Here is a 121,896-nt window from a genome sequence, read left to right as displayed (position 1 = left end):
GATCTTCTAGATCCAGGGATTGAACCCACATCTCTTTATCTCCTCTTTATGTCTCCTGCATTGGCAAACAGGTTCTTAATCATTATCGCCACCTGGGAAACCCCAAAAGTATATATGGTGGTATTCAAATGTGACATATACATAGTACATAGATATGAATTTAATGGCATTTAAGATTATAAGTTCCCAGGAGGCACGAACCGACATTAACTGTCTGTGACCAATGTTTAATATTGAATGTATTTACACACCAAATCCAAGCTCCTCAATGACAAAAGTTGGGAGAAGTGACGTGGAGTTTTTTAGCAGTGAAAAGAGACATATTTTCCAGATATGTGGTTACGTATTTCCTTTCCCACTTGTGATCACAGTCCCACCAGGCTGCTCTTCCAGTGATCCTGCTTCTCCTCCAGTGATGGATGTGATCCAGTCTGTGTAGGCAGAAATTCTGGTGAAGACTGTTGGTGCGGCAGGATGGCAGTTACTGCTGCCCCAGCTCACAATACCTATGAGCTTGTACTGTCCACCCTCGCCACACTGTAGTGGTCCTCCAGAATCTCCCTGCAACCAGCAAAAAGAGAAGTTCATTCTCCCGACTGCATGATTCATGGGGACGCTAACCCCCAACTGCAGGGGATGATCAGACGAGTGTAAGTCACTCTCCCATCTCTGATTTCTGCTCACAACAGTTTAAGGAACTAGGGCCACTGAGCTCATTGGCTGATGTTACAGATCTCTGATTCATATTAAAATTTATATTTTCAAAGCAATGTTGAAAGAAACATATATTCATTTTATGCTGACCATAGACTACCATGCAGGAAGTTTCATGTGTCTAATAAATATAAACGAGCAAATGATGGCTTTGAGTTACACAAAAGCATTTTTATATTTTCAGTGCTACTGGAAATATGTAGTTTGAGCTACCTAATTCAGCTATCACATCAAACCATAAGAAGTCATCATTTTTTTGTAGATCAAAAATAGCTGAAAATCATCAGTATCACATAGTTCAACCTAGCAATGGAATGAGTAATTCCTTTTGAAAACTGAATCTATGCAAATATCAAATTAGCAATCGTAGTACATCAACTTAGCAATAGACTTATTCCTCTCATTTTTGGCTTTAAAACTGCCATACGTTTATACCTCTTTCTGGTCAGCAAACAACCATTCAGAAGACAACACCAAAAAGAATCTTCTCCTCTCGTGAATACAGGCCTTAATTACCATACAGGAGGATGATCCGGAAGCCCCTCCACATATATTAGTGTTTTTAATTTCCAGTCCCCAGTAGCTTCGACAAGATATACTACTGATCAGTGGTACCTTCGCCTGCTGCACAGTTTTAGGAAATTCATCTTCTAGTAGAAAAGAAATAAAAATACATAGGCAAATGCTATTAAAGGATAAAACAAAATTAGCCTTACATATACACAGACTCCAAGAGGTAAATCCTACTCATTCTCCTCTTTCAGCACTTCAATAATGCCATTAGGTAACTTGTAAAAAGCTAATTATTCCATAGTGGTTTATACAACAGAAACAATAAAAAACATTTTACGTGCATTCTTTTGTCATTAGTATAGTCCTCAGAAGATATAAAAATGATACCACCTTATGAAAAAAAGACAAAATTTACCCAAATCAGTTGTTGATAAGGCAAACAACATAATTCATTTTTTTACATATGAAGTCTATACTTTATTTCATTGGTTTTGCCATCTTTTCATTCTTTTGATTTGACTTCTGCTGAGCAGGACATTCTGTTTAAGTGCTGACACTGACTGGAAGCTGACAACTGAAATTACATTCTAACTAACTCTTTACTTTGTTGGATATTTGTAACTAGTTAACTCATTGGGAAAATAGGGTGTAGTTGAGACCAGAGACATAGGTTTGATCTTTATATGGACTAGAATATTTTCATATAATCTTTCCACCCATTTACCTTTTTAAAAAAATTGAAGTATAATTGATTTACAACATTGTGATAGTTTCTGGTATACAGAAAAGTGATTCAGACATATATATACATTTTATACATATATATATAGTGTATATAGATGTTCTTTTTCATATTCTTTTCTATTATGATTTATTATAGGATATTGAATTTGGTTCCCTGTGCTACACAACAAGACCTTGTTGTTTATCCATCCTATATATAACAGCTCGCATGTTCTAGTCTCAAACTCCCAATCCAACCCTCCCCTGCCCCTCCTCTCCCTTGGCAACCAAAAGTCTGTTCTCTATGTCTATGAGTCTGTTTTTGTCTCATAGATAAGTTCATTTGTGTTGCATTTTAGATTCTACATATAAGTAATATCATATCTACACATTTACCTTTTATACCACCCTATAATTTTAGAAAAATGCCTGACAGCTTTAAGAACAAGCACATACATCTTCAAGTATGGGTTTTTACAATAGCAGTATCTACACTATTGTGAAAACAAACTGTGTGTGTCTGTGTGTGCACTCACAGCGCAATTGGGGAGTAAATACACACAATTATTTATTAGTAATAACATCACTAGATAGTTACCAACACAAGTTTTTAGAAGTATCAATGAACTAGAATCAATGAACTTGTGTTAATGAATATGATGGCCTAAAACTCAAGCAGTCACCTTTAGATCTATTATGAAAAAAAATTTTTCTACTATCATTCCTATGAAAAATACAGAAAAATTGAAAATGAATAAACAGTATACTCAGACTTCACATATAATTGTTTGGATTCTAATTTTAGAAGAGGTAAATATACTCACGATGAGGTTCAGTTATTCCCCATCCGGCAGTCAAACATTTGGAAAGTAAATTTATTTTATCATCTTTCCCTGGCAAACAGATTGTAGATACAAACTCTCCTAATAAAAAGGATGAGAAAGAAAAAGACAAATATCAATTAGCCTATAAGATTCATATTAACATTGTCTATATTGTTTGCTCTTCAGTGATAGCTCTAGAAATGTCTGCTTTGACCTGACACTATCCTCTGTAACCCTATAATTTAATAAATAAAGTCTTCCAGAAGCTTTCACCTATTATTACTCAGAGGGGAGCATCCCAATCAATGTACATGATACCATTTTGCTCCAAGTATTTCCATATCCTCCTAGGAAAACAGAAACACACACCCTGCACTGAGATGTGGGGCTTCTCATCCATAAGCATTTTAAAAACTGCATTTGTTTTTTTAACCTGTGTGCCTTCAGGACATCAGCGTGCTGAATCCGAGATGACAGTGGAGAAGGATAAAATTGTCTTCCTTTTTCAACTATATTACATGAAGGATGGGGAAGAATACATTTGTAGCAATTTAAACTTTTGAAGTATTTTTACAACAAATATCTATCTTCACAGTTGTTATAAAGTATATTGATATATTACACATTCACTTTCTTTCTTATCACCAAAATTTGTATATATACAAATACTGTGGGTTTGTGTCTCTGTGTGTGTATATGCTATACACACACACACACAGACACACACACACACACACACACACACACACTGAATGCAGTGCTCTTGTGTTTGTTTTCCCTTTTCCCAGGCTGTTTCACTGCATTTTCATCTGCGCTTTTACATACTTAAGTGTTTCAGCATACCTGCTATCACAGGCCATTAATTTCAATGATATGTTCTTTATTTTTACTGCTACCTCTTAACAAAATTACATAAAACTCTTTGTAACTTGTCTATTCTTTTCCTACTCATCTCTCTACACGTGTAGGAAATCTTATGTTATACTGCCTTCATAGATGATCATGCTCTATCATAATCTCCTCCCAAATTTCCTTGAGCTAAAACATTTTCCCTGTACTAACATATTTTTCCCATCAATCATTTTTTCTTATTTTGATTCTCTTCATGGACTAAATTATGATCACATTATTTATATCATTGCATATAAATCTACTACATCGTTCTTTTAACAGCACACAGTATTCAGATAATGAATGTACTGCAATTTATTAAATCCCATTGGCAAATATTTAGACTTTAATTTTTTCCTTTATAAACTGCATCAAGTTTTCCAGATCATATATCTGTGCATCGATGCCAGTATTCCTGGATAGTTGAGTTGCTAGACCACAAGGACTGCATTTCAAAAATTGTCAGATATTGCCAAATTGCAGGATGGGGGGGGGAGATGTATTGACATGTACTCTACATTCAGCTGTGTTTATAATGGAAAAATATGTCAAGAATCTTGAAAACAGTTATGCCCCAAATCCAGCATTTCTGCATCTGAGAAATTTATCTTAAGGCAATAGACCTAGAAAAATGTACATATAGAGATAGTCAATCCAGCATTATTTAAGTAAAAAAAGGAAACAACCTTTACATGAATGTTCATGGCAGCTTTATTTGCAACATCTAAAAGCTAGAAACCATCCAGATGTTATTCAACAAATGAATGGTTAAATAGTTATGGTGGTTAAACATTCATACCCTGAACATTCAGTTCAGTTCAGTCGCTCAATTGTGTCAACTCTTTGCGACCCCATGAACCACAGCAAGCCAGGCCTCCCTGTCCATCACCAACGCCCTGAGTCCACCCAAACCCATGTGCATCAAGTCAGTGATGCCATCTAACCATCTCATCCTCTGTCGTCCCCTTCTCCTCCTGCCCCCAGTTCTTCCCAGCATCAGGGTCTTTTCCAATGAGTCAGCTCTTCGCATAAGGTGGCCAAAGTATTGGAGCTTCAGCTTCAACATCAGTCCTTCCAATGAACACCCAGGACTGATCTCCTTTAGGATGGACTGGTTGGATCTCCTTGCAGTCCAAGGGACTCTCAAGAGTCTTCTCCAACACCACAGTTCAAAAGCATCCATTCTTCTGCGCTCAGCTTTCTTTATAGTCCAACTCTCACATCCATACATGACCACTGGAAAAACCATAGCCTTGACTAGATGGACCCTTGTTGACAAAGTAATGTCTCTGCCTTTTAATATGCTGTCCAGGTTGGTCATAACTTTCCTTCCAAGGAGTAAGTGTCTTTTAATTTCATTGCTGCAATCACCATCTGCAGTAATCTTGGAGCCCAGAAAAATAAAGTCAGCCACTGTTTCCACTGTTTTCCCATCTATCTGCCAGGATGCCGTGATCAACATTTCTCAGCTATTAAAAGAAATGCACTGTTGATACATGCAACAACATGAATGAAGCTCCAGGGTGTTAATGCTAAGTGAAAAAAATCAATCACAAAAGGTTACATACTATGATTCCATTTATATAATATCCTTGAACTGACAAAATTATGGAAACAGAACAGATTCATGACTGACAGAAATCTGGGTGGGGAGGGTAGAGTGGGGAGGAAGGAGATGGGTGTAGCTATAAAGAGGCAATAGTAACGATCTTCATGGAGATAGAAATGTTTTGTATCTCAATTGTATAAATGTCAAATGCTGCAAGTTGTTGCTGCTGCTGCTGCTGCTAAGTCACTTCAGTTGTGTCCGACTCTGTGCAACCCCATAGATGGCAGCCCACCAGGCTCCCCCGTCCCTTGGATTCTCCAGGCAAGAACACTGGAGTGGGTTGCCATTTCCTTCTCCAATGTATGAAAGTGAAAAGTGAAAGTGAAGTCACTCAGTCGTGTCCGACTCTTAGCGACCCCATGGACTGAAGCCTGCCAGGCTCCTCCATCCATGGGATTTTCCAGGCAAGAGTACTGGAGTGGGGTGCCATTGCCTTCTCCAGCTGCAAGTTGTTACCACTGGTGAAAACCAAGGTAAAAAGTACTTTGGTGTCTCTGTATTATTCCTTATAATTGCATGTGAATCTACAATTCTCTCAGCATTGACAGTTTAACTAAAAATAAATTTTAAAAGCAGGATAGGGAGAAAAAATAAGTCATAGTCAAGGTTAAGAAGCACTGCTCTGAATGCTGTCACTGACTCAGTTATAAAAGCATGAAGAGCAAATGATTTGGGGTTTGTAGAATGGATGCACCGAAATGACATAAAAAGTGAGGTCTATAGGCAGAAACAGAAGAGAGAGTTGAAGCAGAGCAGGAAGTGTCCAGAGCCCTGTGATTTCATGAAAAAGCTTAGCTGTGTGGGTGGGTCTATCCATGGATCTTAGTTACATTTCCACCAATACATCTTCTACCTAAGAAGGTAAGTGGGTTATTGCCATTCCCCATCTACAAATGATAAAGCTGAGGTTCACAGAAGTTACATGAACTGCCCAAGATCACATGACCACTTCATGATAATGTGAGGATTAACAATTCCACACTTTTGCTTAGCTTTGGCTTAGGTAAAAATTTAAGAAATACAATATCTTTTTTTTTTTTTTTTAAGAAATACAATATCTTACTAAGTTATAAAGGCACAGAAAATTGAACATCTCATAGTTCAAACTGATGTTCTCTAAGTATTTGAATTAACCTCTGAGAACATAAAGAGTCTCAAAAATATATATATAGGACAAAGTTAAAAATGTATTTCTTTCTTTTTTTTTTTAGGTCACACTGTGCAGCATGCAGGATATTTAGTTACCCAACCAGGGATCAAACCTGTGCCCCTACATTGGGAACACAGTCTTAATCACTGGACTGCTAGGAAAGTCCCTAAAACATATTTCTTTGAAATATTCTCTAGACCCCTGTCAATTAAATACACATAAAAGTAAAATGTTTACACAGATACTTCAGCTTTTAGAGAAAGTAAGTTCCAGTTCCAGTTCAGTCACTCAGTTGCGTCCGACTCTTTGCAACCCCATGAACCGCAGCACACCAAGCCTCCCTGTCCATCACCAACTCACGGAGTTTACCCAAACCTATGTCCATTGTGTCGGTGATGCCATCCAACCATCTCATCCTCTGTCATCCCCTTCTCCTCCTGCCCTCAGTCTTTCCCAGCATCAAGGTCTTTTCAAATGAGTCAGCTCTCCGCATCAGGTGGCCAAAGTATTGGAGTTTCAGCTTCAGCGTCAGTCCTTCCAATGAACACCCAGGACTGATCTCCTTTAGGATGGACTGGTGGGATCTCCTTGTAGTCCAAGGGACTCTCAAGAGTCTTCTCCAACACCACAGTTCAAAAGCATCCATTCTTCTGCGCTCAGCTTTCTTTATATTCCAACTCTCACATCCATACATGACCACTGGAAAAACCATAGCCTTGACTAGACGGACTTTTGTTGGCAAAGTAATGTCTCTGCTTTTTAATATGCTATGTAGGTTGGTCATAACTTTCCTTCCAAGGAGCAAGCGTCTTTTAATTTCATGGCTGCAATCACCATCCACAGTGATCTTGGAGCCCAGAAAAATAAAGTCAGCCACTGTTTCCCCTGTTTCCCCATCTATTTGCCATGAAGTGATGGGACCAGATGCCATGATCTTAGTTTTCTGAACGTTGAGCTTTAAGCCAACTTTTTCACTCTCCCCTTTCACCTTCATCAAGAGGCTCTTTAGTTCTTCTTCACTTTCTGCCAGAGGGTGGTGTCATCTGCATATCTTAGGTTATTGATATTTCTCCCAGCAATCTTGATTCCAGCTTGTGCTTCATCCAGCCCAGCGTTTCTCATAATGCACTCTGCATATAAGTTAAATAAGCAGAGTGACAATATACAGCCTTGACATACTCCTTTTCCTATTTGGAACCAGTCTATTGTTCCATGTCCAATTTAACTGTTGCTTCCTAACCTGCATATAGGTTTCTCAAGAGGCAGGTCAGGTGGTCTGGTATTCCCAAAGTAAGTTAAGTTAGTATAAAAGAACATTTTAAAATAATTATTTAACTTCATGACTCAGGGAACTCAAACTATGGCTTTGTTACAACACAGAGGGCTGGGAAGGGGTGGGAGGTGAGAAGGGAGGTTAAAGAGGAAGGGGACACATGTATACCCATGGCTGACTCATGTTGATGTATGGTAGAGGCCAACACAATATTGTGAAGCAATTTTCCTTCAATTAAAAATAAGTAAGTTTGGGGGAAGAAAAGTACATACAGCACTTCTAAGCATGATAGAAGATAAAAACTATATGGCAAAGGTTCAAAATGGAACAAAGTTATTCATACTGACCTAGTTCAACAGGTTTTTCCAGATGCAGCAAGGATAGATCATCACTGGGAGGAAATTGTGTGAAGCTGGGGTGAATGTACACAGCTTTCACTGGTATCAAATCACTATTTCTTATATTCCCCAGGTAACTTCTTCCTATTACCAGGTAGTCTGTGACAGTACTTGTCACAAGAAAAGGGAGTGAGGAAATAGATTCCACTTTTAATGAGGCCATCATTTCTCAGAATTACTAAAAATATATTCTTTAACATTTCTAATCCATATTAAAATCCTTATTATCTTGAATTCTTAGGAAACAGAGGTTTCTTATTAATTCAGCCCTTGAGAAAAATTTTAAAGTATCTACTTCCTTGTCTTCATAATGTGAGATAAAACAATTCAGTATTTTTTATTACAATTAACATTCATGCTGCCTCAAGGTAATAATCATATGTATTATAAGCATAATATTATGCATTATATGATATATTTATGTAATGGTCACTGAAACTATTCTGAAAGTTATATTTACTCCCTAATACAGTGTTTCTCAAAGAAATGTCTGGGGACCACATGCATTAAATCTAGCACGGGTATTAAAAGTGCAGAATTCCAAACATAACTCATCAAATCAAAATTCAGAATTAATACTCTAAGATTCCATTTACAGCAAACTCCCCAGGTAATTTTAATTAAGCGCATGAAAGTCTGAAACTGTCTTAATAATGATGTCTTCTTATGATTTATCTGTATCAAAAGTACGAGTTGGGGGATAGTATAGAAATTGAGTTTTTAGTTCACTGAAGGCTCATGATAACCACATTATTTGATTAGATGCTTTTATTGTAAAGCCAATTTCAGAGACACTGAAAATGTTGTATCTACTTGTTCAGCTATGGGACACTGTGCAACAGTGTCAGCTGTCACGCTACTTCTGGGAGATAATACTAAAAACGTCAAGCTAAGACTCCTCTGAGGGAGTTTTCAGATATCTCTGTATCATATTAAGATCAAAAGTCAGATAAAATCAAAGAAAACAGATGTTCCTTTTTTAAGGGCATTCCTTGAAATTCTTTCAAACTTTACAGATTTATTTCAGGACTGGGTATGATCATCAGACAATCCACAGGAGAGTAAGGAGGAAAGGAAGCCATATATAAGCAACCCCTGGGCTCTAGGCTCCATGCTGAGAAACTGATGCAAAAATGTGAGATCTCCGTTTTTATGGTTGGAAGGGAGGGTGTTGTTAGTTACTTACTAATTAAATTATACCTAGAAGCAAAAAGCTGCTCTCAGAATTAAAAGCTACTAGTAGTAATTTTATTAGTGAAGCATGGACAGTTTCATCAACCTAATTCATTCATTCATTTGCAAGTTGGGGACTGTACCAGTGGGAGCTCATGCTTAATGTTTCTCATGATGTGGGGAGAGAAGGAGTGCACCCACCATGGGCCCTCAAATAGCTCCTTATCACCACCCGCCCCATCCCAGAACCCCCCACCACCCAGGCACACACCTGAAGTTACAGTGTGCTGCTGTCAAGACCCACTGCCTCCCAATCAGAGCACCTCCACAGTAGTGATGTCCTTGGTTCTGCAGACTGACCAGCCAGGGCCACGACATCACAGGGGCTGCATGGCCACCAACCACCCTGGGCTCCCCAACCTCTGCAGGCAAGATATTTGTATTCCTCTCAAACCCTTCAATGAGAAATGGGTCAACAAATGGAACTCCACATGAGTCTTGAGCTGGCTGTCTTCTGGTATTGTTTTCTACTGTAAGCCCTTAGAAAAAACAAAAGCAAAACATTAGACAGCAATACTTATGAATATCCATTAAATCTCAGAAGGCATTTATTCCTTTTGTCGGTTCAAAACTAGCATTGTTTACAAGAGATGAGACTCATCTTTTCTTCCAATGCCTTTAAATGAGCAAAAATCAACAGTTTACTAAGGTATTAATATAGACACTACATTAATATACTCATATTAATACACATATCTTTAGATGAATTGGAACATAAATCAATTTTTTTAAAAAAGAAATAAAAATGTTGTACTTAATCATGAAATTATTGGAGATTGTTCTTTCTGTAGCATCATTTGTGTTATCCCAGTACATATATTTAGACACATCAAAATATTTTATGCTCCATGTATTCAAAATAAGTTGTATATATAAAGGAAAACCATAAGGAAAATTTATAGCAATATTTTTACTCCATTCTCAGATTTAAAAAGAAATTTACCAGAAAGTAACAAGAGACAGTTAAGCATTTCCTTAAATATGAAGAAAACTAAATTTTTCCATAATCATGTAATTTTGGAGTGATAGGATATATTCCCAACCCAGGGATCGAACCCAGGTGTCCTAAGATATGCTCACTTGTTAATTCTTTACTTGAGAGTATTTTTTACACCAGAAAGCTATTTAAAACAAAAAGTTTATAGCATAGTGGATTTGCGCTTGTTTATTCAATACTTAAATAAAATCATTTCTACTTTCTTTTCAGATATGTATAAAACATGATTCCCTCTTCCTTTAAAAATATGCAAACTCTTAAAAATTAAGACTATCCTGGACTTTAGGGGACAAAATCTCACAAAAGGTATTTACTCAAACATGTTTTTTTATGCATTAAGTTCACTTCATTACTGCATGTTTTTATTGCATTGGTAATCCACATTTTATGTGGTAACTCAGATTTTTGGGCTGTTTGTACACATGTATAATAGCAATATTTTATTAGTATTCAACTCACTTTACAATACTCTAAAAAAGAAATGAGGCTAAATATTTTTACCGTGAGAATAAAGGGTCAGTTTAAAGATATAGCAATGGAAAAACAAAAGCAATGGACACAGAAGAAGGGTCAATTAGGTAAGCAGGCCTTTAACAATTAAAAATCACATCTATAGGGGACTTTCTTAGTGGTCCAGTGGTTAAGACTCTGTGCTTCAATTGCAGGGTGCATGGGTTGGTCCCTGCCTGGGTATGGAATTAAGATGCCACATGCCTTGTGGCACAGCCAGAAAAAAAAAATCACACCTATAGGACAATGTGGTTCACCAGTCTAGGGCTCAAATTCAGGACTCTTAGGAGAGCCTGTTCATTTCACTATCCTAAGAAAGATTGTTGTTGCTTAGTTGCTAAGTTGTGTCCAACTCTTTGTGATCCCATGGACTGTAGCCCCACCAGACTCCTCTGTCCATGGGATCTCTAGGCAAGAAATACTGGAGTGGGTTGATATTTCCTTCTCCAGGGGCTCTTTCCAACCCAGGGATCGAACCTGTGTCTCTTGAGTCTCTGACACTGGCAGGTGGATTCTTTACCACTAGAGCCACCTGGAATCTTAAGAGTGTCATAAAAAAAAACAACAAACTTTACATTCATGTGGATTATTTGAATTTTCCTGCTATTATACTCTAATCAAGAAAATCTCCTAATAACAGATTCATTAGGTTTAGTCTTAAGCACAACTAATGAAACTCTAACTTAAAATTAGATAGACTAAGTAGGAAAAAATCAGTACATTTGTATCTATTTTATGCAGAAAAGTTACTATATCTGAAATATTTTGAGGGCTCTTCATGGTAGTGAGGAGATAGTTACTTAATAAAAGAGATATGTTAACAAAGACATGGAAACACATTGAACTCTCCTCTTGTTTCAGCTTGAAAGGCCCCACAGGATCTTTTAAATAGCAACTCACTATCTTTCATGTTTATTATTATTTCTTTATTAAAAACAATATACACACATATAGACATGTACACACCCCAATTAACTTTATTACCTCACATGATCTATGTGAACTGCCAAAGGCTCAGTCCTTAAGGAATGGTTTGAAATGAGCTTATCCTGTTTTTAGTATTAGAGTAAAGTGACTGCCACTGATCCCTAAACCAGTAGGCTCCAGGTTCTGTTTTAAGGCATATATGGTACCCGCTTTAATAGATATTTTAAAACAATTACTTACCATTAATGGGCAGTTGGATCCCAATATTGCTCTTCTGTGATTGCTTCTGAGTCATATCTTCCAAAATCAGTTTAAAACCTCTTTCTCCCACAGACTCATCAGTTTTCAAATTCACAGTTAGGTAAGCACCACTGGATATCCAGACAAATTCTTTCTTGGATCCACATAAATGAGCTGCAATGTGAGATATACTCGATAATCAAAATACTTCTTCTGTGTAATTACATAGGTAAAAGAGGGAAGAGAGAGGGGACATTAAATTCCAAACAAATCTTGACAAAATGATTGCCAATAATGTAAGATCAAGATTTTGAGGATGAAATTCATGATTTTATTGAAACAATAAAAGGGTATAGATTTTAAAAGATCAAAGGGAAAAGACTGGGCTAGCAATTGATATGGAAACAATATACAATTTGTGTGGCAATCTTTGATTATAAGGATGGTTAAAGAAGCATTTCAATGAAGATAAAGGGAGAGAGAAATGGAAGCAATGGGATACCACTATGGACCAAATGTTGGTGTGCCCTCAAAGTTCATATGTGAAAATCCTAATCCCCAGTGTGATGGTATTAGGAGGTGTGGCCTTTGGGGGTGATCTGATCATGAGGGTGGAGCCTCGTAAACCCTTATAAAAGAGAACCCAGAGAGCTCTCTAGCCCCTTTTTCTGTCTTATGGGGAAATAGCAAGAAGACAGCTATGAACCAGTAAGCAAACCCTCACCAGACAGCAAATCTTGAACTTCTAGTCTTCATAACTGTGAGAAATAAATACTTGTTTTTTAAGCTACCCAAACTATGGCATTTTTATTATAGTAGCTAAATCTAAGACATGTAGGCTGCACAAATACAGACTAATGATGATCCTTTCCTAATAAAGAAACACAAAAGTTGTCACAAAGATCGCCCTGATAAGTGACAGGAAATTTGCTATAATCTATCTGTACAAGCTGTAACTGAGATTCTCTCAAACTAAAACAATGATACACTATTGATTTGTCTTAAAGATAATATTTTTTGAGGAATCTGAGAAAGAGATGGGGAATAGGAGAAAGTTAATCTCTACATCATTCTTATCCTTGAAGAATCTGTTTGGTGAACTAGATGTGGTGGTAGCTTTGGGGAGGCACCATGTCAAATAAAGGCAATCTGAATAAAGTCAACTAACACTCTGGAAGTTTTAACATAATGGAAATGGGAAAATGTTACTCTGCTTTTCAAAAAGGAGGTTGAGAGTTGGCAGAGGGGGAAGGGTAGGAGACAGAGAAAAACAAAGAAGCTAAAGGATTTGCAAAGTCTTATATCAGTGAAGTAGTGTAGCTTAGTCCTTACAGGCTCAGATTCCAAAGTCAAACTGCTAGTCTGGTCTATTTGCATTAGCTATGTGGTCCTAGGCAAATTATTTAACCTCTCTGCCACAATTTTCTCATCTGTATAATTTAGATTAAAAAAAATACAGGATTATATAAAGTTATATTTATGAAGCATTATAAACATTTACTAAGTAAAAAAACCTCAGCAGAATTTTATAGCAAATTATTAGGTGGTTTTTGAACACTTTAAGAAGGAATCAGGGTCATGAGCAACTATCATGGGATCCTCAACATGCCATATTAAATTAACCTAATTTAATTTGGGGGAAGAGCTAATTAGATGGTGGCTACGGGGAACGAGATAAACTTAATGAATTTTGATTTCAGTGGAGCACATAATAAAGTACCTTATGATGTCCCTGTGAACAGATATAAAGTGTAAGTGGATAATTATATGACTAGGGAGCTTCACAGCTGATTAAATAACCATACAATGTTAACCTGAAGGGAAGATCTGATGGGTATGAAAATAGTTCCACCCTCGGTTCTGCCAAGTACAGTATTGCTGTTAATGGCTTAGGCAGAAATACAGATAACACATTTACAAAATGTGTAGGTTTGAGATGGGTAGCTGAATGAGAAGTAAAGAACTAGGTTAAATACAGAATCTTGGTGATAATTTAGTTTAATCTTTCATCTAGCACTGAGTTCCTTCTAAAATAACCTTGGACTTATGTTAGCTGGATTTGAAGATATTATGTGGAACTTATGAGCATTTATTTTCTCTTTTTAAACAGTTCTAATTGCTTGACAGTTCTTCCTTATGTTGAATCAAAGGCATCTGTGTAATGACAGCCATATGGTAAATGGAGTGGCCAAGGATATAAATGTTTGAATCAGAGTGCCTGGGCTTTAAACCAGCTTTCTCTACTTATTAATTATGTTACTGGAGGCAAGTTACTCAGCATTTTTGTGTTTCCTTATATTGAAAATGAGGATAACACAACCTGTCTGCATAGGACTGTTAAGAAGATTGAGTTATAAGCTCTCAGGACTATGCAAGAATAATGGTAAACATTCAGTAACTATTAGATATTATTAGGCAGAACAAGTTTTATACATGGCTGAGAGTCTATGGAAATTCCATAAATACTTGAAAAGAAGAAATTGTGATCCTTCTGTCTTCTCTCTTCTCTAAGATAAACATTCCCAGGGGTCCACACCCTTCAGCATCCTGGTCATTATGTTCTCTGGATGTGTTCCAATTTGTTAACGTTCCTTAAAATTGTTGCTTGACCAAAGATGCTATTTCATAACCAGTATGTCAGGGGCAACAACCAGACAGACTGGATATTTACAACGAAGACTCGTGAGACCAAGTTAGTGAATGCCAGCTCAGTGCCAACACTAAATTTAACCACACAAGGGACCTTATCTCTTTTGTCATAATTCTTTACTAACAACACTGCTTTGAAATTTTGGAATCATTTGAGACTTTTGAAATTTGATTTCAAACTTTCTGCTTCCCAAATTACCACTTTTATGTATTCTAATCTATTAGTATTCCCTTGCTATAATTGATCTCTCCATGACTTCTTACCCATAATCCCATAAACTATGTATATCCATCACCCTCTAAGAAATTGAGTGATTTTACTGTAAAGGGAAGCAGAGAAATGGGGCAACAGCTAACTTTCTTGTTCTATTTTGATTTTAATTATGGGTAATAATAGAATATGTTTGAAACTGATGAGAATGATAGAGGAGATTGATTATGTCAGAGAAAGAATAACTAAAGGAAATTTATGAGAAGCTGATAATTCTCAAATCTATATCATAAGTCCAAACTTCAGGAGTTCTACATCTAGCTCCCTACCGCCAACTCAACCTTAGATGTGTCATGGCATTAAAAATTTAACATAACCCAAATAGATCTTTCACCACAAATCCATTTCTCCCTCTAGTATTTCCCATCTCTGTAAATCTCTGTAAATGCCACCACCTCTGAAAACTTCCTACTATAAACAGGAGCCATCCTTGATCTGCAGATCTAATTTCACATTTATTCCATCAAGAAAGCCTATCGGTTCTCCAGATCTGTCCATTTTACCTGGATTCCCTTGTTGCCATCCTCTTGCAAGGCAACATTACCTATTACCTAAACAGTACTAAAAGAACATTCTGCAATGATGGGAAGTTCAATATGAGTGCTGTCCAGTATAGTAATCGTTCACTACATGTAGCAGTTGAGCACTTGAAGTGTGGCTAATACTACATTCCATTTCATTTTAAAATTTGAATTTAAATAACAACATGGGTTAGACAGCATAGGTCTAGATTATCATAATAGCCTCATAACTGCAGGTGTAATTCACCCTGACAAGGGGGGAAGGGATAGTTAGGGAGTTTGGGATGGACATGTACACACAGATATATTTAAAACGGATAACCAACAAGGACCTACTGTGTATCACATGGAACTCTGCTCATTGTTATGCAGCCTGGATGGTAAGGGTGTCTGGGGGAGAATGGATACATGTATATGTATGGTTGGGCTTCCCATGTAGCTCAGTCAGTAAAGCATCTGCCTGCAATGCAGGAGACCTGGGTTCGATTCCTGGGTTGGGAAGGTCCACTGGAGAAGGAAATGGGAATCCACTCCAGTATTCTTGCCTGGAAAATCCCATGGACACAGGAGCCTGGCAGGTTACAGTCTATGGGGTCGCAAGAGTCGGACACGACTGAGCGACTAAGCACACATATATATGGCTGAGTCCCTTCACTGTTCACTTGAAACTGTCACAATATCATTAATATGTTGTCCTGCAATACACAATAAAAAGTTTTTTTTTTTTAAATAATTCACTTGTCACTCTAAAATCCATTCCCAACATGGCAGCCACAGCAGCTCTCAAATTAGTTCCTTGTCTAAAACCTTTAATGACCTCCCACTGGATGGGAATAAAGTCCACTCATTAGCATAACCTGAGCTGCATGACCTGAGAGCAAAACCTTCATCTTCTACAACCTCACCTCATTCCAACTGTCCTCACTCAGTCTCTAGCCACTCTGATCTTTGACAGTTCCCCAAGTTACCAAGGTATTCCCACATTCAAGGCCTTTTTCTCATTTATTTTTTCATCAAATATTTATTTTTAGGTAGTACTTTTAGACATTGGAGATAAAGCAGTGAACAGGAGACTAAGTTCTGTTATCAGGATATTTTCATTCTGGTGGAGGGAAACGGATTCTAAAGAAATAAATATACATGCTGCCAGGTCATGATTAACGTCAAGAAGGAAAAGTGTAAGAGGGTTATTTAGGTGATGTAATATCTGGACAGATACCTGAACAAACTAAGGAAGTGAATCTTGAAGTCATGTTGGGGCCAAGCAAGAATATTCTCAGCTAGTACAAGGAAGAATAAAGAAGCCAGTGTGCCTGGTTTTGGGTGAAGGAGAGTGGTAGAAGGTAAGGTCAGACCTGAGGTACTAGAGACTTTTGCAAATGCTATCTTGGCTTTGCCTGACTGTTTCCTTGTCATTCTTTGGATCTCAAATGCATCCTTTCAATGAGGCCTTCCATGACCATCTTAACTAAAGCAACTGTGTGCCCACTATTATTCCATACTACTACTGCAACTAATTTCCTTCAGACTATCTTGACATAGGGTTTCCCTGGTACCTCAGCTGGTAAAGAATCCACCTGCAATGCAAGAGACCCCGGTATGATTCCTAAGTCGGGAAGATCCACTGGAGAAGGGATAGGCTACCTAATCCAGCATTCTTGGGCTTCTCTGGTGGCTCAGATGGTTAAGAATCCACCTGCAATGCAGGAGACCTGGGTTCAATCCCTGGGATGGGAAGATCCCTTGGAAGAGGGCATGGCAACCCAATCCAGTATTCTTGCCTAGAGAATCCCCATGGACAGAGGAGCCTGGCAGGCTACGGTCCATGGGGTCACAAAGAGTCAGACATGACTGAGCAGCTAAGCACAGCACACATGTTGACAATATTTATCGTTAAATACTATTATTAGTTTTTTTTAATTTATTATGTCTTTTCAAAAGAAGGTGGCAATGATCACTTCTGAACTGTTCACCATTGTGTCTTTAAGATGTCTAACACATTAGAAAATGCTCAGTCATGAATGAATCTGACATGTATATTTAATACGGTGTTAACTAGTTACTGATGTCTTACCTTTATGGGGTAAATGAAAGAATGAAGACCAGATGAACCTTAATTTTGCTAATTATTTTCATTAATATATTGTAAAACCATTGCAATGAAACCAATCTGGAGTCTGTATACCATTCCATCTACATTCTCAGAAATAATTAAAAAGTAGCTAAAAACTAATGAATTCTCTTTAGGTGAGAAAAAAGATTTAGTAAGAAAAGATAACTGAGACAATATAGACAATGTGGAACCATATTTAGGCTAGCTCTTCTCACCAGATGGGAGAATAGCAATAGGGTTCAATGTTCAACAGTTTAACAATGCTTATAAAATTGCATATTTCACTGAACTAAAACTATTGTAAGTATATAAAATTATATGAAATAAAACTATGTAAACTAGCAAACTGATGGTAGTGGCCTCACTTTTATATAGAATTGTATAAGCAAATTATAGAAATACGAGTTGTCACATTTTTAATCTTTTGATCCATGAATTTTTGATTAATCATAACTTTTAAAGACAAATAATGTTGCCAGGTTGAAAAATAGTAGAGTGAGAAATAGGAAAGTGGCCCTGACAGATGTCAGAAACTGGCCCAGCACTCACAACTGAATCAGGGTCTCCTGTTAGATACAAACAATCTCACAGGACACCAACATCAGACCATCTCTGAATCTGTGATGAGAGAAAAACAAGGTTATCTGTAACCAACAAAACACCAAACACTGACCTCTCAGCTAAAATGAAGACTTGCTACTTCTTTACCAATTACAGTTTTACCTGTACTCTAGTCATGCCTAGATACCCAATCATAAATTTTCCCCAATTTCTCACCCACTTCCTCACCCACTTCCTGCAAGCAATCTAGAGCAAATTTCACTTCCTTAATGTGTGTGTGCTCAGTCATGTCTGATTCTTTGCAACGCCATGGACTGTAGCCCACCAGGCTCCTCTGTCCATGGAATTTCTCAGGGAAGAATACTGGAGTGAGTGAGTCGCCATTTCCTTCTCCAGGGGATCTTCCTGGCCTTCCCAATTGAACCTGCATCTCCTGCATTGGCAGGCAGATTCTTTACCACTGCACCACCTGGTAAGCCCTTCCACTTCCCTAGAACTTAGAATTTGGGCTCTGAATAGGTAATTTTGAAGAAAGTCCACTTCCCCAGACCTTCTCTAAAATTACTCATTCAAAACCCAAATCCTGTAATAGGTCCTTTCTACCATCCTATTACCACTCCATGGTTTTCAAGGCTATGTGTTTTCCTTTTCCACAGTGAGTAATAAATCCAACTTGTTCAATTCCAGGTGTATCCCAAGGGTCTTAGGTTGAAAGGGATTCTGGAGAATTATACCAGATAATTCTGGATCTGATACCATAGACGATTCATATTAATCTTATGGAGAACTACTAGCTCGATATTTTGTGTCTCCACCACCTCTATATTCTAATTGCTCTAGAATCCTTGGCAGGAAACAAACTCACTGATAAGAAAAAATTTAAGTAGCTTTGGAATTTCAAAGTACATTGTTAAGCTTATTGGTGTTATAAATCCTAGAATATCACAAGAGTGGTTAAGGTCCTTGCCAAAAGATAGCATCAAACCTCTTCTCTTATCCTTTGTGATAGGTGGATTGTAATGACATCCTGATTGGCAGAACTGGTTGGAAATTAGAGAATGGGATACAATATTGAATTACAAAATCTTTGGAAATGTTCCCTCTATGAGTCAGTCTCAGAACAGGACATTGTCTGACATTCAAACACAGTAGACATCATGTGGTCAATAAATCTCTAAAGATTATTCAAGTTAATTGGCCTTTTTTTTTTTTTTGTAATTTACCTTGGATCTAAAGAGAGCTACCTTTATTGTGAGGATAAAATCTGAGTAAACAAATTTTCAAAATCTGCCTAAAAATACATTTTAGGCAATAGAAACTCTTCAAATACACGACTTCCTGAGAAAAACAAAATTAGTGTGCTTTCTGATGATAAAATGAGACAGGAATCACTGCAATCAAGAAAAGCTGGAATTAAAGGTGAAGAGCCAGTGAGTGTGGTCTTATGCTCATCCCATTGTGTTCAATAATATTCAGGATTCTGATGAAAGATCTGATGGAAAGTCTCTGACAGCAAATGATATTGCTCCCAAGGCAAATGTAGATCATGTTTGCCACATATATAATTATATAAATGCTCATATGAATGCTATTCAACATAGTACATTTAAGAAGGTTCAGTTTACCAAGTAATCTTGACTGCTGATCTGGTCCATCATAAATATTGAAATAATCCCATTCACAGTTCCAAGATTCTTCCATTATAAAATCTTTAATCAATGCCTTCATTTTATTTCCAGACATAGAATAAAAAGTCCAAGTGCAGTTCAGCATATTAGGATAAACGTTAGGATAATTGGGAGATGTGATCTCAAAAGAACTAACTGCAATCAGATCCAATATTGGACACCCTTGAGGCAAAAAGAAAAAAAACATTGTATCAATAGTCAAGGAGCTGAGTTACTACTTTTTGGATCTGGTTTTAATGTCTAGAACAGGTCATTAAAACCTTAAACAGCAGTGTACTTCTTTTAAGTTATATTACTGTTTCTTTACTCCTTATATATGGTGACACAGGGTATAAATGACTTTTGTTTTGAGAAACTGACCTTCCCAAAAGAAGACAAAGTTCTTTGACTTTAACTCACAAACTATGAACCACTAAGTCACCCATATATTCATTGTGATGTAGCTTTGCTGCTCATCTTTAGCACCCAATCTTCTAAATCCCTGAGTAAATTATATACTTCTAAAATTCAGCCTATACTAAAAATTATAATCATTTATTTGGTAAGGATATTTGGATCACTCTCAGATAGTTGAAATCAGGATATTAAGGTTCACAAGGGCCAAGAAGTTACTACACCAAGAAGAGAACTGAGGAATTTAATGACATTTTGGATTTACTGCAAATGCTCTAGGCATTATTCAATCTAAAATTAATGCCACCCCCAAACTGATTTACTTCATCAATAATCTTGTCATTTTAGTTAACTATGCAATGGCCCAGCAAAAAGAGAGGGTGGAGGGTGTCCAAGCACAATCCAGAGGACATAAAGTATATGGAAAGAATGTTAATGAATAACAGAATTAAAATAGGGGATTCTCATAAACAAAACATGTATTTCCTACACAGTAATCAGATAAGGTGCTACCTTCTTACTCTCTACTCCCTGATCTGCCCTAGGTCTCCACTACTTCCAAAGTTTGACACGCAGAAAATTAATATAAGTTCATATCTCATTATAAAGCAAATAGAATAAGGATACAACACTTAGAAGTCTTTGATAGCAGCCAGAGAATACTTATTCCTAAACAGCGTTTAGCAGAAGGAAAATCCTCACTCTATTTCTATAATATTAGGTAAACAAAGGCAGATCAACAAAGCCAATTCCTTACCTCCTTTATCCTCTTTACCATTAACTTTAATGTTCCCTCTCATGGAACCTAGAGTAAGAGAATTCTCAAGGTCAATATATCCTAATTAATACTTTATATTTTTTATTCTTTTAAGAGATACACTTACATTGGAGAAAATTTCCAAAGGACAGATTTCAAAAAGGGAAATAAAGTCTCCTGTAATCCCATCCTACAAGAAACCAACACTCTTATTTTAATGTAAATCCTGCTTTTCCCTAAGCTATAGTATATATATTTTTTAAACTGTATTTCACTTTCATCATTGTAACTTCCTCCAATTGTGAATATTTTTCCATAAGACTAAATGTTACACATACGTTTTAATGGTTTTATATTTGTTACTCACATAGATATTAATATTACAGTTTCCATTGATATATTTTGATTTGTAATCTCATGAGTATGAATGGTGAGTCAGACCTTTTAAAAAGTATTTATTTATTTATTTTTGGCTATGCTGGGTCTTTGTTGCTGCGTGGGCTTTTGTCTAGGGGTAGTTCATGGGCTTCTCATTGTGGTGGCTTCTCCTGTTGCAAAGCATGGGCTCTAGGGCTCAGGTTTCAGTGGCTGTGGCCTGTGGGCTCAGTAGTTGTGGCTCCTGGGCTCTAGAGCACAGCTCAATAGTTGTGGTATACAGGCTTAGCTGCTCCACGCTATGTGGGATCTTCCCAGATCAGGGACCAAACTTACATCTCCTGCATTGGCAGGCAAATTCTTTATTACTGAGGCACCAGGGAAAGCCGGATGAACCAGATTTTTAACCAACTTCACACACAGGGTGAACCTATAACATTTCTGCTGTTGTTGGAAAAATGTCTGCGCTAAAGGTTGTTTATGTTTATCTGAAAACAGAAATTGAACACGTGTAGAAAGTCTGCTTAGTTGAGTCCTACTCATTCTTTAGCTCTCAGCCAAAGGGATTTTCATAAGCTAGACAGATGTATTTCTTACTCATTTACTAGGTAAGGAGCTACTATCTTACTGTCTATTCACTAATCTACCCCAGCTAGGATGTCATCTCCTTTATTCAAACAGTTATTGAGCATCATCTATTTGTAGACATGGTTGTACGGTTTGGAGAGAACAGCAGAGGGGCATGCTTGGTGTGGCTGAGCAACAGCAGAAAGGCCGGTGTGGTTGGGGAAAATGATCGGAGAGGTAGTCAAGGAGGTAGCCAACAGCCAGATCATACAGAATCTCATAGGTCACTGTAAGGCCGACTAAGAGTGAGCTGGGAAAACATTGAAAGGTTTTAAACAGAGGAATAACATGATGTGAATTATTCATTTTAAAATGAGTATTTTGGGGCCTCCCTGGTGGCTCAGTGGTAAAGGATCTGGCTGCCAATGCAGGAGACAGGTCCCTGGTCTGGGAAGATCCCACATGCTGAGGAGCAACTAAGCCTGTGTGCCACAACTACTGTGCTCTAGAGCCCCAGAGCTTCAACTACTTAGCCCAGATACCACAACTACTGAAGACCCCTTGCCTAGAGCCTGTGCTCTGCAATAAGAGAAGCCACTGCAATGAGAAGCCCACACACTACAGCCAGACAGGAGCCCCTACTTGTCACAACCAGAGAAAAGTCCACACAGCAAAGAAGACCCAGCACAATCAAATAATTAAACAAAAATTTTTTAAATATTTTAAAAATGATCTTTCTGGCTGTTAAGAGTAAAACAGACTAAGCAAAGGCTTGTATCAGAATGTTATGGTGCAATTGGTGAGAGGTAGCTGGATTCTAGATTAATTTTCCTGCAGGTCCACAGATGAACTAAATCTGATGACAGATGTGAGAAGAAAAGTCAAGGATGAACAATATAACAGCTTAAACACTTAATTAGTAAACTGTAGTTGCCATCTACTGAGGTGGGGAAGACTGGTGGAAGAAGGATTTGGAAACAGAGGTAGGAAATCAAGAGTTGCATTTTGGTCATGTTAAATTTGAGATGCAATTAGATGCCCAAATGAAGAGGGAGGCAATTGGACATATAGTCCTGGAGTTCAAATAAGAAGTTGAGACTGGAGATATACTTTGAGTGTTATCTGTGTAAAGATGGTATTAAAAACTAGGGATTGGGTGAGATCACTTAAGAGTGAGTGTAGGTAAAGAAGAAAACAAAGTCAAGAACTGGGTCCCGGCACACCTCAACTTTTAATGGTAGACAAAATGAGGAGCAACCAGCCAAAAGACTCTAAGGAGACCAGTGAAGAAAGGAGAGTCAAGTAACAGTGGTTTCCTGGAGGCCATGACAAATGAAATTCCAGAAGGAAGAAGAGGTCATCCATGCCAAATGCAGCTGTTATGATCGAGAAGTAACTGTTGGATCTGAACTTGTTGGGGTCACTGGTATCTTTGGCAAGAGCACCATCTGGGGAAGGGTAAGAAAGAAAACCTTATAGGAATGGATTCAAGAAAAAGTGAAAGGGTAAAGGGGGAGAGAGTGACTAGAAATACATTTGAAGGTGTTTTGCTACAACAGAACAAAGATTTCCCAGAATTCCATGCCCATCCTTTACCAAACTAAATAAGATCCCTCTGTCAAATCTTAATATAGTTGTTTTTTCACTCTATATTTTTCTGAGATTATTTGATTAGTTGACTGAAACAAAAATGCACAACATGAGAGCTGTGAGTTTTGTTTCATTTAGGGTCTTACTGAGGACTCTACCCATGAAACAACCAATCAGTAGCTCTGAACAAGCTGTTCCAAAGAGGCAGGGGGAGAAGCCAGTCTAAATGTCATTTTGGCTAGGGAGTATGGACAGTCAAGCACATGTCTTGAAAGAAGATTACTGCTAGTCACAGGGAACAGAGATCTCAAGCTAATGATTTTAGTGCTTTTACATGAAAATATTATGGAATCTGGGCTCATTAAAATTCTTCCTGAAATATACATCTAGCTATGTAAGGGGCCTGCTTGTTCAAAGCACAGAGCATCCTGTTATCACCTTAATTTCCTCTCTCTGAAGCACAGAGTGCACTGTCCATCAGCTACCGCAGTGGCTTAATCCTGGTAGAACTGGATGATAAGCAACACTCTCTGTCCTTCTCTGTTTATAGCTTATTGACTATCTCCCCACTAGACTGTCAACTCTTCTAGGGCAGGGACTGTCTTGCTCATCACTGAATCCTTGGTGCTTTAAACATGGCCTAGCCTAAGTTTAAAACCGTTTGCTGATAATCTGAATAATTAAAGGCTTAAATGGGAAAAAGCGTCTGCCTATAATGCGGGAGACCTGGGTTCAATCCCTGGGTCGGGAAGATCTCTTGGAGAAGGAAATGGCAACCCACTCCAGTATTCTTGCCTAGAAAATCCCATGAATGGAGAAGCCTGGTAGGCTACAGTCCATGGGGTCGCAAAGAGTCAGACACGACTGAGCGACTTCACTTCACTTCACTATGGTACACTTTCACTTATATAATTTGAACTTGATGCAAATCTTCGTTTTCTTCATCCAACATTTCTCACATTACCAGACTAAAAAAGTAAAAATTTTTTGTAGAAATAACTCTCCAATTATATTCCAATTAACATTTTTAATGAGTATGAATTGATAAATCTTAATTAGAGCAACTCTAATGCTTAATTCAGAATTAAGCATAATTGCAAATGTTTTCTCCATAACACCCAATTTCCATAATTTGCAGTAGTTCTCAATTTTCATAATGCTATCAGTGCCTTCACCCAAACTATAGGAATGCTGGGCAAAGCATATTTGTCAATAATCTGGTTACAACAAATATACATGAACTATCCATCAAACAAGTTTTAAAAAAGGAATCAATTACTCTTGATATTAGTACATTAAGGAAACCAATTTCAATATAGAAAAATTACTTGAAACTTTTAGGCTAGGGATAAAAAATTCCTACTGTATTGTTATAATATTCCAAGTATACAGAAAACTAGACAGAATTATTAGGTACTATAATAAAAACTGAAAAATCTGATAAATCTTATGCTTTATGAAGGTTTACTTTGATGCCTCCACAGATTATAGAAGTCACAACCTTAAATACTATCTTTTTCTTCTCTTCTAAAGCTTACAAATGAAATGAATTCAAATTTCTTTATTTTATGACACATATTTTCTAATAAACCACAATAAAGCAAAAACATACAGATAAAAATATGAAAAAAGTAACAGACTTACCAGACATATGAAAAGAATATCTCAAAGAAAATTCTTCCATGGCCAAACTTGCATTGTATGTGAAAATCAACATCATAAGAGGACCATGAGACTTTAATGAAGGTGAATCTCCTTCACATAGATTTCCTAGCCAAAAAACAACAAAACAATCCCACCCACCACAAAACAACATTCTTACTATTCATCAAGGCAAAAGTTATTGAGCCAAGTAAAAGGAAAAAATCCTATTTTTAATACAAATTTATAATTTATCTACTACCAACAATTTAATAATGGGAAATTAAGCAAAACAAAACCCAATTAGAATAGAGATGTTCTAAATTTCTGAGTGTAAGCAGTTCTAAGAAAGTGGTTCTAAACCAACTAGGACATTGTACCCAGTTCTCATAATGTCTGAAATACTTCAGTAGATCTTTTAAAGCTATATAATGTAAAGGAAGGTAACGTGGTCTGGCTAAGTCATCAGGAAACTAAGATATACTTTGTCACCAGATTGAAATAACCATATATAAAGGAGTATATTTGAGCTTTTGTTGCATACAACTTTCATTTATCCACAGCACAACCAAATGAGTAAGAGGCAAGGTACAGTAATTGGCATACAAGTCAAAACTGCTAGCTGGTCTAAATGAGATTTTTTAGGCAACAGTTCTTAGAGGTCTCCTGTGAGCCAGAATCCTAGGGCTAATTAGTAATGGTTTCACTCAACCTCCCATTGCCCCTGGATTTCTAAAAGCATCCTTCAAAAGGTGATGGAGACTGATCTTTACCCATGGTTCTCTCTCTTGTGAGGCTGACTGGTAATAGCCAGACTGCTGTTGTGAAGTTCTCTGTAACTGCTATCCTGTGAATCTAGTTCAACTTCTAGAATATAATATTTTTCTTTCATCTTCTGATTTTTATGGTTTTCTTTATGATCAGAATGTGTAATCCTTCACTAGAGAAAATCTGGACAATTTAAAAAATAATTACTTATAACCTTGCAGTCTAGAAATATCCACTTGAACATATTGGTGTGTTTCTCCCTATGATAGGGACAGAATGGATGATCAAATAGTGAGCACAACAGTGAGCTCCCCATTAGGGAACTGTAGATAGAGAGGGAACTACAGGGGGCTTTGGGAGACCACAATAAGACTAATGATCACTCAAGAAAGTAATAGGAAAATTCTGAAACAATGTCGGCTTGCTTGACTGATAAAGCAAAACAAGTCGCTTAACATCAAAGTCCGATAGGCTTACTTAATGATAAAATCAAGCTAACTTCAGTTCAGTTCAGTCAGTCGTGTCCGACTTTTTGTGACTCCATGGACTGCAGCATGCCAGGCTTCCCTATCCGTCACCAACTCCCTGGGCTTGCTCAAACTCATGGCCATCGAGTCGGTGATCCCATCCAACCATCTCATCCTCTCGTCCCCTTCTCCTCCCATCTTCAATCTTTCCTAGCATCAGGGTCTTTTCCAATGAGTCAGATCTTTGCATCAGGTGGCCAAAATATTGGAGTTTCAGCTTCAACATCAATCCTTCCAATGAACACCCAGGACTGATCTCCTTTAGGATGGACTGGTTGGATCTCCTAGCAGTCCAAGGAACTCTCAACAGTCTCCTCCAACACCACAGTTCAAAAGCATCAATTCTTCGGTGCTCAGCTTTCTTTACAGTCCAAATCTCACACCCATACATGACTACTGGAAAGATCTTAGCCTTGACTAGATGGACCTTTGTTGGCAAAGTAATGTCTCTGCTTTTTAATATGCTGTCTAAATTGGTCATGGCTAACTTACTTAGCAACAAAACCATGCAACAGAAACAGGGGACATGCCCACAAACAACAAAACAATGGCAGCATGAGACCTACATCCTGCTCAGTAAGTCCAGTGAGTTAGTAACCCCTAAAACATGTTCTTTGGCCTAGACATGTTCTTTGCACAATGCCCCCAAAACAAAAGAACAATAGTAGAAAATAAGGCCTACAAACTGCCCAGTGATGTCATCAAATTAATGACCACCAAAACGGGCTCTGTGCACACAAAAAAATAATCATTTATGGAAAGATGACTTTTCACAGTGAAAGGCCCTCATTGTACTGAGACCTGAAAATATTTTTCCAAGTGCTCTGACAATCGAAGTAAACTTCCCTGCCCTACCTGGGGCAGGAAGCTGATGATGGAAGTTCTACTTGCTTTCTACTCAAGAAATACAAAGAAGATCTCCCTCCCCTCACTCTTTCTCTGATTACAAAAAGGTAACCCACTGAGTACTCGGGCAGTGCAATGCTTGTCTTCCCACTTGTGAAACTTACAAACGTCCTATTCTATTAAATCACTTCCTATCCATCACTTTGCCTCTCACTGAACTAATTTCTGGGCTGAGACATAAAGGACTGTGGTGCCGGAGCTCTTCAGAGCCCTGGAAACACCACCCAGTGGTTTCAGCTGGTGACCAGAGCAGGACTGTGGTAAGATAAGAAGGTCTGGGGTTGGGTCCTGGTAGGGCCATGGGATGCCACGGGTCAGAAGTTCTGGGGAGGACACTCCACTGATGACAGCCCATTTCAGTCAGGCCAATCAACCCCGAGAGCTTTGGGGCTCTGACTGGGTTCTGAGATACAAGCCAGGGGAACAATGATATGGATGTTTAAAGAACTGGAGGACTGATGACAATCAGTATGGGTTGCCATGGAAAGGTAGTATGGAAATACAGAAAGAATCTTATTGCTGGTGCAGGAGACAAGGGAAATGGTATGTGAAAAAGAAGAAATTTCACTGTCTGGGTTCCTTTGACCAAGTTTGAGCCCTGGCTACATAGATACATAACAAGGCAATGGAATGGCTATGCTGTGCACATACAATCGCTATATGATATTGCAGGATTTAGCAATTTTTACTCTTCTCTTTCACCCTGAGGTTTTCCTTCTATGCTCTCTATCTGTTCCGTATCTTTTCTTTTAACTCCAAAAGACCTGTATGATCACCGAGGTGTAACAATTCACTCTTCTCTTTCAATTTGGCAGGGAACCAGCTTACAAGACTCAAAGTACTTTTGCTTAATTACTAGGAGTGGCCAGTTGAGGACCTACCAGGCCCTGATGTCACTCTTTTCTTCCCTCCAGGCCCTTGCAAATGTTAACCCTTTTATTTCTGACTTGCAGCCAGACAAGTTCCAAATCATCATTGGCACCACTGGGGACATCTTCTGTACTATTCCTTTGTGGCAATTACTTGGGCACTAACATCTGGTTGGGAGACTGCTTTGGAAGGGATGCCATCTAAAATCATAAGTGCAAATCTTGATCAAATTGCACAAGAACAAAACTTTTGGATAGCCCAGGAAGCAAAGACCTCTCCTCAGGTTTGGGTCTAAGATGGGTCAAATTGAATGAATCCCAGCTAACAACCCTCTGGGACATGTACTCCAGGACTGGAAAAAAATTGATCAAGATTTGAAAAAGAAAAAACTTCTCAGGCTATGTAACCAGGTTTGGCTGCAATATAAGTTAGAGAGCCAAGAAAAGTGGGCACTGAACAGGTCTCTAAATTATAATACTATATTGCAACTAGATTTATACTGTAGAAGGGAATCAAAATGGAGTGAAATACTATATGTTCAAGTTTTTATGACCTTGTATTTGGGAACTGTAAATGGAAGGGATCTAATATATGTGTAACCCAGAAGGCTCATTTAAGGAAGCAATCAGAGGACAGTTTAGCTGACCCAGCATACAGGGCCATGCAAAGACCAGACCCCCCACAGAAAGAAGCTGTTGCTCCAGCAGTAGCTGCCAGCCCAGTGGGAGCTGTTCCCTAGCCTCCTGGAGGAGCTATTGTGTCAACAGAGGCTCTCAGATCTGAGAGAGCTACTGCTCCAGCTGAGGCTAAAATCTCAGGGAACGTGTATGCAAAGGTGAGGAGAGGCCACCACCATATTTCAGAACTCCTTCTCTGTACCTCAAGTTACCCAAGTCCAACAGGGACCAAATGAAAATCCCGCAGTTTTTCAAGAGAGATTAGAGAAACTTTTAGAAAGTATACAAATGAGGATCCCCTTCCCCCAAGGGACAGACCCTTTGTCCTTTTGGCTATGCATTTCATAACCCAGTCTGCCCCAGACATCAGGCACAAAATTCAAAAGGTAACTGCTGGTCCTCAAACCGCTGTGAATGATTTACTCCAATTGGTTTATTCAGTTTTCAATAATAGGGATGTGGCCAAAAAGGCCGAATGCCTTCAGAGAGACAAACAAAAGGCTCAGATGATTACAAAGGCTTTGTCCACTCAGGGACCACCCAAGGAGAGGCCAGGTTTTTTGGGCCAATCTGACCATGGTTGGACCATAAGGCCCATGGGTATCCAAACAAAATCACTGTGCCCTCTGTGGACAGAAGAGACACTGGAGGAAAGATTGTGATCAATGCACCCTTTGCCAACAGTCAGTGCATGGGCAGAGGGGATACCTCAGATGCCAGCAAGTGATGGGGGCCCTTAGCTTCACAATCAGAAGATATAGGAGCCTGAGGCCAGAAGTGGCTCTGCCTAGAGATACCATCTATATAATTAATGCTGAGCCTGGGGTAGTCACTGAAGTAGCAGGCAACTTGATAGAATTTCTTATAGACACTGGTGCAACCTTCTCAGTCTTAACCTAAAGGATTGGAAATCTTAACAATCATAAAGAATATGTAATGGGAATATCAGGAAAAAGACAAAGGTATGCTTTCCTGGAACAATTTATGTGTAACATTAACGACCAACTACTTTTACATTACTTTTTGTTTGTGCTTGATTGTCCCTTTAACGGGAAGAGATTTATTAAAACTAGTTAGGGGCCGCTCTGTTCCTAAAGGGACAAGGAAACCTTGTGTCACATTGTGCTTAGTCGCTCAGTTTTGTCTGACTCTTTGCAACCCTTTGGATTCTAGCCTGTGAGGCTACTCCATCCACAGGAATTTGCCATTGGACACTGGAGTGGGTTGCCATTTCCTCCTCCAGGGAATCTTCCCAATCCAGGAATGGAAACTGCATGTCCTGTGTATCCCGCCCTGCAGGCAGATTCTTTTCCTGCTGAGTCATCGGGGAAGCCCTTAAGGAAAACTCATTCATCATCAAATGATTTTAACAGAGAATGAAAACTTACAGACTGAACCTACAATTGAGATAGAAGCCCTAGTAAACCCTGAAGTTTGGAACATTGAAGTTCCAGGCTTAGACAAAGACATTTGACCAGTAGTTATCAGGCTAAGACCTGGATGAGAATATACCTGTAAAACACAATATCCCCTAAAGCTAGAAGCCCAGAGAGGAATTTCTCCTGCAGTGAAGATGTTTCATGTGGATTATTACTGGTACTCTGTCAGTCACCATGTAATACTCTGATGTTACCTATTCTTAAACCTGTTGGAGACTATTGATTTGTACAAGACCTAAGGGCTATTAATGAAGCTATGGGACCCATTTATCCTATTGTGCCTAATCCTTAATACTATCCTAACTCAAATCCCAGGGGAAGCCAATTGGTTTACTGTGTAAGATTTAAGTGAAACTGAAAGTCGCTCAGTCAAGTCCGACTCTTTGCAACACCATGAACTATAAGTCCATGGAATTCTCCAGGCCACAATACTGGAATGGTTAGCCTTTCCCTTCTCCAAGGGATCTTCCCAACCCAGGAATTGAACCGGGGTCTTCTGCATTGCAGGCAGATTCTTTACCAACTGAGCTATCAAGGAAGTCCAAGGGATGGTTTTTTCTGCATGCCCTTGGCCCAGGAACCTCAATTCCTTTTTGTCCTTGAGTGGACAGGCCCAGAAACAAAAGAAACCTGAAGTACCCCTGGACTGACTTCCTCAAAGATTCAGGGACAGCCTTGAAATGACACCTAATGGTTTTTATTAGACCTTTACTTTAGTCATACAGTGCTTTTTTTTAAAAAAAAATAACATATACTATGTAATTTTTTTCATTCCAATCTTCTCTCTTAATATTACAGTAGGATTTTCCTGTCTTCTAAAAAAGTTAGGTGAAAATATTTCATTTAGTGGTGGTATAACATTTTATCCTATGGATTTGCTATACTTTTCTTAACCAATTTCCTATTTTGATTTTTTTTTTCGGCCATTATCATAAATAACACTAGCTGAATGAATATCTCGTACATAAATGTAAAGTATATTTCTTATAAGTATGGATAAAAATAGAAACACTGAATGAAAGGTTATAGATTTACCGCTTTTGAAAAACATTTCTCTATCTTGCTCCAGAAAGAAACTATGTATTATACCTAAACAACAACATGAAAATGTCTGTTACACTGCATTTTATTTACTAAGTATAATCATTCTTCAAATATTTCTGTCAGTTAAATAAGTAAATTTTTTTTCATTTATGTTTTAAAGAGGCTAAGTAGTTTTTTCTCACATGTATTTGTCTATTAATTGCTCATTCAGATCACTTGTCCATTTTTATATTATTGTGCTGCTAATGCTGTTTAGTCACTCAGTTGTGTCCAACTCTTTGTGATTCCATGGACCATAGTCCACCAGGCTCCTCTGTCCATGGGATTTCCCAGGCAAGAATACTGGAGTGAGTTGCTATTTCCTTCTCCAGGGGATCTTCCTGACCCCAGAGATCAAATCTATATCTCCTGCTTGGCAGGTGAATTCTTTACCATGGAACCACCCTAGGAAAATAGTAATTCTGAATTATATTTTAAAATCAGTTGGTTAAAGTATTATTTATTGTACTATTTTTAAATTGTTTTATATTAGGGATCCTTTTTATTCTAGAAGAATGCATCTGTGCTTTATAATTGTTGAGTCATGGTTAATTATTATAGCGTTGATGATTCAAATCTGCTTCCTGTGACAGACAAACCATTTCTAAGTTTAACTGACCATGTATAGTATTCTCTGAAACAAACATTCTAACAAAGGTAGTCTGCTATGCACACATAGTTTCAATTCAACAATTCTAGAACTATTAAGCTTTTCACTATTATAAGAAAACTGCCCTTCTTAGTAAACAGATGGTCAGAGGATTAACTTCACTGTGACAGAAACAAAATAAAGAGAGATTTCATTTAGACTGTATAGTAACTGATATATAAATATTCATTAACTTTCCTTATCGATCAAAAGAGGTTAAGGATTAATCCAGTGCTTCTGCTTTTTCAAAATCACTTGGGTCAATAGTTCATAATTCTTTAGGAAAATGAACAAAAGACTCAAAAGCTTTGGGAACTCTGGTTTTAACCTGACATTTTTTCAACGCTAAATCAAACATATTTGGGCCGTTATAATTTTTTTTTTTTTACAGATTTGGGCTTTTCTAATACTGATTTACACACATTCCCTATATTAATTACCTTAAACCTTTCTCAGAGTAGTTTAAAATCCTCAGTTTGTTACTTGTTTTTTAATTTTGCTTCTGTTGAAGGAAGTTTTAAGTTATACAGGAATTTATTGATAATTTCCTGTTGTCTTCAATTGCTTTTACATGAGAATCCTTCTCCATCCATAACTAAGATAATTGCTTATTTTTTAAACATTTAATGCTTTGAGAAAAATGCTTAGCTCTTTACTCAACTGTTCTATGAGGTGATGGAGAATATAATTTATGTTTCCCTCCCTGATCTGCAATGCCAAATTTATCACATTTAAATGCCTTATAGTTTCTTGGGTCCCTTCTGGTCTATTCATGTGTGTCTCTTTTTGTACCAGTACTACTCTGTTTTAATTATGGTTACCTCAAAGTATGTTTTTATATTGATAATTCACCTCATCATCTGGTCATTTTTTTCCCCAAAAACATGTTCAGCTAGTTCTATTTAAGGATAAACTTTAGAGTTACTATCAATTTCCTCATTGCTCTCCAAAGACAATTACCATTGGGATTTTGCTATATTTTTAAATTAATTTGGGGTGGATTAATGTTAATTTCATCTTCTAGTTTTAGAACGTGGTACTTTTCTCTATTCAGATATGTGTGTGTGTGTGAACATGTGCACGCATGTGTGAATTTCATATTTGTGCAATAAAACTCACATTTCAAGGTTATTCCTAGCTACATGGTTTTTGTGACTAATTATAACTGAAGTGAGTTTTACATTATAACTTTTAACTACTTTTTACTGGGATGGTTTTAATGATATGATTATTTTATCATTGATTTACATTTTTTTTCCTAATTTGACCTAGTTTTTAGATAATACATTTTCAATATTAAACTATTTGTGCATTCTGGGGATATAGCATTGCTGGTTATGCTTAAAATATTCATTCAATAACCTATTGACCTCAAAAATTGAGTTAACCCCTAGAAGCTGTCTTATTTGCAAGAATTGAAATAGAGTAAAAAAACTTTTTGTGGAAGAAGATAGGAAATAATACATATATTTTATGAACAAATTCTAAGTGAAGAACAAATTATAAGAACAAGAGATACCATTCATTAATATTATAAATTATAACTGACATAACTAATGCACTCTTGCCCTTTTTTCTGTATATCTTTGTTCTTTCAAACCTTGTGTTCTCCAACACTCCATTGATGGAGGGACAATAGGAAAATAATAGCCTAATCTTTTCTTCTAAGCGGCACAATTTTAAAATACAAATTTAGAGGTGTAATTCTAATTCAAACACAGCAAGTACTTGGTTTCTTTTATATTGATTAACACGCACTCCGTCATTTAATTATCAAAGTAACCTCATGAAGCAGTACAAGTTACACATATTCTGTAAGGCAAGAAAGCAAGAAGCGTAGATAATTTCCAAAGATACTAGCCTAGACGCTGCACTCTCCCCACAGAAAGCTATGCCCTTCTGATGTTATGTAAAAGCTCCATGTTTACTAATATTTCCTTAAGTAGAAACACAAAGATTGTCAATGCACCTATATCTGGGATGTTAAAGTAAGCCTACAGAATAAAAGAACAGTGGTTTAGCAATTGGCTGTTTTATCAACTCTGGCAGGACTCTACCAACGTGGAAAGGGACACTGACACCTGGGTCCTTCCTAGAGAGACAAAGGCCAGCAAAATGCTATACATCCTCTCTCTCTGGGAGTCACCTTGTTACATTAGGCATCTGTATCTCTGACTTAAGCACATTGGAAATTTGTAATACCCATGTACATGTGTGTGCTAGTGATGCTGTGTTTTTTCGCTTAAATCACATGAAAAGTTACAGGTAGTTATCTTCATGTTACCAGTGAGGACAGTGACTAATTGAGAAAGCTTCAGGAACATTCCCAAAGTCACTGAATTACCAAGTGGTAGAACTGCAATCTATTGGACCCAGGATCATCAGATTCCAGATTCTAGGCTGCTGTATCCTATCTAACTGAGCAACTTGGGTCAGTCAGCCCAAATTGTATTTCCAATTCCCTTTTCTCTAGTCATCTCGCTCTCAGTCAGGTGTGGGCATGTGAAAAATCTGGCCAAAGTGACTTAAATCTGCTACAGGATTCCTGGAGATGTATTTGCTTTCTCCACGGTGATAACCCTTCCCTGGGCCTTTTCTTTTCTCTCCACTGTAATGGCCACAACTGATATAGCCATTATGGAACCACTAGGAAAAGGCCAAGAGAACTGCAATAATTCCAGTCTTCAAAGAGTTGAACTGTGGAGTTGGTGGTGCATCAGCATGCCTTGGCATTTCTCTTTCTTTCACAATAATAAATTTAAGTCACTGTAATCAGGTTTTTGACTACTATCTAATTAATAAGGCCATTTAATGCCTTCCCTGTGAATATTATTTTGTCTGATTAATATTATACTCTCAGTTTTCTTGTGCTGCATTTGTTTGAGACTGTTTATTCATCCTTTATTTTTAGTATTTCTGGCCAAGTTTCATCTAGGTATGACTCAAGCAAACAGCCAGAGAAGGCAATGGCACCCCACTCCAGTACTCTTGCCTGGGGAACCCCATGGACAGAGGAGCCTGGTAGGCTGCAGCCCATGGGGTCGCGAAGAGTCGGACACGACTGAGCAACTTCACTTTCACACACTGGAGGAGGAAATGGCAACCCACTCCAGTATTCTTGCCTGGAGAATCCCAGGGACGGGGGAGCCTGGTAGGCTGCCGTCTATGGGGTCGCACAGAGTCGGACACGACTGACGCGACTTAGCAGCAGCAGCAAGTAAACAGCACATAGTTGGGTTTCGTTTTTAACCTAATCATAGTATTAGTGTTCCTGCCTGGAGAATCCCAGGGACGGGGGAGCCTGGTGGGCTGTCGTCTGTGGGGTCGCACAGAGTTGGACACGACTGAAGCGACTTAGCAGCAGCAGCAGCAACAGCAGCAGTATTAGGTTAATTTCAATTACAAATATAAAAAATAGTAACAGCAACAGGCTATTTCAATATCACATTTAAGAAGAGACTAATTTATGTCATCTGTAATTCACACACTGAATATAAAATGATCTAAGAATATTTTACAAAAGAAAATCAATAGCATAGTTCTTCATGGGAAATTGGTTACCTATTAATTTTTTGCCTGATCCAAATCCTTCATAAACCCACAGGTGACCCTGACAGGCCAAGGGCATTGGTTGCTTCTGGAAGTTGATAATATCAAGGCGAATGATATGATTTATAGGGGCTAGTAATCTCCAGTGGCAGCTACAGCACAATGAAAGAAAGTTAGAAATGATTTCTCAGTAGCATATGTTGTTATTTACTTTGTTCAGAATTTAATGCATCACTCAGTGAGTCACTGTTATTGACTGTACCTGTTCCACAAAAGAACTATGCTTCTTTTGTGCTTAGATGAAAGAAAATTTTAAACTATAACAGTAAAAATATTCTCTGATACTTTTGAATTTGTCATAAGTTTTAACCAAGTACACCCATTATGTGAATGGCTGGTCAAGCACATGTATTATTCTAAATTCTGATTGGCAATCCATAAGAGTTAACTAAGTATTCCTGTGTCAATTTGCCCTAAATTTCGCCAAATCGTACACATTTACTTAGGATTGATACTATATGAATCTTCACTTTTTGTTTCTCACTTTAAGTTTATTCTAATGTTTAATTTAGGGAAAGTTCTCTTTTTACCGTGGCATTATACGAACCACTTATTGAGTATTACTATGTGCCAGAAGGTTTTACATACATTATTTCAATCTCCAAAGCTCTCTGATAGAGATTCAGCTTTTCACTTTACCTAACAAGTGATCTCTTTTGTTGGGAAAGTACAGCTTATCAGCAGGGGTAATCTCACATTCAGGTTCTGTATACTGAAGACCTCAAATCAGGGACTGTCTCAAAGTCCATTCTTGAAGGAAAACAGGTGAAAAATAATTCCTTAAAGAGATAACAAATGTTGCTGCTTGTCAAGTGATCATTCAAAAACTTTCATTGTAATAAAAATTCCTTCCTCACCTCATAATTGTTCTGTGAAAATATCTCGGGAATTGTATGATCCCTGCTGGTTTGGTCAGAATAACATCCTCACAAGTGGCCACACGTTCTTGGTTTGAACTCTGAAGAGATTGGGTGCTTTTACTGCCCTTTGGACCTAGAAATAGAGAGGAAAAAAATGAGGTAAAACTAATTTTTAAGAGGCTTGTTATATGCCTTTTCACATCAGAGCTGTCATTTTTCCTCCCTGTTTTAGAAAAAGTTAACAGGAGGTGGTTAGTTTCACTAAAAATTTTTCTATCTGAAATATTCAAAGGTTACAGAAAACCAGAATCTCTCTCAAATTATATTTAGCACAGCCTGGGGTCTATGGAAGATAAAGAGGAATAACTGTAGATGAATTAGGTTCCCTACACAAGTCCCTTTAAAAGCAATATTCTTTTTAAAACATTTTAATTCAACTATAGTTGATTTACAATGCTGTGTTAGTGGCTGGTATACAGCAAAGTGATTCAGTTATACACACACACACACACATATATATATATATACATTTTCTTTCCCATTATGGTTTACCACAGGATACTGAATATAGTTCCCTGTGCAATACAGTAGAGTCTTGCTATTTACCTGTTTTATTTAAAACATCTATTTCTGCTTTATTGACTATGCCAAAGCCTTTGACTGTGTGGATCACAATAAACTGTGGAAAATTCTGAAAGAGATGGGAATACCAGACCATCTGACCTGTCTCTTGAGAAACCTGTATGCCGGTCAGGAAGAAACAGTTAGAACTGGACATGGAACAACAGACTGGTTCCAAATAGGAAAAGGAGTACATCAAGGCTGTATATTGTCACCCTGCTTATTTAACTTCTATGCAGAGTACATCATGAGAAACGCTGGGCTGGAAGAAACACAAGCTGGAATCAAGATTGCTGGGAGAAATATCAATAACCTCAGATATGCAGATGACACCATCCTTATGGCAGAAAGTGAAGAAGAACTAAAGAGTCTCTTGATGAAAGTGAAAGAGGAGAGTGAAAAAGTTGGCTTAAAGCTCAACGTTCAGAAAACTAAGATCATGCCATCTGGTCCCATCACTTCATGGCAAATAGATGGGGAAACAGTGGAAACAGTGTCAGACTTTATTTTGGGGGGCTCCAAAATCACTGCTGATGGTGATTGCAGCCATGAAATTAAAAGACGCTTACTCCTTGGAAGGAAGGTTATGGCCAACCTAGATAGCATATTTAAAAGCAGAGACATTACTTTGCCAACAAAAGTCCATCTAGTCAAGGCTATGGTTTTTCCAGTGGTCATGTATGGATGTGAGAGTTGGACGGTGAAGAAAGCTGAGCACTGCAGAATTGATGCTTTTGAACTGTGGTGTTGGAGAAGACTCTTGAGAGTCCCTTGGACTGCAAGGAGATCCAATCAATCCATCCTAAAAGAGATCAATCCTGGGTGTTCACTGGAAGGACTGATGTTGAAGCTGAAACTCCAATACTTTGGCCACCTCATGCGAAGAGTTGACTCATTGGAAAAGACTCTAATGCTGGGTAGGATTGGGGGCGGGAGGAGAAGGGGACGCCAGAGGATGAGATGGTTGGATGGCATAACCGACTTGATGGACATGGGTTTGGGTGGACTCCGGGAGTTGGTGATGGACAGGGAGGCCTGGCGTGCTGTGATTCATGGGGTCGCAAAGAGTCGGACACAACTGAGCGCCTGAACTGAACTGATATATGATAGTTTGTATCTGCTAATCCCAAACTCCTAACTTTTCCCTCCCCCACCCCTGCTCCCCTTTGGTAACCATAAATTTATTTTTTCATGTTTGTCAGTCTGTTTCTGTTTTATAAGTTCATTTGTATCATATTTTAGATTCCACATACAAATGATATCATATGATATTTGTTAAAGCAATATTTATACTATAGTTCTTTAGGAAAAAAAATTTCATATGATATACATGCTTTTCTTTTTATTTCTCACTTAACTTTTTTCCAGGTATATTTCTGCAATGCTTTTCAGTGCCAAGGAGAGAAACTAGCTTTTGGTTACCTATGCTCATCAAGAGTCAAAAAACTCACTAATTACATGTCTGAAAATGTAATAACTCTGAATTGCATACAGTTTACATTTATAATATCAGTCTCTACTATTTATTTAGCTTGTTCTCAAAACTCATTCTAACCTTTTATTTTTATAATATCACTATAAAGGAAATTCTGATAGAGATAAAAAATTGTCTGGAGCTTATCAGCCAGCTAAGATTTAGAACCCAAATCTTTCAATCCACAAGGATAATGGTTGTAGGAAAGGCTAACTGTGGTATAAAATCACAATCATGATAAAAATATTAATATTACTTTGCAATTAATATATCATAGCATGTCCATGAGTCACAATTCTGAATGATGTACAAGTCAGTCAAGTTATTCACTAAGTAGTTTTTCTCTTGAATCAGACCAATATTAGATCATTTAAAAAGATTTGCCCTTCAAACATAAACTCATTCCCCACAGAAACATAACTTTTCTTACAAAACAGTGTATAAGTTTTGAAATATCCCTAAATAGAAAAACATTGAGTTTTTTATTTAAGTTAATTTATTTATTTTAATTGGAGGCTAATTACTTCACAATATTGTGGCGGTTTCTGCCATACACTGACATGAATCAGCCACAGGTGTACATGTGTTCCCCTGTCCTGAAACCCCCCTCCTACCTCCCTCCCCATCCCATCCCTCTGGGTTGTCTCAGAGCACTGGCTTTGGGTCCCCTGCTTCATGCATCAAATTTGCACTGGTTATCTATTTCACATATGGTAATATACATGTTTCAATGCTAGTTTTAACTTTATAAGTTAGAACATACCTTGGACTCTAAAGACAATATAATTGATGCCAAAAGCACCTTGAACACTGGAATGAAATGTCACCCTCACCAGTGGTCCAGAGCTCATGAAAACCGTCGGATAAAGCCTTCTTCCACATAATTTACCTAGGTTAAAAAAATCAAATTTGATAAAAAACAAGAACATTTTTAAAAGTTTCTCTAGTTTAGGCATGGCAACTAAACTCCACTCTGCAAATTGAGGAACAGCATTCTAGAATTCAAATGACTCACCCAAAGTCACGGACTAGGGGGTGGGGAGTCAGGAGCAGAACCTAGGTCCCAAAATTCAATACCTGTTACAGTCTGCTATGTCCTATTGCTCCCATGAAGGACAGTAGGTAGCAAATTATTTTATCTTTAATATGAGGCTGATATGCCATTTCTCTCCTAGGAAAGTAACCTATTTATTAAAAATACATCACTGTGAAAATCTAAGATGGAAACTTTTTCTACCTGAAAATTTATTCTTTCCCTACAGCTAATCTTCTTTTGATTGCTTTACTTTGAGAACCTAAGTCAAAGAGAATGTAAAATTATAACCATAATTCTAAAATGATTCAGAGGGCTGATTAAGAAGGTATAGAAAGAACCCATGCGTTTCTTAGAATCAAACTCACCTACTATTAAGAATAATTCAGTGTCTTTCTGTAGTAATTATTTAAATGTCATCTGCTCAGAAATACTTTTCCTGGTTATTCTGCACCCAATTCTATGGCATCTGCAATCCCATATGTTTTTTCTCTCCCTTCCCACCTCATTTTCCCTTAGTCCTTCTGTCTAATGTATTATATATTTTACCATATTATGTGTCCTCTCCCTCCTAGAATATATAGTGGTAAGGGCAGGGATTTTTTGTCCATTTTGTTCACTATTGGATGCCCACAACCAAAAAAAGTCAATCCTTGACCCATAGTAGGTGTTCCACATATATTTGTAGGGTATAAGGAAGGGAAAAGATTATTTACAGAAGAAAAATTATTAGTTGGCATAATATATTCAAGTAAATGATGCTGAAATACTATTTGAAGAATGAGCCAATATTTATTTGTAGCAAATAGAGATGAATGCAGCTCTTGAACGGTTGTTGGCTCCCACAGGGAAAAACATAGCATTTACAGCATACAAGGATGCTATCTAACTTGAGTAAGAGGTAATATCTCTATCATAGCCTTACAGTTCTGCTAGCTATCATCTGAAGGACAGAACAATTTTACAGGTTTCAAGCTGACAATTTCAAATCAAAGAAATGCTAGGTTGAAAAATTATAGGGTTTCCACAGTTAATCTACAACAAAGTCAAGCATGGTTTTCAGCAGGTAACAATGAAAAAGGCAAGTGTTCGTCACTCAGTCGTGTCCTACTCTTTGCAACCCCATGGACTACAGCCCATCAAGCTCCTTTGTCCATGGAATTTTCTAGGCAAGAAGACTGGAGTGGGTTGCCATTCCCTTCTCCAGGGGATCTTCCCCATCCAGGGATCGAACCCAAGGCTCCTGCACTGTAGGCAGATTCTTTACTGTTTGAGCCACCAGGGAAGCCTGGTTTTTCCAGAAATCATTTATTTCTATATGAGAGCCTGGTATATGATAAAGCGAAGTGAAGTGAAAGTCGTTCAGTCATGTCCGACTCTTTGCGACCCCATGGACTGCATAGTCCATGGAATTCTCCAGCCCAGAATATTGGTGTGGGTAGCCTTTCCCTTCTCCAGGGGATCTTCCCAACCCAGGGATTGAACCCAGGTCTCCCGCATTGCAGGCAGATTCTTCACCAACTGAGATATGAGAGAAGCCCTGGTATATGATAAAGATAGCTTTAAATTAAAGAGGAAATAATATTTTTTAAAAAAAGGAATCAGTTGTAAGACCATTTTATCATATGAGAGGGGTTCCCTGGTCTCTCAGCAGTAAAGAATCTGCCTGCAATGCAGGAGACCTGGGTTTGATCCCTGGGTCAGGAAGATCACCTGGAGAAAGGAATGGATACTCACTCCAATATTCTTGCCTAGAGAATTGCATGGACAGAAGAGCCTGGTGGGCTACAGTCCATGGGGTCTCAAAGAGTCAGACACGACTGAGCGACTAACATTAACACAACACTAATACCATATGAGAAAATATATTTCAGCAGGATTAAGCTTTTTTTAATTAAAACTTTCTGACCTTAGTTGGGAAATTAATTTTTAAAAATAAAAGCAATGAGATAAATCAAAGATGAAAATACATAGAAATATATTTAAATCAATAAATTTAAAAATATTTATATCAACATACAAATATACAAAATTTAAAGGCAAATGATAACTTTATAAATAAGTACTTGTAATTTATGACAAAGGAAAAATTGTTTTATATAATTATATGTATACACACACATATATAAAGCCCTTATAAACGAATAATAAGATCAATACTCAAATTTAAAAATAATGGTAGTAACAAGGAATTTGAAAATGCAGATAGCTAACTAATACATGGAAAAAATTATCCCCATTAACGATTAAAAAAAGTAAAAGTGCTTATTAAATTGATAATATGAGATTAAAGGCATGGTGAAAGAGGCTCTTATTATTGCTAAAAGTCTTTCTGAATAATTTAGTAGTATGCATTCATGCAAAACAAATGTTCTGAGCCTCTATTATTTCAATTTGGGAAAATATAGGAGGGAAAGAAAATAGCCAGATCCCTGCTCTCATGGCACTTTCATTTTAGTCAGGTAAATGAAGATGATTTCAAATAGAGACCACTGCTATACCTAAAATAGCAGCAGAATATGATAGAAAAAGACCATGAGAGGGAAAGGTTGATGGTCCTTTAGACTTAGAATGTCTGTTTGAGGAGGTGACCTTTCAGTCAGTCAGTCATTTACTAAATGGCTTCCGTGTATCCAGGACTGTTCTAAACACAGGATTCCTGACACGAAGAGACAAGTCTCAGTCCTCGAGAAGCTCTTGTTAGTAGGGAAGACACAGGCGTGAAAACATGAGACAACATCATAGGTTAGAAGACAATAATGCCAAGAGAAGGGCCACTAAGAATTACAGAGGTGGGAGGTGATGCAATTCACATCAATCAGGTAGGCCTCATTAAGAAAGCGTGTTCTCTGTGGAGAAAAGGGAACTCTTGTACACTGTTGGTGGGAATGTAAATTGGTACAGCCACTGTGGAAAATAGTATCAGGTTTCTCAAAAAGCTAAAAATGGAACTATCATATGACCCAACAATTCCACTCCTGAGGTATATATCCAAAAAACTCAAAAACACCAGTTCAAAGAGATACACGTACCCCAATGTACATAGCACATTACTTACACTTGCCAAAATATAGAAGCACCTAAGCATCCGTTAACAGATGAATGGATAAAGAAGTTGTGATACACACACACATAAAGGAATACTACTCAGTCATTTAAAAAGAACAAAATTTTGCCATTTGCAGCAACATGGATAGACTTGGAGGGCATTATGCTAAGTGAAATTAGTCAAACAGAGAAAGACAAATACTTGTATGATATCACTTACATGTGGAATTTAAAAAACTCCACAACTAGTTAATATAACAAAAAGAAGCAGACTCATAGATATGAGAACAAACTAGTGGTTACCAGTGGGGAAGGGGGAGGGGCAATAGAGGGATGGGTGGGGGTACCAACTGTTCGGGTGTAAGACAGGCTCAAGGATGTGTTGTTTTGTAATAACTGTAAATCGACAGTAACCTTTAAAATTGTATTAAAAATGTAAAATAAAAAAATGAATGCACATTCTAGTCAAGACTTGACTGGATGGAGAAGAGCTCTTTGAAGAGCTGGGAGAGGTAGATGGACAAGGGCCCTGAGAGCGGAGTGTGATGAGCTAAGGGAGCAGGAGGCAAATGTCATGCTGTGCATTCTGGATCTCACTGCAGCTACAAGGAGACCTCAAGCCATTTCAATCAGCATGGATGGGGAGGTGATCTGATCATAGGGGGAAAATGTGCAGTGGATCAGCCAGTTAATGGTTTCCTCTGCAGTCTAAATGAGACAGTATTTCTAAAGAAAGAATCTTTAAATAAATGGTTGTGTCTTCTAAGTCAATAATTCAATCTCTCAGAATTTTTCCAAAGAAAACAACCTCAACCTCAAAGCAATTTCCTGGCCTCCATATACTTCTGAATCAAGCACGTACATGTGTGTGTCAACCATATACACTCACAGTAACATACATAAACTTTTCTTTCCAGTTGTCCTCATCAACCAAATTATTTCCAGAACCTTCCCACCTCCTGCTTTCTGCGTGCTCTCACTTCAGTCATGTTTGACTCTTGGCGACCCCAAGAGCTATAGCCCACCAGGCTCCTCTGTCCATGGGGTTCTCCAGGCAAGAATACTGGAGTAGATTGCCATGTCCTCCTCCCGGGGATCTTCCTGACCCAGGGTTTGAACCCACATCTCTTACGTCTTCTGCATTGGCAGGCGGGTTCTTTACCACTAGCAGCATTCCCCTTTACTGAGAGCCAAAAACTCTGTATTATACCTATATAAATAAGAGGTGGCAGGTTTGTTTTGTTAAACAAAATAGGTTTGCTCATACATGAAATGAAATGACAGTTGGCATGTTATTAGCAAACTTTTCAATTCCACCATTTTAAAAGCCTTTAATGTATTTTGCTGTATTTTAAAATTCAACACTCTATATCCTACATGACTTTTAATTATCTTAATCCCTCCTTGGTCATATACACACTTCTGGCATTCCAGTATGGTTCTGCTACATTTGAAGATGGGCTCTCTTGCCTTTTTTTTTTCCTAAATACACATACATGCAAACACACCCGCTCAACCTGTTTTGTAAATTCAAACTTGAAAATATTAAACATGTCTAAAAATAAAGGCATAAAAATATGCCTACATTACATGAATCAACATTTCAGAGGTATTATTACTAAGTTTAACTCTCCCTTTGATCTTAAGCTGCTTACACAGGAAAAGCACAGGTATGTATAAATGCCCCTAAGGCTTACCTGACATCCTTTTCTCACTGGGGTTTTCTTCATAAATAATCAGAGCTGAATCTTGACACATATGAGACCCAGGGAGTAACAGATACTCAACCGTAAATTTTGCCATGCTGCTTGGTGAAACTTGGAGCACCCAAGAACATTCTAGTTTTCCTCTATAATCCAGTGGATATCTTGGTGAGGAAAAAAAGCCTCTGGGCTCTTCTAACTCCACTTCAGAGTAACAGCCTATGATTTAGAACACACAGACACCAGGGGCCAACTCAAATAAGACAAAGAAAAGTGAGATTCTATCATAAATTTAGGCTTGCAAAAAGAAAAAGAAAACTTAATTACCATCAGTTATAAGTTCTTGGATAAAATGATCATCCCATTTAATGTGTCCTAGTTTTGTGAAATGAGACTGTAAGAGCAGGATTTAAATAATAATTATTCAAAATGACTTTTAACTGAATTTTAAAGATTTCTTAGAAAATGCCAAGTGGACTGCATTGTATTCTCTAATGGCAGCCTGCTTCCATTTCTTTCCTTCTTTGAGATACAACTGAAGATCTGTTCCTAAAAGCTTCATTGGTTTCCCTAAGCACTTATCTTGCTGGGACAAATGATTATATTCATGAAGTTTGCAATTGAGGTCAGGAAAGGAGAATTTGTTGAATACACTTTGAATGTCATTTTCAATTTGTTCTTAAGTCTAAGGGCACTGTTGTACCTGCACAGGTACCTGCAGAGCTTCAGATGCTAGAAGCCCTCTGTCCCACTGACCCTGCCACTGGCTTCTCTTTCTTCAGGTGACATCCTTGGTTCTTCCTTCTTTCCCTATGTCTATTCCCTTGATAACAATTTTTTGAGCAATTACAATTGAAATACTCTGTATTCAAATGAACACATTTTTTAAATATTTATTTTTAATTGGTTCATGATTGGTTTACAATATTGGTTTGATTTCACATTTTGATGGATGAATATGATAGCTTACGGTGAACGATGTTGGATTTGTGATCTCTGAAGAAGATTTAACTTTGGGACCAGGGACCAGGCTTGATCACTCAAGAGTTTTGTAGAGCAGATTTTTATTAAAGTATAAAAAGGGATAGAGAAAGTTTCTGACATAGACATCAGAAGGGGGACAGAGAGTGGCCCCCTCGTTAGTGTTAGCAAGGGAGTTATATACTTTTTTAATTGGGTATTACAATAAATCAAAAGAATGTCTCAAGTTTGTGAAAATTTTACCAGATCCACTCCCACAATTTACATTTTAGGATAACAGGATTAGAATTTAAGAATAGAAAGATCCTACCAGACCCAGTCCCACAATATACATTCTAAAATATCAGGATTAGTCAGAAGGTTTTCAGGAAGGAGAAACTGTTCTCAAGCAGGATACACTGTTGTTATATAATCCTTAGTACAGAGTTTAAACTGAGTTGTTTGTTGTGTAATCATCAGTTTCAGACTTAAAGAAAAAAACCGTTTTATGTGACTAAGACTAAGGAATGTAGAGGGAAAAAAAGATGTTTGTCTTTTCCTCCTCTTTGAGAATTCCAGACCCCTATCTCCTCCTTGAGAACCCCAGACCCCTTTCTCCACTGCCTCAGTGAACCCTGGACTTCTTATCAACCTGCCTAGGAATTGACTCTCATTCCCCTCTTTTCTTTTAGGAGAATTATGTTGCCAAGGGAAAGGGGTGTTGTTTTCATTCCACAACTACTTCCTGATGTTGAGGGGTGTGGTCCCTAAATTGCTGAAGCAACATATTCTCCTAACCCTCATATTGAAGGTCTCTAATCCAGGGGCCCCAGGTAATAGCTAGAGGAGTCTGTGGCACTGGTAGGAGCCTGAACAACCATTTGTAACTTAAAAGCTTTCAAATGGTTAGAAACAAATCCACTTACACAGGTACATATGCAGGGAGCAAACAGTAAAAAGAGAACAATTAGAATTATTACGATTAAGATAGTTTTCCACCATGGGGAGCTAGTTAAAGTTTCCCAAAGTGAGGTGACTGAGGCTTTAGGAGAATCCACAGCCTGAATTATCTTGTTCATGTGTTTAGTAAAGTGAGTAACATTAGTACTCACATCTGGTATATATATACAACATTGGGTATGAATAATGGCACAAGTTTCTCCTTGTGCAGCCATTAGAATATCTAAGGACAATCTGTGTTGTAAAACCATCTTTCTAACGTGTCTTTGTTCAGCACTAAGGGCTGAAAATTAGTCAGAGCATCAACTCGTAGCATAACATCTGATCTGTAGTTCCCAGAGAGGGAACGAATATTGTAGCCAGATAATCATACCAGTGAAATACAGATCTTGCCCAATGAGTTTTAAGGTATGGCAGATTAGTAGGCTTCTCTGGTAGCTCTGAAAATATGAAGCCAAGAGTAAAAGCTAGACCTAGGGTGCATCTCCCTATCCAGCCAATGGGAAGCCACACCCATAGGTAAGAGCCACATATCCAGTCAAAGTGTCTACCCAGACTTATAAGCAAGAAAATCCATTTGTTTTTGGCATATGAGTAAAAGGAACCACAGCCTCATTTATTACTCATAAATCTTGAACTAGTCTCCATTTATCATTTAACATTTTTCCACACCCAAAATAGGAGTGTTGCATGGACTGTTACAAGGAATTAATAGCCCCTCCTCCTTTAAATTGTCAGTAATGGGTTTTAACCCTTCCTTAATCTCAGGCTTTAGTGGGTACTGCTTTTGATGTGGAAATGGGTGAGGGTCTTTGAGCTTGATAACGACAGGAATAGCATTTTGTGCTTGACCCACAGTTTTTTTCATCAGCCCACACTTTAGGATTTACAGTTTGTTCCATCAAAAAGAACTGGTTCCACATTCATGAAAACAGAGACCTGGACCTTGTTCAATATATCCCTCCCCAGAAGGGCTGAGGGAGACTTTGGCACGATTAGAAACTCGTGAGAAAACAGCACAGAGAAAGTTGCCACTTAAAGGATGACTGACATAATAATGTTTGGCTCATCCAGACAGTCCGATTACAGTAGTGGATTGGGAGGAAAGTGGACCAGGGGCTTCAGTGAACACAGAGAAAGTTGCCCCAGTGTCCAAAAGAAGTCACCTGATTGGCCCTCCACAGTTATTAATACCCGGGATTCCTCAGGTGTAATTAGGACGGGAGCTTGTGTGGGGATCCCCGGGCACCTTCAGATTGTCTATGTTAGAGGCTTTCTCTGTCCCTTTTAATACTTTAATAAAACTTTGCTCTACAAAAGCTCCTGAGTGATCAAGGCTGGTCCCTGGTCCCGAGGTTAAATCTTCTTCTTCGGAGATCACAAATCTGACATCATTCACCGTAAGCTATCATCTCGGGGGCTTGTCTGGGATCTGAACCTGGGACCTCTTGCGCCAGAGGTGAGGATTGTAACCTGTAGACCAACCAGTCTGCCACCCCTTCAGTCCAGATTGTCTTACGAGTACAACCTTTGGGGCCTACACCTCAGAGGATAGTCTCTTCTCCAGTGTGGTCCTTTGCAGACCAGACCTGGAGCAATACATACATCATTATACATGCTCTGCCATAGAGAAATAACGTTCTAACTGAGGAGACCCATATGTTAACATACTTTACTGAACAACAGAGATAAGAGTGGCAGAGGTGAAAGGACATGTTCCAAGAATTCAGGATTCTATTCAGTTCCTTGGTTTTCTGTTACTTCTGTGAATATTTCTCCTTTTGCATTTACATGGCTATTATGGTCTAACTCAGGTATTTCTTAGGTCTACTTGGATGTTATCATAACCTAACTGATTTTGCACTCTAATCTTCCCTCACCATGTCCTTCAGTCAGAGAATGATGAAACAGAAGAATTAAGCTCTTTCCTCGCTTGCTCAAAGCCAGCTACAGTGCCTTGCAAGGTCTTTCAGAGTCTAGTCCCAACGTGTCTTTGCAATCTTTTTTCCTCTCTATATGAATCCTCCACTATAAATCTGCCTGGAAAAGAAACTGAATCATATAAAGTCATGAATTCCCAAGCAGTCACTATTTTTTTATAAATAGGGTGAAAGTGAAAAGCGAAAGTGAAGTGGCTCAGTCATGTTCAACTCTTTGTGACCCCATGGACTGTAGCCCACCAGGCTCCTCCATCCATGGAATTTTCTAGGCAAGAGTACTGGAGTGGATTGCCATTTCCTTATCCAGGGGATCTTCCTGACTTGGGTATCGAACCCAGGTCTCCTGCATTTAGGACAGACACTACCATCTGAGCCACCAGGGAATCCCTATAAATAGGGTAACAATTTCAAAAAACCATTGCTAAGATTCATTTATTCCCTTGTGTGAAAAACAAGCGGTGGGGGTGGGTGGGTGTTAAAGATGGCAGAGTCCTAATACTTTTTCTCACAGAATATTCAAAGTAAAACAAAACAATACCCTTTTTATATATAAAGCTTTCAAAGTTCTTTGGTATGCATAATCATTTCTGAACACATGCAAATGAGCAATATCTTCTCTACATTTTAACAACATTCATTTTCTAATAGCCTGTTTTGTTTTGTTTGGACATGCTGCGTGGCATGTGGCATCTTGACTCCTTGACCAAGGATTGAACCCACACAGAGTCTTAATCACTGGACCACCAGGGAACTCCCCACTTTCTAACAGTCTGAATAAGACAGAACAAAGAATACATTTGATGGTCACTGTCACCACTCCCACACTTATTGACCCTTTTCATAGGTCATACCATCCCTATTCTCAGGGCTTAACACATATTACTTCTTTCAGCGCTCATTAAAATTGTTAACTCAAATCATCAAAATCATTATGTTTTATGATTTTAAAGTCTGCTCTCCATCTCAATCCCAATTCCAGATTTAATTTTAATCTAAATATGACTCTTTGACTCTAGTTTTGACTCCTGACTCTTGTGTTGTCAGAACATACCACCCATAAGGTAACTGGTCCCTGAGTTACTCCACTTCATTCCTAGAAGATTTTAGCAGTCATTTTCTCCAACATTATTTTTATCTTTTATCTTGCTGATTTCAACAAGCATGTAGATGATGACTCCAGAACTGAAGCTTCTCAGTTCTCAACTTCCCTCCAATAATCCTGTCCTTCACCTGACCTCATTCACTCATCCCAGTGATCAGCCCCTACAGACCTGGTCATTAGCAGTAATTACAAGCCTTGTATAAACTCAGTTTTAAGAACCACCATCTCCAACCACAACCTTCTATTTTTCAGCTTACACCAACATACCTTTTGAGACTTGTAAATCTATCCCACCACCTTCTCTTATTTTTTAACTTATCATTCATCCTTGTTTTACTCTTTCCTCCAGCTTAAATTCCAACCGTGTATCATTTTAATCCCTTCCTCACACACGCACTCTCAATTCCCTTATACTCTTGTATACTTGGAAAAACCCACTGTGACTGAATCTTCTCTGCACCTGTGCTGCATCTATGAGGTACACCTCAGTGTCTCCAGAGGGAAACAACCGGACCAACTGATTAGTCTTCCTCTAAATTTATGATCATTAATCTCAGAGGCTTTTATACTGCCAAAAAATTCTACTACATTTTCCTAGTCCATAGGGCTTCCCTGATAGCTATTCAAAAGCTATTTAATACTTTCCCTTTTTTCTCTCAAAACTCTTAAACTCTCTTCTACAATCCTCAGTTTCACCTGCTGAGGAAATAAGCAATTAGAGGAGAATTCCCAGAAGCTCTCATTCCCTCATGTAGCCATACAAGAGCACCTGTACCTAAATATTCTGCTTTCCATTTGGCAACAATGGATGAACTGCACTTTGCTCCTGCCCAAGACCAATCACTCCACCTGGACACTAGATCTCATCCACCTTCTTCTACTGAAACTTAGCCCTCTAGCACGTCTTGCTCTTCTCTCTGGACTCCTCTTCAGTTTTTCTCCCACTCTTCCTAGTTGTCTCCTGGACTTGAGTGTACATGGGAGTGGATGAAGCAGAGATGGGTGAAAAGGGGAAGACCCTGACCATTTGGAAACCAAGAATGATGGTATCATGGAACTTTTATCTTCTTATAAATCTTTTACTGACTTCTAAATCTCCAGGTGCTTTTCAGTTCAGTTCAATCACTCAGTCATGTCCGACTCTTTGGAGTGCAGCATGCCAGGCCTCCCTGTCCACCACCAACTCCCGGAGTTGACTCAAACTCATGTCCATTGAGTCAGTGATGCCATCCAACCATCTCATCCTCTGTCATCCCCTTCTCCTCCTGCCTTCAATCTTTCCCAGCATCAGACTCTTTTCAAAAGACCAGGTGCTTTTAGCTTTTAACTAAAAATAAAAATCCTATTAGCAAACAGACACTGACAGTTGTGGAAGAACTAAGAGAGACACTAATACCATTGCTGGTCTTAGTCATCTTATATCCAGAATCTTTGTCTAGCGAGATATCTGAAAGTATAAGGACCTTTGTTCATGTAGGAGTAAACAGTTCAGAGATCAGAATAATTCTGTGAACTTTTCCAAAATTCAAGCACAGTTTATAACCATAAGACGTTTTTTTAACCTGTAACAGCTGTGTCTATGAACTAGAAAAGATGCCTAGACAGTAACAATAAATAACTCTCCTGTCTTTCAACTTAAACTACCAACCAGAATGAAAACAGTTTATGGTATTCCAAAGAAAATTAGTGAATCCAGATAAGCAATGCTTTTTGCTTAAGTCTTATTAGCTCTATTAATGGGATAATGTGAACAACTACTACCTGGCCCAGATGCACTGTCCCTTGAGGGTGTGGGTGGTGGCAATTGTTGTCTTGTTAAGATTTTGCTTTCATTTTTTATCTGGAGTAAAACAGGACCTGTATCTGGGGAGACATGTTACAAGTAAATAAAGATGAAAGCCTAAGGACAAAATGTAGTCTGTTCCAGAGCAGAGATTTTCAAAAGAGAATGGAAATCTAGGATTAAAGCAGCCTCAGGAAAGGTCAGTTTTACCATAACATTGCCTAAGGAAGAAGTTATTCTTATAGAATTTTAATATATATTTAGAAACTAAAATAAATAAAACACTATGTTATTGTCTTTTCTTTTATAATGCTGTTTTTATCACTCTCACCTCTCCCAAACCCACTCTAAAAACAGAAGAAACTTTTTATAATATATGATAAATATTTACCTTTGATTTTGGATTGAATCCAGTCCAGAAAGACACTCACTCTGGTAAATACACCTGGCTTCCTTGGTTGGGCACAGCCAGCTCCCCAGCTGACAATGCCATAGAGGACAAAGGGACCTTTTTCATGTTTACACACTAATGGTCCACCAGAATCTCCCTGAAACACCAAGAAAACATGTTTTAAAATTGTTTTAATCAGAACTCCTGCTTTCAATTTTGGAACATGAATAATTAATTTATTCATAACATATTTCTTTAATTTTTAAAAAGATTTATTCCTTGTCAATTGACATATCTTAGAATACTTAGACATAAATAAATGAAATGACAAAAGAAAGAGGAGACACTACAGCTGGTATTCCAGAAATACAAAGGATTATAAGAGACCAATATGAACACTTATAAACCAAAAACTGGGTAATTTATAAGAAATTCCTAGAAACATGCAACTTACTAACACCAAATTAAGAGGAAAAAGAAAATCACAATAGACTAATATGAGAAAGGAGAATGAATCAATAATCAAGAATATCATAAAAAAGAAAAGTCCAGGACCAGAAGGCTTTACTAGTGAATTTCACTAAACATTTAAATAAAGAATCCTTCTCAAATTTCTCCCAAAAACTGAAAAGGGGGGAATACTCCAAAAACCATTTTATGAAGTCAGCATTATCCTCATATCAAAGCCAGATAAGAACACTACAGGAAAAGATAATTACAGGCCAATATCCCCAATGAATATAGATGTAAAAATCCTCAGCAAAATACTGACATACTGAATTCAGCAGTATATTAAATAGATCAATCACCATAATCAAATGGGATTTGTTCCAGTGATGTAAGAGTTTTCCAATATATGCAAATCAATAAATGTGAAAGTTAAAAGTTGTATTATCTCAAAAGTACAAACAAAACATTTGAAAAATGCAACATTCTTTCACAATTAAAAACTCTCAAGAACTTGGGTATAAACAAAACAAAACAACATAATAAAGGTCATATATAACAAACCCACACTTAACATCCTACTCAACAGTGAAAGGTTGAAAGCTGTTCCTCTAAGAGCAGGAACAAGACAAAAGGGCTCATCCTCACCATGCCTATTCAATATAGCCTGAAAGTCCTAGTCAGAGCAATCTGCCAAGAAAAAGAAATAAAGGCACCCAAACCAGAAAGGAAGAAGTAAAATTTTTTTTATTTTCAGGTGATATAATCTTTTATACAGAAAATCTTAAAGGCTTCACCAAAAAACTGTTAGAACTTATCAATGAATACAGTAAAGTTTCAGGATACAAAACAAATATCCAGAAATCAGTTGTCTCTTGCCTGTAATCAGTGAAGGGCTGTGCCCCTTGCACTAGCCCATAGTGGGTTCTTCCGGACAAATACTGGGCCAGTGTTACTGAGGTAATCAAGCAAGATCTGCTCCACAGGGCTAATGCTACGTCTCCCCTTTAAAATTTTGTAGAGGTTATAAAAAAAGACAGTGGTATGTTGTGTGACGGAGAAGGCAATGGCACCCCACTCCAGTCCTCTTGCCTGGAAAATCCCATGGATGGAGGAGCCTGGTAGGCTACAGTCCATGGGGTCGCTAAGAGTCGGACACGACTGAGCGACTTCACTTTCACTTTTCCCTTTCATGCACTGGAGAAGGAAATGGCAACCCACTCCAGTATTCTTGCCTGGAGAATCCCAGGGATGGCGGAGCCTGGTGGGCTGCTGTCTGTGGGGTCGCACAGAGTCGGACACGACTGAAGCGACTTAGCAGCAGCAGCAGCAGCATGTTGTGTGATGATCAGCACTAAGTCCTGAGTTTCTATCAGGGCCACCTGGGCCATGAATGAGAAGGGAATCAAAATGAAATCTGACTAGAATTTTACTGCAAAGGCCAAGTGTATTTAGTATGGCTTTGAGTTATGATATAGTTTTACTTTGATGTGAATTTTGAATTTCAGCTACACCTAGATAGACATAAAATGATAATTAAAATGCTGTACCAACTTATCCAATAAAATTGGCACCAAGCCCCTATTTTGTTGACTGTGAGATAGTTTATGTTAATTTTAAGGGCCTGATAGAATACTTCATGTGTATTACAGTAATATTCATATGCTGTGTCTCTAAACTTTATTTTTAAAAGCTTAAGACTCAAATATAAACTTCTTTGAAATAGAAAAAAGAAATCAATTGTATCTCTATACACCAACAAAACACATATTTTTTAAAAAATCTCATATATGATAGCATCAGAATAATAAAATATTTCAGAACACATTTAACCAAGGAGGCAAAAGATCTCTATACAAAAAACTATCACTTTAATTTAAAAAATTGAAAGTTATTTACACAAATAAAAAGATATCCCATGTTCGTGGATTGGAAGAATTAAATGTTCATACTACTCAAAACCACCTAGAGATTCAATGCAGTCCGTATCAAAATTTTAATGGTGTTTTTCACAGAAATAAAGGAAAAAATCCTAAAACTCACATGGAACCACAAAGACCCCCACACAGTTAAGGCAATCCTGAGAAAGAAAAAAGTTGGAGGCATCACACTTCCTAATTTTAAAATATATTACAAATTGATAGTAATCAACACAGTATGGTACTGGTGTTAAAACAGATATATAGACCTAAGGGACAGAATTGTGAGCCCAGGAAAAAACTTTAATTTATATAGGTAACTAGTATTTGACAAGAGAACAAAGAGTATTCAGTGAGGAAAGACTAATTTCTTCAGTAAATGGAGTTGGGGAAACTAGATAACCATATGCAGAGGAATAAAATTGAATCCCTGTTTACATCATAAAAAATTAACTTGAAATAAATTAAAGACTAAAAATGGCATTGAAACATGTATATTATCATTTGTGAAACAGATCACCAGTCCAGGTTCTGCATGAGACAGGTGCTCAGGGCTGGTGCACTGGGATGATCCAGAGGGATGGGATGGAGAGGGAGGTGGGAGGGGGGTTCAGGATGGGGAACACATGTAAACCCATGGCTGATTCATATCAGTGTATAGCAAAAACCACTACAATATTGTAAAGTAATCAGCCTCCAACTAAAATAAATAAATTTAAAAAATTAATAAATAAATAAAAGGAAAGGTTAAAAAAAAAAAAAAAAGACTTAAACAAACATAAGGCCCCAAATGGCAGAACTCCTAGAGGAAAACAGGGGAAAAGCTCCTTTGCTTGTGGCATCAGTATTTTGGATATGAAACCAAAAGCACAAGCAACAAGGGCAAAAATCAGTCAGTGGGATTATATCAAGCTAAAATGCTTCTGCACATCACAAGAAACAATCAAGATCAAAATGCAACATATGGAATGGGAGAAAATACTTGCAAACCATATATCTGATATGGGGTTATTATTCAAAATTATAAAATTCATACAAATCAATAACAAAAATCACAGTTTAAAAATGGGCAGAGAATCTGAATAGACATATCTCCAAAGAAGATGTGCAGATGACAATAGGTATATGTAAATGTGCCCAACATCACAAGCATCAGGAAAATGAAAGTCAACATCACAATGAGATATAATCTCATACCTGTTTAATCAGCTATCATCAAAAAGACAAGAAATAAAGTGTTTGCAAGGATGTGGACAAAAGAGAATCCTTTTGCACCACTGGTAGGAATATAAATTGATACATAACTATGAAAAATAGAACCACTATATGATACAGCAATTCTAGTTTTGGGTATATAGCCAAAGGAAATAAAATTAGGATACTGAAGAGATAACTGCACTCCCATGTTTATTGCAGCTTTATTCACATTAGCCAAGATATGGAAGCAGTCCATTTTTCTGTGAAAGGATGAATGGATAAAAAAGATGTAGTGTGTGTGTGTGTGTGTGTGTGTGTGTGTGTGTTATGGATACTTTAAGAGTGCTCAGTTGCTAGGTCATGTCTGACCCTCTGTGACCCCGTGGACTATAGCCTGCCAGGTTCCTCTGTCCATGTGATTTTCTAGGCAAGAATACTGGAGTGGGTTGCCATTTCCTCCAGGGGATCTTCTTAACCCAGGGATCAAACCCACATCTCCTGCTTTGGAAGACAAATTCTTTATCACCGAGCCACCTGGGAAGCAAATATATACATATATACACATATACATATTAGATATATGTTTATTTATTTGTTATTTATCTATAAGAATACTAAATATTAAGATGGAATATCATTCAGCTATGAGAACAGAGGAAATCCTGCCATTTGTGACAATATGGATAACCCTTGAGAACATGATGTTAAGTGAAAAGTCAGATAGGGAAAGATAATACTATGTTATATTACATATATGTGAAATCTAAAAAAACTAAACTCACAGAAACGGGCTTCCCTGATGGCTCAGTGGTAAAGAATCTGCCTGCCAATTCTTTGAGACATGGGTTTGATCCCTGGGTTGGGAAGATCCCCTGGAGAAGGAAATGGCAACTTGCTCAAGTATTCTTGCCTGGGAAATCCCATGGGCAGAGGAACCTGGCAGGCTATAGTCCATGGGGTCTCAAGGAGTTGGACATAGTGACCAGGACTTATATACGGTTGCTAAGAGAGTAGATCGTAAGTGTTCTCAACATAAGAAGAAATGGTAATTGTTCGAGGTGTGCTCAGTCGCTCAATTTTGTCTGACTCTTTGTGACTCCATGACTGTAGCCTGCTAGGCTCCTCTGCCCATGGAATTCCTCAGGCTAGAATACTGGACTAGCCATTCCATTTCCTCCTCCAGAGGATCTTCCCAACCCAGGGCTTGAACACTTGTCTCATGCATCTTCTGTATTGGCAGGTAGATTCTTTACTACTGATCTACCTGGGAAGCCCCTTCACAACACATATGTATAAAAATCATCACATTGTACATTTTAAATTTACACAATGTTATATGTCAATTATATCTCAATAAAGCTAAAAAAAAAAATCAGACCTTAAAATATAAGATTTGCATTTTTTTAAAGACAGCCTTTCTGATTTTTAATCAGGCTTTTTTTTATATATACAAGTGTATTTAGACCCTAACTAAATTTTTAATTATCTTCTTAGAAAATAAACTGAGCTGATAACATTTGATATAGCTGTTTATTTTATATGAAGAATTTCACAGTAGATATCCTGAATTGGGAATAGGAGACAGATTCCCTAATTTGTATTGCAGAACAATTAACATTTTCTTTGGGCCTAGTTTTTTTTTCCCACATAAGATTATATTTAAGATTTGCTTCCAGTTTGAAAATGGTCTGATGTGTCTTTTATTCACTCATTAATTCAGTACCAACACATACCCAATATAGAATTTTTCAGACAACTACAAACATTTCACGATACAGAAAAAGTCTGTCTAATTTATCTTCTTTTGTCAGTACTTATCACAGTGTTTATTAATAGTAAATCTTTAATAAACAAATGGTGCCTATTAGTTACTTAAAAAAAATCATTCAGTGCCTACCGTGGGTTAGCCATTATGGAAAAGAGTATAAACAAATTAGATTGTAATGATACCTGTAAAAGGAATACTCAGAGTGAAAAGTTGAGAACAAAGGTAGCTGTGTATACGTTTACACATGCATATATAAATATATATATATTTGGAGAAGGCAATGGCACCCCACTCCAGTACTCTTGCCTGGAAAATCCCATGGATGGAGGAGCCTGGTAGGCTACGGTCCATGGGGTCGCTAAGAGTAGGATACGACTGAGCGACTTCACTTTCACTTTTCCCTTTCATGCACTGGAGAAGGAAATGGCAACCCACTCCAGTATTCTTGCCTGGAGAATCCTGGGGATGGCGGAGCCTGGTGGGCTACCGTCTATGGGGTCGCACAGAGTCGGACACGACTGAAGTGACTTAGACTATACATATACATATGCACACATATCGGAGAAGGCAGTGGCAACCCACTGCAGTACTCTTGCCTGGAAAATCCCATGGAAGGAGGAGCCTGGTAGGCTGCAGTGCATGGGGTCGCTAGGCGTCGGAGGCGACTGAGCGACTTCTCTTTTACTTTTCACTTTCATGCATTGGAGAAGGAACTGGCAACCCACTCCAGCATTCTTGCCTGGAGAATCCCAGGGACAGAGGAGCCTAGTGGACTACAGTCCATAGGGTCACACAAAGTTGGACATCACTGAAGCAACTTACAATGCACATATGTTTTATATATATACATATATATATATCAATATGAGCTCATAAATATGAGCTCATATTGATATATATATATATTATATGAGCATTTGAGCTTATACATGAAAAATAAGAAGGAGCTGTATTTTTTAAAATCTGGAGGAACAGCATTATATGCAGAACTGATATCGGGGCTAAGGGCACAATTTAGACATGGATGTGGCAAGTTTGAAGATCAGAAGGCAATCAGTGTGGCTGGACTATAGTAAGAAAGGGGAGAGAAATAAACACATTGGAAAAGTCAGCAAGAACCAGACAAGTATCTACTCTGTGAAGACAGAAATCACTTGATAGGTCGAAGAACTTGAAATTTTTAAAACAATCTGAAATTTGTGGTGAGCAAAGAATCACAGGATTCCACACTCTGTGTCTGAGACTCCCATGTCTCTTCATTTCAACCTTCTGATGCTCACCTTCCTGGATGAGAAATTACATTAGCAGGTCCATTGCCTCCAAGTATACATGGGAGGGTAAAAATCAATTACCTGACAGAAATATTAGAGTCCATTCTGTCAAAGCAAGTTTTTGAAGTTACCCTTTCAGTAATTCAGTATTCTTTGTAAGAGAAAGCTAGCCACAGTTGGTCAGAATCTCAACTCCTATTTTCCTTTCCTCGTATCGGCTATAAATTTGGTCACACTTCAGCCAAAGTGACAGCTGGATGTAGCTGAAGTAAGAATAGGTGCCAAGTGAGATCATGGTATTTGGCTCACCTCTACACAGATCTATTTCCCTCTCTAGTTCTTTTATGATCTCTTGATAGATTAAGGTCTTTCCTTAATGTTAGATTCTATTAAACATGACAGAGACAGCAGAGCTATTTGTAATTTTCTTGATTCAAAATAGAAAAAGCATCCCTCAGGAAAGGGAGAAAGAACACATTAATTTAGAACACTTTTCTATTTGATTTCTATAACAGTAATATCCTCTAGCAGAGGGTGTGAAACCCTTCTCATACTCCTCAGACCTTCCAGTCAGTGTCTGGCTCTGTGCCGTTGGGATCCTGCCCTATCCACCCCACCCATGAGGTAAGCCAGAATATGAGAGGTGCCCCCTGCAGCCCTCCAGCCATCACTTTGGGGAAACTGCCCCACTCCTCCAAGGGAATAAGTGTACTACATGCGTTTATCACTGCAGGATTCAGTTCAGCCCCCTGCTGTGGTAGCTGGCTTAATTGTACATCCTAGACTGGCTGCCTCCCCTTCCCTGGACCACCTCCTCACATTCCTACAGCTGATATCTGCACTTCAAAGCAGACCATTGCAATTGAATCCTCCTCTTAGGGTTGGCTTCTGGAGAATGCAAATTAGGACAATATACAACATAAAACAGAATTTGTATAGAACGTGACATCATAAAAGGCTTAATTACAATAAATTTATACTCAAAGTTAAGAGGGGACCTCCTCCCTTTTGTCCTCATGTTTTTACATGGAAAGACTTCTACCCAGATTATAACCCAGTTTTCTCTCTTTAGAGGTGATACCCATTGGTTCCTGTTTCCTGATGGTGGGAGCTGGGGTGTACCATCAAAGAGCTCCAAGGATTCAAGACTCATTCTTTCTTCCCTCTCTAGCCCAACATGAAAGGAAATACCAATCTGGAGATATGTGTCTGCCTTCCTTCAGGCAGATTCCCTCAAATCCAGCCTAGGAGCTAAAAGTAGGGCTACTTCCTGTTGGAAATGCTTCTCGGTTGCATACCTAAGTCACATTTCTCAGTTGGCTACGTGGATATCAAACCTGGTATTCTGCAATCCTTTTGCGCACATCCTGTCTTTTTCTTACTTAATGCTGAACTCGCCAACAGCACGCTTGCCCAACTGACCTGTAAGTCCATCTGTGTAGCTTTGTACCTCTGTGGTATCACTGAAATTAAACTACTGCTTTGTGACTTGTTTCCCATTGCATATGAAAACCATTTTTTCAAAGGTTCTAATTTTCCTTATGATTGTTTTATTTTATTCTGTGGTAGAAAATTAAGTGTGAGTACACAGGAATTTAGTAATAATTTGAAAGAATAAAATTCTTCTATCACAAGTGGGATACATTAACTGAGAATCCTTATTTGCTCATTGCCCTTTTACCAAAGCCCTAAGCATATTTAAACACATCTCACCAGCAGGTCAGTTGAGTGGTGTTGCCCTCTCCTACCTTCTCATGGGCTCCTCTACGTACCCTCTTGCCCTCTGACTGATGCCTGCTTCTGTCTGGATTTTGAATAGGGGTGTGATGTGATGCTGCAGGCACGCTTGCAGGCTTTGAGAGTGGATTCTTCTTGTCTATGAAGAAACTCCAGCAGATAACAACTTCCTGTCTTCTTTGGCAAAATCAGGATCCTCTCACCTGGCCCACATCTTTCCCTCCAGATGTTGCAAAGCCAGCACAGATCATCTTCTCTGAGATTCCTCCTGGATGGGCTGAATAGTAAGTGCGTTCGCAGACCTCTCTTTCTAACACAGGCACTTGAATCTGCTGTAATCGACTCGCTAGACCACCATCTAAAAAATAGATTGAGAAAGAGCTTGATTGTGAAGTAAACAACAGGTTGTTAAAGAAACATATTTAAGTTCAAGCTTTCTCTACACTATCATTCGGTTTTGCCTAAGTCGATGCATAATGCTGAATCCAGACACAGTGTCTTGTGCATAATATCTTTATTTCCAGATGTGGCATCTTGGGGAAGAAAATCCACTGGCAAGAGAACAAGACCAAAACCACTTTTTTTCTAGTTTAATTCTGATTTAAATCTTAGTGTTTCAAAGATTGCTACATGTAAGAATTCAGAAAGAGAAATTCAGTAATATATGACTTGGTGTTAGGTAATTCATATTATAAATATATATGACTATATAGTTATACATGTACAGTTGACCCTTGAACAACACCGGTTTGAACTGTACAGGTCCACTTATACTTGGATATGTTTCCAATAGCAGATATAGCAGTACTACATAGCTTGTGGTTGGATGAACCCATGGATGCGGGATTGCAGACATGGAAGGCTGACTATAAATGATACTTGAATTAACCTCCACATTGTTCAAAGGTCAACTGTAAATATTTTATGTAAATATATTATAACTATATAACAATAATACATTTATCGGATTTCCTAATATAAACCAAATCATGTTTCTCTTTTTCCTTTATTATCACTGGGGCCTAATTCCGATTCCAATTTAAGATGACTTTGATGATGAATACTAAAGAATTTCTTCCCTGGCCTGACCCTCAGCAGTACAGGAGGCAGGCCTATGTCAACATGTGTTCTGCATGACTTATTCTATCACTTTAGATTTATGACTCATTTTAAAAAAAACTAAGTTTAGTATTTGATAGTTCTGTAACTTTCGGGAAACAATTTTTTAAAAATCCAAAAAAAGGGGGGATTCATGTATACATATGGGGCTTCACTGGTGGCTCAGCAGTAAAAATCCTCTTGCTGGCAACCCACTCCAGTATTCTTGTCTGGGAAATCTCATGGACAGAGGACTCTGGAGGGCTACAGTTCACGGGATCACAAAGAGTAGGATACAACTTAGTGACTAAACAACAACAAATATGTATACATATAGCTGATTCACTTTCCAGTACAGCAGAAACTAAAAAAAACATTGTAAGGCAACTATACTCCAATAAACATTTTTTAAAATTATATTATAATTTATATCAAAATTAATTAAAAGTTATATTAAAATTAATTTACATTTAGTGGTTTAGATGGTAAAGAATCTGCCTGCAAAGCAGGAGACCTGGTTTCAATCCCTGGGTCTGGAAAATCCCCTGGAGAAGGGAATGGCTACCTACTCCAGTATTACAACCTGGAGAATTTCATGGACAGCATGGACAGAGGAGCCTGGCTGGCTATATAGTCCATGGGGTTGCAAAGAGTTGGACATGACTGAACAACTAACACAAGATGTACAATATTTATGCTTTTTACTCCAAGCTATTAATACTCACAACATTGTCAGGTGGGCTGTCACACTGATTTCACACTTGAAAAAGCCAGAACTCTGAAGATTTGATCTTTCAGCAACTAGGGGACAGAACTAAGAACTAGCCTGCGTCTGACTCTATATCTTACTTTTTTAATGCAATAACCTAATACAAAGATAATTTAATGTATTTAAAACCCTCTTTTCAGAGACCATCCCTAAAAGTGCTGTTTATTATCATGTCTCAAAATGGAGAACTTGTTATCTCTTTGAGACTGAAAGACTGAATTCACCTTTTGTAAAACTTTAACTACCTCTATCACCTGGTGGTCACCGAGTTGGTGAAGGTTGAAGGTATTAAAGAACAGGCACATTTACTCAAGGGCATTGAAGCCAGCCAGTCCATAAAAATTTACTGTTTCCTCTATGCTTGGTAGATATTGACCCCTAGGGAGAGAGCAGTAAATTAGGCAGAGATCTGCCTCCAAGAGGCTCCCGTTCTAAGGGGTGAGATATAGAAAATGATTCTGTAAAATGATGTCAAGTCCCTTTATGTGCAAAGAGATGATAAAACCAGGCCGTGAAGAGAGTGAAGGACAGTCCTGCTGCAAGAAAACTGTCTGAGAAGATTCGAGTTGAAGATGGAGTGATGAGAAGGGGCTGTGAGTAGACTGAAATAGGAGTGCTCAGAGGCCAAGGAAACAAAGTACAGAGCTTGAGAGAGAAAGAAGACAGTGCCTGAAGGTCAGCCAGCAACGGGACAAAGGAGGAAACGTTGCTGGAGAGCTTCAGGGAGGTCCCATGCAGATTCTTCAGTGCTGGGCTAGGAGGTCAGATTTATTCTTCTTTTTTTCTCATTGAAAACATATTATTATTATTACCCAAAAGTAAATATCTCGGCAACATTCTTAACATTCAGTTTGGGATGGAAATTGTTTCTAAATATAACAAAAAGCCATTCAAGTTTTATCAGCTGAGCCACACTGGTTTAAATCTCCCTATTTATTAGCCATGGAATCTTAGCAAATGACTTAACTTTCAGGGCCATAACCCCCTCATTTGCAAAACAGGAGGATAAAATCTCCGCATATGGCAGTTGTAAAGATTTTAGAAAAATGCAGTTTGGCTGCAGGTACCACAGTAAACTGAGAAGGTGAATGCTGTACAGGGTCGAAGATTAATTCCCCTGTCCTTCAAGCTCACAGACTTTGTCACTGTTTTGTTTGAAGTATATTTAACTTTCCTTTCATGAATCACAGGCTTGTGGTGAAGCGGCTTGCGCAAATGGCAACCCACTCCATTACTCTTCCCTAGAGAACCCCATGGACAGTATGAAAAAGCAAAAAAGATATGACACTGGAAGATAAGCCCCTCACATTGGAAGTTGTCCAATATGCTACTGGGGAAGAGCCAAGAGCAATTACTATTAGCTCCAGAAAGAATGAAGCGCCTGGGCTAAAGCGGAAACAACTCTCAGTTGTGGATGTGTCTGGTGGTGAAAGTAAAGTCCGATGCTGTAAAGAATATTGTGTAGGAATCCAAAATGTTAGGTCCATGAATCAAGGTATATTGAAGATGGTCTAGAGGGAGATGGCAAGATTGAACATTAATATCCTAGGAATTAGTGAAGTAAAATGGAAGGGAATGGGAAAATTTAATTCAGATGACCATTATATCTACTAGTCTGGAAAAGAATCCCTTAGAAGAAATGAAGTAGCCTTCACAATCCACAGAAGCATCACAAATGTAGTGTTTGGGTACAATCCCCAAATGATAGAATGATCTTGGTTCATTTCCAAAGCAAACCATTCAACGTCACAGTGATCCAAGACTATGCCCAACCACTGATGCTGAAGAAACTGAAGTTTACCTATGAAGTTCTGTGAAGACCTACAAGACCTTCTAGAACTAACAGTAAAAAAATATCCGTTTCATCATAGGGGATTAGAGTGCAGAAGTAGGAAGACAAGAGATACCTGGAATAACAGGCAAGTTTGGCCTTGGAGTACAAAATGAAAAGGACAAAGGCTAACAGAACTTTGTCAAGAGAACATGCTGGTCATAGAAACACCCTTTTCCAACAACCCAAGAGACAACTCTACACATGGATATCACCAGATGGTCAACACTGAAATCAGATTGATTATATTCTTTGCAGCTGAAGATGGAAAAGCTCTATATAGTCAGCAAAAACAAGACTTGGAGCTGACTGTGGCTCAGATCATTAGCTCCTTATTGCAAAATTCAGGCTCCAACCGAAAAAAGTAGGGAAAACCACTAGGCCATTCAGGTATGACCTAAATCAAATCGCTTCTGATCATACTGTGGAGGGGATAAATAGATTCAAGGGATTAGATCTGGTAGACAGAGTGCCTGAAGAATTAGGGATGGAGGTTCATAGCATTGTACAGGAGGCAGTGACCAAAACCATCCTCTCAAAAAAGAAACACAAAAAGGCAAAGTGGTTGTCTCAGGAGGCTTTACAAATAGTTAAGGAAAGAAGATAAGTGAAGGGCAAGGGAGAAGGGGAAAAATATATACCGAACTGAAAGCAGAGTTCTAGAGAATAGCAATGAGAGATAATAAGGCCTTCTTAAATGAACAATGCAAAGAAGTAAGGAAAACAACAGAATGGGAAAGACTAGAGATTTCTTCAAGAAAACTGGAGATATTGAGGGAACACTTCATGCAAGGATGGGCATAATAAGGTCAGAAACAGTAAGGATCTAACAGAAGCAGAAGAGATTAAGAAAAAGTGCAAGAATACATAGAAGAACTATACAAAAAAGGTCTTAATGACCCAGATAACCATGATGGTGTGGTCACTCACTACATACTCACCACATATGGACACACTGGAGTGTGAAGTCAAGTGGGCCTTAGGAAGTATTTCTACAAAAAAAACACAAAACACTAATAGAGGTGACAGAATTCCAGATAAGCTATTTCAAATCCTAAAAGATGATGCTGTTAAAGTGTACTCAACATGTGGGCAAATTTGGAAAACTCAGCAGAGGCCACAAGACTAGAAAATGTCAGTTTTTATTCCAATTCCAATGAAGGGCAATGCCAAAGAGTGTTCAAACTATTGTACAGTTGCGCCAATTTCACGTGCTAGCAAGGTTATGCTCAAGATCCTTCTAGCCAGGCTTCAGCAGTATGTGAACTGAGAACTTCCAGGTGCACAAGCTGGGTTTCAAAGAGGCAGAGGAACCAGAGATCAAATTGCCAACATTCATTGGATCATGAAGAAAGCAAGGGAATTCCAGAAAAACATCTTCTTCTGCTTCATTGACTATGTTCAAAGGCCTTTGACTGTGTCGATCACAGCAAACTGTGTATATCTTAAAGAGATGGGAATACCAAACCACCTTACCTATCACCTGAGAAACCTGTATGCAGGACAAGAAGCAATAGTTAGAACCACACATGGAACAACTGACTGGTTTGATATTGGATAAGGTGTTTGACAAGACCATATATTGTTACCTTGCTTGTTTAACTTCTATGCAGAGTACATCATGGGAAAGGCCAGGCTGGCTGAATCACAAGCTGGAATCAAGACTTCTGGGAGAAATATCAACAATCTCTGATATGCAGATAACACCACTTTAATGGCAGAAAGTGATAAGGAACTAAAGAGCCTCTTGATGAGGATGAAAGAGAAGAGTGAAAAAGCTGGCTTAAAACTCAACATTCAAAAAAACTAAGATCATGGCATCTGGTCCCATCAAATGGCAAATAGATGGGGAAAAACTGGAAACAGTGGCAGATTTTATTTTCATGGGGTCCAAAATCACTGCAGACAGTGACTGTAGCCATGAAATTAAAAGACACTTATTCCTTGGAAGAAAAGTTATAACAAACCTAGACAGCATAATAAAAAGTGGAGACATCACTTTGCTGACAAAGTTCCATCTAGTCAAACTATGGTTTTTCCAGTAGTCATATATGGATGTGAGAGTTGGACCATAAAGAAGGCTAAACAGTGAAGAACTGATGCTTTCAAACTGTGATGCTGGAGAAGACTCTTGAGAGTCCTTTGGACTGCAAAGAGATCAAACTAGTCAATCCTAAAGGAAAGCAACCTTGAATATTCTTTGGAAGGACTTATGCTGAAGCTTAACCTCCAATACTTTGGCCACCTGATACGAAGAGCTGACTCATTGGAAAAGATCCTGATGCCGGGAAAGACTGAAGGCAAAAGGAGAAGGGGGATGCACAAGATGAGATGGTTAGAGAGCATTACCGACTCAATGGATATGAATTTGAGCAAAGTCCAAGAGACAGTGGAGGACAGAGGAGCCTGGTGTGCTGCATTCCATGTGGTTGCAAAGAATCAGAAATGACTCAGCAACTGAACAATAGCAACAACTTATTTAATTTACAGAGTTGTGTTAGTTTCTGGTATATAGCAAAGTGATTCAGTTTTACATATACATACACACACACACACACATATATATACTTTTTCAGATTCTTTTTCATTACAGATTATTATAAGATATTGACTATAGTTCCCTATGCTATACAGTAGGACATTGTTGTTTATCTATTTTATATATAGTAATATGTACATGTTAATTCCAAACTCCTAATTTATCCCTCTCTTCCCCTTTCCCCTTTGGTAACCATAAGTTTGTCTTCTGCATCTGCAAGCTTACAGAGTTTAAATGACATATAGACAGAAGGAAAATATAAGATAAAATAATTTTATACAGTGAAAAGAAGCAAGACAACAACATCAACTCATTCAGGTCTTTTGGTATTTCACTATGGCTTTAAGAACTCTAGAATCTAGCTCAGGCCTCATCAGATTCCAGTCAGCAGGCCAATTCTATGTCAGCCCCTACTACCAGCTCCCAACACCAACTGAGTCTGTTTATTACAATCCATGAATTAATTATGGTTTGTACATTTTTAAATGGTTGAAATGATAATCCAAAAAAAGAATAACATTTTGTGACAAGATTATTGCATAAAATTTTAATTTCATGGAGAAATTCCATTGGAACACAGCCACATCCATTCTGTAACATATTGTCTAAGGCTGCTTTGTGGTACAACGGCAGATTTGAATAGCTGTGACAGAGACCATATGGCCTACAAGGGAAAAGATACTTCTATCTGGCCTTTCACAGAACTAGCCTACCTATGATTAAGCCATTCTGATGCAAAAATTATAAAATAGCTCATTCTCTAATCTGATGAACTATTCTAGTTAAATAAACCATGGTTCCTATCTTTCAGAAGGAAGAAGGGCTAAAGCAGATACTGCTTGATATTGTTTCCATGACATATTCTCAAAACTGTCAATTGGTAGTGATGTTTATGCAAAAGTAAAAGGTTTACCTTTATTAACACTTCCCCAGCCAGTCACAACACAAATCTCAGAAGAAAACAGAGGCTCCAAGCTGTGTGGAAGACATACTGGCCTCACCACTGAGTTGAATTCTAGGGCAGAGCTCAGTTGTATCAGGGCGATGTCAGAGTCATAGCTCAGTGTGTCAAAGTCTTCATGCATCACGATGTGTTTTGCCCTTCTCACCTGCATCATGAGCAAGCAAGAAATTACAAGGCAGAGTCAATGATTCAAACAACGTCCTTGTACACTGGTCCAAAATAATCCTAAATCTCTGCATTTCCACACGTCACCCAATGAAGGTGACTTTGTACTAAATTTAAAAGGGAAATCTGTTAATAATTTGCAGGAATCCATGAAGAACTTTCTGAGGAATGGTGGTCCTGGGGAAGTTAGACTCTGTGGACCTGTGTACATGGACCTCAGTTTGCACTTCCTGACTCACTTCCCCTAATTCTCAGATTAAATGTGATCTCAAATTGTATCTTTAAATGTTGGTATAAATGATAAGTGTAAGAGGGCATTAGGAGATTAATAACTAATCTCATGTTTTAGATAAATGTATTTCTTGAAAGTGAAAGTTGCTCAGTCATGTCTGACTCTTTGCAACCCCATGGACTATACAGTCTATGGAATTCTCCAGGCCAGAATACTGGAGTGGGTAGCCTTTCCTGTCTCCAGTGGATCTTCCCAATCCAGGGATTGAACATAGGTCTCCTGAATTGCAGGCAGATTCCTTACCAGCTCAGCCACAAGGGAGGTCCAAATGTATTCCCTGGCATGTGACAATTTAGAGAATAGGCAGAATGACTTTTAAAAACATTTCTCACCTGCTCAGTTGATTCCTTCAAGGTTCTGTCATGGTCTCCAGCAATAATGGTCCAGAAGAGTGGGTTATTTTTCCTGGAGGAAGAACAACAAAAGTTTGATATGAAAACACATTTTTCACCATTTGGTCTAATCCTATCTGGCCTCACCAACATCCACTGTTCAGTCCAGCCAGGGGCCATCCATTACCTTGTCTGGCATCTTTGTGTAACCACGGAAGCTGCACCATGCTTTCTGATCTATCTGAGGACAAGTTCCTAATTTTCTATCTTGCCCCCTTCTTTTGTCCATAAAATGTTTTTGGAGCATTTATCAAATATCACCAGTTTATTTTTAAGTTGAGAAGGACAAAAGAAACCTAGATCTTATTTTAATTTCATAGTGACATTAGGAATACATGAAGAAAATTACATTTCTAATGAGATCTATGCTTTACTGTTAAAAACAGTCAAATACTATATTATAGGAATATATCTTTTAAATTATCATCTTTTATAAAATAATCAGAATTTATGAAACTAAGGCTAATTTATCAATTCCTAAATAGGTAAAATTCACATCTGATATCAGAGATTAGGGCACTGACTACTTTTAAAGGGGAGAGGGCATAAGGGGGACCCCTAGGTATTGGCACCATTTCCTTTCTTGGTCTGGGTGCTAGTTACATGGTTGTTTGCTTTGTATAAATTCCTCTAACTGTACTAATGTTTTGCATATTTAATATATTTCAAAAAAAGTTTAAAAATTTGAATCTACATCCATTAACTTGCCACATCAAGATTTCCAGCTGAAAAAATACCCAAGGAAAGAGTCCCTCAATTGCCACAAATATATTGTCACTGATTCTTCATTTTTTAAAAACTGTTTCTTCAGTAAAAGTAAAGTTATTGAAAGTATTTTTTCAATACACTTAGTCAATGAAGTTTCTTAATACAGGTAGGCATCTTCTCTCTAATCATAACCATGCTCATGTCAGTTCCTTGCATGAAGAGTCAGACTCACTGATGTGTTTCAGTGTGCTTTTATTAAGGGAGCCAACTCAAGTAAAGTGTCTGGCAAGTATACGGGAGATAGTAATGACTCCATAATGGTAGCCATTATCATTGTTATTGTCTGTCATGTACTCTAATGGAAGGATCAACTTTATTTTCAAACTCACTCTCTAAATCATTACTTGGTAGTAAAGAAACTTATTTCTTAAAGCTGTTATCAAGGCTGCTGCCCTAGAATCATACCCCTCCCTCTCCCTTGGATGGAAACCAACTGCTCTTATCTAAGTTTTGGAAGGAAGCTGCAAAGAGAAAAACAAGAACTGGTTGACCCTAGAAAGGGCTTCTCTGGTGGCTCAGTGCTATAAATGATCTGCTTTACGTGGTACGTGGGACTCAGTTTCCATCAGTAGTCCAAGAAGATCTCACATGTTGTGGAGCAACTAAGCCCAAGCGCCACAACTATTGAGCCTGTGCTCTAGAGCCTGGGAGCCACAGCTACTGAAGCCTAAGAGCCCTAGAGCCTGAGCTCAGCAACAAGAGAAGCCTCCGCAATGAGGAATCCTCATACTGCAATGAAAAGTAATTCCTGCATTCCACAACTAGAGAAAAGCCCACACAGCAAAGAAGATCCAGCACAGCCAAAAATAAATGGATAAAGAAATAAATGCGTGCAGGTGTGCTAAGTTGTTTCAGTGATGTCCGACTCTTGTGACCCCATGGACTGTAGCCCGCCAGGTTCTTCTGTCCATGGGATTCTCCAGGCAAGAATACTGGAGTGGGTAGCTATGCCCTCCTCCAGGGGATCTTCCCGACCCCGCACATCTCACGTCTCTTACGTCTCCTGCATTGGTAGGTGGGTTCTTTAACACTAGCACCACCTGGGAAGCCCAAATAAATAAATATTTTAAAAGGAAATGTCTAAGAAAATAAAGAAGGTGGATGAAACTGGAAAAAATCACTGATTTAGGTTTGAGATAGATTCCAATGTACAACTGCAAAGTGAGTTTATTCCCCTAAATTAACTTTTTTTTTTAAACTTTTTATTTTATATTGGAGTATAGTTGATAAACAGTGTTGTGAGAGTTTCAGGTGGACAGCAAAGTGACTTGGATGTACATGCATCCAGTCATTCTTCTCCAAACTCCCCTCCTATCCAGGCTGCCACATAACATTGAGCAGAGTTCCCTGTGCTATACATTAGAACCTAAAATCCCACATGAGCATGAAGAAGAGTGTGGAGTCAACAAAAGGAGAACACGCCAGGTTTTCCCTAAAAATAGAACAACAGTACCCAGCAACTTGTTAGAAACACATATTCTCTGGCTCCACACCAGAAGTCAGAAACCTTCCAGGCAATTCTGGTATTTGCTAGAGCTAATACTAAGGGTAACCAGTGCTAGAGACGGTAGCACTGGTTACACAAGGTTGCTGTCAGTTGTCTTTGTCGTCTTTTGTAGCAATGTCAGCCAGCCTGGCACTTGGTGAACTTCAGCAAAAATAATGCCTATCTCAGCTCCCAGATTTTGTACATTTCCCCATCTGGCTCATTCCATGCAGTAGACTTGCCTTCCCAATGGATTTGGGTACTCCCCTTCAATGGATGCTGGAGCCCCTGGACATCCATAAGATTGATGAGGATGAGACAAGGAGAAGCAAGTTCTTGAAGGAATCAGCTGAAGGATTCCCAAAGGCAAGGCATGAATGAACATACTAATTCTTTACACTAGCATCCCAAATGCTTCTGGGGTAAAGATATATACAGTTTCAACTTCAAAAAAGATATTTCTCTGATCAAGTAAATTAGACAACTATAAAAGTTAAAGAAAAAATGAGGTAACCTTTTCCACATCAATATAAGTATAAGGCACAATGTTTTGTGTGAAAATTATAAAACACTACATAAAATATATATGTATAAACATTAATGTAAAATCAGATAATTAAAACATTCTTAATATTGATTACTTCTAGAGAGGAGGAATGGATTAGAGAAATGGAGAGGGTAGTTTAGATTTTACTTGATAACTTTATTTGAACTGCCTTGTTAAAAATAAGCAATACTACTACTTTAGCAAAATTTTACAAAGAAAACAAGAAGGGTCACTCAAATTACACACAAATCTTTTCGTGGTTAACTTAAATGGTTCACAGACACTTATAGCTGACTGTGTTTATTAATCTCAATTGACTCATCAAGTTGAATATTTCACCGTGTAAAGAATGGTTTGGTGTGGTCTATATCTTGCTGCAAGGAATCATATTCTATGATATAAATGCAAGAATAAACTATTTGACAAGGGAATGTGACAAAACTTCTTCTGTGCCTCTGGCATCAGTACTAATAGCTGGTTTCTCCAATACATTAATTTTCATTAATTAGTCAGCTGTGATTGAGGCTTTTCCATGGTACATAAAAATGCACTTTGATAGAATTCTTATAAAATGAATTTCTCCAAGGGCCAGGGGGTGCTAGAATGGACCATGTGGTTGAGTTGGAAATATCTGTATGATCTCATGTTTACCTTAATATAGGTACAGACAGAAAAATAGGTTTATTTAAGTGAGTGAGTATGCCTACTTACATTTTCTAGCTCTGTTAGCTAAGAGGGGCTATAAGCAATAACAACACCCTAGTAGCAACTGGGATGCTCAGCACCCACATCTTAACTTCTCATTCGGCTTATGGGAGAAATGGCTGCTTCTAAGACTGAGAGGGGATACAAAAGATGAATGTGGAACATCTTTGTCTCAAAAGGATGGTGGCATATCAAAAAGACAAGAACTCACGGTGGTCAAAGCTGGAACACTCACCCTGAAAGAACTCACAGGGATCAAAGCTGGAGCAATTTGAGCAACAAAATAAATATGCAATGTTTACAAAAAATAAATGTCCTCAAGACCATACTGGTATAAATACACAATTTAATAAGTAAAAGGAAAATGAAAGTCGCTCAGTTGTGTCCGACTCTTTGCAACGGCATAGACTATACACTCCATGGAATTCTCCAGGCCAGAATACTGGAGGGGGTAGTCTTTCCCTTCTCCAGAGGATCTTCCCAGCCCAGGGGTCAAACCCAGGTCTCCCGCATTGCAGGTGGATTCTTTATCAGCTGAGCCACCAGGGAAGCCCAAGAATACTGGATTGGGTAGTCTATCCCTTCTCCAGGGGATCTTCCCTATCCAGGAATCGAACTGGGGTCTCCTGCATTGCAGGCAGGTTCCTTACCAACTGAGCTACTAGGGAAGCCCCAAGTAAAAGGAAGAGAAGAGGCAAATCTCCCATACAGAATAACTTTAATTTATGCAGAAAATTCTGCACTCAAGATGATAGAGCTTAATGCTCAACTGCTTGAGTGTGGGCTACCCTTAGTCACTTGCTTGCAAAGAATAGGTAAGAACGGGAGGAAGATGTAACTTTACAGTGGAGACACCTGGCAAATACCAGGTTAACATCATCAGTGAGAAGTCATGCTGGTAGTATGTACCCTTCATATGATGTGATAAAAAAGACATGTCGCCTCTGTGGATTTCCTGTAGAGTCCCAGAAAAACCATGAGAAAAATACCTAATGAACTCAAACTGAGGTACCTTCTACAAAATACCAGATAAGTACTCTTAAATATCATCAAGACCATTAAAAACAAGGTCTGTGAGACTCAGAGCCAAGAGGAGCCTACGGAGAAAGGACAACTAAATATAACAGTGTCCCAAATGGCAGAGGGAACAACTACACAGACCTTGAGACAGGAACAAGCACAGCGTGTTTGAGAAAAGGGGTGGGCTCATTGGGGACAAGCAAGAAAGGGTCAAGATGGACTCGCGGACAGGGTGTGGTTCTGGACTTTGACTGTACATTGGAATCATTTGGGGAGTAATACATTTATTTAGAAGTATAGCTGATTTACAGTGTTGTGTTAATTTCTGATGTATAACAAAGTGATTCAGTTATACATATACATGTATTTTAAAAAATATTCCTTTCCACTATGGTTTATCATAGGATACTGATATATATATAACAGAGAATATAGTTCTCTGTGCTATACAGTAGGATCTTGTTGTTAATCCTGGTGTGTATATAAATATACAATGTCCAGAACCTGCCTACAAGTGATTAACTTAATTAGTCTGGATTGAAAATGAATTAATTATAGTTACACACATCCACATGATAATCCATATGATATGTTATAAAGATAAAAGCAAATCACAGAGGAATATAAACTGTAATTCTTTTACATTAATACAGGGAAAACAAGACAATATACTGGTTTTAGGAATTCATAGATGTTAAAACCACCCCTCAAAAAGCAAAGGAATTGTAAATGCAAAATTTAGCATAATGTTTACCTCTCTGGGAGGGGCACTGAGAGGGCTTGATAGTGTAAAGATCCTTCTTACACTAAATAGTAGGGCCATTCTTTAGACGACATATGTCTATTTTGTATATTTTTTTACATCATGGCATAGTTTACAATTTAAATACATTGAAAGTTCACTGATCACGGTGGTGAACTATCCTACTGTGTTCTCCACTGTCGTGATCCCACTTTAAGAGAAATGACACTAAATCAATCCAGGGTATACTGCACTGTATGACGAGGGCTGTGGAGCTACAAACACTAGAACGGTGAGCATTCAGCTTAAAGATTAAGTTAAGAGCAATGTGAGAGGGATCTTCAAGGCTAGGAAGGACAATTATATGCAAGTAGAAAGAGACTGAGTTCTTGTTTTCTGGAACTGCAGTAAATTTATATTAATAAATTATTGCTATAGAGAAGCAGACTTGGAATCAACATATTAATCAGAGATCCCTGTAAATGGGATAAACAATTTCAAAATTTGATTTGCTTTTCTTCACTGACCTTGTTTAAAAAGAGGCTAGATGGACATGGGTCAGAAACACTGAAAGGAAGATTCATGCTTTAGAATCAGTCTGCATGATTTTAGGAGTTACACAATTATGTTTATGTCCTAGGTATGGTACAAAAAAGGCTTCCTTGGTGAGTCAGTGGTAAAGAATCCACCTGCCAATGAAGGTTCAATCCCTGGGTCTGGAAGATCCCCTGGAGAAGGAAATGGCAATCCACTCTAGTAATTTTGTCTGGGAAATCCCTTGGACAGAGGAACCTGGCAGGCTATAGTCCACGAGGTCTCAAAAGAGTCAGACACAACTTAGTGCCTAAAACAACGAACAACATGATTATTGTTGTTGTTCAGTTACTAAGTCAGGCTCCTCATTCCTTCACTGTCTCTCAGAGTTTGCTCAAATTCATGTCTATTGAGTTGGTGATGCTATCTAACCATCTCATCCCCTGCTGCCCCCTTCTCTATTTGCCTTCAGTCTTTCCCAGCATCAAGGTCTTTTCCAGTGAGTTGGCTCTTCATATCAGGTGGCCAAAGAATTGAAGTTTCAGCTTCAGCAAACAACATGGTACATAAATACATTAATAAAATATCATCAGCCTCACTCACGATTGCACACAATGAGCTGCAGTCAGAATCCAAATCGAGTTGATGATGGCACCTCCACACTGGTGATTGCCAAGAAACCTCAAACCCACCTGCCATGGCCAACAGTGGGGGCAGGCTTCAACTCCTCCTGCAATTCTTCTAGAAAGCCACTGGGGACTAAATGGAGGGATGCCACAGACACCTACAGCAAAAGAGATCAAATTAATGACCCATTCAACTGAAATAATTAAGAACACACCCCTCCCCAATATGTCTTGCCATAGTCAACAGTAGCAATTATCAAACACCAGATGAATTTCAAGAAGATGCAGATTCCTAAGACCCATCTCTGAAGAATCTGATTTTAAAAGCTTGCCTAGGTGATGCTGCTAACCAGTCAGGTTTTATAGGTACTGGCCTACAGAATTATGGGCTTCCCTAGTGGCTCAGGGGTCAAGAATCCACCTGCTAATGCAGGAAGATCCCCTGGAGAAGGAAATGGAAACCCATTCCAGTATTCCATGGAAAATTCCATGGAAAAAACTCCAGTCTATGGGGTTGCAAAGAGTCAGACATGACTTAGTAACTGAACAGTAACTACATAATTGTATTTATTCATTCATTTAACAAATACTTAATTAGTACTTGGAGTTACCAGGCACTGCTCTAGACATTGGTGATGTATCAGTGAATAGAACAGACAAAAACCCTGGCCCTCATGGAGCTTACATAGGAAAATTCTGTTTGTTAGCAATGGGTATGAGGTTCTTTATTATACGTTCTTATTTTATGTCTCTTTCTCATTGTGTGAAACCATTTACCAATCCCCAGACATGTTAAATTTGCTTAGACATCAAAATGCCGTTCTCTTGTCTAGAATACTGCTGTGACTCAGATCAAATACTATCTTTCCCATGAAGCCTTCTCCGACTCTCCTTCAAGAGGCAGACATTCTTCCTTCTTTACAGCTCCCTGTGCAACTTTATATTATAAATCATCAACTATAGTATATATAACACATGCATACAGAGCAATGAAAGATCATAATATTTAACATAACATTTAAGATTATAATGAAGTTAAAAATTAAAAGTGTGTTAAAAAACAAAACCAAAAACTTTGCTTTCTCCCTTTGCCCCTAAATGCAAAGTCATATTCCAGAATCTGGAAAGATATTTTAAATATGAAATTTGCATATGAATTGATGAGGACAAAAGATTGCTCTCTATACCTCTTTCTTCCTATCATAAAGCTTAATTTTTCTTCCCTCTATTTAGGGAGTCCATACAAAAACCCAAACAGAATTCTAAAAATTTTATGAGCCTAAATATAAAACCCATTCTTCCTCACTGCAAAGGATTATCAATGTAATTAAGATGAAGCTTTTGAAAAGAGACATCTAGTTAAGGAAGAAAGAAGATTAAATAGATAATAATCACATAGCTATCAACTCACCATATGGAATAGCTTTTGCAGAAGATATAGGATTGGTTTTGGGAAATGATGTTGATCCAATTTTGTTTAAAGAATCTGTAGAGAAAAAATATAATTGAAAGTATTTACAGTAGCCTAAACGAGCTGAGTCACTTGCTTATGCTGGTCAATCATAAAATCACTCTTAAGTTGATCTTTCAAATGCTAAATGCCAGATGCCATACATGTGATTTGGTTGTATACCTTTTAATATTCCTGTTGTATCTGACTCTTATAAGCATTACTTCCTTCTTGGGCCTCATGATATTACTTTTTTAAAATATATATATATCTATGGTCATCTTTTCCCAATCTCAGTCTTTTTTTCAGGATCTATTCTTCAGTCTGAAAAATATTCCATGAAAGTACTGTACATAGCTCTATTTATATTCATTTACATATATATGACTTCCAAATGTCTCTCTTCAATCTAAATCTCCTTCCTGAATTCTACATCGAGACTAGATCTAGAACTACAAATTCTAGGACTGCTGGATATGTCCATCTTGATCTCCCACAGTCTCATAAAAGTCCAGGTATCTCAAACAGAATCCATTGATTTTAACAGTCAAGATGGTCTTGTAATGCTTCCCTGTATCATTTAATGACTCTATCATCCATGGTTCTGGGAAAACTGGACAGCTACATGTAAAAGAATGAAATTAGAACACTTCCTAACACCATACACAAACTCAAAATGGATTAAAGACCTAAATGTAAGATCAGAAACTATAAAACTCTTGGAGGAAAACATAGGCAAAACACTCAATGACATAAATCAAAGCAAGATCCTCTATGACCCATCTCCTAGAATAATGGAAATAAAAGCAAAAGTAAACAAGTGGGACCTGATTAAACTTAAAAGCTTTTGTAGAGCAAAGGAAACTATAAGCAAGGTGAAAAGACAACCCTCAGAATGGGAGAAAATAATAGCAAACGAAACAACTGACAAAGGAAGGATTAATTTCCAAAATACAGAAGCAGCTCATACAACTCAATATCAGAAAAATGAACAACCCAATCAAATATAGGGAAAAAGACCTAAACAGATGTTTCTCCAAAGAAGATTTACAGATGGCTAACAAACACATGAAAAGGTGCTCAACTTTGCTCATTATTAGAGAAATGCACATCAAAACTACAATGAGAAATTACCTCACACCAGTCAGAATTTTTATCATCAAAAAGTCTACAAACAATAAATGCTGGAGAGGGTGTGGAGAAAAGGGAGCACTCTTGCACTGTTGGTGGGAATGTAAATTGATACTGCCACTATGGAAGATGGTATGGAGATTCCTTAAAAAAAAAACTAGGAATAAACCACCATATGACCCAGCAATTCCACTCCTAGGCATATACCCTGAGGATACCAAAATTGAAAAAGACACATGTATCCCATTGTTCATTGAAGCACTATTTACAATAGCTAGAACATGGAAGCAACCTAGATGTCCATCGACAGATGAATGGATAAATAAGTCATGGTACATAAACACAATGGAATATTACTCAGCCATAAAAATGAACACATTTGAATCAGTTCTAATGAGGTGGATGAACCTAGAACCTATTATACAGAGTGAAGTAAGTCAGAAAAAGAAAGCTAAATATTTTTTCTAATGCGTATATACAGAATCTAGAAAAATGGTACTGAAGAATTTATTTACAGGGCAGCAATGGAGAAACAGACATAGAGAATAGGCCTATGGACTTGGGGAAAGGGGAGAAGAGAAGGAGATGTATGGAAAGAGTAACATGGAAACTTATTACCATCTGTAAAATAGATAGCCAATGGGAATTTGCTGTATGGCTCAGGAAACTCAAACAGGGGCTCTGTATCAACCTAGAGGGGTGGGATGGGGAGGGAGATGGGAGGGAGGTTCAAAAGAGAGGGAATATATATATATATATATATATATATATATATATATATATATATATATACCTATGGCTGATTCATGTTGAGGTTTGACAGAAAACAGAAAATTCTATAAAGCAACTATCCTTCAATTAAAAAATAAATTAATTTAAAAAAGAAGCTTCTAATGAGACTATTCTCAAAGCCTATTTTAAAATCTCATGAAAATCTACATGACCATAAAGTTGACGATAGTTGATGTTTAAGTTAAATTGAGAGGTATCATTGTTCATGAAATCAGAGTTAAAAATTTATATACACTGGATTAGGAACAAAAAACAGCCATATTCTTGCTTATTTTAAATCTTATTTCTGATTATATCTCCAAATAGAGTAACTATCCTTGAAATAGGCATGATCATTTTTTTTGAGTTGCAGTGCATGAGGAAGGAAGAATCCACAGAAATTACACTCACCTGTCATGGTCTGTGTGATAAAATCCATTAACACAAATACCTTGGAGAAAATGCCAGGTGATGCCTTTCTCTGCTTATTTCTGAAAGGATTCCAACCTCTAGTACAACCAGCTGCCAAGGAAGCTATCCCAGCAAGAACCCAGGCTCCATCGTCTCTTCTACAAACAAGTGGGCCTCCAGAGTCCCTCTTTAATGGTAGAGAAAGAGGAAATTAAAACACTTACAAGTTAAAAGTATTTTATCAGATGCAAAAAGATCAGCCGTTATCTCAGAGAGAGAAGTAGTAAAAGCATAAAAACTCAATGGTCATTATTCATCAACATTTTGTGTTCATCATTTTGTTTCTTCATCATTGGTTTCAAAGGACTATCCTTTTATTCAGATGTAAACTCCTTCCACTCACTTCATGCAATCTTGTCGAGCAAACCCTTAATTTCTCTCTTCCTCCTAGTCTTTTGGGAACAATTCAAAATCAATGGAAGGAGGAGGGGGAGTTCACAGATAAACGCTCAGATAGTTCACAGATAATGCTTCCACTATAGCATTCTAGGAAAGACTGGATCACATTCCAAGCCCACAGTACTAGTGAATAGAGCCCCCAAGTTCACGCAATGGCTCAAGGCTTTTAAAACAGAATGCCCGGGAAACTTATTTTGTCCCAGGGGCTATATATAAAGGATCCACTGGCTCTCAGACTAGAGGATAAAGGAGCCACACTTTCAGGGTCTTTTAATAATTCTTCATAACAATGTGCTGCTTTGAAAATACATGCCAATTAGTATCAGATTGAATCCCCTCAAAAGGCACAGAATTGTTTGACAACTTTATCCAGAAAATACTTACCTGTGAAAGATGAGACAATAAGTCTACCTATATTCCAATTTAGAAAGCGGAATGATTGTAAATTTCTATCTCCTTCCTACCAAACTCTCCCTGGTCCTTATTCTGTCACCCCCTAGAAGAAAAATTAAACATTTTTCCAACAGAAGATTTTAGAGAGCTCTCCATGGCAGTTTCAAGCTGCTTGTCGGCAAAGAATAAAGACTCCCTGCTCCTCCATTTTAAGAAAAATAATTATAATTAAAACTCAAAATTCACATCTATCACAAACTGGCCTCCCTTTCCTTTCTTGTCAGGGTTGGTCTTCTTTGTGAAGTTGTTGTGTTGGCCTTGGAGTGTTGTCATATACAACATCTTTTACCCCATAGTTACTGTAAACACTGTGTAGACATTGCATTCCTCACTAAGGCTTGAGAAAAGTTAAAATGTTTAACAAAAGGTAGAATGAAAAATAATCCACAGCTAGCCTAATTCATTTGCCAAGCTGGTCATCTTGTTTGATTTCGTTAGGTTGGAAATGTTGCAACCATCTTCCCTGCCTGACCTCTTCACTCCCCCACAAAGAGGTACAGCGGTAAGAATGCATATGGGACAGAAAAGAATTCTCTCAGCTCTGGCCAAGGAAAGTTTTTCAGTAGAAATCAGATGGAAAGATGAGGGAAAAGTGAAATCTTAAAGAAGTAACCCCTCAAAGGCAGCCCAGAAGCCACTCTTATCCACGTGATAGTGGCTGAATAACTGGACTGGTTTATGCTAGGAGGACTAGTGTGCGGCAGTCCATAGGGTCACAAAGAGTTGGGTATGACTGGGTAACTGAACAACAACAACAATGCTTATTACCTGGCAGGCATCCTTTTCCCCATCAGGAAAACTGGCACACAACATGTCCCTTCCCAGGGGAGGAAGGTTCATGCCCCTGAGCATGGTACCACATGTTCTGTCATCCATAATGGGAACTTCCACTTCTTGTAGGATACTTGAATATTCTGATGCTGCGGAGATGGGACTGGTAAGTTGGTCAACAATTGTCCCCACTTAAAGAAACCAATGAGAGGCTTACAAGTTTAGAATTGGTAGATGTTTAACCAAAGTGTAGAAGTAATTTTTTTATAGCTCTGAATGATATTTTCCCCTAAAATCTTATACTAGTGACAAAGGGCTTTTTTAAATCAGATTTTTAATGTAACATAGGCAATTGTAGCTTCTCTGAATATATGTTTAAATGTTTCCTCAAGAGGAAAACTTTAGTCAGTAAAGGCAATATTTTGTAACATTCTTTGCTTTTTAAAAATCACAATCCAAAGATAAGGAAGCTGAACTATTGTTACTTTACCGTATTCTTCTTCATCTATTATATTTACTTCTTATTCCTGACCCTGATACACCTAACCAAAACGGCAGCAGGAGGAATTTTATGTAGAGCCTTAAGTATAGCCTTTTTTTGGTGAAGACAACCAGAAGTCTTCCCTGAGTTAGAACTCAGAGAGGATAAAACTAGGATAAATGTATTATTTAAGACCAACAAAATTCCTGATCCCAATGGGCATGTAAAGGAGCCTAGAAGCAATATTACATTCTTGTTATGTCTCTTACTCTCTGAAATCTTGCCCCATCCACTGGCCATGCAAAGAATACCTTCTTCAAATTTATCACCTCTATGGGGAATACAGATTGGCTGAATAGTAGTTCCTGAAAAAAACAACAATAACAAAAAATCACAAGAGTCACAGACAAATGATCCTAAATATACTTGGAAACGGACATCTGGTAGACGTCATACCTTCCACACTTTCTTCTGAAATGTAATTAATGATATTTTAAAGGTTTTTCCTCTCTGAAAAGAACGATCCCATATTTATAGAAATGTAGAAAGTGCAAGTAAAGTAAGGAAAACAATTCAACCAAAATGACCTTCCCCAACTACCACCATTTTAGGATGTGCCCTTGTTCTTAAGGGGCTTCCCTCATAGCTCAGTTGGTAAAGGATTCGCCTTCAATGTGGGAAACCCCAGTTCAATTCTTAGGTCAGGAAGATCCTCTGGAGAAGGGATACGCTACCCACTCCAGTATTCTTGGGCTTCCTAGTGGCTCAGCTGGTAAAGAATCCACCTGCAATGTGGGAGACCTGGGTTCGATCCCTGGGTTGGGAAGATCCCCTGGAGAAGGGAAAGGCTACCTACTTCAATATTCTGGCCTGGAGAATTCCATGGACTGTATAGTCCATGGGGTTGCAAAGAGTCAGACACAACTGAGTGACTTTCACTTCACTTCACTTGTTCTTAAGGGATAGTTTTTCACTCAAGTAATTGAGCACTGTTATGTGGCAAGCGGTCTTCTAGCCCTCAATAAATGACCAGGAAAAATTCCTGCCCTGACAGAATGTAGATCTGAGCATGAGTGAGTGAGAGAGAGAGAGTTTGGGATGAAATACAAGCAATGAATCTAATAATTTAGTTATTAGGTAATATGTGCTCTGATTTTTCCAAAAAATCAGGACAGCATAAGAAAGATGAGAAGTCTGGGGATTAGGGAATATGGCAAGGGAGATGCAATTTGTAAAACAGCAGTCATGCCAAGTTCCATTGAGCAGAGCCTTGAAGAAGCTGAGGGGAGAAATCAGGCAGTCATCTCTGTGGAAAGTATCTGAAGAAGAAAAAAAACAAAATGGAAATTTCCTGCAGTGGAATCATGTCATATATGTTTGAGGAACAGTGAGGATTCCAGGGTGTCTGGAGCAGACTAAACAAAAGAAATTCTAGTAAAAAATGAACAAAAAAGAGGTTGGCTACAGGGTTAGGATGATGAGTGACGTCAGCTAAGAAGCTAAGAACACTGATTTGCATCTGAGTGTAATGGAGAATCACTGAAGTGTTTTGAGCAGAGTAATATAATCTGATTTACATTTCAAAAGTATTATTCTGGCGGCTGGGTTAATAATAAAAACTAGGGATGCAAGAGAGGAAGTTGGAGATGATTCAAGAGACCATTCAAATTAACCCAGGCAAGAAATGATGGGACCCTGGAGCAGGATGTAGGAGAGGAGAGGGTGAGACAGAAGCAATAGAATTTTTCTGATGGATTCCATATAGAGTGTGAGAGAAAGAAGAATGAGCAATGAGTATGGTCAATGTCTCTATTTAATTCAACTATTGTTACCAATTCCAACTATGTTCATATCTTTAAGTTTTATTGACTCCATTTCAAGTCTTCCTTTTCAGTTAATAGTTTCTTGTTTTTTTAGTCATTTTTGATAGATTTTTACTTATTTAAACTTAAAACTTACTTTGTAGTATGTATATCATTTTAACATCTGTAATCCTGGAATGTCTGATTCTGGTTGATGTTACTTTGGACTCTGGTGGCAATTTTCTCTGCATGCTTTTAATTGTGTGTGCTCTCAATCATTAAAGCTTTATGGGAGTACATTCAAGCTGAGATTTCAGGTTCATGTCTTCAAAGAGAATTTACTACCTTTGCTTCTGCCAGAAACCCAATTACACACCTGGAAAAACTTTAAAATCTTGGCTTAGAGTTTTGGGGACAGGTAATGTGAATGCCAGCATCAAATCTGAATGAAAGCTAGCTCAGGAAAATAGATATATCTGAGAGCACTCCATCCAGGGCCAAGGTTCAAGCAGGTGAATTTTCCTTATTCCCTCACTATATGTGGCATATTTTCCTGTATCTTTCCCTCCATCTTTTAAAGTATCACCTTTCAAGAAGTCCCAGGTTTCATACATGGGAGGTTCCAATCAGACTCTCTGCTCCCACATCCTACTCCCACATCCTACTCCCACGCAGGCTCCTCGCATGGACAGTCAAGGTTATAGGTTCTTAAAGATCATTTAGATGCTTCAACGGCAGTCACTTAACTTCAGTGTCTGGCTAACTCCTTTGAATTTGTTCTCTTCCATTGTTTTTGGTCACTGAACACTTCCCTTTCCTGTATTTTTTAAAGTAGGCTTTTAATATTTTGACCCAAATGCTTAGATTATCTGTACTGAGAACGGTGTCAAATATCTTGTCCATAATAACGACAGAAAGGAGAAATCTGAGGACATTTTCAAATGTCCCATACTCCTTGGTTAGGGATGAGTACAGGTAGATGGTCTAGAATATTGCCCAGCCAAGACACTGGAGTACTTAAAATGCTGATTAAGCATACATAAGTTGCAGCTGGTACTTAAAGCCTGTGCAGTACTTTTTATATGTTATAGATTAAACAAAATTATTTTTAAGGAAAAAAATTTAGCTATCTAATGTTACTAGATATATGTACACACAGAAATTAAAGTTAGCTGGTAAAAATTAATAAATATAGCTTTTTCCATTACATCTTTTGTATTCTAACTCTCCCTACTTACCAAACTTGACTTTGTGTTTTAGATACAGCAGTGCAATATTAAAACTCATATATCCAAGTCTGTTGTATTTAGGATGGATAATAATTTTTGAGACAGGAATATTCTGTTCCTCCTTATCCTTCTGAAAGAGGTTGTACTCCCCAGCAGTCACTGTCAGACTCTTAATTTGCTTCCTAAAACCAAACAGAAATCTTTCAGTAAGTATAATCCTTTCCTCCAGGAAAGACTGTCTTGATTTCATATAATTAACATGATTAATGTGTCTTTAGAGATTTCCAAATCTTGAAAGATCTACTTTTATTAGTGATTATTATTATTGTTATAATTTCTATAAATTTTAGCTATCTATAAAAAGTCATGGTTTTCAATCATGGAGTGTTTACATTCTGTGAACTCTTTCTCCTACTGTCACTCATCTTTCTGCATAAAATATTCAGGTATCTTTTGTACATAAACCAGTCTCTTTCTCTATATATATGTTCTACCATTTTAAACAAGATATAAAAGTTGTTCCTACTGTCCTTCTTTTTCTCCTATTAGCACACTCTTTTAGTAGTATTTTCCCTCCTAATTACTGAGAATTAGATTATTAAAACATTGGCTCATCCATTTAACATTTGATGTTAATACTTTATTAGAATCAGTAACCATCAACCCACCCCTCACTAACAATCATAGATTACATGTGGAATCTTTGCTGTCTCTGATTAGTAGAGTAGAAAGCACAAGAAATCTTGGGCTCAACACAAGTGTCTGGGAATCAGGAAAGTCAGTCAGTAGGTGGACCAGATGCAAAAAATTAAGAAAGGGACTAAGGTTGAACCTTGCATGGTATTTAGGGCATCGAATCTCCCAGTCCAATTGCCATGGATCAAGGTTTGATAAGTAATGGAAATCCACAACTTACTCATTGAGGCTAATCAGGCAATGTACCGCTGTAACAACCAGATCATCTTGAATCAAACTTCCTCCACAGAAGTGGTGTCCACTTAATTTCAGGGAGACCTGCCCAAGAAAAAAGTTAGGAACACAACTAATATACATCTCCACATAGATGTCATCTCCTTCAGAAATATTTGAAATCAATTCTTCTAATATGATGCACATTAAGATATTGATATATTCAATAAATTGGTTAGTAAGAGATTTCCTATGAAGCAAACTTTTTGACAGTGAGGTCAAGTGGGGGTCCACAGAAAAATTACCTGTTAAGCTGGAGTTATGGTATCTAAAAATAGGGAAATAATTCACCATTAGCTCATTAAGAAATCAATGTCTTTACCACACTCACCTGCCACGGGTGTCCACCAACTGTTGAATTTCTCCAACTACTAATTCTAGAGAAGAACCCAGATTCCAAGACAGTTCCTATACTTTTCAAATCAACTGCACGAATTCTGTACTTCAGTCCTGTGTGGGAGAGCATATGTGACACACACACACACACACACACACACCCCTTCGTCATGTCAGGGTTCATTGTATCAAGATTTCCATTCTGGGGTTTTATTCCACCCCTGCAGATGTTCACTCAGCTGGAGGCTACCCCCTTTTCTCAAAATATCCCCTACCTGAGACTGTCCCACTCACACCTCATTGACTAGCACTTGCCTGGAGACTCTCCCTGCCCTTTGCAGCCTGAGCTGCCTCAACAAAAACAGACCTGGCCACTAAATGAGGCCCCTCTCCCTCTGGTGAGGGACTCAGGGCTTTCCCTGGGAGGGTTAGCATGGCGTAATTTAGGTGGAATGAAAGATACTGTAGAACATACACTGCTCTGAAACAGAGTCACTGGGTTTTAAGTTACTTCCATTTGGTTATCTTTCCTTGGAGAAAGATCTTTAGCACAAGCAAGGTTAACAGATGTGCCTAAGAACTTGAACTCCAGAATCTGAAGGATTTCAGAAGAAAATTCGGTCCACCACTTCGTGGGCACACCTGGCCGTTGTCTTTGTTGGTCTGGGGAAGAATGAAGGCACCCAGGACCTGGCTCACCTCGGCTGGGCAGGGAGTGGACCGCCAGCAACAGCAGCAGCAGGAGCGAACCGGCCCTGGGCAATGCCCGCATGGCTCCCGCGCGCGGTGACCCGCCCATCTTCACCAGACGCAGGCGCTGCAAATCCGCGAAGAGAAGCGCTCCGGCCTCAGGGCTCTGAGCTCCCGGAAGCGCCCGCCTACATCACTCAGTCCTTCCGATCCAGGGGCAGGGTGGGTGCGGGGGCTCATCTGCCTCGCAACCCAGCTCACAGGTGTCCCTCCTCAGGACCAGCCCAGCCGCAGCTGCTCTTCGGCCACCCAGGTGTCATCGTGTCCCGATCATCCGCCCCTGCAGACAGGCGCAAGGTAACCTTGCAGGCGAGCCAGAGTCAGATGCAGGAGATGCTAAGACAGATGCGGGACCAAGGGGATCAATGGTGGAGAATGCTCGGCCCAGGTGAATTCTGTTCCCAGTCAGGCAATGTGGCCCAAGTCCCAGGGTCAAGGAAGCTGGGCACCCATGCAGGACACAGGCAGGCTGACCCCGAAAGGAGGAAGACTCTTGGAAGTTTGAGTATTAAAGATCTCAACTGGCTTCTAAGAAACTCCTTGAAGACCTTGACACTCCCGAGTTTTCAAAAGGACTGGATATTAAGGATCAGATTTCTGCCCTATTCCTTTTCTGGGTGTCAGTGTTATCAGCTTCAGTGGAATGGACAAAAGCTGTAGGATCCAGTATTTAAGATTATTAAAATGAATTCACTGGCATGTCAGCATTTTTTCAATCAATATTATTTTCTAGTAAGTAATTTGTAATAAATTAGCTTGAGGTTGGGAGAGAAATAAAGCTAGAATTTGTGATTGATTTATAATTTATCAAAAAATGAGGACAAAGTTAAGTGAACACTATATATATATTAAATAACCTAGACACCCAGGCCTAGTTGTCTCACTTCTGTATAAAATAGAAATAAAAGCTCCTTGAGGTAGAAGGGTAAACAAATTAGGGAGACAAGTGGTAGACAGAAGGACAGGAAAACAGAGATGGTCACAGTGGGGGGAATGCAGGTACAGGGACAGGCAGGTGACAGCTAAGGGAAGAAGGAGCAGAAGGTGAACTGGGAATCTTGGGCAAAAAGCTCAAAGAATGGGATTGACACTCAAACTTGAGATGTACCATCTCAAACCTGTTTGTTTCATGAAACTAAAAGGAGTTTCTGTGATCTTTGTATCTCAAATCTTAGACCACTGAAAAGCTCTAGAGCTGCACTATCCAATAGAGTAGACATTAGCCATATGTGGTTATTTAAATTAATATTGGCTAAAATAAAAATTGAGTTCCTCAGTCACACTAGCTAAACTTTAAGTGCTCACCAGCCACCTGTAGCTAGTGGCTACCATATTGGACAGCACAGATACAAAACACTGTCATCATCATATAGTTCTGTTGGACTGAATTGTTTTTGAGAGTAGGATCGTTTTAAGCAAACACACCTTGGGTGACAGTTTGAGTAGATGACTCCTGGGTTTTGAGCTTGAGTGTTGAGGGAACACCAGGAGGGGGCTTGGTAAGGTAAACAGCTCTTTCCTGAAGATATACAACTACACCTGAGTTCTCCAGGGTATCTCCAGGTAGTAGCCCTCAACACGCTTATCTCTGAGTTTTGCTTTTACTGTAGCAATCCCACAAGTATTATCATAACCATTTTTGGCCTCAGGGACTCACTACTCTCCAAAAAAGCTCAAATCCTCCAAATGGACCCAAATTCCTCCCTTTTCCCTTAGCAAGAGTGGGTCATATTAAAGCTACTACAAAGCTCTTACAAAATGAGAGAGAAGGAAAGAGAAAACGCAAGTTGGACCCCCAGTGTTCAAGTTCATGGCTAACTTTCTCATGAAGCTCAGAAACCGTGTCTCCTTGCAGTCTTGTACATGTGGTACACACACAGCTTTGCAGGATCATTAGTGTTTTGTTTCAGACCTGAAGTCTCCATGGGGTTGGACATCATTTCCTGTTACAGCATAGCTCCCTTTGTTTCCGGAGTTCAAACTCCCAGCCTTAAATGAGACCTTGTCCTTCTAATACAGAGGATTGTTCCCTTACAGCCCTAAAAAAATAATGCTTTTCCATTAAATAGAAAAAGAGTCATTCTCTTGTGAATTGTATACATATCAAAAGCCAAGTCATTAGTTTCAGATATAAATTTGCTAGTAAGATGATGGTTTAAATATAAATTGAGTTAGTGGTGATGCTGAAATGGAAGTATTCTCTTATTTAAAGAAAAACCACAAAACTATAGAAAAGGAAGGATGTCAAGCAGAGTAAGCTGGACTATCCCAAACTGGATTGAGAAACCTGCCTTGAATTTGAACATAATTTCATTAGGGCAGCACAATAGTGATCTGCTATTGGAGGCCTTTCAGGACGCTTGATGGATGCCCCAATTCTAAGGATAGTTGAAAAATTAGGAGTGTTAGGAGACTAACCCAGGAGCAATAAGTAAACCATGGGTATATAATGTTTTGCTTAAAAAATAAGTTTTTCCATCCCCACTAAAACACTGGTCCAAACTCTAGAACCCTTTCCCAAGTCCCACAAGGCATAGGAATGGGCAGTAAAGTGATCACTGGTGACAATAGAAACAGCTATTTCCTTTGAATTTGTTGCAGGGACAGATTTCACTAGGATGCAGACAGAATGTGAAGGACGGAGATAGAATGAATGGAGACAATTTATTCTGATAGTTTGGCTGTGAAGGACATAGAGATGCGGTAGTAGCTAGAGATGAAAAGGAATAAAGGAAAGGTTTTTTTCAAGTGATCTTCATGGTGGCTACCAGTATCTGTGTTTTCAAATAGAACTGAACTGACAAAGAGCCAGCGAAAGAAGAAGTTAAAGAAGAAAAAGAAAGAGGTTAAAGAATGAAGTTCTACAAGAAGTGATATCCAGGGCCCAAGATCCTCGTTTTCCATTGTAGCAACAGGAGAGGGGGAGAATTAGATGCAGGTAAGTTTGCAGACAGAGTGCAGGATACTGAGGAAGTACCTGTTTTCTACTTTGTATTTACACCATCAAGAAAGAGGTGAAAGCATCTCCTCAGTAAGATGAGGGGAAGGTATCTGGAATGGGTAAGTACTGAAATGGTCATTGTGTGGCATGAAAAGGACAGCAGGCACAATGCACACAGAACAATGCGATGAATGAACGAACGATGGGGGAAAGGAAGAAAGATGGTATTTTTTATTTTAAAAGTGGGCACCTAATGGTGACATAAATTTCAGTGGGTACTAACCACAGACCACTTGAGAGACTGAAACAAGACTTAATTATTTTCATCATATTTTATATAAAATATATATTTACATAAATTTTATTTTGGAAAGACCTAGGCAAAGTGTACATAATCAGACTTAAATGGGAGAAATCCTTTATGGGAGATATATTTCTAACTGGCACAGCAAAAGTAACAAAAATGTACATTTATATACAACTGATCAAAGCAATCTGAAAAACATGATACAAGTATTTCCATCTAACAAAAGGAAGGATGAGTGAGTCACAGCAAGTCAGCTGATTTCCACATTATAAAAGCAGGCCATGGTTTCTACAGATACTTTAATGCCTTTGGAGGAAATTTAGAAGTTTTTTTTTTCCCCAGAAACATAACAAAATCGCTAATTTTTACATGTGAAAGTGTTAGTCACTCAGTCGTGTCCAACTCTTTGTGATCCCATGGACTGTAGCCCTCCAGGCTCCTCTGTGCATGGAATTCTGCAGGCAAGAATACTGGAGTAGGTTGCCATTTCCTTTTCCAGGGGATCCTCCTGACCCAGGGATGATCCCCTGGAGAAGGGAATGGAGACTGCAAAATAGAGAGTATTTACCTCTGCCAAATTAAAGTATATGGGCAGTTCAGTCACTTTTAGGGTTCTGTGTTTTGCTGCAATAATTATCTTAATAATTTCTAAAACTAAGAGCTACACTCAACAGTTACCTCTTCGGAGGCAGTGGGCTTTCCATTTGGCTTCAGGGGACTCACAGAGCTTGATAGGTCCATAGAATTAGCCACTCCTTTAATGACTTCCCTGGTGGCTCAGAGGTTAAAGCGTCTGCCTCCAGTGTGGGAGACCTGGGTTCGATCCCTGGGTCGGGAAGATCCCCTGGAGAAGGAAATGGCAAACCACTCCAGTGTTCTTGCCTGGAGAATCCCATGGACGGAGGAGCCTGGCAGGCTACAGTCCACGGGGTCGCAAAGAGTCGGACACGACTGAGCGACTTTCCTTTCCTTTAATGTACGATAAACATGACTGAGACAATTGGTAACTGGTCCCGGGTGAGGCAACTCCTTTGTGGCAGAGCAGGACTAGATTCCAGATCTCCAGATTCTTGGACTGGGTCTCCCCTCCTATGGAGCAGCAAGATGACCCCAAAAGGACATTATGCACATTTGTATTACTTGTATCCACAGTGATGCAAATACACACCATGTGCACCACTGAGAATGGTAAAAAATGGCCTGGATTTCTGGACATGGAGAGCTCTTTTTAGTTTGTGGCAAATGTTGATCTAAACTTACAAACTAATAATGACCCCATATTGTGATGATGCTAATTTTACCAGTTATGTGCCCTAAAGGTTTTTATGGAAAGGATCCTTGGTGATAAAATTAGAATATTTTTATATGAGCCAATTGATAGATACCGATTCTGTTGTGACATTATATTTTACTGATAATAAATCATAGCTTGATTGAAGTTATGTCATTTCTTTTAAGTTATATGGCTACTAAAAGACAAAAATAAGGAAGTGCTATTTTTGTAAGGATCGCTCAACATACTTTTCATGTCAGAAACTTCAAGAATAATCATAAAAAGTTATATTTCCCCACATTTTTGGCATTGTAAGTTTTTATCTTATTCAATTGTAGCCTAAACATATGATTTGACAGGTTTTTTTTTTTTTACTCTTTTAAAAATGTCAAAAGATGCCATTTAGATAGTTGTTTTTGCTGTTATTAATGGGAAATACCAACATATACTTTTATCAAAGTAAATGTGATTTGGAAACTAGGAAAAAATTAAAATAAACAAATGCCTATAACGACATTTGCTTTGAGTGCTGTTACTATAACCTATACATTTATTGATCTAAGGTGCAAATCTATCACAAATCAGAGAAAAATATTTTAAAAACTTATTGTAATGAGTACAATTAAGAAATAATTAACAAAAGTTGACATGTGTAACTTAAAAAAAGAGATACAGGTGTAGGCATAAACTTATGTCATGGACCCTTCTATGAGTCATAACAAAACATGAGTTTTATATACTAGGCTCCTCGTCTGGTACATGAAAATAGCAGGGCCATTCTCCATCTGAGAACCAAGAGTTCTGTAAATATAAGATCAAATTATAGTCCCGTTGCCACAAATGCAAAACCACCTCAGCCAACCCCACCTGTTTGTCAATCTTGGCATGGCAGCTTCAGCTAACCAGTTGTGCTGTTAAGTCATTCTTTGAAATCCTTGGCTCACTCTAGTCTAAATTTGAAAGTGAAAATTGTAAAAGACTGTAAACATCTCCTGTAAAAGTCATAAACTCTTATTAAAGGTGTTAGCCTGCAGTGGTTCTCCAGCCTGGCTGCATATTAGAATCTTAACCTGAGCGGCCGAGGCCCAGTGATTCCCCAAGTGCGCACGCAGGTTGTTTTCAAGTCCGCTAGGGCCTAGAGCACCTGTGTGTGAGGGGCGGGATCTCAGCTGTCAGCTCAATGTGGCGTTTCAATTTGAGGCGCTTGGAAGGTTTGAAAGAAACAGTTTGAAACCCACATTTGCTTTTTATTCCTCCTCAAATTAGTTTTTTCTGTTGGTTTGTGTGGAAAGCTTTGGATTTTTCTCATTTAGCCTTGTTGAAAAGCAGCTGCACAACCACTGCAAACTTCTGCACCGAATGAGGTCCTATGTGTTAGGCACGTCAGACTCCTACACTGGGGGCTCTGCAGTACTGTGGGGAGCTGGAATCCGAGCGCTGACAATCTTCTTGGTTTTGTGATGGGCTTTAAAATAAACAGACCTAAAAGAATACATCTCAGGAGTACCTAAAATAAAATCTCCTTTCCTTCAAGGTCTTTGAATCTTTGGTTTAGTTCACTACAGTTAATCAATGAACCATATTTCATGAATACCATTAACAGGTTGAAAATATCTGAGTCAGCTTTAAAATCCTGAATAATTCTTAAGGTTAACATAAGCTTGTAAAGCCATTCTCGTGGCTTCTATGTCAAAGGGCATGTGGAAGGACTGCCACTTATTGGAGAATTTGAAGGCAAGGAGAACTGGTTCTAGGCAGGACAGAAGGACAGGTTAGACAGACTGAACCAACTCCAGCCTTGTTATCAGTTACATTCCCTCCTGTCCTGGGCAAAATAGAATTGTAGGACCCTTTGTTCAAAAATTACTAAGAATTTCAAGCAGAGCATCCAACCAAGCACAAGGTGCATCTGAGTGTGAGACCCTGAGGCCGGCAGAGACTGCCTGTCCACGAAGCTGGCTCTGCAATTCCATCTTGGAAAGAGGCTATGAACTCATAGCCAAGCCTGCTTTTGTTAAGGGAACCTGGATGAACTCCATGACTAGCCAGGGCACCCCATTCTTATTTTGATAAGGATGAGTTCCACATAATATTTCATGTTACAAGAGCAAATAAAAATAGTTATAAAATACACTTAATATCTTTGAAAAATAATCTGTGATTTACTTTCTTATAGGTACCATGCAACTATAAAAACTATTTCATTGGCCACATCTAAGTGAAAGTATTAATTCAGGACAGAAATACCTGATCCAACAAAAAGTGCTTACTTCTAATGTTCAAAGAGATGCCACTGTGTGCAGAGAGAATGAGACAGAGTGACAGAGTGAGAAAGACAAAGAGAGGGAGAGAGAGATGGAAGGGGTTGGTGGGGGGAGAGGTGAAGGGAAAGGGGAGAGAGAGAGAGACAAGAGACAGAAAACAGAGACAGATAGGGAGAGAGAAAAGCAACCAAAAGAAGGCAGAAAAAGTTTCCTGAAGGCCACGTGACCCTTTTCTCTCAGAAACTTTTAGGCTGTAATAGCCATTGCAATTCCAACAAATGTACTCTAGTATCTTTAGCAGCCCTTCAGATAAAGCATAATTGCTTTTCAAAATGTGGGGATTGATCTTTTCCATTAACTTTCTAAGTATAAATTTTTGTTACTGATTATTCTAAAAAGTTTGTAATTAAAGTACTAGATATTGTTTTTAGCTAGGGTTCCATGTCTTTCATTTTGGGAGTGGAGTAGTTATTTTATAATAAATATTATAGTACATTTCTTGACCCTAGGACTGTAGAAATATAATTTGGGGGACTAAAAATATTTGAAATGAAATTTTAGATACATTTATGATCTATAACATTAAAGACTATTAGAAACAGAAGATCATTGTTGTAATATATACATTATTGGATCGCTGATACACACAAACGTATATACTAATTTAAATTCCATAATCCTTTGTATTTAAAATATTCCTGGCATCATCCCTTTCCAAAGAAATTTTTTTTTCCTTTTATCTAGATTTACCTTGACAAAAAGTAATAATAACAACATAGAGGCAGTGCTTTCTGCTGCTGGGGTTGAAAAGAAGCAGGTTTCTTGCTCGGGCTGGAGCATGTGACACACATGTGCCTCAAGCTGCTAAATGTGTATGACATCTGGCTTAGCACCGGGGACAGCACTAGCCAGAGTCGATTTTGTTTTTGTTTTTTTTAAGTTTATGATGAAAACCAAATTAGAATCACATATTCCAATTTCTTCAACTCCAAAACATATTACCCACCCAAACACGGATGGCTGATTCCTAATTTCTTTAACTTTAGCAAGTGAATAATCAATACAAAAATTTTGAGGGACTGTTGAAACTTAATTACTTTGTGGTTTAGATTTATAATTTTTGTATGATCAGTTGTAAAAGCTGCTACTAAAACCACTATGTACAGAGAAAAATGTGTGCATATATTAAATATTTTATAAGTTATGAAATAAATAACACTAAAAGACAAATGTCAAATTGTAAGTTCAACTTTGCCATCCATACCTTTAAAATATAAATATATATATTTTAAAATTATGAATTTAGATTTTCTTTCCTAGATTTTTTTGAGCATTTTCCATGAAATCTCCAAAATTCCAAACACAGAACCAAGAACTGCAGGTTCTATCATTCATGTTCTAAGCATAGAATTCTCATTAAGCCTAGGAAGATCAATCAATAGAGCTTCTTTATACGCATTTAGAGTCTATGAAGATTTCTGTAATATACTGTAAATATTCCTCAATGGTTAAATATATTTTCAAAAAATAATAATCTCTGAAAGTTAAGATAATAAAGTAGAACATTTCTCTCAATTAATATCTTTAATATTTCTCATGTAGAATATACTATTTTTTTCTCCACCAAAATAACAATATATTTGGAGGCGGAAACATTTATGATTTTTAAAAGCACTTATGAAATCTTAGAGCAGAACCACTACTCCAATAATACTTGTAATAAAATTAAAATAATTTAAAACATTTCCATAAACAATCAGGGGTACTGAGATCCTTGATTTTCCCATCGGAATATGAATACCCATACACAATTTCAGAAACTTCCTTACTGATATATTAGGCAATGGGAAAACAGCTTGTATCAGAGTGGAATTTAATTTACTTCTCAATAGGGCTCTAGCAATATCCTCAAAAGAATATAAGATAAAGCTGACTTAACAATAGCCTCTTTCCCCATATATTCCAGAAGGTTTTACAAAAACTGTGAGATACTCATTTCTAGTTCCAGAGAATTAAATGAGCTACCTCTTGGAAGAATTTCCCAAATGGTTTATCCCAGAGGATTTATCCTCTCTGAAATATCTCCTCTCATAAAGAAGAGATGCCATGCCTTCATAGCATTTCAAGCCTCTATTTCTGGGAGGCTACACCAAGAAATGGAATTAGATTTCCAGGTTGAAAAAGCAGACACATATATGAAAGGAAATCTAGAATTAAAGCAAGAAAAAATTCTGTAAAATGTGTGCTGTTTTCTTCCATCTCTGGTCTCCTAGCCCCTGCTTGCTCTTTTTGTCTTCTTTCATGGAAATGCAAGTCTCCAGCACAGGGTTACCAGCAGGTGTCCCAAAATGTGTCACCCTGAACTTGGAGTGAGAGGCAAATGCCATTGGTTATGCCCCAACTGATGTGAAAGCAAAGCTTCCATCACTTCTTCCTCTTCCAAAGACACCAGCACTGTCCCTTGAGACTGGATCCAATGCTGCTACGTTTGACTCTTTTCTTGAACTTCCTGTAATCTTTTCTCAAGGCGATCCAATTTGGCGAGATTTTCCTGCAGTAGTTTGCTGTCTGGAACCAGCTGTAAGGCTCTTTCATAATAAGTTCTTGCAGACACATAGTTTCCCTGCAGAGAAAAAGAAAAGGGAAAATTATATTCTGATCCATCAGAATGCTTGCTTGAAGAATGAGGAGACTAAGAAACAGACCTTCTGGCCCATTTTAACATTAATGTCCTCATAAGGAGACCCTGTCTGCTTGTGTAATTTCATCCTTATCTGGTGGTGCTCTTGGAGAATCCATTTGTTTAAGTACCAGACCAGATGGAGAATGTGAAAGATAAGGGTTATGCCATAAGGCTAAATGGCAGGAAAACAGATTTTCAATTCTATTAATACAGTGTATGAAGCTATCATCTCATAGTGTTCTCATAGGGTTAACACTATTCCTTTGTAATCAAATGAAACCAAAGCACTAGAAATTCATAATTAGAGGGAAGGGAAGAGAGAGAAGCTTGAGTCAGTGGAGATGGGTTTGTGTGTGTGTGTGTGTGAGAGAGAGAGAAATATTTTTGAAATTGCAAGAGTAATGATTAAAAAGTAGATAGTTTAGGAATCTATTATACCTACTTAGTGACAGGAAATATTTTAATCTTCACCTTAAAACATAAAACCAACTTTTGCTTAATACAGGCTTTAGTGCAAATATGTTTTTATAAAATGAAGAGAACTGATAATAAATAATATGGAGTCAAATTTATCCCATACTCAAGGTGTGTGACCATATATGTCTGCTGGATACTCTAAAGGCAGGAGGGAAGGCATATTGCTCCATATCTGTTAAAGACCCCTGTCTCCACCCTCTATCGGTCCCCATCTGTTTTGTTTTTGAATAAATTAAATATTTCAGTTTAACTGGCAACCACACGTGCCTGGTCCCAGAAGGTCCCTAACAACAAGTCAGAATTATTAACTTTTTTTCCAGATTCTTTCTGCCACTAAATGTATTCCTTTTGTATGGTTGACTCTCTTTAATATCTGTGTGCTGCCAAGTCTTAGCACTAAGATCGGTAGAGATCTTCTCATTCTAAAAAACCATGAATTTGTTCTTCTGATGCTTTTGAACTGTGGTGTTGGAGAAGACTCTTGAGAGTCCCTTGGACAGCAAGGAGATCCAACCAGTCCATCCTAAAGGAGATCAGTCCCGGGTGTTCACTGGAAGGACTGATGTTGAAGCTGAAACTGCAATACTTTGGCCACCTCATGCGAAGAGCTGACTCATTGGGAAAGACCCTAATGCTGGGAAAGATTGAGGACAGGAGGAGAAGGGGACAACAGAGGATGAGATGGCTGGATGGCATCACTGACTCAATGGACATGGGTTTGGGTGGACTCAGGGAGTTGGTGATGGACAGGGAGGCCTGGCGTGCTGCGGTTCATGGGGTGGCAAAGAGTTGGACACGACTGAGCGACTGAACCGAACTGATTCTCAGTTACAGCTCCATGGGGATAAAGACCAGTTACTCTCTAAATTTTCATTACAACTTAAAATAGTACCTCTTAGAGTAAAAGTACTATGTAGCAATAACAACCACTATTTATTGAATGCTTAAATGAACTACCTCCGGAGTGTCAGGACCTTAGACACCTGCCTGCCATATAATGAGCATCAATCTGATGTTATCATTACTGTTATTATTAAATGACTGTGTGTATGTGGGTTAAGTTGCTTCAGTCGTGTCTGACTCTTTGCATCTCTAGGGACAGTAGCCTGCCAGTCTCCTCTGTCCATGGGATTTTCCAGGTAAGAATACTGGAGTGAGTTGCCAAGCCCTCCTTCAGGGGATCTTCCCAACCCAGGGATCGAAGCTGCATCTCTTATGTCTCCTGCATTGGCAGTCAAGTTCTTCACCACTAGTGCTGCCTGGGAAGCCCATTAAATGACTATTTGTGTGTGAATGAGTAAACACTATTTCTTATGATATTCACTTGTCATATTGGTGAAAAGGAGAGTAAAAATCATAGAACAGGTAATTCTACATTGGGAATCTAGGCACTGGCATGTGCATAAATGAAAGTATTTCAGATTATTAACACTGATTCTGATAAGAGGCTGAACAGAATTCTGAACAAATAAGAACCTGGATTTAGCTACATGACTATTTTTTAAAATTCAAGTATTTAGTCTTCAGATTGTCTCTTGACGTTTCTTAAGCATAGCACATATATGCAGACAACCGAACATCGGTGGCTCTCAGATTGCTCTCAAACTGTGTTCTTACTGTGGTTGATTTTGAAATTGTCTACCCAAGAGGTTTCTCTGAATTTAGGCCTCAGCCTGGTACCAGGCATCGCTATCTTGGATCACCAGTTTTCCCTGTCTTTTCAACAAAATCTAGTCATAGAGTTATTTTCTCTCCCTCAAATTGCTCTTTTCTTAATGAAACTGGAAGCCTTTTTTTTTTTTTTACGTTATATCCCTTAATTCAATGTCCCCAATTTCTAGGTGCTAGGTGGGGAATTTGAATTATCCAATTTCTAGAACTGTGCTAGCTACTATGAAGGCCACTAGTCCTATGTGTCTATTTAAATTTAAGTTAATGATGATTAATAAAGAATTGAGTTGCTCAATTGCACCAACCACATTTTAAGTCCTCAACAGCCACAATGTGCTAGTGGCTACTGCCTTGGATGGTATATACATGGAACATTTCCATTATTGAAGAAAGTTCTATTAGCCAGTTCCATCCTAGAAAATGCACTAGTGTCATAAAGCAGAATTGAAAATAGTACTTGGTGATATGGCCCAGTTGATGCAACTCTAATTCAGTTCAGTTCAGTTCAGTTCAATCGCTCAGTCATGTCCGACTCTTTGTGACCCCATGAACTGCAACAAGCCAGGGGTCCCTGTCCATCACCAATTTCCAAAGCTTATTCAAACTCATGGCCATCGAGTTGGTGATACCATCCAACCATCTCATCCTCTGTCCCCTTCTCCTCCTGCCTTCAATCTTTCCCAGCATTAGGGTCTTTTCAAATGAGTCAGTTCTTTGCAAAAGGTGGCCAAAGTATTGGAGCTTCAGCTTCAGCATCAGTCCTTCCAGTGAATATTCAGGACTGATTTCCTTTAGGATTGACTGGTTTGATCTCCTTGCAGTCCAAGGCACTCACAAGAGTCTTTCCCAACACCACAGTTCAAAAGCACCAGTTCTTCAGCGGTCAGCTTTCTTTATAGCCCAGTTCACACACCCATATGTGACTACTGGAAAAACCATAGCTTTGACTAGACGGACTTCTGTCAGCAAAATAATACCTCTGCTTTTTAATGTGCTGTCTAGGGTGGTCATAGCCTTTCTTCCCGGGGCCAAGTGTCTTTTAATTTCATGGCTGCAGTCACCATTTGCAGTGATTTTGGAGCCCACGAAAATAAAGTCAGCCACTGTTGGCATTGTTTCCCCATCTAATTGCCATGAAGTGATGGGACTGGATGCCATGATCTTACTTTTCTGAATGCTGAGTTTTAAGCCAACTTTTTCACTCTCCTCTTTCACTTTCATCAAGAGGCTCTAGTTCTTCTTCACTTTCTGCCATAAGGGTGGTGTCATCTGCATATCTGAGGTTATTGATATTTTTCCTGGCAATCTTGATTCCAGCTTATGCTTCATCCAGTCCAGCATTTCTTATGATGTACTCTGCATATATGTTAAATAAGCAGGGTGACAATATACAGCTTTGACGTACTCCTTTCCCTATTTGGAACCAATCTGTTGTTCCATATCCAGCTCTGTTGTTTCTTGACATGCATACAGGTATCTCAGGAAGCGGGTGAGGTGGTCTGGTATTCCCATCACTTTCAGAATTTTCCACAGTTTCTTGTGATCCACACAGTCAAAGGCTTTGGTGTAGTCAATAAAGCAAAAGTAGATGTTTTTCTGGAACTCTCTTGCTTTTTTTATAATCAAATGGATGTTGGCAATTTGATCTCTGGTTCCTCTGCCTTTTCTAAAACCAGCTTGAACATCTGGAATTTCACAGTTCACATACTGTTGAAGCCTGGCTTGGAGAATTTTGAGCATTCCTTTGCTAGCGTGTGAGATGAGTGCAATTGTGCAGTAGTTTAAACATTCTTTTGGCATTGCCTTTCTTTGGGACTGGAATGAAAACTGACCTTTTCCAGTCCTGTGGCCACTGCTGAGTTTTCCAAATTTGTTGGCATATTGAGTGCAACACTTTAACAGCATCATCTTTCAGGATTTGAAATAGCTCAACTGGAATTCCATCACCTCCACCATCTCTGTTTGTAGAGATGCTTCCTAAGGCCCACTTGACTTTGCATTCCAGGATGTCTGGCTCTAGTTGAGTTATCACACCATTGTGATTATCTGGGTCATGAAGATCTTTTTTGTATAGTTCTTCTGTGTATTCTTGCCACCTCTTCTTAATATCTTCTGCTTCTGTTAGGTTCATACTGTTTCTGTCCTTTATTGTGCTCATCTTTGCATGAAATATTCCCTTGGCATCTCTAATTTTCTTGAAGAGATCTCTAGTCTTTCCTATTCTATTATTTTCCTCTATTTCTTTGCACTGATCACTTTGGAAGTCTTTCCTGTCTCTCTCCTTGCTATTCTTTGGAGCTCTGATTATGAAAGTGAAAGTGTTAGTCACTCAGTCCTGGCCAACTCTTTTCAACCCCACGGACTTCAGCCTGCCAGGCTCCTCTCTCCATGGAATTCTCCAGGCAAGAATATTGCAGTATGTTGCCATTCCCTTCTCCAGGGTATCTTACTGACCCAGGAATCAAACCCAGGTCTCCTGCATTACAGGTAGTTTCTTTACTATCTGAACCACAAGGGAAACTCCAGTAATAAAAGATGTATTATAGCTTTTCTGCTTTACCCATTTCATTTTACATAGAACTTTATGAAAAAGATCATCTTTTATTGCCAATAGTATGAGCAAGTCTCTCCTTCCTTCTGTTTGTGTCATCTCCTTGCAAAGTTTTATTCTAACTATCAACCTTGCCACAGCCCTCATTATTTCTTAAGCTTCACCCAGACTCAGGCAAGGAGTAGGGCCCAGGAATGGGATAACACTGCTCAAGGCACATATTTCCTGGCAAGGCAAAGGTCACAGAAAGTTAATGGTTGTTCTTGAAGGCCTCATGGTGACAATCCTGCATCCTGACGGTGACATCAAAATGACCACATCCAAGCCATGTGCCAGATCTATATATCTGTATTGGACTGAGTGAAAGTATTAGTTGCTTAGTCCTGTCCACCTCTTTGCGACCCCATGGATGGTAGCCATCCAGGCTCCTCTTTCCATGGGATTTCCCAGGCAAGAACACTGGAGTGGGTTGCCATTTCCTCCTCCAAGCGATATTCCCAACCCAGAAATAAAATCTGCATCTGCAGATAAAATCTGTCTCTTGCATCTCCTGCATTGGCAGGTGGATTCTTTACCACTAGTGCCACTTGGGAAGCCCTGTGTTCCTCTGTTAGATCAAGGCTAATAGCTACAGAGTAACTATCCTATTATTCCCTTCCATCTGTATAGTTATGGATCACGTTTTCGTTTTGTTGTGTTTCTGGGAGTGATCAGTTTCCACTTAATCGTAAGCCCTATTTATCCTTTGTTTAAATTATAATCACCATCTTGCTATTTTGTCAGGGTAAAGATTGAGAGAAGCCTGAAAATAAGCTAGCTAAACAAGAGTGATCCTTTAAAATCATGTAAGACCATTGCATTTCTCTGCTCAAAGTCCTCTAAGGATCCCAACTTGTTTGGCATAAGAGCTAAAGACCTTACAGTCCCCTTCCTTCAGTGCCCAGCATCATCTGTCCCTGTGACCTCTCCGTCCCGGCTTCTCTCATTTCCTCTCACTTGCCTCCTCCCTACTCTTCAGATACGCTGGCACACTCATACCTCAGGACCTCTGCATGTGCACTGTCCTGGTGTTGCCATGTGGCGTTCTCCTTTCAGATCTTTGTTGAAACACCACTTTTTAACTAAGGCCATCCCTAGCCACCTCAATTTAAAATTTCAGCTTTTACCGCCAGCACTTCCTATCTTCTTTCATTCTTTTATTCTCTGTAGCACTTAGCACTATCTGATATATTTCATGTGTATATGTATATATGTGGGTTTCCCAGGTGGCACAGTGGTAAAGAATCCGCCTGCCAATGCCGGAGATGTGGGTTTGATTCCTGGGTTGGAAAAATCCCCTGGAGCAGGAAATGACAATCCCCTCAGTAGTCTTGCCTGGAGAATCCCATGAACAGAAGAGCCTGGAGGGCTACAGTCCCTGTGGTTGCAAAGAGTCAGACATGACTGAGCATGCACACACACACAATACACACATATACACATGTGTTTAGTTATTGCCTGTTTTCCCCTATTAGAATGTTAGCTGCACAGGAACAGGTATTTTTGCCTTGTGTTCACTGCTTTATTCCCGATACCTAGACATATACCTGGTACATAGGATGTTCTCTAGCAATGCTTATCAAATGAATGGATGGATGAATGAGTGTCCGTGAATCTTTGATTTCCTGCCAAGAGTAGCTTCCAATTATTAACTCAAAGGTAGCTTCTTCTTTTGAAAACAAACAACCATGTTTTTCAGTATGTCAGGTGATAAAAGATACACTAAGTATAAGAAATAATAACCCTATATCTTGACAGTAAGTTAAGCTACAGAAAAATAAGCTGTACGAGTGTAGCTCCAACAAAACTTTAGTTCACACAGCAGACTTTATCTACTATTTGATGATACCTAAGTATATATGATTTTCTTTATGATAAAATTATGACATCTAATTTATATAGATTTGTTTTTAAAAATGGCTTCATGATATTCAGTGTCTACATAATACAAAGTGAACAAAAACCCTGCTAATAACACTTTTAAGCACTTATGTTTTCAGTATTCAAATAATTCAAAGAGGAAATTAACAATAGTTTTTCAATCTTTTAAAGCGAAGAAACAGAAAACACAAAGGGAAAATCTAGTTCATATGAACGGGAATTATTTTCTTACCTTGATGTGCTGAATTCCACCCATGTTCATCCAGGCCTGTGCTTGATCTGGGTTTAACTCCACGGCTGCTTTATAGCTCTAAATACATAAGAAATATCTTCAGGCTGGGAAACGAGAACCCATCTTTAACACTGTAGGATTGTGGAAAGCATTTTCCACATATGTGGAAATTTAAACGGTTGATAAAATGAACAGTCATGTCTAGATCTCAGGTGTTCCCTTTATTTCTATTATTTTTCAAAGCTGATGATTCTAAAGTGGAGGAAACTGAAATGTGTAATTTCCTTGCAGAGCTAACCTCCAGGCTTAAAGAGCCTGAAGATGCCTGCCAGGCATGCAGGTGATTTCTATTACGTGCATCATTTCCCGCTGGCCTCTATCTGCGAGAAAATGGTTCTCTTAGACCTTTTTCACTGTAAATGGACTTTGCAAGAAAAAAATTATAATCATAGAATCTTCGTTTCCTAAACAGCTTAACCCTCTCACAAAATCTGATCTGATTATTCACCCCATGCTTAAATTCTTGCAGGGACTGGTATTCTGTATTTAATGACATCTAATAATTTTTTTACCAGAGGATAATTTCAATCATTAGAAAGCCTTTGTTTTTCTCCTGCCTTGTGAAAGATCTTAAAGTGTTTGAAGAGAGTTACTTGTTTCTCAAATATTTTTTGTCTGAATAACATGTATCATAATGTCATATCTGTGAAGTACAGTTTTAACATTTTGCATGTTGCTTTGCATCAAAGGGTATATTCACCATTGAGCTTTGATTTTAAGAGCTGTCACTTTAAATAAAACTAAAGGCTAAGAGTACTGTCTTCGATTACAAAGCTAAGTATCCATGTGTATATATTAATGTTCCTTGCTATTTTCCTGAGTTAGAACCCACCTGAACAGATCCATAAATAACTAAAATCTGTCCATCACTCCTCTACTTCAGTTTGAGGAGAAAGAACCAAATGTTAAGAAACTGTATTGCTAAAAAGTTGCTAAAGTAAACTGAAGAGTATGTTTTGTGTTAATTTTTATCAGCAGAATAAAATGTTTATTTCTTATCCTCTGTGTGACCTTGAATAAGTTAGAAAAGCTCTGAGTCTCAATTCAGTCATAAAATGAAGACAATGAGCATGTCTTTCTTATATGATTGTTGTGAAGATTAAATTACTTAATACGTGTGAATTATACATTAAAAAACTAACATCATAGCTGCTATTATTGGCCAATGGCTTTACTCCTACTCTTCACAAATCAAGCCATAATAACTATTTAATCCATTAGTCAAGTAACTAGAAAATACTTCTGTTTTTAATACAATATATAAAATACAGACAGATACAGATACCATATAAATACTCATAAAAATGATCATGTAAGTCATAAATAATTAAAGAAAGCCAGCATTGAAAGTTTCACAAGGCAGAGAAGAATTCAGTTTCTGCTCAAATAGGCCACCATTTCTGTTTTAACATTCACATTCAAATTAGTTTCTCCAAATACCTTTACATGCTTTTCCAATAATATTTTAAAAGCCACTTACTATTTATTTTCAAAAACAATTTTATCATTTGAAATTTTACTTTTTTGTGTAATTTTATGACTTCATTAATTATAACTTGTGGCTTTATTGAGGAAAATATATGGCATTTTTGTAACATTTCAGTATGCCTGTAAATGTGTTTTTTATTTCCAAGTGGGTTATCAATTTCATTCCAAAGATATACACATTGAACACCTCTAAGATGCAACATACTATGTTTTAGAACACAGAAGGAAGCAGTCCTTTCCACAAGGAAAATGCAGTCGAAATAGGGAACTAACCAGCGCTCATGAATGTGCACAGAGGGGAGAGGAGGGAGAGGATGGGGAGACGGAGGAGAGAGAGAGAGATACCTAACAACACAATATATGATGCTTTCAAATGACTGGTAGAGACAGAAAGTGTTGTAGGAATTCATAGGAAACAAGTCACTGGATGAAAGGATGGTCCAGAGGGCTCCCTGAGGGAGACACAGGCCTGTGTTGGTAGATAAGTGGGATTCCGCACGGACCGGTGCATGGGGTGGACAGTGTTATAGGACATGTGGAATGCCAAAGCTCCTTGGGGCACTCGACAAGCTAAGCAGAGGCAAACAGAGAGCGAAAGAGTGAGAGAGAGAGAGAGAGGAAAGCTTGCTGCTGCTGCTGCTGCTAAGTCGCTTCAGTCGTGTCCGACTCTGTGCGACCCCATAGACGGCAGCCCACCAGGCTCCCCCGTCCCTGGGATTCTCCACGCAAGAACACTGGAGTGGGTTGCCATTTCCTTCTCCAAGCTTACTTGAGGGCAAAATGTGGAATGCTTTAAACATCAAGCTAAAGGTGATAATTCAGAAAACAATGCAGAGGTGTTGTAGAACTCCTGATAGTCAAAAACCAGAGGCTCAATTATTAAAAAAAATTAACTTACAATGTCAATTAATCAGAAGATTCACTCTACAAACATGCCAGTGATCTTAGTTTTCAAGGTATATGTTTCATTAAAGATTGAGAGAGTATTAATTTTAATCCATGAATTTGATAACAATTTTATTAAGTGTTTATACCTCAAAAGCTTTGTCCAGGAGGTTCTGTTCTCTCAGTTGGTTTCCTTTTGTGAAAAAAAGTTCAGATATAACCTTTGGGTCCTTTGGTTTCAGCTTGAGAGCCTTGTCTATAGCATCAAGTGCCTGTATAAAGGTTGGAAATTAAGACACAATAAGTGTAGATTAGATAAAGAAAAACTGACTTAAACGATATCTTCCATTCTTTTTGTTTTTGTGTGTTGGCTAGTGTGGTGAATGATGATTAAAATACAGTCTTCATTTTATCTGATGTTCTCACTGAGGAATAATGCAGCCCTGACCAAATAATTTCCCTATACTCTAGGTTTCCTATTTATATTAGTGACAATGAAATATCCCTGATCACTTTATAGGAACATTGTGTGATCCTGTTGAAAAGAATCGCATCTGGGGTTGGATGTTTCACCCTGGCCACATGTCCATCTGGCCCACTCCAGCAGCCTCATTTTGGGGCCTGATGCTCACTCTGACCCCAGCACCCACTACCCCACCCCCTGCAGCCAGAGATCCCTTCAAAGCACGAATCTGACAAGCCTCTTTTCTCCTTAAAGCCTCAAAGCTTATTGCAGTATAAGGAAAAAATCCCTTGTCCTGGTCCCAAGCCTTAGGACAGAGTGCCCAGCAACCTCTGTGGTTATGCCCCCTACTCCCTCAAGCCCATCCCTCAGACGGGCCATTCGCTGTTGACTTGGGGCCTTTGCATGTGCCTTTTCTTGACTGGAATGCTATTCACTGCCCTTTTTTGTTTAACATCTCCTATTTGTCACTCAACCCTCAACTTCACGTCACTCTACAGGCAACCTGACCACCCAGACTACTCGGGATCCCTGGATATGCTTGTTAGGGACCAAGCTGCTCTTCATGACATCACCAGGCACAACTATAATTCCACACTGGTTTTGCGGTTACTTGTTCAATCTTTGTCTCCTCTTCGACTGTAAACTCCAGGAGGACAAGGGCAATAATTTTTGTGTGTTTTTTTTTTCCAACATCACTTTATTCCCATTTGATAAATATTTTGTTGAATCAGTTCATGAATCTACTGGTTATGTGACTTAAAAATGAAGATAAACAGTACAGTTGCAACACAGGGCTATTGACATGCCTTAAAGGGTTGTTATAAGGATTCTGTAAGATATATTTGAGGGAACATGCAAAATTATAAAACATACCAATGTTAGTCTTTATTGAGTTAGCTGAAAACAAACTCAGATGACACCACATAATACCTTCAGACCCAGAACAAACCAAGAAAACAGCATTTCAAGGGGTCATCTAAGCAGTCAAGTAGGTACCTATGAAAAGTGCCAAATGATAATGTCCACGACTGCTCGCCCTTGTGAGAGTGCGGACTGGAGGGTCATTTAGCTACACCCGATTTGTACCGTGAACACCAACAATTCCAAGCAGTGTCCTCTCTACCTTGTCGTGCTGCTCCTGCTTGCTGTGGATGGCGGACAACAAGCGATAACATTCAAGGCACCCAGTCTCCTCCGACACAATGTGACTGGTCATCTTTTCAGCTTCTTTTGTCTGTCCCATCACAGCCAAAACCTGAGCCTGCAAAACCACATGGACCTTGGCTTAGATAGCACTTGGTTATCGTCTTGTCAAAGAAATCATTCAGGAAACATTTCCCACAAAAGTGCTCAGCGTCTATTTGTGACTCACAGAGAGCGCTGACTTACCACAGTTATTAATAATAGGCTTTAGTCTTCTGTTGTTTGTTTCTTTATGTAGGCATGTGCCTGCATTTGTGCATGCATCGCCGGAACATCAAAGTCATTCAATGAAATGACTTAAGCTTTTTTGAAAAAGTTGACTATGTGAAATTTTTCCCTATGGTTTCAACAGAACACTATGTTTAAAACAAGAAAACAAGTTTGTCGTACTGTAAATCTAAGGAAAAGGAAGAGTAATGATCCCAAAATTGAAATAAAAAATATTGTCAATATTAATTTTCCTAAATTTGATACCTAACTGTTCTGTGGTTATGTTAGAGAATGTCCTTGTTCTTAGAAACTGTATGCTGAAGTATTTAGAAGTAAAGAGTAAGAGATCGATAACCTCACATCACTCAGGAAAAAAAAAAGTATTAATAATATGTATATGCACATACATATCTAACTATGCATATACATAATGTACATATACACATACATACATACATACTTGAGAGGGTGATAAATGCATCAAAGTGCTAAAAATTTATCAGTCTGGGTGAAAGAATGTACAGGATGCTATATAGAATCCTTGCAAAATTTTGTAGGTTTGAAATTATTAAAAAAACAAACCAAAAAGTGTCTTTAGGGTCCATGTGTTTGGTGAATGGGTCAAACACTGGTTATATGAATATTCATTAAATGGATATAGTATAGCATTCTAGTTCCCATTCTGAGGCTTACTAACTACAGCTCCCTGTATTGCATGCCATGCATTTCTTCTCTTCTCCATCTTCTTTCTTTCCTCTGTCTACTCACCAGTGCCAGGCGGAGTTCCCTTTGGGAAGGCTGAAGGGCCACGGCTTCCCGGTAAGTCTGCAAAGCCTCTTTGTATCTGCCAGTGTTGTAATACAGTGCTCCCAGAGGCGACAGTATCTCAGTTTTGCGTGCCACCTGCAGGGCGCTGAATTTTGAGGAAACAAATGGACATTTTTCTTCTAATAGGTACATTTCCAAAGGTTGAAATTTAGATTCAGGGACCACTGTCTATGGTTTGAGACTCTGTTCCCACCTGGTCTTTGTTTTTATATCAAGAAGAATGTTAAAAAAAAAAAAGATCATGGTGCCATCCTCGGACTATAAGAATGTTTCTAGTGACCTAGCAATATGTAAATTGGGCCCCAAGGATCTTTTCCATTCACCGAGATAGGCTTGTTTTGATGTATGCAAGTTTTTCATTTAGATCCATTTTTAAAATTGCTATTTGTAGTTTGGGTTCTTAAGTCCATAGCTTCAGAAAACAATGGACTAACTAAAATGAGAACTAAACTCCAAACTTGGTTTAGCACCATATTTTAACCAGCAGGCAAAAAATATCATTAATCAGGATATCATTTACCCTCATAGTATCATTTATGGTACTGTTCTCTGGAGAGAAGAATCTGTATCGCCTGCATTGGCAAAATTTGCTAGTATTCTGAAAGAATCTGTTCTGATGAACTAAGACTTTGATGGCCAACTGCAGGGGTTTTGGGTGACTCACAAAGTGAAAAATAGGAACTTTACCGTTTGTACCACTCTTCAGCCACACTGTTGTCTCCCAATGACCTGTAGAGCCTCCCCAGGTTCACCATGGCCACATGATGGCTTGGGCTAAGTTTGATGGCCTGTTGGTAATGGGCCACTGCCTTCTCTGGAAAGCCTGCAACCAGTGGTAGGTTGGTAAGAGCACAGTATGCCTTAGTTATAAAACAGACCAACTCTTTTTCTTTCTTTTTAACATATGAACTCTTTAATTTCTCTTCTGGTGATGATCATTTTTCTTACAGCCATACCATCAATTATTCAGTTTGTAAATTAGCACACATTTTGGCTTCTTGCCACCACCTAACTTTGGACCATTTCACTATTCATTTTCACTTAAAACCTATTTCTTTTATTAAATATATTATTTTCATCAAAGTGTTTTCTGGCTATTGCCCTAGCTGATGGGATGTTTTGAAATTATCAGTGATTGTTATTTACACAAGATACTGTTGCTTCTCACTATATTCAAAGTAGAATGTGCTATTATAGAGAGAAAACTGTCCTGAAGCAACTTCTGAGGGTCTATTACAATTATTCTACTTTAACCTAGTGACTGAGACACTCCTTTAAATAAGCAGGCAGCTGCTGTATTTTGAAAATATCTTTTTAAATAGTATGTATTTGTTTAGATGGTATTTATTGAATGGGACTTTAATAATAATAATACCAACTTGTATTTGTCCAATGCATTGTATATTTTAAAACCTTTTAGTTAAATAATCTCATATGATTTTTTCAGATATTTTAATCCCATTTCACTGTCTTTTGATAGCGCTTAGTTCCCTCTTGAGATTTAAATGATATTAAAAAATATTATCACTTTACAGATATAGAGGCAGAAATGCAAAGACATTAAGAAACTCAACAAAAATTCCAGGGCAAGTGAGGATATAGGCCAGAACTAGAATCAAGTCTCTCCAGTATGATGAGATTCCCCAAAGAAGCTTCCTCGTGAAATTATATGTAAGTGAATGAATTGTGCAACAGTCTAAAGTTCTACATGGTGTGTTTACCTGCACAGACATCTTCTCAAGTCTATCTTCTTTGAATGCAAGTTTGACCAGGAGGTGCCAAAAAAAACTCTGCATGTGTAAGAGTCTATGTATAGGTCACAGGCGAGAGGGAGAATAATACCAGTACAAAAGCGTGAATATAGTGGGAGTGTGGAAAGGTATACAGTGGTTAGTGAGATTTGGGGGTTGGGAGTTGGGTGGGATATTTTGCTGTTGAAGTAGAAGGAAGAGGGCTACTAGATCTGGCCAAGAGGAGGTCTCTTCTTCCTTTTTTGTAAAATTTTTGATACCTAATTTATTATTATGCTGCTAATGAACCAGCAGGTGGCACTATGAAACCATTTTACATGCAAAAATAAGGGATGTTTCCTAGGTATATCAGAATGTAAATTTATGTCCTATGGAACAGAAGAGCTTCAAATATCCTAGAAAATAAAAACCCTCTTGAGCATTTCATGTCGACAAAATAATTAAAATTGAATTTGATTGCAGGGAAGGTAGTCTAACAGTTAATGAGAACAAAGTGGTGTTTTTGTATTAAATTCAAGTATCTTTTCATCCTTTCTAACTATTCAACACATGCCAACAGTATGTGGGAGCACAAATCATGAAGAAAACAGAATCCCTGCCCAGTAAAGTTTTATAGTAAATGAGATGAAGTAAGTATATTTTATATAGCACCTGTTCTATAAGAGTATATAAACTATAATGGAACAGTTCCTTAATATCACATAAGGAATGATGAAATAATTTTGGAGACTTTTAATCAGCTGTAGAAAAGTATTTACCATCTGCCAGTAAATTAATTCAGAGGCAGTTTCTGCATCACTGTAGAGAACAGTTCATCATTATAGATTTATAAACTTGTATAAATGCTATTCAAAGGAGACAGTGCAGATCAGTCACTCAGTTGTGTCTGACTCTTCGTGACCCCATGAACTGCAGCACGCCAGGCCTCCCTGTCCAACACCAACTCCCGGAGTTCACCCAAACCCATGTCCATCGAGTCGGTGATGCCATCCAGCCATCTCATCTTCTGTCGTCCCTTTCTCCTCCTGCCCCCAATCTTTCCCAGCATCAGGGTCTTTTTCAATGAGTCAGCTCTTCGCATCAGGTGGCCAAAGTATTGGGGTTTCAGCTTCAACATCAGTCCTTCCAATGAACACCCAGGACTGATCTCCTTTAGGATGGACTGGTGGATCTCCTTGCAGTCCAAGGGACTCTCAAGAGTCTTCTCCAACACCACAGTTCAAAAGCAGCAATTCTTCAGCACTCAGCTTTCTTTATAGTCCACCTCTCACATCCATACATGACTACTGGAAAAACCATAGCCTTGACTAGACAGACCTTTGTTGGCAAAGTAATGTCTCTTCTTTTTAATATGCTGTCTAGATTGGTCATAACTTTCCTTCCAAGGAGTAAGCGTCTTTTAATTTCATGGCTTCAGTCACCATCTAGGGTGATTTTGGAGACCCCCAAAATAAAGTCAGCCACTGTTGCCACTGTTTGCCCATCTATCTGCCATAAAGTGATGGGACCGCTTTAAGCCAACTTTTTCACTCATCTCTTTCACTTTCATCAAGAGGCTCTTTAGTTCTTCACTTTCTGCCATAAGGGTGATGTCATCTGCATATCTGAAGTTATTGATATTTCTCCCAGCAATCTTGATTCCAGCTTGTGCTTCATCCAGCCCAGCGTTTCTCATGATGTGCTCTGCATATAAGTTAAATAAGCAGGGTGACAATATACAGCCTTGACGTACCCTTTTTCCTATTTGGAAGCAGTCTGTTGTTCCATGTCCAGTTCTAACTGTTGCTTCCTGACCTGCATACAGGTTTCTCAAGAGGCAGGTCAGGTGGTCTGGTATTCCCATCTCTTTCAGAATTTTCTACAGTTTATTGTGATCCACACAGTCAACGGCTTTGGCATAATCAATAAAGCAGAAATAGATGTTTTTCTGGTACTCTCTTGCTTTTTTGATGATCCAGCAGATGTTGGCGATTTGATTTCTGGTTCCTCTGCCTTTTCTAAAACCAGCTTGAACATCTGGAAGTTCACGGTTCACATATTGCTGAAGTCTGGCTTGGAGAATTTTGAGCATTACTTTACTAGCGTGTGAGATGAGTGCAATTGTGCAGTAGTTTGAGCATTGTTTGGCATTGACTTTCTTTGGGATTGGAATGAAAACTGAGTTATTCCAGTCCTGTAGCCACTGCTGAGTTTTCCAAATTTGCTGGCATATTGAGTGCAGCACTTTCACAGCGTCATCTTTCAGGATTTGGAATAGCTCAACTGGAATTCCATCACCTCCACTAGCTTTGTTCATAGTGATGCTTCCTAAGGCCCACTTGACTTAACATTCCAGATGTCTGGCTCTAGGTGACTGATCACACCATCGTGGTTGTCTGGGTCATGAAGAACTTTTTTGTACAATTCTTCTGTGTATTCTTGTCACTTCTTCTTAATATCTTCTGCTTCTGTTAGGTCCCTACCATTTCTGTCATTTATTGAGCCCATCTTTGCATGAAATGTTCCCTTGGTATCTCTAATTTTCTTGAAAAGATCTCTAGTCTTTCCCATTCTGTTGTTTTCCTCTATTTCTTTGCATTGATCACTGAGGAAGGCTTTCTTATTTCTCCTTGCTATTCTTTGGAACTCTGCATTCAAATGGGTATAGCTTTCCCTTTCTCCTTTGCTTTTCGCTTCCCATCTTTTCACAGCTATTTGTAAGGCCTCCTCAGACAGCCATTTGTCTCCTGTACAGTGTCATGAACCTCCATCCATAGCTCATCAGGCACTGTGTCTATCAGATCTAGTCCCTTAAATCTATTTGTCACTTCTACTATATAATCATAAGGGATTTGATTTAGGTCATACCTGAATGGTCTAGGGGTTTTCTCCACTTTCGTCAATTTCAGTCTGAATTTGGCAATAAGGAGTTTATGATCTGAACCAACTCAGCTCCTGGTCTTTTTTTTTTGCTGACTATATAGAGCTTCTCCATCTTTGGCTGCAAAGAATATAATCAATCTGATTTTGGTGTCCACCATCTGGTGATGTCCATGTGTAGAGTCTTCTCCTGTGTTGTTGGAAGAGGGTGTTTGCTATGACCAGTGCGTTCTCTTGGCAGAACTCTACTTTCCTTTGCCCTGCTTCATTCTGTACTCCAAGGCCAAACTTGCCTATTTCTCCAGATGTTTCTTGACTTCCTACTTTTGAATTCTAGTCCCCTATAATGAAAAGGACATCTTTTTTGGGTGTTAGTTCTAGAAGGTCTTGTAGGACTTCACAGAACTGTTCAACTTCAGCTTCTTCAGCATTACTGGTCGGGGCATAGACTTGAATTACTGTGATATTGAATGGTTTGCCTTGGAAACAAACAAACAATTCTGTCGTTTTTGAGATTGCATCCAAGTAATGCATTTCGGACTCTTTTGTTGACTATGATGGCTACTCTATTTCTTCTAAGGAATTCCTGCCCACAGTAGTAGATATAATGGTCATCTGAGTTAAATTCACCCATTCCAGTCCATATTAGTTCACTGATTCCTAGAATGTCGATGTTCACTCTTGTCATCTCCTGTTTGATCACTTCCAATTTGCCCTGATTCTTGGACCTAACATTCCAGGTTCCTATGCAATATTGCTCTTTAAGGAGGAGACAGCTACTTATTAAATCTTCAAAGGAGACAGCTACTCATTAAATCTTCAAAGGAGGCAGCTACTCATTAAATCATCAAGGCCACTTTCTGGCCACCTGGGAAGTTTTCCTGAACGATCTGATTAAAGAACTGGGCAGATTTTACTGAACTGAGACTGAAGATTTAGAAAAATGACAGCAAGTACAACGGGACTGTCAGTGTGAGTTTCCTGCCGAGCCCAGTGAGTTCTACTTTTGAAGCATTATTTGGGTGGATTTCCACTTAGCTTGTTAGATAGTATTATCTCATCTCAACAGGTTCTCTTTAATCTTACCAGTATCAACTAGGAAAACGCCATAGTTGTTGTGTAAGTCTGAGCTGTCTGGGCATTTCTTTATTCCAGCCAGGTATATTTCCTCAGCTTCCTTAAATCTCTCCTTTAAAAAAGAACAAAGAAAAATCCATGAGAGAGTTTTTTTTTTTAATCAACAATAAACTGAATAACAGAAGTGGGAAAAGCAGAAAATAACTTACTGAACATCTGCTATGCAGTAGGCACCAAGATCAAACACTACTTACTTTGAGTTAAAGTTAGTGCCAACTGCATGGATATCAATGATATCATACTTGTGTTTAGTTCCTTCAGCACAAACCAGCTGATGTTTACTAAGAAGCAACATCTGAAAGGATTTGCCCTACAGAAAAAGCCTCAAAGTGGATGTTTGAATGGGATGCCTTCCATCCCAGCAACTCTCTGGATGAAAACAGGTGATCCATTCATTTAGGAATGTCTTCCGACGTGGGTGATCTCACTGGGAGACAGGGTGGTTGTGGTTGTTCAGTCGCTAAGTTGTGTCTGACTGTATGTGACCCCATGGGCTGCAGCACACCAGGCTTTCCTGTCCTCCATTATCTCCCAGAATTTGCTCAAACTCATGGGAGGCCTGGCTATTTGTCTAACAGCTGCATTTGCATGACTAGCTCTCCTACCTATACTGTATGATTTTGGGGGGAGATTTTTTTGAAGGAAGTGGGTGTGGAGGTTGATGCTGATTATCGGAGGGCTTTGCCTATCCTTTTTTTAAAATATTTCTATAGCTTACCAAACCTTTTGTTACTTCCCTTATCACTCTCCGCTTTCCATCTCTGAGCTACATCCTTCCGATAGGAATATAGGGTCCCTCAAAGGCACACCTCCAACTCCTCCCTTTGTGGCAAGGCCCACATCAATTGCCACAGCTTCAATGGATCTTCTTCTAGTTGCTTTGGTTTTCTACTCTAATGATCTACTTTAACACACTTCAATAATTCTGAATTAGCTTTTAGACACATTTTCCACGACCACCTGAGATTGTCATGTCACACTTTCTTTTATAATATAGAAGGTAATGGCTAATCAATGACTCAAAGCCACTCAGGTTCTAACAATAACTCACAAATAAACCACTTCCTAGTACTGCTATGAAAGTCAGGTGAAAGGCAATGGTTTGGCATAAAACACAGAGCAACTTTTCCTTTCATGTGCTCTGATCATGGACACTGACCATAATTTTATCAGAAGTTACTACTACTAAGCATTCAAACAGACACAGCAAAAGGGAATGGACAGCACCATTTTTCTCAGATATGACACCTTAAGCTTGTGAGTAAAAATGCCCTGAGTACTGAACAAGAAGTCAAGAAGTCTAAATCTGATTTGACACAGAAAGGCAAAGACACTTAACTCTCAGTAGAATGACCAATGCCATCTCTCTTAATCTACACACTTAAGTACCATTTAGGGAACAAAGTGTGGTTTAAATTTGGCAAATTTCTCTTATTTGAACTACAAATCCATAGTCCAGCAAAAATGGATTTCCATGTTTCTAAAAATGAGTTTTCTAATTGCTAAACTCAAAAGAATTGTCAAACTAAAACAAAATAAACCCTCAAAGATGAATGAAAAATCTCAAAATATCTCTTTTCAATCTATTGAAGAAAAAAAACTTAATGAAGATATCACCCACTGTGTGTGTGCATGTTAAGTTGCTTCAGTCATGTCTGACTCTTTGTCACCCTATGGACTTAGCCCACCAGGTTCCTCTGTCCATGGGGTTCTCCAGGCAGCAATACTGGAGAAGGTTGCCATGCCCTTCTGCAGGGAATCTTCCTGACCCAGGGGTCGAATCTTCATCTGTTAAATCTTCTGCATTGGCAGGTGGGTTCTTTACCACTAGTGCCACCTGGGAAGCCCCATCACCCACTGAAGGTCTTGCAAATTGGTGAGTGTACATGTATGTGTGTTAAATGGAGACAGGCAAGTCACAAACTACATAAGTTCCCAATTGAATTAATAGAGTAGTATTGGATACTTATTCATTTGCCCATTTATTCAGCACATGTTTTCAGTAATTGCTATAGAAAGCATAGCATAGTGATTAAGAACTGGGCTGCCAAATGAAGGCTCCTCAAAAAAGCTATAAATAGAGTTGCCATATGATACAGCAATCCCACTCCTGTGCATATATCCAGACAAAGTATAATTTAAAAAGATACGTGTACCCCTATGTCCATAGCAGCACTATTTACAATAGTCAAGACATGGAAACAACCTAAATGTCCTTGACAGACAAATGGATAGAGAAGATGTGGTATATTTATACAGTGGAATATTACTCAGCTATCAAAAAGAATGAAATAACACCATAATACCATTTGCAGTGATGTGGATGGACCTGGAGATTATCATACCAAGCAAAGTAAGTCAGAAAGAGAAAGACAAATACCATATGACATCCCTATATTATTATATTATTATATATATCCCTATATTATTATATTCTGTGGAATATAAAATGCAACACAAATGAGCATAACTACAAAAAAGAAACAGACTCACAGACATTGAGAACAGACTTTTGGTTGCCAAGGCAGGGGGAGGTGGGTAGGGGAGGAGAGGAGGGAAGGAATGGGAGTTTGGGATTAGCAGAAGCAAACTATTATATACAGGATGGATAAACAACAAGGTCCTACTGTATAGCACAAAGAACTATATTCAATATCCCATGATAAACTATAATGGAAAAGAATATAAAAAGGAGAATGTTTACACACACACACACACACACACACACACACATAGGCTTCCCAGGTGGCGCTAGTGGTAAAGAACCCACCTGCCAATGCAGGAGACATAAGAAACATGGGTTGATCTCTGGGTCGGGAATATCCCCTGGAGGAGGGCAACCCACTCCAGTAGTCTTGCCTGGGGAATCTCATGCACAGAGGAGCCTGGTGGGCTATAGTCCAGAGGGTTCCAAAGAGTTGGAGATGACTGAAATGACCTAGTGCGCGCGTGCGCGCACACACACACACACACACACATATATATATGTGACTGAATCACTGTGCTATACAGCAGAAATTAACACAACATTGTAAATCAACTGTACATCAATAAAATTAGAAAAAAGAATTGGGCTGCCAGTGCTTGGCACATGGATTGGAATCCCAACCCCACCGTTTACTGTCCCTATGACTATACTTCTCCTCTATGTTGCCAAGTGTAAAGGAATAACCTATTTCAGAAGGTTGTTCTGAAGATTAAGTGGATTAAAACAGCTGAAGCCCTCAGGACAATGCCTAGCAAGTAGCACTTTGTCATGTTAGCCTCTACCCTTCTTACTACTACTAGGAGTAGTATTTGTTGAGCACATTTAAATACAAAGATGGCATTAGTATCAAACACTAACACTGATCATAACACAAGAAAATCAAAATCAAGATTTTTAAGAAATGGTTACCCAGTTTCAGATTAGCCAGGGCATTGTTTCTCTGGTTGCCTCTAAGAAATTGTTTACTGACCTCTGTATCAGAGATGATTAAAAAAAATTAACAGGAACATTCAAGTTACTTATTTTTTCTCACATAGGGTTAACTAAAGAGCTTTGATGGGAAATGCCACGTGGACAGGCATATCCCCTGATATGGCCACAGTAACAATGCCAAGGAACCTGGGCTCAAGATCATGTGCACTCACCTTTTTACTACACTGCTCACACCGACTTGTGTTCTGTAGTTTAGTTGTCTTTGAGCTCCTTAAATAGACATATTTTGTTTCATTCCTCCCCAGGTCTTGGGCATCTGTCTCCCAGGGGTATAAGTAGTAGCACCATCCACGTGTCAAGTATATAGCGGAGACAGAAGAGTGGGTAACAGACAATCCCACCGTCACAGACAAGACAGTGAGATTTGGGCAAGAGGGAGACACTGTGATGGCTGGGAACAGAGTCACAAAAGCAAGCTGCTTGGGAAGCAAACAGGAGTGACACCGAGACTGATGTTTAATAGATTCTCTACACCTGCCAAGATCCAAATGCCGGGAAATGCAGTTTACCATTAATGCCAGCAACTGTATAATATGAGAATGTGCTTGAAAAAAATCTGCGCTATTTGAGATATTAAAAATATCCTTATAACTAAACTGTGAGAGAGTTGAAAGATATTTTTCCTGAAAGGAATAAAATTGATGTCCTCATATTCTAAGTTGCTGAAGTCAAATACAAGAGCTTTCAAGTGCAATTACTGTTCTGCCTGATTTAATTTTACTTTCCCCCCACATTCCTAGCTGCTCCAAAAAGGCAAAAAGATCGCCTTTTTCATCTAAAATCCATTTTTGGATTTATGAGCTGGGTCTCCACTAGAAATGCAATTTTCAAAGTCCAAAGAAGTAATGCGATTTAAAAGACCATCCATGTCTAGAGCAAGTAATCACATTCCTGTGCCTTTGGTATCCCCAAGGGCTGCCTCCAGACTCGGGTTCTATGAAAAATGTTTTCAATATCTGTCTTTCTTGTCCTTTCACTTGACTGTAAATTTCAAAGAATGATTAACTCCACCTATTTAACTTAACATTAAAAAACGTAAAGGAACCACCAGTGCAGGAGAAAAATGCTTTCTAGGTATTTATTTAAAACAAATTTCACCTTCTCTGGAAGGGCAGTGCATTTATCTTCAAAAGCAGTATTCTTAATCCCTCAAGTTCAGTTTCATTTACTTCATCTGGCTAGATGTCCTGACCTAAGCTGATCACTCCCAGTCTCTACTGACTTGGGAGAGCCAGAGGAAATGAATATAAGCTATTTATAGGACAACTTTAATTAAAAATGTTTGTGACCCGGAGAATAGTTCTGACAAATAATATGGCCACCAGAGTCCCCAACCAACCGCTGCCTCAGCATGAAATCAGCCTTCGAGGACAGTGGTTAAAAATGGGCAGCGTGCAGCCATGGGCCCCACTCCAAGGCTCAAAAGAATTTTCAGTGGGGTGGGAACAAAACGGCTCCGGGGGGAGAGATAAAATACTGTCAACATCTCCATGTTGTACCTGCTGTAATTACAGACATGGCATGCTTTTTACCTCAAGGAAGGGAAAGTGAGAAGTAGATCTGAAAATGGGCCTTTTGTCATTTACTTTCTCAGGCCAACTGATACGTCTGGAAAAGATTTCTTATAGTTCAAACTGCAGCAACCAGGAGGGAAAATGGACATGGGCTCAACGCAGCTATCTTCAAACTTCTGGTTTGCACTCTTAAACTTCCTGAGGACCCCGAAGAACTTTGTTTATATGATGTACCTTTATGAACATTTACCACAACAGAAATAAAGCAGAAATTTTTTTTTAATAAACTGATAATAAACTATATTTACTTAAAATAATAAACTAACATAACACATTCATAAGAAAATATATTTTTCCAAAGCAAAAAAAAATTAGTGAGAAAACTGATATTATTTTTTGTTTTTCCAAGTATTTCAAATATCTGGATTGATAGAAGATAGCTGGATTCTTATGTCTACTTTTGTACTAATCTATTTCTGTATGTTTTTTAGCTGAAGTATGTGAAGGAATGTGGTCTCACATAGACATTCAGTTGGAAAGGGGAGAATATTCTCATATTCTTTTCATGACTGTGAATACATCATGTGGCCTATAAAAAACTACTGTACACTCGGGAAAGAATGAGAGTAAAACAAGGCAAATTACCTGTGACTATTATAAAAACTGCACAAGCCTTCTTGGACCGCAGGGGGCCTAGTCAACCCTTTATGAACAGCTGCTTAATGAATGGCCTGTAACATGTTCTTACTGAATGGCAGGTGTAGGGTGTGATGTTCCAAAGTGGTGAAAGACCTACAGAGATGGGGCAGGAAGGTTGTGTGCTCTGACATCACAGCCGTGCGTCTGGTCTGCTTCCCAGTACTTTGACTCTGACCAATGATGTGAACACACAGATCTGTCAGGGATCTCCCCATTAGCCAAATGACTATTTACCATTACAAGCCTGGCAAATGTAGGACCACTTGACGTTTAAATTCACGTCAGTGGCTTCTCCAAGCAGCTCTTTAAGACACAATGGCTCAGAACATAAAGCAGAGATGCCTTTTTTCTCACCCTCTCCTTTGCTTTTGTTTTCTTTATAAAACAGTTCTTCCCCCATCAGTCACTGACATGGACGTTTATGAGAAAGGTGCTGCCAATATTTTGATGTCTAATGCTCTTTCTCATTTGACTGAAGTGAATCAATTAACTTGGCATTCCTCCTCACCAAGGAATTTAGGTATTTCTAATCCTCAATTTTCTCCTCACCCAGCAGACTGTGATCAACATTACCCTGTGCCAATTTAAGAAAGAAATGATCACTTTAAAGAGGAAATGCGAGAAAGTATGATAAATGTAAGTGACAGTGTGTAACAGTCAAGAGACCAGGAAAGGGGTGGCCAAAGAAACCACCCTCTCCCCAAAAAATAAAGAGAGACCAGGAAGAGTGAAAGGGGGGGCTACCTTTTCATGGAATTGCAGCTTTCTCCATTTCCAAACTGTTCTCCTGTTCTTTCGTCCTCATTTTAAGCACTTCCAGGCACACAATTTTGCTCCCCTAAGAGGAAGGAATCACACTGTTCCCCACCGCACGGCCCTCACCTGGTCTAATTTCTGTAGCCATAAAGCTTTTCCTAATGACTTTTTATCTCGTTGATATCTATATGTTCTTCAGGCTGAATTTCACTCTTTGGCCAGTGACCCTTCCCTAAAACACCCATTTTCACATGAGATCAGGTCCCTATGACACTCTCACTGGTACTTTTTTCACACATTTGTCACAACTGGGTGAGAGGTTGGGCAGAGGGTGGTAATTATTCCCCTAAGAGTATTCTTCCCTTTTAGACTCTAAGTTCCATGAGTCAAGGCCCATACCTTGCAACTTCTTCTAAGTGCTCAATAAATAAGTGCTGAATACTTAAATCAATAAATTATGACGTTAGGGTTCAGCTCAAGGTGACCTGACCATACACGAAATGGTATATGTGCCTGAATCTGTCCCAAAGGTGACACTTGTCAAACAAGAGAAATTGACCTTAGTTTTGATCTATACTTCTAATTAATATTTTATTGTTCCAATTTTCTTTCCATTCTTGTATCAGTTAAAGTCATATCCCCAGACACTTAAAGAAACATATTTTAGGTGTTATCAAATTAATTAATTGAGTTTTTCCACAGGCTGTAAACCCAGGGCTAGCAATAATTTACACTGATAACGTTATAATTTACAGGATGATAATGTTAACTTTATTTCCTTTACTGCTGTGTAATGCAAGCTGTATAATCTATGGCAAGAGGAGGCTGGTTAAAAATGATGGTGGGCTTGTAAATGTTTAAAACCCTATCTGTGAAGCTGGAGTATAGCCAGTTCTGAATGCTAATGGAGAACCAAAAGAGACTAGTAAGCCAGAGACCACCTAGACTTTGAACCTAAGAGCTTATTTTTTATTCTGTTTTCTTGACTTCTGTGCTTCAGTGACAACGTTCTTCTGCATCCTTTTACGTATTTAACATCTATGACAACCCACCCTGCTGGGTTTCGTCTATCACTTTTCCTCTCCTTTTCCACATGGATTCTTGTACACCTAACCTCATTAACCACAGCCTATTACCACCATGGGACCCCAGCATCATATGCTGAAAGAACAGTGGGCGAGGAGTCAAGTTACAGGCTCCAGTGTTGGTCCTGACACTAGTTATCTGTATGACCTTGAGCAAACTTAATTCTGTGCACTTCATATTTCTATCTGCAAAATGAGGAGATTTAACAGTTCTTTAAGGTTCCCCCCTCACAAACTACTCTTCCATTTTCTCCTAAGATAAATTAGCTAACCATAATATAGGTGCATTTACTTGAAGTCCTAAATCTATCTTTCCAGTCCTGAGCTCTTGCCCTGTCACCTGTCCACATGCTATTTCCATTTAAATGTTTCACTAACGTTCAAGGCAGAGGTTACAGACTGCTGGTGGCATACTGTATTAGTACCATTCTTTTAGAAACCAGCTTAGTAATGCATCTCGAGTCATGAAATATGCAGATACACTTTGATATGGGAATGCTTCTGGAAATCTATCATTAGGAAATGATCCAAAATACTGGATCATAAAGAAGAAAAATTCACACACACATACACACACACTCACACACACACAAGAATCCGAATGACCAACAGTTAAGATATTATTATATAAATTATAATTCATCATTTCATAAACTAGTAAGTAGGTATTAAAATGGTATTTATGAAGATCATTTAACAGTATGAAAATATGTATAATATTATATATAACATAATGGCAAGTCAAAAGAACAGGATATAAACTACATGTGACTATTAAGCATGAAAACAAAAAACGCTAACTTGAACATTATTTACAATAGCCAAGCTACACAAAGTGTTCATTGATGGATGAATGGGTAAATAAATGTGACACATACACACACATATATTTGCACACACACAGTGGGATATTATTCAGTCAAAAAAAAGAACAAAAAAACAAAAACATTAATCATATTCCATGACTTCAGAATATACTACATAGCTGCAGTAATCAAAACAGTATGGTACTGGCACAAAAACAGTCACACAGGTCAATGGAACAGAACAGAGAGTTCACAAATAAACCTATGCACTTACAATCAATTAATCTACAACAAAGTAGGCAAGAATATACAGTGGAGAAAAACAACCTCTTCAATAAGTGTTGCTGGGAAAACTAGACAGCTACATGTAATAGAATGAAATCAGAACATTCTCTAACATGTACAAAAATAAACTCAAAATGGGTAAGACCTAAATATAAGAACACAAATTATAAAACTCCAGAGGAAATATAGGCAGCACACTCTTTGATATAAATCATAGCGGTATTTTTTTGGATCTGTGTCCTACGGCAAAGGAAATAGAAGCAAAAATAAACAAAGGTAACCTAATTAAATTTAAAAGCTTTTGCATGGCAAAAGAAACCACTGACAAAACAAAAAGACAGCCTCCTGAATGGGAGAAAATATTTGCAAATGATATGATTGATAAGGAGTTAATTTCCAAAATATAAAAAGAGCTCATACAACTCAATATCAAAACTAACAAACAAAAAACTAGTTGAAAATTGGGCAGAAGACCTGAATAGATATTCTTCCAAAGAGGAGATGCAGATGGCCAATAGACACATAAAAAGATGCTCAGTATCACTAATCATCAGGGAAGTGCAAATCAAAACTACAATGAGATATCACCTTACACCCAACAGGATGGCTATCATCAAAAAGAGCCCAACTGTATGTAAAATAGATAAACAACAAGGGCCTACTCTATAGCACAGGAAACTATACTTAATAGGTTGTACTAACC

General features: G+C 38.4%; 2 protein-coding genes across 6 annotated transcripts in view; both read right to left on the bottom strand.

Moving 5' to 3' along the window:
- Positions 1 to 211: 211 nt before the first annotated feature.
- OVCH1 (ovochymase 1) lies at positions 212 to 85,469 on the bottom strand. The gene is made up of 27 exons (XM_081591658.1): positions 85,311 to 85,469; positions 84,607 to 84,725; positions 84,223 to 84,320; positions 83,316 to 83,488; positions 80,545 to 80,640; positions 79,792 to 79,985; positions 78,112 to 78,298; positions 75,760 to 75,834; positions 74,326 to 74,506; positions 67,861 to 67,933; positions 67,021 to 67,216; positions 60,074 to 60,228; positions 51,532 to 51,688; positions 51,119 to 51,220; positions 44,390 to 44,614; positions 39,375 to 39,500; positions 36,514 to 36,649; positions 35,609 to 35,748; positions 25,132 to 25,257; positions 20,956 to 21,003; positions 19,743 to 19,967; positions 12,003 to 12,176; positions 9,540 to 9,807; positions 8,045 to 8,205; positions 2,775 to 2,873; positions 1,150 to 1,364; positions 212 to 561 (listed from the first exon to the last, which is right to left on the bottom strand). Exons 1-27 carry the CDS (start codon positions 85,408 to 85,410, stop codon positions 340 to 342), a joined length of 4,071 nt encoding a protein of 1,356 aa, XP_081447784.1. The 5' UTR covers positions 85,411 to 85,469; the 3' UTR covers positions 212 to 339.
- An 8,242-nt stretch (positions 85,470 to 93,711) lies between these two features.
- TMTC1 (transmembrane O-mannosyltransferase targeting cadherins 1) overlaps positions 93,712 to 121,896 on the bottom strand; it is a 297,505-nt gene continuing 269,320 nt past the window's right edge. For 4 of the 5 annotated variants that reach the window (XM_081591728.1, XM_081591730.1, XM_081591732.1 and 1 more), the window contains 7 exons: positions 112,517 to 112,619; positions 107,508 to 107,643; positions 106,761 to 106,905; positions 105,703 to 105,840; positions 104,263 to 104,385; positions 101,681 to 101,758; positions 93,712 to 94,769 (listed from right to left, as the gene is read on the bottom strand). In XM_081591728.1, coding sequence (XP_081447854.1) covers positions 94,629 to 94,769; positions 101,681 to 101,758; positions 104,263 to 104,385; positions 105,703 to 105,840; positions 106,761 to 106,905; positions 107,508 to 107,643; positions 112,517 to 112,619 — 864 coding nt within the window. In that variant the 3' untranslated portion in view covers positions 93,712 to 94,628. The remainder of the gene's footprint in view (positions 94,770 to 101,680; positions 101,759 to 104,262; positions 104,386 to 105,702; positions 105,841 to 106,760; positions 106,906 to 107,507; positions 107,644 to 112,516; positions 112,620 to 121,896) is intronic. The other variant, XM_081591729.1, reaches the window with a different exon arrangement.

Source organism: Giraffa tippelskirchi, chromosome 4, assembly GCF_054371585.1.
Source record: "Giraffa tippelskirchi isolate mGirTip1 chromosome 4, T2T-mGirTip1v1.2.pri, whole genome shotgun sequence".
Lineage (NCBI taxonomy): Eukaryota > Metazoa > Chordata > Mammalia > Artiodactyla > Giraffidae > Giraffa > Giraffa tippelskirchi.
This window is presented reverse-complemented; position numbering and strand designations above follow the sequence as displayed.

What these genes read in the sequence shown, in the direction of transcription:
- OVCH1 (XM_081591658.1), bottom strand. Translation starts at nt 85,410, where the DNA reads ATGGGCGGGTCACCGCGCGCGGGAGCCATGCGGGCATTGCCCAGGGCC. An exon ending in TTGGTGGACACCCGTGGCAG is followed by an intron (nt 84,321 to 84,606) that starts GTGAGTGTGGTA and finishes TTTCTTGGGCAG; the next exon opens with GTCTCCCTGAAATTAAGTGG. An exon ending in ATATTCTTTTCATATGTCTG is followed by an intron (nt 21,004 to 25,131) that starts GTAAGTCTGTTA and finishes CTCTTACTCTAG; the next exon opens with GTTCCATGAGAGGGAACATT.